At 42.4% G+C, this 144,179-nt stretch overlaps 1 long non-coding RNA gene across 2 annotated transcripts; it reads right to left on the bottom strand.

Annotated features, from left to right (window-relative positions):
• Positions 1 to 28,198: 28,198 nt before the first annotated feature.
• On the bottom strand, positions 28,199 to 110,875 carry LOC132338199 (uncharacterized). 2 transcript variants are annotated; one of them, XR_009489404.1, is made up of 4 exons: positions 110,759 to 110,875; positions 50,171 to 50,313; positions 44,394 to 44,512; positions 28,199 to 28,780 (listed from the first exon to the last, which is right to left on the bottom strand). It is a non-coding gene; the product is annotated as an uncharacterized LOC132338199 (long non-coding RNA). The 2 variants fall into 2 exon arrangements; XR_009489405.1 differs by lacking the exon at positions 50,171 to 50,313.
• Positions 110,876 to 144,179: the final 33,304 nt, after the last annotated feature.

Below are 144,179 nucleotides of genomic sequence, written 5' to 3'. Positions count from 1 at the left end.
ACAGCACCAGCTCTGTAGGGAGATGCTGCAGTTCGTGTTCAGGAGAGGAGTGTAGGGTGGTTCTTAGGGCCAAACCATGCACACCATCTTAACCAGAAGGCACTGCTTGGATGTTTCCTTCAAGCAGGGCAACCAAACCATCTCTTTTTTTGTCTTGTCTTCCACGTTTGTGCTAAGTACATCCTAGTACATCTCAAATTACTGTTCATGCAAAGGTAAAAGAAGATTATTGTCAATAGTGGCCAGCTAAGATTCACAGTACTGTACTGATGAAAAATGTTTGCTACTCAGAGAGAACTTGATCCTGTTGCTATTGACTTTCGCAGAGCTGAGGAACCAGTGTCTGTAGTTATCTTCACACGTCATCTCAGTGCACTTCATCAAGTATCACACATCTTTTAGGAGCATCTCTGGAATCCCTGAGTGTTCCAAAGATACAAAATGTCCCTGGAAATCTCATGTGATTTCCACTAAGGATTTCAGAACCTCCTCTCAGGATGGAAAGGTAATGAGTAGGTTGCTATTCTTGTCTTGGTTTTGAATTTCTAATCAGGAATCTGAAAACAAAATTATATATTGGTTGATGTCTTCTTCAGAACTCCCCAGAAAGCAGGATTAAAAACCAGAGTATTGGCATCTTGGGAGAAAATGTTCTAACTCTATAGTGAGTCACCTCTATTTAACTAACTGCTATGCTTTTTTCTGTTTGTTTCCAAGCAACGCTGACCCTTCTCCTCCACTCCAGATCACAGGATATTCTGAGGAGGAAGGGACCCACAAGGACCATCAAGCCCAGCTCTAAAGTGAATGACCCATATGGGGATTAAATCTACAAACCTTGGTGTTATGAGCACTCTACTCTGTCCAGTTGAGCACATTTCAGGGTCATTCACTTGGTAAGTACTGAAGATGTGAGTTCTAAAACAGGCTGGGTGCACCCATCAGTGTCAGACAATCTCTGACAATTAAGGATGAGTTCTCCTCCATATAAGTGCAAGGCATATCAAGAAAGGAGGATTTGAAAATATAATCAATCTTTCTAAGAACTGAAACAATTAGAAGTGATAGTAATATATAAAGAAATAAAAAGCTGCTTCCAGCAGCTGTTGTAAACAGGTATTATTTTCCAAAAAAAAAACATACTAAAATCACGGGGTTTTAATAGGTGTTTAGTTTAGATATATTCATTGAGATTTCTTCCTTTCGTGTTTTCTTTATCCTTGGACTCAGGAGGGAAAGTTTGGTATAAGACCACAGTGCATGATATTTTTTTATGTTTGCAGAGTATTTGCAACTGGATATCCTTTAGGGGAGTTTTCTAGGGTGTAATTTCCATGAAACTAGGGAGAAATGGAATTATTTCCTGTCTCAAACTAAACTGCATTTATCTGTTACAAAAATCTCAGTTGTTTCTTAGTGATGCCTCCAGGTGCTGCAGTACTCTCTCCTACTTGTGAGGGCTCATTTTCACCCTTGAGAACTTCAGATAAGTTACCCCAGAGAAGAATTAGATTATATAGGTTTTAAACAATGATTTAGAGCCTAGTACCTAGAATAAAGGGCAGCAAACCCCTGCAATATCATTTAATCTGGGCACCAGTGAGTGCAGTGTTGTGCCTTTTAGATATCGTTAAGTGCACATTATGGAGTGTCCATCCCCCAAGAGCCTCCTCCACAGTCCAAGTGCCTGCACTGCCCAGGAGCATTTCTTGACACTCACTGTACCACTTGTCTCACTTAATATCATCCCATTACTCTTAGTTATGGCCCCTTGATTCACTTATTTTAAAACCTCACATTTTGGCTGCATAAACCTGCCATACATTTAGAGGCAGATTCATGTTGTGTTAACCAACACACAGAAAGCACAGCACACACTTTGCAGGGGGCAGTGTCCTCACTTCAGGTTGGGTAAAGAAGTAAAGAATAAACCTTAACAGATTGTGTTTGGCCACAGGTAGTGTAATGAACTGAGCCTTGGGTGCAGTTCCTCTGATCCCAAAACACACACTTGAAGAAAGTTGGTAAGTTATGTGAAAGTCCACACTGCACATGCTTAAACCTTGTCATGTAGGAGAAGGAGAAAGTTCCTGTTTAACTGAAAGAAACCAGGTTTAGATTGGATATTAGGAAGAAATTCTTTACTGTGAGTGTGGTGAGACACTGGCACAATTTTCCCAGAGAAGCTGTGGATGCCGGATCCCTGGGAGTGTTCAAGGCCAGGCTGGACAGGGCTGGAAGCAGCCTGGTCTAGTGGAAGGTGGCCCTGCAGGAGTGTTGTAACAAGATGATGTTTAAGGTTCCTTCAAACCTAAACATTTCTATGATTCTGTAATACATATTTCACTGAAGGTCACTGCAACAAACCATCCCAAAAAATGTCAGCTGTCTCAAAGGCTGAATTCTCTCCAGCACTGAGTAAAGTAGAGCACAGAGAAAAGGTCAACAGCACCTCATCCCTCCTTATTGTCACCACTGCACAGCCCGGATTGTCACCCTCACCCAGTTTCCAAAACTGTGTCATCATTTTACAAGCTGCTTTGTGTTCTAATTCCAGCCTGAAACTGTCTACCCAGTTACTTTTCCTCTGAGTATCCCCTGGGCCACAGTACTTAAGGGACAATATGAACATCTTGCCTGGTCTGCCTTTGGGACATCCTCTTTTATAAAGCCCCAACTGCAGGTTTGATGAGCACTCAGTGGTTCTTTCCCATATAATAAATGTATGTGTATAGGCATGAGTTTAGGCATTCTCTACTCTTAATTTGATATAATAATTAGTAAAGAAGGGAAGTTAAGCACCCATGTTTTATATCTTAGAGTAGGGAGTTAAGTACTCAGACCTGTATTCTACTCTTGTTATCAACATGGAGAAAATAAACTGTTTTTTCTGACACTGTTTGAGTCATCCTTTCTTCCCCCTAGCTGAGCTTTTTTTGTGACTGTTATCTATATCTTCAAGTGTAAGCATGTGTTATTGTGGACAGCCAGAACCAAATGTTTCAGTATTGCCTCAGTGTGCTTGCCATCCCTCTCTGACTCCAGCCTATGTATAGATTACAGCATTTGCTGCCATAATGCAATTTAAAAAGTAACTTTTTGTTTGCTGAAGGTCAAAAGGACAAAAGGTCATTCTATGGCAATTACTTTTCCCGTCATTTAAAAAGAAATATTCAGGTCACTTTACTTTAAAATTGCCCCCCTTATCCCCATCCCACGCAGTATTTCATTTTTTTTACTTCCTGCCAATTGTACTTTGCCAGGGAGTTGCCAACATATTGTTAAAAACTGTGTGTTGTGCTGTTCATCTGACCTGTAGGCAAAAAGAAGTTCCCATCAGAGAAAACAGCCTGCTTTTCTGTAAGAAAACATTTTCCTTAATGGCAAAAAAAAAAGGTGATACTGGAGCGATCGAGTATTTTCAAGAACATATTGGATTTTCTTCTACAATAAAAAATGTATCGTTTTGGAAATGGAAAGTTCTATCTGTCAGCCTCCTGGCTAGAAAATGTCATATTAATCCTGACTTCAGATGGACACTGTGACAGCAACTCCACCCTTGATAAACCATTTAGTGTCTGTTCAGTTTAGTAAAGAATCCTCAGACTCTCGTTCCACTGTGATGTGGCTTTAGCTAATAAATCAGTCAGAGAATCCTTTCTCTCTCTGCCCTCCCTTCACCACATTAATATTGATTATTTGGAGGTAAGGAGTCCCAAGGAGTGGAAGTGGATACGCCTCATTGCCTCGAACAATTCTTTTCCCTCTATTGGGACAGTACAAGGTAAATTAATAGTGTGCTTGCAGACACTAGATAATGTTAATGTACTTGCTATTGATAGAGTGAAATAACATGAGTAACTTCAGCTTTGCTTAAAACAAAACATTAATTTTCCAAGGCCACTAGGATTTATGCAGCTGGCTGGTGTATCACATACAATCTTTGCTTTTAAATATGCAACATTTGCGTTTTTAAACATGAGGCAGGATTTTATTGCCAGATGAAAGACAAAAGGGGATTTTAATTCATTGCTTAGGCTCTCAGGCTCTTGTCTGCCTTTAATCTAAGTCCCTGCTCGATTTTGGGGGTAAGAAGATGCCTTTTCTACAAGGAAAAATTACAGAGCAGTCTTATCCCCCTGTGATCACCTGGCTATGTAAAAATGCACAGGAAATCTGTAAGTGAGAAAGCTGTACTTCCATATATGTTTCAAAAAAAGTAAAGTCAATTTTCTCATTTCACTGGGCTTGAGTTAATATTACTGTTAGAATCTTGTACAGAGCTGTGTTTTGCATTCAATATTAGAATAACATTGATAACAAATTGATGGCTTGGTTGTTGCTCAGTAGTTCTTTCTCTAAATCAAAGACTTTGCAGTGTCTCATGCTCTGCCAGGGAGCAGATGCACAAGAATCCCCAAGAGAGCAAGCCAAATAGAGGTGACCTGAACAGGACAAAGGAATATTCCACAGCACAGAATGTCATGCCCAGTACATAAACTGGTTGTGAAAGGACAATTGCTTCTGGTGAACGAGTGGTCAGTGAGTGGTGAACAATTTTTATTGTGCATCACTTTTTTGTCTTGGGTTTTATTACACTTGTTCTTGTTCTCGTTCTCCTTCTCCTTCTTCTTTTCTCTTCTCCTTCTCCTTCTCCTCCTTCTCCTTCCCCTTCTTCTTCCTTTATTTCAATTATTAAACTGTTCTTATCTCATCCCATGAGGTTTTTTTCTTTTTTTTTTTCCAATTTTCCTCCCAGTCCCACTGCAGGTGGAGGGGAGTAAGGAAGCTGCTTAAGAGTACTCAGTTGCCATCTGGGGTTACACCTGACAACATGCTAAAAACAAAGACAATGAGGAAAGCTCCACTTTCACGTCCATCCATTCGGGTGCTCTGGAAAATTGTGACAGACATTTGTGGGTATTTCACAGCAGCCTCGACCTCTGCTAGCTGGAAACACAGACAGTGTTTGAGCCATGAGGCTTTCTTGATCCTGAGACAGATTTGAAGTTTCTGCAGTCCATAGCATGGATTCCTCCCAGTCGTCCTGCCTTTGGTGCATGAGGAGACTCTCCCATGCTGTGATGGGAAATGCACAGGAAACTGCTAATGTGGAACACAGGTGAATCTAATGTCATGTTGGAGAGGGCTGCAGATCTGCGGTTCAGCCTAGCAGGGGTCACAGCACAGCAGCCTGATGGGAGGCAGGGAAAGCATTGCCATGCAGGGTTCACCCCAGGTTGCCATTTCCCTTCTGGTCCCACCAATTTGCTGCAGAAGTCTGTGTGACTCACCTGAACTTAGAGTTTACCTATCTGTAACACCAGCTTAAACTATGGGTAGAAATTGAATTCCAGCAATTTTTGCTATGCTTTTCTCCTTGCACTCTGATCCTAATTTCTACAAATGTGTTTCTAGTTCATAGATACTCATGGAATAGCTCATGTAAACAAATTTTGTGTGCACATTATTCATGCTCTGTTTGCTTTGATTGTGCAAGCTCCTGTATGAGTGAATGGTCATAGAAGTCACATACTGTTACTTCTGGTACCTGACTGGGTGACTGTGTTTTTTAGACAGGAATATAAAAAATGACAAACTGTGGATAATGAACAGCTAGTAATAAATAACAAGCTATAGAGAGTGAATATTTGGAGGAATAATTATGTGTTCTGGAAATCACAAAACTTTCAGGATTTGCCAGAATTCTCCCTTCCAAACAAACTGGTATTCAGTTGAAAGCTCATGAATGATAGATAATCTCATCTCACAAATAATGACAGTTCAAACCTCAATTAAACAAGCTTCACAAAACCCCTGGGATATAGACAGCTATAACTAAATATTTAGTTATATTACTAAAACCAATACGTGAATATTTTCACAAGGAAGTTTGGCATTTGAGAAGAATTTAATACCATTGAAAGAAAAGCACTATTGCAAATGAGGGGAAAATACCATTATTATATTTGTCAGGTTCCATCATGCAAGAAAATTAGATGAAGGATACTCGAGGTATCAGCTCTGGTGGACTGATTAAGGAAAACAAAATCATTTACTTGTGACAGGTCAGCCCAGAGCCTCTTCTGGTCTCAATGAATTCTAGAGTTAGTTGACAGTCTGCCAACCTGCAGAGCAAATGCCAAAAATTCCTTCTCACCATGTGTGAATTAAATCATGACTAAATATAGACTCAAAGCACAGGTAACTTGCACATATCCAGCTTGTCAGGAGAGAGCAAGACCTGGTTTCTGTTTCAGTAGTTACAAATTTATAAGTAGACCTTACAGAATTCATTATTTTCTATTTTTGCTGAGGTACCACCAGTCTTCAGGGTCATGGAAATGGTGAAGGCATCTTGACAGCTCCTTGATAGGTGAGGTCATCCCCATATAGTGCTGGGAGCTCAAGTCCTAACCACAGTCACATTTTTCTGATTCCACATGTGCCTCTGATGTCCACAGGAACCCCACAGCACAAGTGGGGGCTGCAGAACATGATGTCTATCTGAAAGGACTTGTGTTCAAAGGATAAAGTTTATGGGACCTTAGCTTTTAGGAGCTCACTTTTTATCATATTTCACTACTGTAGAGTTTGAAGTGATGAAGGATGTATGACAGAGTAAATTAAAGCTTCCTGCAATCCTTCCAGTAGTTCTTATGTTGGAGGACTTGGATACCAACCTACTATACTCTTACCATACACGTTATTCATGGAAGGTAGTGGGAAATCTCATTATCCAAGAGTTCCTCAAAGGGAAAACGTCCTATAAGGCAGCACATTGCTCTGAGATGGCTTTGGACATTGAGTGCACAAATGCAGTTATGAACTGCACTTTTGTTTGGGTGCTCAGCACGGAGAGACAGAACACAAGCACTTGGTGGGCAGAAGGTAGTGAAAAATATTGAGAGTGAAGCTGTTCATGCCAGTGCTATTCTGAACTAAGTTATTGTTTATGCTGATAGGAAAAGGATCTGGATCAGGCATGCTTTCTCTACAGCTTTCCATCTTTTTCATCCTACTAAAGATCTGTTCTCTATGCTGTCACATCAACAACCTTCCCCATAAAACCAAAGGAATAGTCTCTGCAGCCTCATATTTGCCAAAAAAAAAAAAAACAAAAACAAAAAACCACCAAAACAAACAAGGATATAACCTTTGAATAAGCAAAATTACTTGTTAAACTAGATCAAGAAAATCCTGCTGGTCTCCCAGAGCCACCAGCAGTTCACTTTTAGATGCACTGCTGACTCTCATGAACTGGCTCTCCCTTTTCCCTCTTTTCCCAGTAGGTAAGCACACTTAACAGCCTTCAAAGCAGCCAGACTTCTCCTTTCTTTCCTTTTGTAGGTAATGCTCCCCACTTTCAAAGTAGGAAAAAAGCTGGGGTAAGTTTCTATTAAGCCAATACAGCCCTTCTTTAAATCTCAAGGCATTGGTTCTCCTACCCTCTTGAACCTTTCATACTCTGAAGAGCTTGTGTTTTTCACTTTTCTTTTACAGCTGGAGTTTCTGAAAACTTACTCTTTTTTTTCTGCCTCATGCCTGGAGACATTTTTCTTCTCAGAATGTTTAAATTCCATTGTACTGCAGGGTAAAGGAGCCAATGCATGTTTGCAACTTAATCAGGATATTGTCAGGTTTCTTCCCCATTCCAACATGTACTAGGAGAAAAAGGCTTAGCAATGACAGAAAAATCTGTGACATGGTACATGGCAAGAAAGCACCTTGTGCTGCCAGGGCCACACTGGAGTTAGATCCTACAGAGGTCTAGTTCTTTTTTTGGCATTGATTTCTGGTCTGACCTTTGCCCAGTTGTTAAATCACTGATTTTCAAAGGTGCTGAATGACTGCCAGTAGGTCTTTTGTGACTGAGGTCAGTAAGAGCTTGGCAGCTGGAAGCCAGAATTTCATCTACTCACTTCAGTTGCAGCTGTGGGTGTTTCAAAAATCATATAGCTGGAGAAGGCAGACTAGACTAGGGGAAAGGTTAAGTCAAAAAGAAGTTGGAAGCAATTTTAGCTGCGCTTAGTTACTTCAAGATATGATTCTGGTCCAAATGTTGTCAGACAGATTAGTGACTAATCTGATAAAGATATTAATTATTTGTCTGTAAAAGCCGTTCTATGGAGTGAATGATTGATTAAAAATTAAATACAGGACCTTAGCACCTGACATAGCTTTTGTTAACAGAGGAGATCAGAATTACCAGATGGCACATCACAAAATAAGACCATACAAACTGTGCTACTGTGTCTTTGGTGGGATGTCTTACACAGTTTTGATACTGTCTTACACACTGTGGGTACAGTATCATCTGTTAGGGAATGGATTGAATTTTGAAGTTTGAAATCCAAAACAATGTGAGGTACCTGGAGTATTCCATGGAAGGCATCACCGAAATCTAATTTAAAATAACTATTCAGTTGAAAGCTCAATTTCACGTTTTTCTGCAGTCAAATACCGTTCATCTATGTCTACTTCCTGTTACATGAATGGAGCTGTGAAATTACCCTCAAGGAAAAACAATATAAACCACAGGAGGCTCAAATTCTGTAACTTAGCATCTTGTATTTAGTGCCAGAAAAATGCTTAATCCAGCCAAACATATGAATATGGATCTATAATTTTCTTTGACATTAAAATGACTGCATATTCCGAGAGCAAGGACTAAAAGAAAATGCATTTCTGGATGAAGGCTGAATGGAACTGAGCTGCAGGCAAGGAGAGGGGACTTCATGATTGACTTACATACACCCAAGAGTGCTAAAAAATGGATATTACAAAAGGACTGCCCAAAACAGCAGCTGGGCTGCTTGCAATGAACTTGCTAAAGGATGAACTTCCTTCCTCAACAAAGGTTAGGAGCCTTAGAGTATTGTGAAGCAAATCTCCACTGGCATAAATTGCCATAGGTCCAATGACTTCAGTGTTGCTAAAATGGTTATGCTAGTAAAGAATTAGACCCTACCTGCTTGCCTAATGTTTCATTTTGGATTATCAGGCAGAGCCTTCACAAACTGCAGAAATGAGAACACTTCCTGCATCCACATTTAAATGCATCTTGTTTGCCGCTCCACAGTTATAAATAGAACTGGTTTTGAAGAGTTCAAACAGTATGAACATTTTTTATTCACTTTTCTTGTAAGTAAAAGAAATAGACTTTCATTTCCCAATCCCCCTCCCCCTCAAATTTTCTAGCCCTGTTGATGTTTTGATTTGTTCAAGCTTTATTTCATCATGCTCTCTCAAACAGAAATAAAAGCAACCTGTCCTTGACATGGACTTTTGTTTCATTTCTACAAAGTGAAAAGCCTTTAGTTTTTCACAAACGTTTAGTTTTTCTCATCATCACAAAATTATGCAGGGCATTTTCCTATGCTTCCCTAATCAGACAGATCATAAACATAACTCCAAAGAGGATTGGATGTTTAGATAGCTAACTAGGCCTAGGCTAATTTAATCATTAGTAATTGATGATTTAAACTGGCAATTTCTAGTAAGGATGTTAATTCATATCAGATATCAGGAGAAAAACCAACTATGTGATGTGATTCTGGCTGAGGTGAAGTTGTCTTCCTCGGTGCCTGGAGGCCTGTAAGTCCCAGATATAAAGCAGCAGGGAAGGGAAATGATGGATCTGACCCTGAATAACATTTCAGATCAATTCTTTGCACGATTTTTCTTTTTTAAAAAGCTAAGCTGCCTTATCTTCTGACCAATTCATTGCAAATATCAGTTGTGTTTAGAGAAGAATCTGTTCTATAGACTGTTTTCTTCTAAAAACAGCAATTCTGACTTCTTTTTCAAAGCTTACATTTCCTGTTTTGGTATCTATTTTTTCATCTTCCTCTTTAAGCTGTTCTTCACAATTTCATTACCAAAAGAATCACATCTTTTTCTTGTTGCTTCCCTAAGTCAGTGCTTCTCCTGATACGTCTTTATAATTATTGCTTGACCCTTACAATATGAAAAATTTAGCAGGGAGTAACCTGGGAGAGTCTCTCCAGGGGAAACACAACTCCTGTGTCGTGGGGAGGTGGGACAACAATCTAAATGAAATTGCATTGAGTGGAAGATGAGTGTGTGCACATAGCACTTGAAGATGCTGGCGGCAGAGGCATTCTCCATTACCCCATCCCTCCTCATTGCCTTCCAGACAAACACATCCCCTCTCAAATTCCCAGATTAACAAGGCTGGGAATACCAGGAAAATCTCCTTGCCTGTGGAGATTTTTGTATATTTTTTTAGAATCAGCTTATATTTTTCTCAGACTTTTTGTTTCTGTTATCAAGAGGATATTTGGGATGAGTTTTCCCTCAATGCACCCAGATCAGATTTCACATTTTCCTCCATATAACTTTAATTGTTTCTCTTCCTATGTCTCTATTCTTTCAAGTTCCTTGTATTATTGGCTTGACCACTCTGGTATCCATGATTAAGCATCCCATGATTTAACATACCCATCTGGCATCCATCCCTTTTAACTCCACCTGGAGATTTTATTGCAGTGCCTTTATTCCCAGTTTATGATTATGTAGACTGGGGACTAGTTCCACTCTCTCCACAACTGGAAAAGAGTTTACCTAAATTCAAACCCTTGGTCTTTTGTCCTTTACAAATCTTAGCAAGAATTCCAATGCACATGTTTCCAGAAACCTCAGACAAAGCTTCTGCTTGAGTCATTCAGAAAGCATTGCACCATTTTTGAGAAATTCAGCATTCACAGCTGACTCTTCAGTCCCATGGAGAGGAAAGGGTTGAGAATGGATATGTGTAGGAAAAGAGACTGGCAGGAGGCATTTGTGGGGTTTTTCACACTGGAAGGAGTTATGGGGAATGAATGAGAAAAGGAATTCAGTATCTAAAAAGAATATGGAAGTAGAGCTCCTTCATGTACCTCGATGACAGTCGTGGAGAGGAGCCTTTACACTCCAGTGTGAAAGGAGGAGGCTGGAGGCAGCAAACCCTTGGAGGCACAGAATATGGAGACAGTGGGGAGACCCCCATTGGGAACAGCTGTCCCTGAAGGACTGTAACCAGGGACACAGGCCAGCCCACACTGGGGCTGTGAGGGACCAACCACAGCCCCATCCCTGCGCTCTCAGGGGAGAGGAACTGGGAAAGAAGGGGGAATGGGGGTGGGAAGGAGGTGTTTAATTTTTGTCTTTGGTTCTGATTACCTCAATGAATTATGCCTGATAATAGATTGAGCTACCTTTCCCAAGTCAAATCTGTTTTGCCCATGTTGGCAATTGGAAAGTGATTTCCCTGTCTTTGTCTTAAACTGAGAGATTTTCCATCCTATTACTTCCACCTGATCTCTTGAGGGGGGAGGGAGACAGCAGCCGGATGCGAGCTTGGCCCTTGGCCAGTGCTTACCCACCAGTGTCATCTCATACATAAAAGAAAAAGGTTGATTTACATTCCTCCAAAAGCTTCAAAATCTCAAACTATGCAGCAAGCATCACCTCAGGCTATGAAAACAGGGAAAAGAAGAGTTGAGGGGGCAGGGATTCAGTTAAGGGATGACAAATGGAAGAAGGATCAAATGAGTTCAAGGTCATGACTTGCCTTACCCAGGTGAGCTCAGCTCCTCTTCCAAACCCTTTGTCAGACAAATCGTGCCAATCCATTCCAAGTAATTCTGCTTTACCTTCAAAAGCCAATGTCTATTGCTATTGTCAATAAAACATGGGAGGAAAAAAATTGAATTACTGCTAAAATTGAGATGAGTCGGTTTGGCATAGAGGTTAGAAATCTTCCTAAAAAAGAAACAGTTCAGAAAATAGCACATCTTTGCTTAATTCTGTTTATTCCACATCTGAAAGAACAACGTCTGCACTTTTCCTGCACAATGTATGTGAGAATGTATATCAAGTCATATCATAGAGGTCATTATTTTGCTACTCAGAGACACTTCAAATACATCAGATGACATCTGAAATCATAAAATACCAATTTCAGCCACCAGGAGACTTGCCTTGATGGGGTGAAGGTACAGATACTTTCCCATGTCACTCAGTGGCATACTTGGGAAGAGATCTTTGTGTTGGTACCCAGCAGTCTCAAGTATTTACACATCTGTACAAGCAGGTGTGGGGGTAAGTCCCAGAACACATATTATGCAAGGCAAGTGATAGACCAAGACATATTTGTTTCCTAACTCCATAATTAGGCTCCCAAATGAGTGACTGCTGATTGCTTAGCACATTTTAAAGCCTTAAGGCTGCAACTTCTGCAAAATTAATGAAAGTGGTTTCAGGGGAACTTTACAGCTTGCACAGAATCTAAAAGATTGTAGTCCTCAGGAATTTTGCTCCTTCTAACCAAAAACAAAGATCTGGATCCACAGAAAGATAAATGTAAAAATAATTCAGAGAAGCTACAGAATCTTTAAATTTGAAGCATATGGGGATCAAAAAAATAGTGGCTGACAAAATGGAAACACACATTTTAATGTCAAGATAGCCAGAATATGACTTTAGTCAATGATTTTCTCATTTTGATTTATTTAGTCATAAGTTTTTCATGGATACTGATCTCGAAAAGTTTAAATGCGTTTCTTTCTATCTCAGGACAGATAGAACCAAGTAAGAGGCCTAAGCTCTCTCAGTTGTTTCTCATTCTTCTGCCATGTCAAAAAATAAAAACCCCAGCATGTTTTGGTTTTTCATTCATTTATTTATTGTTTGACAACTCCTGAAGTTAATACCAATATTAACACAGGAGCTGCCAGACTGAATCCATCCAGCAATCTCTCTTATTCAGTTCTATCTCCAGGGAAGCTCAATGCTGGAATATGAAGGTACAAAAAGACATACGAGCAGGCAGGTAAGGAATAAATTGCTTTCTTTTAAAATATATGTTATAATAAGAAAGATAGCAGTGATATCTAGCCAAGGGTTCATCCATTCAGTAGAATTATGCTCTGCCTTATTTTTGTCACCAGTATTCCTAGAAATTTAGAGAAGGAATGCAAACAAGAATGCCCAGTGCAAGTGCCTCTGACCTTTGGAAATAATTGGATGTGGATCCAAACGTGGCAGCCCCTATCATGTACTAAAGTCTCTTAAAATCATCCTATCCATCAGCCAGACAGGGGAAGAGAAACATGGAAGAAAAGGTCACATTAGCAGGAAGCAGCTGGCATGAGTCCACAAGGTTCATATTATTTAGTTGGACCGGTTTCTGCTCTTCAAATTCCAAATTCATGCCAAAATCTGGTGGCACAAACATGCACAGAATTTCACACTTTGATATGTACTGTATCAGGGTGACATTTCAGAAATGATATGCAAGGACTTACACTCATGTGACTGTAAATAATAGGGGTCCAACTCCCCAGAGATGGCACTAAACTCCTACTACATCCTCTGCAAACACTGCCACGAGGCACTGCAGATTGGCTCTGCAGTGTACACACACATAAACCACCTTGCTGTAGTTGAAAGGCTGAAGCATTTATTAGAGGAAAGGATTATAATGATGCAGTTTAAACACTGTTAACTAAACATGAATTGATGAGGGGAAAAAAATAGCTTAGTAAGAGATTAGTTCTTCCTTCAGCATAGGGACAGCAGTGCTTTTACCATTAAAAAAAAAAATCATTTTGTGTTTCCAGTTTCCAGAGTTGTTTTTTCCTTGGGCTCTTAAGGAAAAGGGATTTCCCAAACCACTATAGATCACTCCTATAACCCAAAACATTCCTTCTATTTTTGAGCCAGTACATGAGGCATTGAATAATGAGCCACAAATCTTCTGGCAGAAATCCATGGACAGTAGTATGGAGATAGCTCAGCTGACTTTATGCCTGTATTACTGCTGGGGTGCAGACACTTGGAGGCCTTGTGGGAAGCCAGAACATCCATTTCAGGAGGAATCTTGCATTCACAGTGCTAAGCCCTCCCTCAGCCAGTTTGCACTCTGAACTGACAAGGAGTGAGAGGAGAAAGGGAAAAGTAGATCAGAAAAGCATAAAGAGACAGCAAATCTTCAGGAGGCTTGCTGGTAAATCCCACTGACTGCATTACCACCCATCACCAAGGTCATTTATTAGACATTTTTCCAGCAATCCAGTGACAGGAAAGTGCTGAGTGCAGGAGGGGCTATCTCTGTATGGGGACTAGTTCTGTCCTCACCACAGCTGGTGAGGAATGGTGAGAAACCTCCCAGGTCTAAGTAGATTATATCAGGAAATATGATCTGAAGTTTGAGGTGTTAATCTGAACATCTCTGGTTTCCCAGATAAGTTGTACCCAAACTCAACCATCTCAGACTATCTTTGCAAAACTCTTTCAATTTGTCTTCCTGATCTGGTATTTTATGGATAGAACCATAGAATTGTTAGGTTGGAGAAGACCTCTAAGCCATTGAGTTCAACCATTAGCCCAGCACCACCATGGTCACACTAAACCAAGTGACAATAGCTAAAGATCAAAGGATCCAAATACTTAGTGGTCCTTCAATGTGGATCTCCACAGAACCTTCCTGTTTCACCAGTCTCAAAGGTGTCCTTCAGAGTGGTAACTGCCCCATCACTGCAGACAGAGAAAAAAATACCTCCAAAAGAAATCTAGAAATGCAATTTTTCATCAGGAGTGCTCATATCACCTTCCTACACAGATTTGAACCCAACATCTCTTAACATGTAAAGACAGACCCAACGGAGTATTTTCTTCCATACACCCTTATAAACACCACCAATTTTCCCCAGAGCAGCTTCCTGTTTAGATGAAACACCTAATTTTTGTTTTCTTCAAGTAAAAAAATTCTTCTTTTGCACTAGTCTCTGGGAGTGGAGTCTCTGTGTATTCTCAAAGACATTTCTCTAGATCAAGCTATAGACACTTAAGGAGGTTTATTTTGTTCTGTGGGTTTTTTTCCTCCTTCCACAAGCTGGTTGGAGACAAATCAGTCTCAAGATATACTGATGTGTCTGAAGACACTTTTTAAGCAGAAAGAAAAACTCATCAGTCACATAGCTTGATCTGAAACATTCACTCAACTCTACTACTGACAACTTGGAGCTCATCCAAAGGTTCTGTGCTCCATATTGTGTTCAGAAGCAAATATTCTCTAAAGAAATGTTTTGGCATGTTAACGACTTACTTGCCTTCAGTAAGCAGCTACACATGACTATAGAAATTATACCAAGTTTCAGATTCTGTTGGTAACAGCTTTAATGTAACATCATACATTATATTTTCAGATGCAGCAATCTGTCTCATCCTAATTCTGGGACTGCTAAGATCATCCTTACTGAGTCTATAAATCACAGAGCAGCTGCAGTTACCTGTCAAACAAAGACTGGGAAGGAGCTGCTGATGTTCCTCATTACCAGCACTGCCCATGCACCTTAATAACAATTCCTAGGTAGAGCTGAGAGAAATCACCAATCCTTTAGTTTAAAACATGTATTCTCCATTGTGAGAAGTTCTTCAAAATCTCTGGATGAGCAGGAAAAAAAAAAAAAAAAAAAAAAAAAAAGATGCTTTGCTATTTGTTAAGGGAGAAAACATATCTTGCAAGGTCCAGGTTTAACAAGCTCATAATGAGTCTTAATAGGAACTATAGGAATGGGGTCTAAAGGAGTGGGGAAAAGCTTTCCTGAAATGAAACATCCCAATGCTGCACAACAGTCCCTTATCGTTTAGGACAGTAAGCATCATGTAAAGATTCCTCTCAGATTCCTCTATGTTGGGTGTATGTTGCTTCTGAGAGCAGTTTTGCTTGCATTTTAAACCTGCCCTCCATTCCTTGCATGATTTTCTTGAGAGATGGTTTAATATGAAACATTCCTGAGGTATCGAGATTTATTTATATTTCAGAAAATATTTTTCCTCACTGAATAGGTTTATTAAGCTAAGCCCAAATGTAAAATCATGATCTGACAAATTTAGATCAATGTTCTGATCTTTCCATCTCTAATGAGACGACTTTATGCTAATCAGAAAAACAGTTTCTTTGCTCCTCTCAGTGGAGCAACTTCATTTCTGATGTGTTACAGAAATGAAGTTGCCATCATACCATCCTATGATGTAGAAATTAGATATTCACCAGCAAAGAACTGCGAATAAGGCTCAGTTCACCCCAATGAGATAACTACAACCTAATTGTAATTATCTCATTGAGTCTTGCAGGCATCTGTAGCAGAAAATGCATCCATTAGGGAAGGTCTAAACAGAAATAAAGGGCTTGGCTGTCTCCATGTGCAGTTAATAGCTCCATCTAGGTGAAATGTAGACTGTAAAATACTGCAAACAAAATCTCTAGCCTTATTTTCATAGATAATAATTAATAAAAGGAAGGGGTTAAAAATGCTCAGTCTCAGTTATAAACATGTAATTACTTCTTCCTTTTTTGATTACTCTTTCTTAGTACTGATTTCTATGATGGATGTATTCTGGCATATGTGTACTGTACCATACTTTGGATTTTGGGAGCATTCTCCTTTCCCTAGAAAACACTGTATAAAAAAAAATTATACACTTCCTTTCATTTCATTAGGAATATTTATTAAGTAAAAGCAATTCAAGTATAGGTAGGTAGGTAGGTCGGTAGGTAGGTGGGTAGGTAGGTAGGTAGAAAGAAAGATAGATGATAGGTAGATAGATAGATAGATAGATAGATAGATAGATAGATAGATATAATATAATATATGCATGACCTCTTTACAGCCTAGAGTGGCTCATTTACAGCTATATAATGAAATGGCCTTCAAGCTTCTGGGTTATTCCCTGAAAGAGAATGAAAAGTATAATTAGGGTTAATTTCTCATAAAACCTTTCCAGAATATTTTTATGTGCAAGATAATAGGTTACTTTCCAAAAAGGAAAATAAGTAAAGGTAAGGCAACAATGATAGTGGAACTCATGTGTCCTAGAAGACTTTTTCTAGGTCACTGTGAGAGGACAGGACATTACAAAGGCAAAAGAAACACTTTTAGGTTTCTTCAGGGACTCCCAGATGTATCCTTCCAGCACAGAATGCCCCATTATATTCTTGCAGCACTATGTGCATGTGTGGAGGGTACCAAGGAATTGATACCATGGCTGGGAACAACGGAACAGCCTCTCACATCACATTGTTCACTCTCCCAGACAACAGCTCTGGTCTTATTCTCTGCTAATGTCCCGAGTACTCTGCTAAACACCTGCTACAGCACATGATTAAATTATACTGTGTTGGCATTAAATCTGCAGTGCCAGGGGGCATTGCAGATGCTTCTTTTAGATGTGTCAGAAAGGAGAACTATGATGCAATACAACCAGTGTCTCCAGAGGCTTGGAACTAGATGATCTTGAAGGTTCCTTCCAACCCAAATCATTCTGATTCCATGATTTTCCAGAGAATTCTTTCTTATTCAAGAAAGAATTTTAATTTATTTTAATTTTATTTTGCTTTCAAACTCTAGTTATTCCTTTATTGACAATGCCCTGATAACTTCTACTGGTGCTATTAGGCTTTAAATAAGTATTTAGCTTTAGTAAAAATTTATTCCATCCACAATCTTGGATAATATTATGCCCAAGGCATGATTAACTCTGTGGGAAACTGTATTGACTCTCCTTACTGCAGTTTTAAAAAGGGAGTATGTATAAGTATCATTATACATCCAGACAGATTATTCTTCATTTGTTTTTAGAAGAATATGTATTATATGCAATTTAATTTGATCCCAAAAGTTAGACTCCAACTGAAAACTCCAAGTGATAATATTATGGATTTTGTAATCACAGCTCAAAGCTGCATAAGTTTTTCAGCTATAGCCTTCTGGGATAAATCTGGGCTTAACTGAAGTCAACTCCCTCTGAGTTTGTCAGAAAGACAGTGGAAATCTCACAGAACAGTGCAGCAGGAGACAAGATGAAGTTGCCTGAACTTCTTTGTTCTCCTCTATGAAAAATATCTCAACCAAGTAAGTTTGTCACTCCCAGGTGCTTAGAACACACCTTAGAGGGGAAGTAAGTGAATCACCTAGACCTGCTTATCAAGAGGAATCATTTAAATAATTTCCATAATACCTTTGATGTTTCCTTAAGACAAAAACCTCTCACAGCCCTTGGAAAGTATTACAATACACCTCAGGGCATCAGGAAGAGCTGCAATTTACTGTCCACCCATCAATGCAATTTAGCATCAGTAGGGATACCATGGTTTTAGCAGGATTCTCAAGTATGGTTACTCAAACATGGACATTTCTAATTCAGGTGTTCAAGTGCAGGTGTCAAAGTTATTTCAGAAGTTTTGAGAGCCCTTAAGATGTATGAAGTCGAATCTGTTTAGCTAAATGAGAATATTTATAGAGTCAGGCTTTTATTTCTAAGCAAGCCACTCCGGGATGCCTTTGCAGCCAGCAAAGAATTAGTAGAGCTACTATAGTTTGCAGCATGATTCATCTCACTCTCAGTGAGATAGCTGCATTTGTTAGGTTGAATCATGCACTAATCTCCATGGACTATACTGATCAGGTCACCACTGACTATAATAAAAGCCCAGGCAAGTGGCAGACACCTGATGTTAGGTCAGATGAATCATCTAACTAGCAGGCTTCCAGCCTAACCTTCCTGGGGCATTATTTGAGTTCCCCTTAAAGCTCCACTGGGAACATCAAGGGCCCTTAGTCCATCATCAGAGATGAAGGTATGTCTACATTGATCCAACAAAAATGGGAGGTAATAGAGGTAATGGAGCTGTGTCTTTGACCAGGTGCAGGAAATGTGGAGGACTGTCAAGGCACTCAGTTGACCTTGCTGTGGGTTTTATGGCTGGATAAGCCACCTGCTGCCAGATCTCTACATTGAGGAAAGATCCTGCACACTGAACTTTGGTAATCATCACAGAGCCCTGTAACTCACCTTCCACTTCAGTGAAACACTTCTTCACTCTATGGAGAAGCACCAAGTTTGTTTCTCAGATTGTCCTTCAATGAGACTCTGTGGTCAGAAGATGCAATAGATCAACCCTATGATGAAGGTTAACACCACAGTTGCTGAGAATACACATCAAAATAATGCATTTATAGCAAAATTTAAATATTTTATTCTGAAAAAAAGTCAAAAGGTTAGAAATTTTCTCCTGGGTTCTAAAAGAGAATTACTGAGAAAGAATCTGAAAAACCCGATCTGGAAAGCATTTCAAGTCACAGTGCATTCTGACAGAAAAAGTTATCATCAAGCTTTTTCTAACCTCAAGCTTTTTCTAACCTCTTTTGATGTTAGCATACTTGTATCTCTCTTCTTAATATGTAAGCTTGTAAATTATTATAAGTTAAAATTAATGTTATTGTTAAGGACAACAAGACCTCCCTCAGGTAGGCTGGCAGCATGCAAAGCTAGCTTTATTCTGGCCTATTTATATAACATTTTCGTTTTGATTTATTATTGGCTGTGGCATTTAAGCAGAACATGTTCCAAGCAAGTCTGTGAGTGTCTTACTGCACTTAGGAAAAGCAGGTGGAGAAAGGAAACAGTAAAATTTGTCCCCACCTAAGTTAATTCAGAAGGGACATCTGCAGTTTCTGAATATTCCACTCATACAAGAAATTCAGTCTCTGAGTTTAATGATTTCAAATACTTCTATGGGTATCAGACATCTAAGAAAAAACCTCACTAGGAAATAAAACTGCTGGGACAACACATAAGCTCTGCAAAGGAGGAAATACATAATTCTGGAGAAGACTCAGAAGGATCAGAGAGACTTGATGTCTTTCAGTGCTTCAGGGTTTGTGAAAAACTGAAGAAAATAATTCTGTACTGGAAACATACTTGGAGGCACCACCTAGCAAAAATGCCCTCAAAGTATAAGAGTTTTCAAAGGATCCAATTGATAACTAGACCAGGATAAGGTTAACAGTTCGTTTTACTCATTCTTCTATACATGCTTCATATCTACACAGCAAACTAATACCGTGAACTCACATCAAGAGTAAGAGATTAATTTTTACCTCTGTGCCAGTGCACCAGAGCAGAACAACAATCAGATAAGAATGACACATCTGTGGTTCCATCATGCTGCTGATTTTCCCATATTGCAATCCTTGGCATGGCTGCCCCAGCACAAACCACCAGCACAGGCTGGTAGCACCACTGGTGGTACAAAGTTTACAGCTGCTCCACGGCAGAATCTCATCATCCCAGCTGCAGAGGCTCCATCCATTGCTACTTTGCTGGCATTTTGAAGTGGCACAGTTTAATGAACCAATGGTAGCCAGCTGTTAGTACCAGGGCAGAGCTCTAACATGACCAGCACCTTCCTTTTGAAACAATGCAAAAAATAGTAATTTAAAAATAGAGAAAATAAAGCTGCATTGATGAAAGAACAGTCAGTAAGTCATCAGCATGTTCTTACCAGTCATGAGTTTGCACTTTGTTTTTGCAGACAAAGCTCCTGCTTTCAAAATCGGGTTAATCTCATCACTTAACTCCTTCTCATCTAAGATCTAGTCTTTCTGAGATGTTTTTGGACAGCAACAGCAAAGCTTGGAACAGAACATTCAGATGATATTTTGCTTAGGGTAAACATGTAGGAATCAGGATGAATAAACTTAATTTATTCTAACAAATTATGCTTGTTTAGGATGGTTCTCTGTCACTGGGACACCTTGGCATGGAAAGGACTACTCTAACACATCCAAACTACCTCACTCTCTTGCCCTCCAGTAAAGTGTAGCTGCATGGAAAGTGCTCATTAGGAATGGTTGCTTGCCTGTGCTAATTATTGAGCTGTGATAAGGAACAATTTGGGACGGTGCTAGTTGGCTAAAAGAACACCAGGAAAAATGCCAACAATCCAACAAGGTATGCAACTGAGTTTCAGTGACAAAGGACAGTTCCTGACTCCATGTAATTTGCTGGCATAGACATAGTCCCAAGGATTTAATTCCTGGTTCCCACAGGTTTGTGTATCACAGTGTGCCTTGGCTGGAAGGGGGCTCTGGAGAGCTCCAGGCCTGTCAGCCAGACCTTAGTGTCAGGGAAGGTCATGGAGCAGATCATCCTGAGTGTGATCTTGCAGCACAGGCAGGACAACCAGGACATCAGCCAGAATGGGTGCATGAAAGGCAGGTCCTGCCTCACCAAACTAGATCTCTTCCTTTTACAAGGTGACCTGCTTAAGTGGAAGAGGCAAAGGTTATAGATGTATCTAACTGGCCTTTAGTAAAGCCTTTGACAACATTTCCCATAGCATTCTCCTGGAGAATCTGTCTTGATTCAAATTGATGTCAATTCATCAAATTACTTGATCGCTGGGATAGAGAGAGGTGGTGAATGGAGTTAAATCCAGCAAGCAGACAATCACTACTGGGCCTCAGGGCTCACAGTTAGGTCCAGTCCTGATTAATATCTTTCTTTATCCCGATGAGGTGACTGAGGCCACACTCAGCAAGTTCACAATTTGCACCAAGTTGAGTGGAAATGTCAATGTGCTGAAGGGTAGGAGGGCTATGCACAGGGATGTGTAAAGGCTGGATTGATGGCGTAAGGTCAGTGGAATGACGTTCAATACGAAAAAGGATAAGGTCTTTTACCTGGGTTATGAAAAAGAGCTTTGGTGTTCAAAGCTGGGGGCAGAGTGGCGGGAAAACAAACAGGAGCCAGCATATGCCCACAAGGGCAAGAAGGCCAGTGGCATCCTGGCCATCTCTGTCAGCAATAGTGTGGCCAGCAGGACCAGGGCAGTGATTGTCCCTCTGTGCTGGGCACTGGGGGGCTACAGCTCTTGTATTGTGCGCAGATAAGTGTCCCTGTTAAGACATCCTTAGTGAGAGATGACTCAGTGTGAATTAAGGTGCCAAGGAGGACATGCACCAAAGTCAACAACACAGTTTTTAGGTAACAATAAATGTGGAGAGATAGAAAGGACTAGAAAAGAGAAGGATGAAAAGGAGAGAGGGGGGAAGACTGAGGGGGAAGGAGGGGGCGTGGATGGAGACATCAAGAAGAAGACAGACACCACGCTTGGCTCCAGCCGCATCCCATCAGTCATTCCTCACCCTGAGCTTCTCAGTGGTGATGGGTCCCAGGGGCTCCTATGGAGGTGGAGGTGGGGGCCCTGGATCAGTCTTCCGCAGTTAGCCCTTTTCTCCATACCTTGTTGTGGGGATCCAAGGAGGCATTCTCCTACATGCCATTCAAATGGAGGACGGGCATGTCTGCCTTTGCCTGAAATGCTGAGGTCCAAGGAGCATTTCTCAGCTCCTAATGTGGCCTGGGCACAGGGTGGGAATGCGCCCCCACACTGCAGCCGGGGCCTAAAGTAAGCTTCTCTGGGATTCAACAAGGCACCGCTGCCATCCTTCCTTAGCCAGCTCTCCTTGACCAGGCTGTCTTGTAGTTGGCTTGGTGAGTAGTGGGCAGAGGTCAGCAGAAGGACATACCTGTGGTGTGGTAATTGGTTGCCTTGGGCACTATACATCCATGCATCTGTCCATCCATAGTGGGTGCACCCACTACAAGCCTCCCTGTGCCTTTCCCTCTGGGAGCTGCGTGGCACGAGGGTGAGCAGCAATGTCTTGGGATGTGCCTGGTGCTGTGTTATGATCGGTTCTACAAGCGGGGAGTCGTGATGCTTCGTTTTACTGATCTCAGAGTGCAAAATACCAACATGGAAAGGAGATTGCAGTATCAATCAAAACAGATGTCCTTTTATTGAATGACCACAACAAATGCATTAAAGGAATTAGGGAAAGGAATAGAAAAGAGGGGGGAGAAAGAGAGAGGGAATATAGCTATCAAACATAGAGAGACAAAGTTCTTGTTGTCCAGCCATTGGAGTTCACCTAGTCACATCGGGGGGATCTCAAAGTCTCTAGCTAACACAGGGATTTTTACTATGATAAATCGTCACGGGGGGAACAGGGAAGTCTATTGAAAATTGCCAAGGGGGAGAAACAGATGCAATAAAGAATAGATGTAACAGGTAGTCCATATTCTTAGCAGCAGGTGAGAACCATTGTCTTCTTGGTCCAATGGCCACACCTGCAGGCAAATATCTCGCTTTGGTCAGGTCGGCTCCTCCACACACCTCCCCGTGTTAGGGCTTTCAGTCTCAATACTTGGGAGGGGGGAGCTTCTCCATATAGGGGTCTCATGTTTCAGTCCTTGAAAGAGAGGCTTCCTCCATCCCAGTCCATCCGTCATGGTAGTAGTGGAGCTGATGAAGGATTTTCCACGAGGGGTTACCAAAGTAGCCCCAGCAAGTTCATCTGGCCACGAGGTGGGAAAATTCCTGGGCTATTGTCATGAAGCATGCGCAAGCATATAGGATGCATCACGCCCTGGCAGGTCCTGCTAGAAGCAGCCACTGTAGACACAGCTGTGAGCAATCGCTTGGCAGGGCAGAATTCTGCTCAGGGGCCTCAGGATCTTTGGCATTCAACCACCACCGGCAGGCCAGAATTCTGATCAGGGTCCTCATGTCTGTCCTTGCTCCATGTCCATGATGTCCATGGCCGTGAGACAAATGAGGGGAACTTCAGACAGCCTCTCACATGCCGGCAGTTGGGTTCACTCCTCTGGCTGTCCCCTGAGGCAGCTGAAGGAGAAAAGCCGCCTCAGTGCCCGCCGGGCCGTCTTGACGATGGAGCGCCATCGCCGTGGGGCCGGGGGCTGCGGGACAGTGGTCATGTTTGTGGTGGGGGAAGGAACACAGCATGCCAGGGCCTGGGAAGGCACTGGGCAAGCCCCTGCCAGCACCGCAGGCCCACTGGGATTTTCCTGAGAAAGGCTGGCCTGGGAACAGCCAGCTTCCATGCATGCTGCACCAGGCTCCTCTGTGGGATTGGCTGGCAAGGTGCAAGATGACATCTTTGGGTCTTTGGGCAGTGCCATGGGGAGAGGCTCACTGTGCCCCTCGCCACAAGGATCACTGTCCAGGGGAGGAGCTGCTGGCTCTGTTTCTTTGTCTTGCAGGGCAGGACGCAATGTGCACTCTGGCTCGCTGTCCCCCTCTCCTGCAGCGTCTCTGTTGGGGAGCTCCTCTTCCTCCCACTTTTCCAGTAACTTGTCTACATGAGTGTCCCAGTATGGCATGTCCTTGTCGTTTAAGAGAGACCAGAGCTCTGCAAACAGGTCAGGAGGCATGAGCTGTGGGTAGTTTTCGGTCTCTCCTGTGCAGTCACTGGTCAAGGAGCAAAGGCTGTGTGGCATCAAGGTACTTTCTTCATGAAGGGAGGAGAGAATGTCTTCCTTCAGCTCCTCCAGCTCCTCTGCTTTGATGTGCAGAAGGGTCTTTGAAGCATCCTCAGTCTCTGCGCACAGCAGCTTGCCATGGGCGCTTTGCTCTGCTGGCCATTGCGCTCCCCTCTCTTCACAGGTGGCTACCGACGAAGACGAACTGGAGAAGCCTGAGGTTACCTCAGTCTCTGAGGTGGGGAAAAGTTCACTGGCTCCATCATCACAGGAATTGCCAGCTGCCTCTTCCTTGTTCTCTTTCAATGGGGCAAGCAACACGCTCCATCGGTCGCTGTGCCCATCTCCTGCAGACTCGGTATTTGGGAGCTCTTCCTCCTCCCACTTCTCCTCTGGCTCCTTTAGAGACCTGTCTCCTGGGCAGGAGTTGTCAGAGCCAGAGCAAGGCTCGGCAATCATGGCAGGAGACAGGAGGTCAGAGGAGTTTCCCGTTTCTCCTGTGGAGCCTTCGGGCAAGCCAGGAGTGCTGGGCAGCACCTGGGGCTCTTCATCTGCCTCTTGGCAGAGACTTGACTGCTCCTGAGTGCAGGTGAGCTTGATGGAAGTGTCTTCACAGAAGCATGGGGCAAGGCTTCTAAACACACCTCTGGGTGTTTTGCCACCGTGCACCTCCTGCACTTCAGTGAGCTCTTCTGTCTTGGTGTGCCCTAGGTGCTTCCAGGCAGGCTGGGTCCCTGTGCGGAGCGGCAGGGCACCTGCACATCGCAGGGGTGGCAGGCGATGGCCCTGCCTTGACGCTGACCCCTGCCAGGCCCTTTTGCCTGTGCTGTCCAGGGATGGTGTTTCCTGGGTCCTGTCAGCAGCCATGGTGCCCCATGGAGAAGGTGACACAAGCTCTCGGTAGCGGCTGGCCATGGGGCCCCCAGACTGTGCTCTGGGTCTTCTCCCAGAGGCATCTGGGGCTGCTGGCAGAGGGGGCATCCTGACCCTTGCCGAGGCTGCTCTTGGCATGTCAGGGCTGAGCTGCCATGGAGGTTTAACTGCCAATGGAGGGCCATGGAGAGGTGGCAAGTCTGACACGGACAGTCTTGGTGTCCGTGTGACTGTGCCACTGAGGGGCACTGAGTGCCCTCCCTCCAGGCTGTCCTCCTGAGATCTAAGTCCTGTGGGTCTCGAGGTGACTGGTCTGGGGACCGGTCTGTCCATGTGGAGGGGTGTGACTGTCACCCATGTGACCTCCACTGCTGCCTGCGGCGTCCTCTGGGGCACCTGTAAGGAGCCGGGATAGGTAAGAGATGGCAGCGGCTCTGTGGGCACACTGTACCTCCTCATGTTGGTGTGCCCAGCTCTGGCCCCAAGGCAGCTGCTGGCCATGGCAGCCGGGCAGGGCTGAGTTCCCAGCTGCACTCACTGTCTTTGGACCATTCTTTCACTCAGGCCTTTCTGCCACCAGCCGCTCCCCACAGTAAGGCCTAGAACCAGGTCTGGCTGCCGCTCTCTGACCCCAGCCCTCCCCCAGGTCCTGCTGCTGCCTTTCTCTCCATTCCTGTCCCTCACCTGTCGCGGCTTGGACAGCAGCGGCTGCCCCTCACAGGACTTGGTGTTTGGAGTCACATCTCTTGGACTCTTGGACATCTTGGCAGTACTCGATGAGCACTGGCCAAGGGCACCCGGGAGAGCTGCTTCCTCCTGAGGAGCTGCTGCCACGTAAGAGAGCTGCTGCCTCCTCCGAGAGCTGCTCTCCTGAGAGTGACAACACAAGGGCCCTACAAGAGCTCTTGTCTCATGGCATGGACCCGTGTCACAATGGGCTCTGGGCATGATGCAGCCACGGGTCACAAAGGCCTGGTGGGCATGGCCACCCCTTGTCTTGGAGAGACATGGATACCACCTTGGTCACAAAGGCCTTTTGTTTGGCCTTTGACCCTCGACTTTGCCTACGCTTGTTCCTCTCCCATTGGACTGCATCTCTCCCATCCCCCATCATGTGTTCCTCCCCTAAACATCCCCAGAGAAGCTCCATGCCTTGCCAAACTGATTTCCCACCCAGCCTACCATGTGTCCCACCCCTTGGCTCCCGCCTCATGTAGAAAGAAAATCAGGAACGCAAAAGCTCCCTTAGAACTTCATCTGGCCACTTTGGTAAAAAACAACAATTATTTGTTTAAGAAGATTAGTGACAAAGGAATGCCCAGATCAAGCTCCGTTTTTTACTGGATGCAGGGTTGATTATGCTCACAAAGAATGAGGAAAAGACTGAGGAACCAAATGCCTTCTTTGCACCAGTCTTCAATAGTCAGAATTGTTATACAAAGGACAAGCAACCCCCTGAGCCAACAGGCAGGGACAGGGAGCTGACCAGAGCCCCTGCAATTCAGAAGGAAGTAGTAACTCACTTGCACAGCCACTAAGACACTGACAAGTCTATGGGCCAGGAGTTCCCCAAGGTCACTCAGGGAGCCAGCAGAAGAGCTCACTAAGCAGCTCTCTGCCTTGTATTATCATTCCTGGCCATCCTGGGAGGTCCTAGATGACTGGAGGTGGCAGTGTGACACCCATGCCCTAGAAGAGCTTTCAGGGAGGATGCAGGGAATTGCTGGCCTGTCAGCCTGACCTCGGGGCCTAGCAAGGTTCTGGAACAGATCATCATGAGCAGGATCACACAGTCCAGAGAAAACTGAGGAATCAGGCCCTGCCAGCTTGGGTTTAGCAAAAGGAGGTCCTGCCTGAGCAACATGATGTCCTTTAATTAGTGAGTGACCAAGTTCCAGGCTTACGGAGAAGTGGTGCATGGAGTCTCCCTGGACTTGAGCAAAGCCTTTGATTCTGACTCCAACAGCACAGTCTTGGAAAAGCCACCAGCCCAGGTCTTGGGAAGGTGCACTCTTTGCTGGGTTAGGAACTGTTGGGACTGGGCCCCATAGTGTGGGGGTGAATGCTGTCACATCCAGGCAGCATCTGGTCACTAGTGGTGTCCTCGGGCTCAGTCCTGTTTAATATTTGTCCTGCTGATGTGGCCAAGGGCATGGAGTACCCTCAGTTACAAATTTCTGACAACACCAAGGTGGGTCGGAGTGTCAGCGTGCTGTAAGCTCGGGAGGCTCTTTGGGAGAATGCAGACAGGCCGGATCATTGGTGCATGGCCAGAGGGATTATCTTCAGGAAGACCAAGGACTGGATCTTTCCCTCATGTTTTGATAATCACCTGTGTAACTCCTCCAGGCTGGAGGCAGAATGGCTGGAAAGCTGCCCAGAAGAAAAGGTTGAGATGGGCTGAACATGAACTAGCATGTGCCCTGGTAGACAAGAAGGCCAGTGTCTTCCTGGCCTGTATAAGGGATGGTTTTATCAATTCCCTCTAGTAGCCTTTAGTATCTGAAGCTTCAGAATAAAATTCTGAAAATCTTATGATGAATTTGAAGGTCATTTGATCTTGTTCCATGCTGACAAATGATCAGACACTTCCGTGAATCTATCATTTAGGAGTTATCTTCCTATACAGTCTGCAGTCACCTCTGCAAGACCAAATTTTCACCTAAGCATGATCTTCTAGAAACTACTTGGCACATCATTTTTGCATGTAAATAATGAATACAATACTACTGGGTGAAACTACTCAGAGAAGCAAGCTCTGAAATTGGTAATAAGTGTTTGCAGTTTCACACTTTAATCTTTCTAAGACTGAATATGTCATTCACACTAGAAAGCCATCTAAGTCTCCAGGGGCTGTGTGATATAAATGCAAAGCAATTTATGGTTGGTTTTGTTCCTTTCCAGAAGGCTTCAATTTACTACTTCTCCTGGGAAGAAAAGAGCATTTTCAAAGGCACAAATACTGTGTGGACGCCCATCTCTTATTGACAACTTTGAAAGTCAGCATTTAAGCAGGATGATTTACTTAATAGCCACATTTTACTTGATTCTTTACCAATCAGTTTCATTAAATCCTTAAAAACATTTTTCCTCTTACAGTAATTCTGACCAAAAAAAAAAAAAAAAAAGCCAGGACATTTCAGTCACTGCCTCTCAAAACACCGCAGTTGCATTAATGTAAGCTCCACTGTTTTCAGCCATTATAACAGAACATCAAAATTTATTTTTATAAGGTTGCTAGGCAGTTAAACCACCTTGAAAGAAATGAACTATCTGTGTGCAAGCATGTACAACAAAGTTATTGATGGAATGCTAAATAAAAAAGAATACGTGAGAGCTAAATCCGGAGATATTTACTGGGGCTGTACTATTATATTCCAGCAACACTGACATTTCAGTCTGCAGTTTGCAACAGCCACTGCAATATAATTTAAGCCCCAAAATCAAAACTGTCAGTGCTTTTGCATCTGTGAGATGGGGGAAAAGTTTATTTTAAAGCTACATTTTTCTTTCTTCCAACTTTCTATGTCTCACAAGAACACAGAAAGTTTCACACACATTTCCTCCTGGAAAATGACATTTTCACTGTCTTTGATACAAAGCTGTAGAGCCACAAGAGTTATTTCGGTGTAAAGGGACATTTTGAATTCATAGAATGGCTTTGGTTGGAAGGGACATTCAAGATCATCTAGTTCCAATCCCTGAAGCTCATCAGTTGCATCTGTTCCAAATTCTTGTGCAAAGCGTGGCCAATTTTGAAGCAGGATCTGACCTGGAAACCAGAAGCACCAGGAGTTAGAAGGGTTATAAATCACATGAACATTGTCTGTTATAAAAGTCCCATAAGTTCTTTCTACTATTGATATACCTTTTCTTCCAGTCTATGCAGAATCTATGGGAATGTTCATTCTGGCAAGCAAGCAGGACAAGGTTTTGCAATCTACGCTCTACCTCAGACCCAAATTTATATACATTTACCATAGGATGTGTTAAAAAAAATCCTCTTTCCCCAAGCCAATGAGTTCTCACAGTTCTTTTTTACAACTTGAGCTAAGGAACCATTGTTGATATCTAGTATAATATTTGAAAATAAACCTACTAAAATTTGGCTGAAAGGCCAATGGAGGGCTTTATTGAATACAACAGGAATTTTTATGCAAAAAAAATTAAAAATAGAAAATAAAGGAAGTTTAATTTTTAGTATTGTTTGACTTTTCAAGTGAAAATTTTTTTACTGAAAACCAAACTTTGAAAAAAGTTCAATACCAAATATTTAAGTTAAATAAAATTTTAATTTTTTATTAATAATTTCCATTAACAAGATTCATAATAAAAGCAAGACCCAAGGTGTGGGGCCAATCTAGAATGCAATCTTTGGGAATTTCGTCTCTTAATCTATCTTCAGGTCATATTTACAGATTTTTAGGTCCTCAGCTGATTTAATGTTCTAAGGAATTCTATGGAAAAAAAGCATGATGATGATTCCATGAAGATAGTTCTGCCTTTGGATCTTGTTATGTAAAGAAAACTGTAAAAGTGAGGGAAGCAATGAATGATTTATTTGGGTTTTTTTTAATAACCCCATGAGTTGAAGGTGTGAATCTTTTAAAGAGAAAACATTCCCTCATGCAAGATGCAGGTTAAAATGTACAAAAACTTGGCATCAGTTTGAGCTCAAAGTGCTGCCTATACATTTTCTGGATACAGCTGAGCAGATAAACCCAGCTCCTGCAGAAATGAATAGGAGCTGGCACATAAGTGCCTGTAACAATCCACACCACTGCCCATGATAAGACATCTGGTTTATCATCAGCAGCAGAACCAGTAGAATTAAGTAGTTAATACTTCAAAGTGATACAAAATGTAACTGTAAATTCAACAGAGCTTTCTGCTGGAGACCATGTAAGGGCACCATAATAACAGCAAATTGATTCACCTAAACCTTTGCTTTGCATTTGCTGTAAGATAGGATTTTCAGTAAACTACTCCATCTCTCCTCTGTGTAAATAATAACTCCCTCACTGGCTGTTGAATAAGCCACACTTACAGACACAAGGAAAAAAAAAGAAAAGAAAAGAAAAAAAGAGAAATGCTGCAGACATGTAGGAATGTATTCCTTGTCAGCACTCCCATTTGTTGCAGCTTTATAAGGATATACAGCTTGGGTCAATTTAATACAACAGATGCATAGAGTGACTTAATACTATTGTTTTTTCTCCTTTACAGCCTGATGAAACATAAGTAATTGAAAAACTACTCCATTAAAACCAAGTAAACGCATTTCCTCCTGGCTTTACTCTTTCCTCTCCCTAAAATCATCCTGACAGGTTTCAGTCTCAGGGGAGAATTAATTGTGCAGGTTTTATAAAGGTCATGGCACCAGACACTGTCACTACTGTGGTTAATGAGAAGAAGCTCTTTCTGCACAGTCCCCTCCATAAGGATGGTATGTCATTTGCATAATAGCTCCAGACTCACGGGAAACCTGTGACAATGTCTCTTCCCAAAGGCAACAAGCACAAGGATCCTCCACACCAGCTGCCTGACAGAGTTCAAGAAGTTTAGACTTATGCTCTCAGACATATGGTGTGACTTTGGGGGTCTCCTCTGCAAAGCCAGGAGAATGGTTGTGTTTGATGGTCCCTGCTGGACCCATCTAACTCAGAATATTTGATGGTTCCATCTATGGTTCTGTCTGAGCCCCTACACTTGCACACATACACAATCCATGTACATCCATACAGTGTTTTCTTCCTGACAGCTGCCTTTGCACACATGCTTCTGTCCATCTTCCACAGGGATTTGCAGAGATGAAGACTGCAGGTTTTTTTCTTTACTTTCATGGCACTTCTTAGCCACCCTTCCCTATTTGAAAAGACTATTGCCTTAATAATGGTTCAATTAGAACTTTGTGCCAGGAGACAATTTCTGTTTTCCAGATCTTGCTGGTCACTTCTGAGCCATTCCTGCAGCAATCAGTTCCTTGATGAGATGTGAGTGGAGCAGTTGCAATCTAGCTTGTAACTGTGATCAACGTTACAGCATTTCTGAGGTTTTACATGTTTCACACAAATATTGATAGATGTAAAAATAAAATCAGAAAAGCTGAACTGTAAGCTTCACATTTCACAAGGTTTTTCTTCTAGTAATAAAACCATTTACCTGCATATGAAAGGAGGTAAATTCCTTTCCTCTGAAATGGCCCTCTTTGGGTCTCAAAATCCCTAAATGCATTAGATGGAAGATTGGAAAAAAAAAAAAAAAAGAAAAGAAAAGGTAGGAATCTCAATTTTTGCTGCAAAATATTGCCCTAAGGTAAAACTGATCCACTTTGCTGTCACAGAAGGCAGGACAGGTCAGATGCTAATTTCCCAGATATGAGAAAGATAGAGATTGCTGTGACAACATACACAACATGCTCAGTTTTGTCTTCCTATAGGTTATTATTTCTCTTTGTGTCATGCAGGGCAATCTCTTTTTTAAATGGGGTTCCTACATCATGCAGAATCTGCTCCATTGGGGGTAAGACCACCAGGCCTCATCATTTGCATTCTCTGGTCCATCACTGCAGTCAAAAGGCAAAGCACAGCAGGATGAGAGGGAGGAGACCTTTTTTGTACCTCTGCCAGCTGTAATAAAATGTGATCTGTCTACCCTTACTCCTGGGTGATAACAAGGTGCTTGTAGATCTTCATCTTTTCACTTTCTGCTGCAGAGCTGTAAATCAGGAGAGGTGCAGGGCTTGACTCTTTCTACCCCCCTGCCATGCCTCTTCTGCAATTTAGATCAATCACTTCAAGTGTCCATAGAACCAGTTAGCTGCTCCAGCTGCTGTCAAGCAAATGAGTCATGGGCAAAATTAGGGACATTTGGTCACAGGTTTGTATGATGAGCAGGACCCCATATGGTATGGGATGTCCATTGAGTCAGTCAGGGTTAGTTGTCCCAGCTGTGTCCCCTCCCCTCCTTGTGCACTCCCAGCCTCCTCTCTGGTGGAGTGGGGTGAGCAGAGGAAAGTCTTTGGCTTTGCTCAGCAATAGCCAAAACATATCTGTGTTATCAGCAATGTTTTGGTCACACAACTGAAACATAGCCCATCCCAGCTACTCTGAAGAACCTTAAGTCTATCCCATCCAAAACCAGTGCATCTGGCCACATGTGCTCTGAAGTCATTAGTTTAAATAGACATACATTTATTTAGAATAAAAGTACCATGCCTTGGATGGAGTAGCAATGCAGGAACTATGCACTGGCCCCTCTTGTCACAAGCTTCCTGCAGGTATATTAATTCAGTTTGTAAAAGAGACATCAAGCAGCCATAAATGCAAGCAAAGTAGTCAATTCCTTTTTTTCGTATATAAACGGAGGAGCTTTGTGAAAATAACTCTGTGTACCTGATGTTCCCTGTGTCTCCTCAAGCTTTAAACTTCAAATAGACTACTTGGATTTCCCCAGATCAGTCTGGACTATGAATTTCAGGTGGGGCAAATAAACCACATTTAATTGCAATATTTTCTTTGTAAAGGATTTACCAACTTTAGATGGCAAACAATGGCTCAGCTCCTGGAAGGAACCCTGTTACCCTTTCATTTAGGACCCAGATCTGCTGACAAAATCAGCATTGACAGAGAAATAGATATTTTGTATGTCCACAGATGTGAGAATCATGCCTCAAGTTCAATTAGATTTAATTTTTTTCTCTCTTTTCATCACACCTGACAGACTGAGCATACTGACTGAAGCCAACTTTTAGAAAGGTAAGAAAAATAGTTGGCTTTGTCACACTCACCAGTCCACCAGTGTTCCATGTTATCTATTAATCTGGCATGTCCACCCCCAGATGTGAATTTCTGAAAATTCCTAGATCCTGGCAGTGCTTCCTCTAGATTTCTCAGCTAAGCTACTGGAAATGCATGCCATAAATTAAATTGCAGTGAATACTAGGCCAGGACTTTGGGAGTTTGCTCAGGTCTATCAGATTATTTATGAAGCACAAAGATGTTCAATAGTTCTCAGGGTTTATATAAATTACCACTGAGTCTAACATTCTGGATTCAAGCATAAGCATGGGATGTGTGTTCCCACAGCCAAAGAGATAATGATTCCAACTGGAAACATGAAATCTGCTCACAGAGCCAGATGCTCAGCTGCAGTAAAGTCTCTCCGAATGACATAGTTATGCTGTTCTGTATTTCAAGACTTTAATATTTGTTAGTATACCATGATAACAGTAAGTGTCTCTGGGCAGCTGGCATAAATTATTGTAGTTTCAACCTTCATAGGATCTGTCTTATGATGTAGTTTTTCTCTAACTCACTGTACAAATGCACTGCAACTGAACTGAGGTAAATGAGTTTATCCTGGTTCCCATTCTGCCAGTGACATAACCTTCCTCTCACAAACCTTCCTCTCCCACCCTGGGTAACTGATATAGCTAGAAGTAGCATTGAAGCAGAAAATCTGTTTATTGTCTAGTTCCAGGAAGAGTTTGCAAAGCCAGCATCATAAAAAAAATATAATAATAAATTAAAAGCAACAACAACAAAAAAACCCACCCCAGGTTTTAACTTGCAAACAGAGCACATCTCATATGTAATTAGGGAACAAAAATAAATTAACTTTATAACCTAAGGGTGACATTCTTAAAGATTATAAATCTGCCTGAGATCTCTTGAAAAGATGAAGACTATCCCAGTAGAAGAGATTAACATTCTCCTCTCTTTTATATGGAAATATTTAAAAACAGGAACACACTGTCTTGTTTTGGAAAAAGGTTGATCACCGAGCTAACAGTTCTTCCTTTCTCTTGATTTCCTTCTCAAAATCCCAATCTCAGAAGAATATGAATCCACAAAGGTGTGTGTTTTATGTTATTATGAAATTAATGTTGCACTCTGATTCCCAGAATACCATCCATTTGCTTATTTTTTCTTCAATATAATAGGAAATTACAAGCCCTGAGCAAGTCATTACTGTCTGATGATTATGAATTAGCTGACCACAGGCCACAGAGAGAGGCAGCATGTTCTAGCAGACCACAAGGTCTTTTAGTCAACAGAAGTATCATAATGTTCTGATCTGTAGCTGGACATTTTTGCTAGCTTAGGAGTCAGGTGTTTCATCTTTCCAAAATAGAAATGTTTGCCTAAGGAAATAAAGAGGACATCTCTTCCTACACTTAGCAAAGCAATGTTATTTGCTGGAGGCTATCTGTGCAATCAGAGCTTTTTTCCTCTTCTGTTGACTGACATAATAATATTTTCTAATGCAGGAAATACTAAGTATTAGTATTAGTATACTAAGCCCATTTCAAGTACAATGGAGCATGGACTAAATCAAATACTGAGTGTTCCACCATATAAATTCCTGTCTGCTCCCAGGAAACAAGTAAGGAGCTGCCAACATTTCCCGGAATCGCTAGAGGGAATGCAAGACAGCAGCAGCAACATCTCTAAAGGAGAAGGAAGCATCTCCATTCTCACCTTCTTTCTACTGCTTCTTCTTACTGCTTCTTCTTAAGGCTTCTACCCCTTACATCATGAACATCCAAACCAGCCCTTTCCTTACAAAACCTTTCCTCTAGAGTTTGGAAGTGACTAAAGAAATAAAACCTGAGTCTGAAACAGCCCTGCAGGTGTAACCCACTTAGAGGACTAAAACCTGCCCCCGTCTCCATCTACTCATATTTTATTAATCTCAGTTAATTAATGTGTTTCTGTGTCTTGCAGCCAGGCTGCAGCAGCTGGCACAGCCCATGCCTGCGTGGGAGGGATTGTTGAGGATCTGAGCTGGGCTGGGCCAGGCTGGGCTGTCAGACCCAGCACATCAAAGGCCCATCTGCCAAACCTTCCCAAGAGACACTGGTGAATAAATACAGGGCAAAGGGGTAAAGAGGTTTTCCTTTGACACTGGCTTTTGTAGGGATTTCTTGGCCTTTTAGAGGGGATTTAAGGAGAAATGAGTCTCCTTACTTGAGGGAAATGTGGAAATGCTTGGAACAGCATTCATTGCAAAGGTGGGGAGTAAGACTGTGAGCACTTTTATTTCAGAAGAAAACCTTGAGAACTCCCTCATGGCCTGAGAGATGTGAAGTGGGCTGGATACGCCTTCTCCCTCTTAATTCTTTCAGACAGAGTGATGGAGAGATTACATTTACTGTGTGGTTGCTCTAAAAGTGTGGGACACTGAGATGCCCTTAAGATGTCAGAAGTTGACTGTGTGGTATTTTGTGGGCAGATGCATGGAAAAGATGAATCAGTTCCACTGCAGAAGCTGTGTAATGGCAAAATAAGTTTATTGTGTTTTGTTGAGAGGCCAGAAACTTCATGAAGGCTGGATGCACTTGTTCAGGGTCAGTGTCCTGCTGTCGGGGGCATACAGTTGGCTGATGTCCCAGCACGGACAGAGTGTCCTGGTATTTGCCTGTAATGTGGTGTGGAGAAATATCCCATAATGGATTCATCTCCAGGGATGTCAATATACACAACAATGAACCTTCTGGAGACACCATTGGAGGCTGGTAAAGAGCAGAATTTATTATAACAGCCACTAATTGGAAGTAGTTAAAACTTCCACCTCCCAAAAACCAGTAGTTTCCATGTGTTTTAGCAGTTGTTATCTTGTGCAGCTTTTTTAATTATAGCTTTGCACCTGCTTTTGAAACTCTGGTTCTCTTACTATTTAGTCTAATTTTGCAAGGTCACCATTGGGTCTGTCTCAGGTCAAAGATACCATTGCTTCATTTTGGGAAGCACAGGAAGTACAAGGAAGTTGGAAAGTAGTGATGATCAATATTTCTGCATCATTAAACTAAGCCAAAAAAGCAACATGGTTTCTGCAGCATAATGCCAGCCTGATTTTGCCACCATTTTTAATAATCTTCCACCAGTAGTGAGAGGGCCTGAGTAAAATTAGCTGATTTTATCCATGAAGTTTTAAGTAGACAGATGCCATAATGCTGGAGGGCAAAATACAAGAGATTTGAAGTACTTTCTACTTTTAGAGATGAAGGTGCCCTAAAGCAAGATTGTCCATCCCTTCTCTCCAGCCTATCCCTTGAGTTATCAAGCTGAACCAACCACCCTTGCCACTTAGAGAATAGGTTGCTCTTCTTAAGAAAGAGATAGTATTTAAACACATGTCCTGATAAAGAGGTTCCCACTGGCTCTCAATTGCTTCCAGTCCTTCCCTTCTCCAGTGCATTATTCCAGTTCTTCTGCTAAGCCTTTGCCAGAATGCATGGGACCATGCTCTAAGTGGGAGCAGAGAAATGGGTAAAATCAAATTATTGAGACATGAAATTGTAGCAAAATTCAAATAGGAAGCAAAGTGAACTCATGAGCAATGAGGATCCACTGCTCACTATGGATCTCCACTGGGTCTGCAACTTTAGCTGTGCCACTCAAGAAGAAAGTCGCTCTTTGATCACCTCTCCCCAAAGTAATAATGGCAACTACCTCAACCCATACCAGCTTCATACAACTTGCTCATCCTAAACCTATTGCAAAAAGACCCTAAGCTCATTTGGAGTACTCAGTAATTCAGCTAATTAATGCCAATTTTAGTCAGTTGTTCCAGTGTATCCTAGAGAATGGAGTGACTCTTCATTAGCCTTGGTGTGTACTTTGAAAACAGATACAAATTAAAACTCTTTTTAAATGCAAAATGTTATTTGCCTACGTGCTGCTTTCATTGAGCAAACAGAAGTTAAGGGCAAGGTTGAAGGAAACTACTTCTTACAGTACATAGGCTGCATGAGGATGAGATCTGAAATCCAGCTGCTGCAGTGCCAGTCCTGCCAGCCTGCCTGGCTGGAGCCTGTTCCTGTCAAGGTGGCCTTGATCAACAGTGGGCCAGGTACAGACTGAGCAATGCAGTCCACAGTGTTTTGCTATAAAATTCAGGTGTTGATTGAAAACTTTGTTGTTTGATATGGTTCCCAAGGAACATGGATTCCTGTGTAACATGCAGTTCAATACAGGACTGCCTATGATTTCATCACTCCATATCCTGGCTCTAGGAAAGATGAGAAGTGGCTTCTGCTGCATGGGAGGGATGTTACTTGCTTTCCAGGAAAAGAGAGTGGTGATCTTAGTGTTGCTGGATTACACTTCAATTCCTAGAAGTAAAAAAGGAGTTGACAGCTCTGTCCCCCCATGCGTGGCACAGTGAGGGTACATTTCCAATTACTTCTTCAATCAAAGCCCAAGAGTCTCACAAACTTGTATTAAACCAGGTTTGAGTCAAGACACTGGCAAAACAGGTGACTGCACAAAAGTGTTCTGCTCTTACCATCAATTCTCAGGTTAGAAAAAAGGTGCTGCCAAACAACTGAAACTGCAAGAGCAAAGAAGATTTTCCACAAAGCCACAGCCTGCTTCTCTTCTCTTTTTTTTTTTCCCAGAGAACACACCTGATTGCAGGCAATAGCAAAGCCAGGCAAGGAAAATAAACGAGCTGTAGAATCCCTGGCATGCAGCTCATGAGGTGGGTGGAAGTTTGGAAATGTGTTTGATGAGCCTCTGAGTATAGGCAAGACCTATAGAAAAGGAGGCAGAAGCAGTTACCAGGGCGGGGGAATGGGGGTTTGGAGTGACAGGCTTATGTAAGAGTTAGAGTGGAGATAATTTAGTTGGGGAACAGAGCAAAGCCTGGAAATGCTGGTGGCCCCTACCCATAAAAGAGTGCAAAGAAGTCACAAAGGATAAAAAAATAACAGAATGAGATGTGGCCCAGGAACTGAGAGGGAGTGTTTTCCCTGTTTCCCTTCCATAAAGGAGAAAGCCAGCATCACTCAGAGATTCAGAAAGCAATGGTACCAGAAACAAAAGGCTCTGCCAAGGAAGACACAAGGCATCTTTGCAGGTTATAAATTAAATTAAATCAAATCAATTCATACACCTGAAAAAATTCTCCAGCAAGTGCCTATGCCACAGGGAAGTAGTTCCAGTGACACCCAGTAACTTCTTCACAGCCCATGACAAAGTGTTCTTCCAGAGTGACACACTTGAGGCACGCTCACTGCCACTTGCTCTCTTACCACAGACCAAAGAGATTTTGTTTTCCAGTGTACCCCTGTTAGGATAGACAGGCCTTTCAATGTCAGACAAGCTTTGGAAAAGACCAACAGAGGAGCTGCCTCACAACCTTCAAGTCCCCCTTGCAGCACACATTTCTCTTCTGGAAAGACAATAAGGTCTGACTCATATTATCAAGGAACACATCAGAGGACCTCTTATTTTTCTATTTGTGGGGATAATTAGCCTGTTTGAGAGCAGAAAGAAGGATCATATGTGATATAAATCCAACCCACAAAGTGTGTTAGCTCAGTGTTGTACCCAAGGTAACCATCTTTGCTAAGTTTTTGCCACCAACACAACTCACAGCCTCCATCCCAGAGTGAGCTTCAGCCCAAGCTTTTTGAAAGTCGGCCAGAACTTGTTCCCACCTGCCTGTGTGTGAACATGGCACAGAGAAAGCTTCCCACGCAGAGTCCACCTGAAGTTTGGGGAAATGAAGGCTATAGTTGGGAGTATTCTTTCACATATCTGTATCTCATATTTATGAGAAAGTGAAATCTGGGAAGGTGCCATGGGTAAAATGACAACATTTCATGTTTAAAAATTTTCTGAACTATAAGTAGCTGTACATGGAACTGCTGACTTTTTTCCTAATCCCACCAAGGATTAACTGATTCCTTCACACAGACTTAATTTTTGTTTAGAAGTTTTTTGAAGGAAGATGGTGGAGGGAGTGATAAAGGAAATATCTTTTATATCTCTGGTAATTATTGGTCAGAAAAGGTAAAACATATTTTAGAATTTTCTAGGAGCAAGGGATATTCATCCCATTCACACAATCTACTCTCAGACACAGCAAGTATGAAATTTTAAAGAACAAAAATATTATAACACCATTAGAAACAATATTCACCAATTCAAAATAAATTCCTTAAGTACTGCTTAGAAGTTGGATACTTAGTATTGCTGTAAAGCAGAAAAGTCTCATTACAACATGATTGTTTTTAACATCTTGGTTTTGTTTCTTTCCTGCTTTGTATACGTGCAGTGTTTGCCTGTTTATAATGTCAACAAGATAGAGCTCCTCAGGGAAAAGGATGTGGAAAATGCACCAAATCTGGCACACCAAATCTTCCACACACATATGCATCTAGTTAGCCCTGTGGGGCAAGAATTTTCTCATGTGCAGAGGACCATGAGTTGCCTCAATACTTTGAGAGGAGACTTGGGAGCCATTCTCTGACCATTCCTAAGGCAACAATTCAAATTATTATTTTCTCTTCACCTTTATTCCTTCATCATAATTTCTGCCTTTGTAAGGTGATCATAAATCTTGTCCAAGTTCACCATGTCAATCTCAAAAGAAAACCATTCCACTCACTAATTGGAAAAGCAAGGAAGTCAGTGGGGCATTTTTTCAGGGGAAAACCCCTTCTTGAGCAGCTGCCCAAAGGACCTGGATTATACAGATTTATTTATAAAAGTGATGTTTAGGTGTGTGAAAATGCAGTAGTGGGGCAAAACTAATTTGCCAGTTAGCACCAGTCTTGTTTCTTACCCCGGATTCTACAGAGGGAAATGTACTCTCATTAAAGAAATTATTCCTCAATGTGCAGCTAAGTGCCCTGGTGCCTCTCAGGAGAAGGAAGTGAACGAGGCCTGTGAAACTGATGTAAAAATGGTATTTATAGAAGCACTTTTTACTCATGTCAACTTTATGAGCCATTTCGTTTCACCACAGACCCTTTTTCACTGCCTTACTGGTAATTATCTAAGTAGCAGCAATGCTGCAAGTCTCTAGGACAGGGAGCAACAATCTATGTGACCAACATTAATCTCAGGCATTGACCTCAGTGCAAGTTAATTCCCACTGGACACAGGGAGAGGCAAAGCTCTGGGTGAGGCTTACACCCTCTGCCTGCACTGCAGGTCACAGAGATTTCACCTATTAATAAAGGTTCCTTCAGAAGATGATGAAGACCAGGGAATCAAGCCAAACATATGCATATTTTCTTGTCCTTCTCTCACCAATTATTATCCTTCTATTGGAAGCCTGGTACTTTCCCCAGACTGGTGCCTCCCCAACCATCAACTTATCCTTGCACTCTGTTTCACCACCCTGGCAGAAATGCCTTTTTCTTCTGAGGCAGGATGGGGGGAAAAGGGCCATGAAATTACTGATTTTAAATAAGGAAATTTTCAAAGGTCCCATATGTGTCCCTCTGTCTTTCTTCCCCTCTGTCTTTCCCCTGTCCTACCACAACTAGGCCTGCATGTTCCATCAACTTCTGATTTGAAGTTGAAAAAGGTTGGAGGTTTCCTCTGGAAAGAGCTTCAAGGCATTCACTGAACACATTTCACCTCCCTGAGAGGGGCAGAGCAGTTCCTGAAACATCACAGAATAATAATAATAATAATAATAATGCTGTATTTAAGGCTGACCAAGACCTGTTGGATAAATCAGATGTGATAGTAAAGGCCCTTTGTATTCCCAGAACATTTTCTGACCTGGGCAGGAAAACCTTGGACCCTTGGAAATATCACCCTTATGATTATGTCCTGATGGATTTTTAAATGTAAAGTTTTTTCTACTCTCTACCATGATCTATCAATTCCTTTTACCTCACTTCTGCTCGCTAAGCATGGCAAAGAGGGACAGGACCACATCAGATACCTCTATTAAGGTTCCTGATGACCAACAGGAACTCTGCAAAATTTATCTGACATTTGGAACATTTCTTTACTCACTGCTAACCTTCAAGAAGCTTCTTTGTTTCTGCTGCAGTGCTTGTGTGTCCCTTCTCTTGCTATCCCTGTCCTTTCCAGGGAGGACAATTTACCCAGCAGTGCCTGGAATTGCTCTCCACAAAAGGAGGCTGCGTTTCACTGTTGCGTGGTTTGCTTCAATCAGAGACTTCAGCGTGAAAGCCTCTGTATGACTCCCTTGAAGCTCACAGAGGTGCTGGGAAACTCATTCCATTCAATTCTGTGAACATCCATTGTGGCTCAGGGTTGTGGTCAAGCATCCTTAATGAAAAGCTGTTTTTGCAATATGTTTCCTGCTGATCACGAAGAACACCTTCTTGGAAAATAAACATGGTAAAATAAAAATCCCAGGAAGCTTTCAAGTTTATAGACTCTTCCATGGTAACTGAACTTTGAAAACCACAAACTCCATCTCAAAGCAGCCAGAAGACTCAAGTGAATGATGACTGAGAAGTGTCTCTGATAAGACATAACTGTTTATGTTGAGCAACTTGTTCATTTTTCCACTGCAGAAAAGTTTCCAAGCATGGTAAAAGAAAAAAAAAACATTTCCATTTTACTTTCTCTCTTTTCTCATGCCTTTCAATAACTCATATCACAACTCCCTGACTCCAGAACCAGCACTGAGTTTCTCAGAGCTGTGTCACTTTCTGCAGCAGTTTCATGCATATGGGCTATTGAATGTTTTGCTTAGCCAAGGGGAAAGGATGTGATACACACTCATCCGAGTGTACTCACTTCGAGTTTCACTGAGAGGGAAACATTATCATATGGGCAGTGACAAGCAGAAATCTTCCTCAGTCCTTCACAAACCTTGCAATTGCCTGGGGTGCCAGTGCTAGAACAGCTCTCTGTCATGATATCCTCAGGAAAATGCAGCACAGTGATGCATAGGGACCATGGATTTTGTCAATCAGGTCATGTTAAAAATTGGAGGCTCTAGCCTGGTCAAACCTTGTCTATTCTTAACTCTCAGGCTTAATGAGAATACATCCTTTTGTCTTCAACTCTCTCTAAGTTACCAGAGGCCTTCTGAAAGCATAAGAGGAAGTTCTTCTAATGAAACAATTTCAAAACTTGAGTCACAAGTTTCAAAATACACTAAAAAGTGGTGTCCTAAAGCTGAAAGCAAGGGCTGTGTGTCAGAAAGTTCATAAACTTTTGTTCCAAGGTCTCCACTGTGAAATATTGCCTGGAGACTGGAAAGACTCACCCTCTCCTATAAATATCTCCTCTAACTGCCAGTACTAAGGATATACATAAAAGGATAAATGCTCCTGGGTACTTCAGACAATAGTCCTGCATCAGAAAAAGCTGGTCAAAATGAGCAGTAATGGTTTTAACAGCTGGTTTTCCTAGCCCAGGCTTCATAGCTGGTTTGTCAGATACAGAATAATTTTCAAATTCTTCACTTAAATGATGCAAAATTTTGCATGAAGAGAAAAGGAGGAAGAAAGGACTGACTTTGAGAATAACATTGCCACTAAAAAGTACGAGAGGGTCAACCTGCTATACTTGGTGAGCTGTCTGTGAGGAGCCTGGCCATTGAGAGTTGGACTGCATGGAGTAGAAATTGTTGCTGCACAGGGGCAAGTGCAGACATTGCTGCCTTTGCATCCAGCTGTGTGCCCATAGCTTTGATGGGACTGAGCTTGTTTCACTCATCATCATCTTACCAGGGGCTCTGTCTTCAGTACCTGCTTTTCTTGCTGCTAGGAAAAAGTTTCTTTCCACAGACTTCTTTCAAACTTTTCTGGATTGGACTTGATCTTAATTTGCACTGTCACAGAAGTGTATATGTTACTACTTGAACTGCTGGGAGAAGGGGTTGGAGCTTTTTTTGTTTAGGTTTCCTGTTGTTTTTTTTTATAATTTTACACTCCTTAGTCTTTAGGTATTTAAAATTCTGCTGTAAACTCCCTTTGTTCTTCCTTATTGCCAACAAAAAGAACTTGAATGTCGACCAGAAACACTGCAGACATTGTTTGGCTTGCTTGACTCTTTGCATGGTTTGGTTTGAAGGGAGGAAGGGAACAGTTGGACTGCAATTACCAAACTCTGGCAAGTTTTGTGTTTTGCTTTCCTCAACTCCTGAAATGTAACTTCCAAGAGCAGTAATTTAGCTGAGACCTTTAGATCTGTAGAGCTCTTTACTCCAAACACAAATCTCAGTATTTAATAGATTGGGTGGGGTTCGATCTGCAGTGAACTAATTGAAGGAGCTGCAAATACAGACATTCAACCCTGATTAATTAGAAGTGCAAGAAGAACACTCTAATTCCATTTCCAAATCAAACCAGTTGTACCACAATTATCTCAAGTACCTCAGAGATGGTTGAGTTCACATTTAGTCCCTCCCTCCCTTTCCTCAGGGAGGAATGGATAGCCTTGTGCACAAGGAGAATCAAAATGCTTTGAAGTCCTTATGTGCTGAGTTCTTTGTCTCCCCCAAGAATATAGTATTTTAAAATGATGTCATTTCTATTTTGCAGTTTTCAAAGGTGCTTTGTATACATGTTCAATAGTGTTCTGCTCATGGACAGTACCAATTTCCCTGGAAATCTACCCACTTTTAAAAATAGCTAGTAAGAAAGAGTTCTGCAAATCTGATTTTGATAGGTGTTTTGAAGATGGGATGCCTCAGAAGTCTATATAACAATTTCTGCCTTCCTCAGCTTTCCAAACAATCAAGGTAACAGCATGTATACAATCTCCAAAGCTAGAAAACTTAGTTTTTCCCCATAACTAGAAAAGGTCTCCTCTCCTGGAGATTTATCCTGTTCCTTGAACAATTCCCATGTCTGCCTATTTCTCCAGCTGGAAGGTTTTGGTACTGCTTTGCTGGATTAACATTTAACATTTCTGACATATGGTAAAACAACTGGGTCCCTTCCTGACCACACAGTCCTTCTAGGTCTTGTCGTTTTGGGTTCATCTCCATCCACCATCAAAATGCAGTTGTCTTTTCATCAGACAGCAGCTGTTTTAACAAGGCTGCAAACAGTGCACAAAAGCTCTGAAAAAGAAGAAAAGAGCAGTTTGTAACTGCAACACGAATTTCAGGCCAAAGGCAAGAAATGTACCATTGTTTTCTAGGTAGCTCTGCAAGCCAGTCTTCAAACAACCACAACTGGCCAGGGCCTCTCATTTTGTGTTTCAATTGAAAGACAGCTGTTCCATTTTCTAAATGGGAAGATAGTTCACCTTGATCCTGGCTTCAGCTGCTGCAGCTTTTTACCATTAAATATAATTCTAAATAAATTATAATCACAGGGAGAAGACAGAGAGTGTTTGAACAAAACAAGCCATCAATTTTCTACACAGAAGAGAATAACTCTCATCCCAGAGACACTGCTGTGCTGTTGTCTGAAACACAATTTTCACTTGAAATTGGACAAATCATTTGAGAAGTAATAATTCAAGTTCCTCCAAAGGGAGGACATATTGCACACAGAGAGTGGTGGAGGGATTCAGCACCCACAACTATGTTAGTCATGTGTAATGAATTAGAAGTGTCTTGTTTTAATAGGTCCTAATTGCAACACCTTTTCCCAGCATCTCATTTGCAAACACCCCAGGTGTTCCCCCTCTTCAACTCACCATCAACAAGCTTCACTTTGCTCATTCTGCTCCAGTGGCATCCATACCAACTTGTCCATTTGTCGTGGAGCTTATACTCACTCACGATCTGAAGTCAGGAAAACATCTGCCAGGAAGACCTAAAAGAAAAAAATCTGTGTCTGAACACAACAGCACCAAAAAATGAGGACTCCCACATTCAGAGCCTTATGACTGATATGTCAGCAATTCTCTACACATCCCATGGCATGGCAAGAGTTTTAGAACAGATGCTCATCAAACTAAAGGCCAAGTTGGGGAATGCATCAATCCTTGCCTAAGACATAGATACACACAGAGCTTTCCACACTCTATATCTAGCATTAAAGGAAATAAAGAGGACTGGAATCCTAGAAGTGATCCTTGGAACAAGTTTGACCGGTATTTAACCTCTCCAGTGCCTCTTACTCTGAATCAGAACAGCTTCTTTCCCACACAAGGATGGCTGAACACCCCACCTCCACCCAGTATGGTCACAGGCTGACGGGGCTCCATGCCAGCCTCTTGTAAATAACATGCAGACACACTGCAGAAACTCCTCCCTGCCAGCTGTAGACTGTGAAGTGCCATTTCTTGGCATTCCTTTCCTGAGTTTAGTTTGGGAAACCATCCAGAACTGTCCATCAAGTGCTACAAGAGCAAAGGATATAACCCAAGATTGCCGTGTAAACACAAACTATATAAAGTAAAACCAGATTTTTATTTTGATTTACCTCAGTATCTCCAAACAATGGAAGATTAATCTGAATTTCATTTTTGTGGATGCATGTGATCAAAACTTTTGTGTTCCCTGCAATGCTGACATAAACCTGTAATTTTTAAAAATCAGAATACACTATATATAGAGTGATAGATGAACTTCTACTACAGCATTGCTTGCAATTTACTCCTAAAAAATTTCCAGGGTTATTTTGCCCTCTGAATATCAATCAAGCCTAGGAGGAGAAAAAGGAAGGAGGATGGATGAGGGAGCAATTGGAGTAACAAGCCTTTCTAGTGTAATTTCAGTAACAGATGAGATTGCATCTGCTTCTTTGCTGGATCCTAAGCAAGCACAGAGAAAAGATGGCTCCTATAGAGTCAAGCATAAACACTAGGTTTGTGCACATGAAGACAGCAACAGGGTAGAAGGCAGCATGTGAAAGACAAATTTTTACAGCTAGCTTTGGATCTGTCTTAGATTTCAGAAACACGTTAAATATAAACTTACTGAAATGCTTTCAGCCCAGCCCTGCTTACACTTCAATATGCTTTCCATTAACTGCTTGGTTGTAAAGATTTTTTTTCCAAACCATTCTAATCATTTTTAATTCAAGACAAGGTATCTTTAGTGAAGTTAATTATAAAATAATGAACAGTCTTTTTGTGGCTTAGGAAAGGGTTTATTTTGGTTTAGGTTAAATCAGCATGGAACAGATTTAAACTATATTGGAATAAGACATTATTAAATCAGAATAGACACCTACTCTGAGGTTCATACAGACATAATTAAAAAGAGCTGTACATGGGTACATTCTCATGTGGTCCAAGCATCTGAGATATATTAATCTAACAACAGCAGCATAATACCATACAGCCTGAAACATGAGAGACACAATGTTTATTAAAGGTTACTTAAAGCCGTGGGTCTAATATCCTGGGAGAGAATTTGTCCATGTGTTTTTTTTTAATTACCCCTTACCTCCAAAATTATTATGAGCACCAAACCTAAGTGAAGCAAAACTGTACTTGAGCACCCCTCATGGACTAGAGCCAGGTGACAGAACAGACACACAGAACAGGACAGACACACAGAAGGACAACAGAGTGCTGTAGAAGCGGCGCTGTCTCCATCATCACTCAGCCAAACACAGAGTGCTGTGAAAATGCTCTCCTTTCTCCCACCACCACACCTCCCGTGGCTTCCTTCTATTGAATTATATTGTATTTTGTCTCCCAGACACCTGGACAAGAATTAGTGCTGCCTCATTGCACCTATGTGCTTAGCCAAGCCATCTCAGTATTTCCAAGGTCAGCGTCTAAACTCTTCGAAGGCTGTTGATCCTTTGGTTTGTCTTTAGAGAAGCAGGGGATATAATCTTCCAAAGCAGAGCTAAAGAACAAAAACCAGAAAAATATCAAAATATATGTCAATTTTATATAATAAAAAAGATGGAGGTCAATTAACCTTGGCTGAAATGCACTACCATTGTTCACACAAAAAAAAAATCCAAGAAATAACCAACCAAAACTCCAAACAACAAATATAACTCTGCCATATACTTAGTGGTGGTGGATTTGTTGGGCTTTTTTTCCTTTTATCCACAATGCAGACAAGGACACCTGCTTGAGAGACTTTCTTCCCAAAGGCAGTGACTTCATAATTTTAGCCTGAGTAAGCTGCTGCTGTCTCATCCCATTCATTTGCACAACCACCTCTATCCTCACAGCAATAATGAGCTACAACTGACCTGCTGGTAGGTGATGGAACAACTTGGATTTGTGCACTGAGCAGAAACTGATTTTTTTTGTTTGTGTTTCTTTCCCTACCCCATTCTATGCAGACAGAACTGCACTCTGGTTCACCAACCGATTGCCCTTCGTGATTGGTGTGCAAAATTACAAGGTTAGCCCTGCTATTCTTGCTATCTTCTGCTTTTAGCCTTGCCAAAATCCCCAGGAGCTGCATCATCTTGAGCTAGTCATTGAGTGGTGGTGGAAATCATTTGCCACTAGGTCTTTAAAACATTTGACAGTTGTTAACTGGTTGGATGTCTGGTGTTTACTACTGTGGTGAGTTGACCCTAGACAGCAATCCAGTCACTGACTCACTTCCTTCCCCTCCAGCAGAACACAAGGGAGAGAATCTGACGTTTAAAAGCTGAAAACTGATGGAATCAGACAGTTCAATAAGTGAAACAGAGCTGTGCTCAAGAAAAGCAAAACAAGCAAAGCATTCATTGCTTCCATGGAGTGGCAGATGTCCAGCCACTTACTAGAAAGCAGAGTCTCATCACATGTAAAGGATTCTTGAGAAGACAAATGTCATAACCATGAATGTTCCCGTCTTCCTTCTCCCAGTTTTATTGATTATCATGATGCCACATGGTCTGGAATATCCCTTATATCAGTCAGGGTCAGGTGTTCTGGCTGTGTCCCTTCCTGAATCCTTGTTTCCCCCCAGCCTCCTCATTGGTGGGGTGGGATAAGGAGCAGAAAAGACCTTGGCTCTGTGTGAGCTCTGCTGAGCAGTAATGAAAACATCCCTGTGTTACCAACACTGTTTTGGTGACAAATAAAAACTAAGGCTGACATCCCAGGCAGAACCAGTATAACAACCATGTTTGTATCTGTTTCCTTTCCTTTTTTCCTATTCTGTCTGTTTCATCTCAATTTTATATCTCTGCTGTTTTGTACAAGGTCTGAGTTTATCTGATATTTACCTGCAGATGAGGCACACAGTACAAAAAGCTGACAGTGGCAGAAAAAATATTTTAAAAAAGTAGTTAGGAGAGCCATGACTTACTCTCCTTTATTTATTTGTTTTATTGTATTTTGTTTTTAGTGCATGCAGAAGTGTCTGTTAAGATGGGGAACAATGTTGTATTAGGTGATATAGAAATGCTTACTAAGGAAAAGTCTATGCCTCTATGCAATTTTAATCTCAGTACACAACAGGAGAAAGGTGAACACAGCAAGTCATTCTGCAGAAGCTCTGCAGTCTCAGTTCATTGCCTTACTCAGTGATCCATGCTGCCTCTGCTTTGAGCCATGAGGTAACCTCTGCCTTTCCCAAAAGATGCCAGTTTTCACACTTCTTTTCCAAAGGTCTTTGTTATCTGGAGATAAGGTGTGGAAGCTCTTTCTATAGAAGTCACCGGAATGAAGAGCTCTGCTTGAGAGGCATTTAAATGTCAGGTGCTTCCCGTGAGAGAAAATAAGACACTATGTTTGAAAAAATCTTTGAGGAGTTCTATTTATAGTCAGCCTTGACAGCTAAATGAAGACCTATGTACAAATATTTTCAAGAAGTCCCATGAACTCCTCTACTAACAGATAACAAATCTTTTCTCTTTCTTCCCATGGAGATGTGATTTTTTTTTCCCCTGAAGCAGGAGAAAACCCTTTAAACTTGAGAAAAAGTTGATTCATAATAATGAAATGGAGAAAACAGAGTGTATAGTTTTTTCAGTAGCAGAAGTGTAGCACATTGGCTGAGGTTGTCTGTGGGTGCTGGTTTTGACTGCAGATTTACCTGAAAAAAGAAAGACATGAAGCCAGTAAAGTACTTAGAGCCACATTTGGAGCTTTAATCATGTGAACAGTCTCCTCTAAGCCTTGGAGTCGTCATCCTGCACTTATGAAGATAATTGGAATTTTATTATGCTGAAGGAAATTGAGAGTACTTAAACATGATTTAGAGATGCTGCCTGTGACTTGGGAATCAGATGTATTTCTTCCTCCTGACACCATGACCTCAGTCAACTCACTGCATCTCTTGGCTCTGCACCTCTGAAAATGGAGCTCTTCCTTCCTTCCTTCTCTGGAAAGAGGCTTCCTAGAGGAAAAATGGTGTGTCAATCTTCATAGCCACTCAGGCCTGAACTTCTGTTAGAAAACCACCTGTAATAACTTCCAGTACCCATAATGTGGAATTTAGACCATTAACACCTGAGCTGAGACCACCAGTTCCTTTTGTGTAAGCTGTCAAAAAGCTGTCAAGGCGACCTACTGAAGAGCAAAACTCTCTGCCAGTGCCAGTTTCCTGGGTCATCCCAGCTGCCTGTCCCCTGCCTCCACCCAGGTTCCACTCTCACTGCTACATTTCTGGGGTTTATTTAGCAGCTAGACAAGAAATGGGACTATGCTTGAGGGCAATTTCAAGGTAGAAGAAATAATACCAAGGGGAGGCACAATAACTATCTGCAGATAGAGAAAAGAATGTTGCACCAGAGGACAGGAAGCAATTATTATCATTAGTCAGCAATGATAGAGAAAGAAGTAATTAAACTTCAGCTGCATCAGGGAAAATTTTAGACAGAAGATTAGAGAAAAGCTGAAAAAAAGACATGTCTGTGCTACCAAGGAAAGTGGTGTTGTCACTCTGGTATTCAAAGTCACATTTCATTTCATGCCTTTCTCTAAAGAGGCTAAGAACACACTATGCCTAACTCAGCATTCTTGGGGGCTGAGATGGGAAAACGTCTCTATTCACAGGAGTAGCTAAACATGCTTACATCCCATTCACATAATTTGAAAAGGCAAAGAATTTAGGTAGAACTGCAGCTATTGAAGGGCACTGGATGACAAGGAAGTAGATGTGAATCTTCCTCAGGCACTAATATTTTTCCCAGTACAGGAGGACTGGTGAGTATCTGCTACAACAAGCCTTCACCTCAAATGGATGCTTGTAGAGCCAGACTGCCTGTTCCTGCCCAGACTCTCACCATATAGTTGAGACTTCCTCATGACAAGCAGGAGGTTAGAGAGCAAAGTGAACACAGCCCCCATCCCAGCACAGTGTAAGGACAGGAGGGAGGGAGCAGATGTCTCCTGTGGCTGTGACAGAAAAGAGCAGCATGATCATGAGAGCAATGGGGGAGACTTTCCTCTCTACCACTCTGCCTTAGCCTTGCAGAAGGAATTACCCTTGAGGGTTACTCCAAGCAGAAAACGAGTTTATATATTCTGAATTCTCTCTGGAAGAGCCTCTATCCTCAGGAAAAATACATGAAAGAGAAGAACAAGTCCTCTTCCCCTCCTCCCTGTCCTCACCCTACCTAAAGCCCAGGCAAGGGTAGGTCACAGGTTTTCTTTCTTTTTTGAGCTCCCTTCCCTGTTGCAGTCCAGCTCACCGCGGCCACAAGTCGGGTCCAGATGGGGGAGCGTGGCAAAAATAGAGGGACGGGAATGATGGAATTGCCTGAAAAATAAAGAACTTTAATAGCAAAATAACAAACACAGAAACCACACAATCTGAGGAGCAAGATCCAAAGACAGGGGGCATGGTGAATGTAACAATATATAGGGGTATTCTGCAGGCAGGGCTCCAATCACAAATGTAAACTTAGAACATGACCTTATGTGTGACAGGTCCTGAATCAACTGAGAGCAAGAACCAGAAACATGACATATTATAGAATAGTTCTATTAACATACCATTAACATACCATTAACATACTAACTCCCATCACCACACTCTTCTTGCCATGACATGACCAGGTATCTCCCTATCAGTACCTCACATCCCATGGTCTCAGGTTGATGCCTCCTGTGTGTACCAGTGAGGCTAAACCATTACTCATCCTAGCAAGTTGTGGTCCCATACTTCCCATTTGGTGGATGAGGCAGAACAGAAAGACAAATTACAAGGAACTAGAATTAGTATTTAGAGTAAAATCAGAAAGAAGGAGAGAGCATGTAGACCTAATGGCATGGTTTCTACTGCCCTAGTGTCTCCACATTTCATTCATTTTGCTAATCCACTAGAGAAATGGCTCACTGGCAGGCAGAATCTTGAAGTAGCCATTTAAATTTGCTTGATGGCCCCCAAGGCAAGTCAATTTTCAGTCTGACTGGCTTTAATCCCAGCAGAGAGCCCTGCCATGCCATCATATGGCACAGCAGGAGTAAGAGTTGGGAGGCAATCACATTATAGCACCATTCCATTTAGCCATAATCTGTAAGGATCTCATGAAAGCATCAACCATTATTATGATTCCTGATGTCCTTCAGGCAAAGTCTTTGTGGGGAAAAGGAAGAGGAAAAAAAAAATTTCTGCCTGTCAAAAGGAGACAGGTCCTTTCATTCAAGGGAAAGGGAGGTGAAATGTAAAAGTGACACAATATTATTTAAACATCCTATTACTAAAATTACAGTTCATTTATATAAAACTGAGCTATTGGACCTTAGTCTGTCAGCCAGATCGATGTACCTGCCGTGGTCACAGAGATGCAATGAGCTGAGGAAGCATTTGGGAGACAGAGTTTGCTGTAAAGGCTTCCAGCCTCAGTCCATCATGCCTGGTGTCCTTCCCATGGCACTAAATAGCTGCAGGAAGCGATGCTGAGGAGGGACAGGACGGCTTTTCCTCAGCCCATTGCTGCTTCATTGACAACCAGAGGCTTGAGGCAACTTTAGCAAAACCACAGCTGGTTTGGGGCCAGCAGCTTTATTCAGAATTGTATTTAAAATCCATCTCTGGCACGTGACCCACTGACCTCTCGTGGCAGATGCAGGCTGATTGCACTCTGTGTGTGGAAATAGCTGGCATCTGTGGCTGCAAATCTGCACAGCTACTCATTAAAGTGGCCAGCTCCAAGACAGAGTGTAGATGAACTGGACAGGGTATTTGGAGAATTTCTCCTATTTCCACACCTGCTTTGGATGTTTGGTGAATCAAGTCAGATTTTTGGCCTCTGTTTCTCTGTTTGTAAATGAAAATTCCTGCCCATGTGTCTAAATGGACTAGCAAATGCAAACAGTCACAAATGGGATCATGGAAACAACATGTCATCTGACCACGAGTCAAGGGAAAGCAGTCCATTTCTGTGGGCTTTTTATCCCTTTTTTTAGCAGCAACATTTTGTGAACTGGCCCAAGGCATTTCAGAGAGGCAAGCAGAACTAAGAAATCTCAGTTTGGGATGGTGGCATACAGAGGAAGACCAGCAGGATCCCAAGAAAGAGCACAAGGAGTGCATCCATGAAGATGACTGTTTTCCAGAGAGGCAGGACAGGGCATGAGAGAAACAAGGATGACACAGTGGCAGGACTGAAAGTGTTGTACATTGGCATTCAGCCTGTAGGAGAGGATGCCAAGAATGGCTGTATTTCTCAGGAGGGCATTGATCCAGGAGATGATGTGTAGTACCAGTGAAGCAGCTGACAGCAGTCCAGGGCATCTGAATTGTGCTGGGACTCCTGATTCTCAGGGTAGGATGAACATGGAGCAGCACAGCAAGAAGTCTAGGCATACCAGAGGGGTAATGCTGGGGATGCTGAGGCACAGCTCAATGGCTGTTGGTGGCCTGGGGTCCAGGGGAGCTCAGTCAGAGCTGTGAGTTCACATGGAGGAGAGGCCACCACTCCCTCAGTACCATACCCAGAGACCTGGGTGCTGCAACAGATATCTCTGGCAAGAAGAAGGCAACCAAGGAAGGAAAGGCTTGGATAACTGGGAGAATTTGAAAGAGCTGGAGTGCAGATCTGTCTCAAAAGGAAAAGGTGTTAAGCTTCCAAAACTGGGAAAAGTCACAAGACTCTTCTCTTAAACTGCAGTTCTGGTTTCTGTAGTGGACTCAGGAGTGGGGCAGATAAAAAAAAAGTAGAGGAGGAGGTAATGTTCCCCTGCAAGGAGGCAGAAATAAGAATCCATAAACAAACAGTGGAATGGTGTGAGAGAAAAGCCAGATGAGGAAGAAGGTGCTTGAAATAATGTCTTTAGTCTGCCTATCCACTGAAGAGATTCAGGGGAGGCCAAAGGGGCTCAACCTACAGACACTTGTCTGGATTTTGTTTGCCAGCTACGAGTGCCTGACCTGCCCAGGTGACTGAGAAACAGGACATGACACCTTCTGTGAAAAGTTCAGGCATGCAGTCCCAGGGAAAAAGCAAAATGAGAACCTGGATGGATGCAATACTGTTCTGGCAGCTCATTGAGAAGGCAGCATCTCAGAGTGTGCAGGGCTTTTCAGTTCATAAGAAAAAAAAAAAAAAAAAAAAAAATATATATATATATATATATATATAGGTAACCAGAGATTTATGGGGAGAAGGGGCATGGAAATTTTCACCCCCCTGCTGTATTTTAATGTGGCACTCAATGACTTGTAATGGAAAAGATCTATTGTTTCTCCAGTAGCAATAAAGTAAGGTTAAAACAAACTCAAACATAAATTTTGCAAACAGCCCCATATAAACACAGCTGTTCAATGAACTCATAGGACTAGCTGCTAGCTGAGGACTGCCCCCTAATGTTATCATTTCATGGAAATGTCCTTTACAATGTCTTTTATTAATAAAACGCCATTATCATGTAAGACAGTGGACAAAAAAAAATTGTTTTGAGATTAGACTAAATTTAACATAAATGTAACACTGACATTAACAGATGTTGTTTTGGCTTGGCTGCCTAAAAAGTCAGATATTTTCTACATCATCAAATAGCTGATGGTTACAAAGACTTTTAGAATCTGGTTGGTTTTTTGGTTTTTTGGGTTTTTTTTTTTTTTTTTTTTTTTTTTTTTTTTTTTGAGAAAAACCTTGCTGTGGTTAGATTAAGTCCCTTGGAAAGCATAGCTGGGAATTAGTTCATAAACATCTCTTTTTTGTGACCAAAATCAGCCTGAATGTCCAGCATCTGGAACAGATAGATCTTGCTCACAGCCTTCCAAACGTTCTGGTGCTTCTCAGAGCCTCTGGGAAATTGAATTCCAAATGGACAGGATCTCCTGGGGGTTTCTGGTGCCTTCAGCCTCTTAGAAAAATGTGATTCTTCCCTCCTCCAAGATATTTATACCAGTCCATATATAAAATTCACCTTTCATACTATTTTAGAGTACAGATGGTTTGTAAGATATCCAGGCATATTTTCCTGTGTGGGTGCAAGAGGTGCAGCATCATGGGAAATAACTCACAAAGGTAAATATTGGCTTTTGCCCCCATGGGGAAGGTTTATATCGCTTTCAGTCATTTTGTTTAGGATGAACTGATCAGCTCCATGCCCTCATGGTGCTGGAGAGCATGCTGAGCCCAGTGCAGGGCTTTAAAACTACAGGAAAGTGCATTTCTCATCACCCTCCACAACATTCATTGCTTTCCAGGCTTCTGCAAGCTCTTCTTCATTTTTTTCTCTATACCAGTTTTAAGCTTTTATCCTGGTCTACTGGTGATTCTCACCCAAGCCCTCTCTGTTCCTCTTGATATCAGAGCCCCCTCCTGGCAGTACATCCCATCAAGGTCCATGCAGGCTGTGGGTGCACAGGGAGCCAGGTCTGAGGTCAAACTGTGGGACAGCTGCCTTGCATGAAGGCACCAAGTGACAGATCTTGCTCATGGGCTCTTATTTTCCCTGATGGCAGCTGGCTCTGACTCACCTTTCCTGAGTCACTCTTCCTGACACTGTCATACCTACCTGACAGCATTAAGTCCCCCACAGTCACTTTACCAAATCCTTCCATCGTCATTTGCCTGGGACAGAACAATTTTCTTTGGGGGCCTATTTTTCATTCTTCCTCCTCTTATTGCTGCTTGACAGGAAGCCATCTCCTGTTGTTCTGCTCCAAAATGTCACCTGTCTGTGGAACTGCAGTTCCAATTTGCCTCCCTTCTTCCCACACTCTGCTGTTTTGCCTGACTTTAAAATGGCAGCCCAGCAGACACTATAGGGTCCTTTATTTATTTATTTATTTTTCTGTTACGCAAAATGCAAAATTATAAATATATATATATATATATATATATATATATATATGCCAAAAATTAGCATCTGATGTGGGAATAGAAAGAAGAAGTTACAAGTAAGACCCCCCAAGTTTGAATTAATAAGTATAGAAGCAGAAGGAAACACTGAGGTGTTGACTAGGTAGATAGATAAGGTCGTTTTTATTTAAGAGCTCTGCCTATTACAGCTTAAAGGCAAGTGCCTTTATGCTGATGTGAGGTCTGCTGCCATTTCAGAATGGATAAGGCTATGTGCTCTAAATTACTGCAGGAAACAGAAGCACAAATAGCACTGTCTCCTGGATCTGGACAGATTCCCTTTTTATTGTCACCTGCCTGACAGCCAGGCTGTTGCTGCTTACTAAAACCTGTCTGTAACTGAAATCCCTAGGGTAATAAGCTCCCTGTGAAACAGGCTCCTAAGTGGAAAAATCTGCACATCTCCAGATTAAATCAATAACAATTAAGAATTCTTTGAAATCTAATTGGAAAAGCAGCTATTTTGATCAGCACCATGATGTTATCTGGAAATTGTATTTTGTTTATCTAGAGCAGAATGTTTTCTTCTTTGTGGGATTGGTTTGCCAGCCTCAGACACATCCTTTGATCTCTGAGATGATACAGTGAACTGAAACATGGGGGCAATCAGAGGGATTATCACGGGATGGGGAAATCATTTGATCTATTTTTAAAAGTAATTTTTATGAATAACTTTGGGGGTTGGTTATCATTAAGAAAGGAAGAGACGTCTCTCCCATCTTTAGCAGTGTTATATTTCTCTGAAGAAGACTGATTCATGTAGTTAATAATACTTAGCATTTATGTAGTGCTTTCTAACTTCAAAGCACACTACAAATACTGCTCACTAATACTGCACACAAAACTTCTGTGTTATTACTTTCAAGGAGGGATGAGTCTATTTGATGTCTCTCATATTCCTGTGGATGGTTTTCTGTTCAGGGCCCTCTTTAGCTGTCTCAGGTTAACTGGGACAGAAAACCCCAGTGAGAGAAGAAAAAAGACTAAAGTTCTGGTCAAGAATACAAAGAGACTCTTTCAAGCACTTCATCTGAAAAATCTCATGCTCATCTTCAGAACACCTCCTACACCTTGCAAGGACTATCCTACCAAGTTAACTGAGTTCCTAATGCTTATTGTAAGGACAGAACCCTTGTCTGAAGATATCTAGCAATAACAATCCTCAACAAGAGAAAGAAAGAAGGGATCATATGAACTCAAGAACAGAAGACATACTGTGCTTTGGGTGAGCCTATCCGATATTTGAAACAAAACAAAATTGAAACCTTTGAATGAACTTAAAACTCTAAAAGGTTGGTGAGGTTTTCTGGGTTTTTTTACCCTTGAACCTCGTTTCTTTATAGTACACATTCATGCCAACAAATAGCAGATGGTGATGACAGATATGTACTAAAGCAGCTAAAACTGTGTTCTTTGCCGGAGCATCTATCATGCTGATAGGGCTGAACAGTCTGTACTGGCAGCAATGTCTGGTCCATGCCAGGAAGGAAAGATCAAAACCTTTCTCAAGATTTCACTGGATGTTATTTCAAGTGGCTCCACAAACAAAAGAAGAATTGGTCCCGTGGTGCCTGGACACTGCTCAAGGCAGGAATGCAGCTGTGTTAGCCATGTGTCTGCTCTGAAAGAGTGGCTTGGAACAAACCAGCATCAAGGACAGGAAGGAGGGACCCTGGGTTCCTGGTGCTCCCCTGCTCTGGCAGGGGACCTCCCTCTCGTGGGGAGTTGAAAGCAGCTTTGCTGCCCTGACAGCTGCAGAGCCTGGCTGACCCAGTGAATCTGCTTGGGCTTACTGTGGGGCAACCTTTCCTCTATTCCAGAAAGATCTCCTAAGAGGTTTCTGAGTTTTCAGGTCTTTGGCTTCTGTCTGGTTTACTGCAGTCAGCTCTGACAATGTTTCTTGTGCACAGCTATCTGTTTACCAGGAGCTGGTAAGACCCATTTTGGAAAGGATGCTAAGTCTGTCATGGATAAGAAAGAATTAAGGGAGGCTTAAATGTCCAAGGAGCTCATCAAGAATTACAGTTGCCCTGGCCTCTAGGAGACCACTCCATCTGTGCCAGCATATTAAAGAGGGACTTTTGAGGGGTTTTCAGGTGAGAAGATTTATCATCCCAGTCTCTCAAAACTTCAAGTGGCACAGACCTTGCCCTTCCCTATTATCTTCCTTCTCCAAGTACTCTGGCACAAGACTACAGGGTAGGATTATTTTACAGGAAGAGCAGGTGGTCTGAGAGTCACAGGTCCTGAGCTCTGAGCAGATCTGTCTCTGGTTTGTGGTGTGGTCCCAGGCCAGTTGCTGAGTGCCTGGTGCTGGGGCAAGCTAGACACCCACATTTCCTGCTGGCTCCAGAGGAAGCATGGTTCACTACCGTGGAGCCAAAAATCCTTGACTGTCTGGATTCTTTGATGTCTGTAAAGAAAAAAATGTGATTTCTCATACCTGCCTCCATGGGGTATTGTGCCACTTCACTGAGATTCATATGGCACTGTCACATATAAACATTGTGAAAGAAGCTATGGTAACCCCGTTATGTTCCTCTCAGTGCTGGTGTAGCACAAAGCCTTGGCTTTGAGGAATTGGCCAGATTTTTCTCTACAGCCCTCCAGGCACCTCAGCAAGCTGATCTCTCAAATTTGACAGAGCTGGCTTTCTCCAGGCATCCTGGCTGGTGATTTACATGGCCTTTTTTGTAATGATACTCATTTTCCCCTATTCACACTGCCTACTGATGAGCTGATTTGAAGTTACCTCTCTCTCATAGGTTCAGTCTCTTGCTGAGTCCCTTTGCACTCTTTTATCTGATTGCTGAAGTGGAAACTGGGCCTTGCTCTTAGGCAGAAGCAAAGTCACACAGCAGCACCAAATCCTGGCATGCATGTGCAAGCTTTGAAAAATGCAAGTGTGTTGGGCTCTAATAGAAGAGAAGGCAGACCCTGTGCCTGCAGGGAGCTCAGCCAGATCCAGCATTTTTCATAGATGCCCCATGTCTTCATCAGTATGCAGATCCATCTGCGCTGCTGAGATATCTGCATAGTACAGACAGGGAGTGGGGGAATACATTTATAAATAGGATCACTTCATCTTTCCCTTTCCTGCTGTCCCCACTCTCCTTTATTCCCCACTGATGGAGGTGCTTCACTGCTGAGAGCTGCCAGTCCCACCCTACCTTCATACCTGCTCTCATGTCACCAAACTTCTTTGCATTGCAAACATGAGAGGAATGGATGGAAGGAGAGGGAGGGATGGGCTCCAGTGGCTGCTAGGACTCTTAAAGTAACTTCTACCATTCAATTAAAAATGACAGGTACTAGAAATGATAAGAGTCTGACATTAGAGTGCCTTCCTGCTATTTGTAATGGGTGTTTTTTTAATTCAACAGCTAAATTCTTAGAAAAGTTGCACACTATCTACCTACCTGCATAGCACAGCAGCCTGCACCAGAATACTTCAGAACACCAAGTACAGCTCACTCTTCCTGCTCACTGTGCCAGAAGGTTGTTAAATGTTGTATGGTCACAGAGAAATTAAACATTGCTCCTACTCATGCTTACTCACAAGAGAAGCTGTTGGAGCTGGAGTCACTCTGAATGCAGCAATCATGTTAGTACATCACAGCAACAGTTGCTTGGAAGAAAAACACAGGAAAAAAAAGAAACAACTATATGAAACAGAGCTCTTTTGCAATTGGGTTGAAGTTTTTTTCTCCTGGCATCTCAGTGTGATTTTCTGGAAGTCAGAAGAATTCCAGAATCCCAATTTTCTATTCCTGTGCCCCAACACATGAAAAACCTCTACTGAAGTTGTCCCACAAACTATTGTGGTTTGGCTCCATGGCCTTCATGTGTGTTTTTTTCTTTCCTCAAGCTCACATCCTTTGATAAACAGATTTATCCTTGTTTTTTCCTGATTGTACATGTAGAAATTGAACTTGGCCCTCTGGCATCAGAGAGCCCAACCCAAACTCCTTGGGAGAGACCAATATCCTTCCAAAATTTTAAAAAGTCACATTTTCCTTTTTTTTTTTTTTTTTCTTATTAAGGAAGTCATAGAGAAAATTCTACAAATTTGATCATCTGACACTGAGGATGTAAAATGCTCACAGATAATGAAGCAATGCTTTCAGAAAGTTACTTTTGAACAAAAGATGAAAAGGACACTGAAGGAATTTAGCCTCTAGACAGATGACTGACAGATTTGTCAAAAACCAAAAGGTCACAGCAAACACTTGGGGCAGTTCCACTATTTCCCCTGGAAAATAGATGTCCTTGCAATTGTTAAGTGATGCCTCTTGAAACACATAATTTGTATACATCAACCCACATAGCCATGAAAGCAAGGGAGAAAAGCAAGTGTCACATGGACACAAGTGTGGAGAAACTCCATGGATTGGTAGGACAGTGGCAATGACAGTTCAGTGGCAGATCTGTCCCTGGATCCTGTTATGATTCAGTGGGAAAAACCTGCTCTGAAAGGCTTTGAGAACAGCTTTGTGTAAGATGAGACTTTCTCCTCTGGAAGACAAGCCCATCTCCCAGGACCTTCCCAAGTGTCCAGTGGGATCAGCAGACCTTCTTTCTCAACTACTGTCTCCCAAAATGTCCCTGAAGGAACTGTTCCCACTGGCAAAGAGCTGCTGACCTCAGCAAGGAGTCTGGGACAGCAAGATGAGCTTGCATTACACAGGGAGACAGTCCATTCCCAAAATTATTCCCCCAACAGAGAGGGGCACAGATTGTCCCTCACAGACAATCTAGCTCAAATATAATGCTGCACAGCAATGCTTTCTAATCAGCAAGGTACTTGTTACTGAGAGAAAGCTCAATGACACACTGTCCTCAAGGTGGCCTTGCAGCGCACCCCTGGCTGTCGAGTGCCCAAAACTGTTCTGGATGGGGTTATCTGGCAGAAATCAATGCACTGCCTGGTTCCAGCCCAGGAAAGGGAGAGAAAGCAGGCACAAGAGATCTAAGAAGAGACAAGCAAAGGCACCCATGAAGGGACAGTAAGATGGGAGGGAGAAGAAATCTGGGAAAAGAGGATGGGATAGGCAAGCAATAACAGGAGTAGGAGATAATGGCAAAGATGCAATACTGGATGTCCCAGAGGAGAATTTAAGAAAAGGGAGCCCACTGGATTGTTGTATTTGTTGTACCACAGCTCATGAGCTTCAGCCCTCCTGCACTCTTGTGTGTCTGCACTGCTCCTCATGTTCCATCCCTGTTTGTGTTTCCTTCACCTTGGCTGATGGAAGTCACCTCAGCAGCCCAGCTGACCATGAGCTCACTGAAGGGAATCTGCAAGGCTCTGTGTCTGGTCACTGTGTCAGAAAAGATGCTGCTCTCTGGGTAGACCCAGTGCAGAGTGAGTATAAACTCAGAGTATGTGCTGAACACCCCTGCAGCATGTGCCTGGCATGACAAATGCTTCCTAGAGAGGCCAGCTTTTTCTCCATATGTGTTTGCAGGGCACCCAAACTGCATTTGCACAGATTTACATCCAGAAAAACCCAAGAATAACTATGGCAGTCTTGGGCATTTGCACTGCAGGCTGACACTTGCAGAATGCAACAGATGGGCTGGCTGCCCATACACTGCACAGCCTGCATGTGCTCACTGCTGACAAACCCTGATGGAAAAAATGGCAGTCCTGTGTCAAGACCAAGCACACAGAGAGATGTTGTGGTATTTGATAATGCTCTGCATTAAAAAGTGCTTATGGACATATAAAGTAATAGAAAATAAAGTCTTTGAGTCTTCCTATATATAGAAACTCGGACATTGGCAGTGCAGGACTGGCAGTTTTCCCAGCTGAAACTTGGCTCTGGAACAGCAATTCACTCCATCAGCACAATTGCTACTCTGGTGGTTCTGCCCATGCACTTTCTCAAGCATCAAAGTCCAGCACAGACACACCCTGACACTATCCCTGTGAAGCAAAGCAGCAATGATATGAAGATTTAGCTGATAACAGGCTGTCAGGTCTAAGCAGAACTTTAGGACTTGCTGACACACTGCTTTAAGTCTACCAGTACATTTTCTGGTTGGTAGCCAGATCTCACAACTTTGTAGTTGTAGCAGTAAGACAGACCCTACAGATCAATCACCTTGCTTGGCAATGTCATGTCAGATTGGGATGACAGTGGATTTCATCAGAACCTGGCGTGGGTGCTTTTGTCACTTACTTCGCATATGGAAAATCTCATCTATTTTTGCCAAAATTTCATGTGGATGATCTGGGAAGGGATGAGGAGGTGTAGAAGGGGAGAGGTGTGATAGCAGTGTCAGTTTGTCCCATTTCTGACATTTGAAAACAAGGGATTTTCATTTCCTATGCTGTGCTTAGTCCCAACCAAAAAAAAATAAAAGCAACTATTACAAATGGAAAGTCTGAACTAAGATGTTGTGTTCTGAAAAAAAGTATTTAATTTATTCCTGAACTTTTCATTCATGGAACTTATCAATATTTTTATTGGGTTTCATTCTGACTTGGAACAAACCTAGACTTCAAAACCATATTCTTCCCTGTAACAAAGTTCCCATGGTATCCTCCTGCAGTGCCAAACCAGCGTGGGCTCAGGAGGATGGCACTGCCAAGAGCACAGTTGCTGACTCCACTTTTATGTCTTGGTCTCACCTTCAGTGCCAGAATGTTAATTTTAATTCTTGTATAACCCCTGAATATTTCATGGGCTAAACTAAGGGGGTGTGGGTACAGATATGAGATTTCTGTTATGCCAGTAAGACAGAGGGTGTCAGAAGTCAGGAGAGCTGGAAAGCACCGTGCCCACCTCTAACTCTCCTCATTGCCAGGTAGGCAATCCTGGATGCATTAAACTCCAGGAAAGAGAATAAAGTAGAAACTAACGGGGAAGCAAGCAGACAGCCAAGAGGAATAACCTTGACTGGTGAACAATAGGATGTGTGCTGTTCTTTCATGTGGAACAAAAGGCAAACATGAGACTTCACCCATGTTCTTTCTGCCTGAAAACCACTTCTGAATGCACACTGCAGAGGTGAAGTTAGAAGTCAAACACAAGCCCTCAGTCTTCTCTTTTACAACCACAATCAGACAACAGACAGAAAGGGATAAAAACTGCAAATGTAGAGCCTTGCTAGAGGGATCCAAAATACAAGGAAGGGACTGTAGGCACTTTCATGTCCTCTTGGGTGTTTGGAAAGGAATTACTGGAGGGAGAAACTATCAATCCATGAATTACTGAGTTCATGTTGACTTAGACTACCCAACTATCTCCTTCCTTTTTTTCTCTTTCTGCTCTTTTTTTTTTTTTTTTTGGAAGGATGAGTGTCATTGTTTGAAGTCAAACACTGAACAGAAATAGATATAAGCAAATCAAGAGATTCCAGCTAAGTAATGGCTAGGAGAGACTCTCCAGATAAGTGATGGTGTACAGCACTGAAAGTCTTTCAAGGCCCTTCATCACCTGATGAGAATCAGTCAGCAGCCCACAGAGACACTCACAATACAATATTGCATTAACCAGAATAACCAATAGGCCAAACTGGATGTAGGAGGGATCTTGGTTCACATTTTCTCTTGCTTGCTTGCAGCACTGGACTAAGATCTGCCTCTAAACTTAGTTTCCAGCTGGTGTCATTACTTTCTTGGCTTTTCTGCACCTTTCTATGTTTCTCTGATTTTGCTCAGAAATATTACCTTAGGATCTGCTCCACTCAAGCACCTAAGTTCTAGGGGAGCAGAAAAAAAAAAGTCATTTCTGATGAATTTTAATTTCTGAATGGAAAGCTAAAAATAATTCCCAAGTAGCTGTAATCAAAGCACAAGTATAAATCACACATGATTCACAGTTCAGCATCCAGTGGGAGTTTCTTGGGAGGGATTGCTTCCCCAGGGCCCTGGTTTTCAATGTGACACTGATGTGTTTGGCTTCTCTCCCACTTCTGTAGAGCATGAGTAAGATTCCAGCCTCAAGACTACAAATTCACTTGGGATGTTGACATCTGCAATCAAACTGAATGGTCTAAAATGTTTCCCTTCATCCTTACAGGAATTAATTTATTCTAATCTGTGGTAGGTGAGATACCTTTCCATGTTTTGGCTACTACAAGAAAATAACAATAAAACTTTCACTTTTATTTTTGTTTCTCCTTAAATTTTCTGTGTGCTTTGAGCTCTTATGGACTTGAGAATTCTCTGCTAATGCAGGCCCAGGAACATCTCTGTATCTGTACCCAGAGATTTCTTTCCCTTTCCCTCCACATTTCAGTATGTGTCTCGGGTATTGTTCTACTTTCTCAGTTGCAAATGACTAATTTAAATCGTCCCAGTTTTCAACTCCTGCCTGGTAGCCTCCCCCAGTGATCCCAGAGGAATTTCCTGAGACACATCCCCTCCTTTCTTTCTCACACTCTGTCTCCCCACTCAATATCTAATAATTTATGTAAATTAATTCATCAGTATCAAAATAATATTGAAGGGAGAAGGAGGATCTGACTGATCCTGTGGACAGCTCTGGGCAAACAGCTTTTCTTTAAGTCTCTATATCCTGCAATGCACCACCTAAAAACTGCCTTAATCAAGACTGTTCATGCACCACCTAAAAACTGCCTTGATCAAGACTGTTCATACTTAAACAATCTTAAGATAATCATTTTCAGGTGCATTTTCCAGGCAGTAACCATAAGTCACTTCCTTCAACTCAAGCCTAGCAGACCATTTCTAATCCTTAAACCTAAAATGATCTTCACTTATAAAACTGCCTCTTTAAAAGAATACAATCCCTTAAAACGACACTTTCCACAAGTGTGTTCCCACATGTTCCATGCAGCAGTATAAAAACAAAGATTGTTTGCTGATGAATCTGTGGCGTTTGCCAACCCTGAAGCTGTGGAATTGCCAGAAAAGGGTTTCTCTGAGGCACCTGGGATGCCACAATCCCTTTTCCCCACTGGCATCACTGCTGTGACTAAGAAGTTGTTCATTTATTACACAGAGGTTCATCTATTCCACTGTCATCTCCTCTGGTAGTTTTAAGTTGTTCTGTATTCAGCTTTTATGCTGCAGATATATTTGGCTTGATGAATGCAGACAGGAATTTTATTTCATTATCTTAAAGTATTCAAATTACACATGCACAATAAATATTGACAGGGAGGTGAAAGGAAGACTTCACTGAATCTCACAGCAAAAGTTACAGTGGCAGAAGGGAGTGTTTAGGGTGGGTGTGAAAGGCACAGCAGAAAGCCTTGAGTCTTTGACTGGGGCACTGAGTGGGGACTGATGCTGCTAAACCCCTGAAGAATCATGCCCTGCAAATGAGCCATCCTCTCCTTAGATGCATCTCCAAGATCCTCTGGGAGGTGTGGGATCTTTTATGTTTTTGCACTCATTAGCAATACCAAGGGACCAGTAAGTAATTGCATAAATTCTCTTGCTCATATTTTGGTACCATTTCACTTTAATTGGTACTAGAGAATAAAAAGGGAAACATAAGATAATTCAGCCTAGAAAAGACCTCAGGAGTTCTGTAGCCCGGCCTCCTACTCAAAGCAGGGTCAGCTCTGGAATCAGGGGAGATTGTTTGGGGCTTTATTGAGTCAGGCCTTAAAAACCTCCAGGGATGGAGAATGCACAACCCTCTCCAGTCAACTTCTGCTTCCAGAAGCTCACCTTTGCCTGCAGTCTTGCACCTGGTATCACTGCAGAAATCTTTTTTTTTCTTTTTTTTTTTAATCTTTTTTTCAGCTCCTGGTAGCTCCAAATAGTCAAATAACATTTTCTAGTTGGGGACCTTAAGCAACTTGCAGTCTACAAGCTGCCATTGACTTCCAACACTGGGTTTTCAAAAGCTGTCCTACTCCAAGCCCTGGGCAGCCCCCACTCCCTGATGTGTGCAAGGTCCTGCCTCAGGTCCTGCTGTAAGTCTTCAGGCACACTTGGCTCAGATTTGCTGCCTATTTCATAGTCAGGAAAACCCATGTGTAGAGAAGTCAGTGATGTACATGTTGGCAGTGTAAAGTCACTTAAAAAAATGGGAATTTCCCTTCACTGCCCTCAGTGCCATTCTCTACATTACCTCTCTTGCTGTCTATGCAAACTTCAGCCCAAGTCTGCTGTGAATGGAGTGGATTTATCCCATATGAGATCAACAGTCAGCTCCTTAGCTGCCACTTGCTTTTATTGCCCCATCTTTTTTACTGTATCTCTTGAAATTTACAGTTAATTCATAGATCTTGTTCCTAATTTTGATTCTGTTCTCCGCAAAACCATCATTCCCAGCTTTTCAAAGCTTTTCTTCACTGTCTTCTCGGCTGGTGTGAATCAGACCAACTCCAAGACGCTGCCAGGGGCAGCATCAGGGTTTGCATTTTTATGTGGAGTTCTGAAATCTGGCAATTAAGATGCCAAGAGACAAAGTCCTGCCTCTGGCAGCCCCTTTGCCCTTCACAGCAAGACATCTGAGCTGCTCATCCATTAGACTCCTCATCACTGCAGCCATCAGCATCACACTTTATGGAAACTCACGGCCAAGTCTGCTCTCCTTAAAATTCTGCCCTGTGGTCCTGGTGCTGTTTGAAAAGTAGTTTAGTTATTGGTGAGTGGGATGAGGGTAAAGTAGGGCAGTTTGGGGAGGGAGGAAGGGGGAAGTGAAGTGGCAGTGATAACCTCATCAGCTCCTCGAGATAAGTCGCCTCCTCTCATCGCTCAGTGTGCCTAACCAAAGAGGAGCACCAAAGGAAATGCAAAACTTCACCAGAAATAACCCTCCCTTTGCAGCTGGCACTGCACTGCTGCCCATGTCCATGTAACAGGGGTCTCTGTTATGGGAATATTTCTCCTCTGTGAGGAAATTCACTAACAAAATTTATTTCAGATTGATACAATATAAGGTAGACATTCTCACTGAAAGTAAATTTTTCTTTTCTCCCTCAAAATACCTTTATTTGGGGTGATCCACAGACTCCACTTGATCCAGAAAATCAAAATTTTGTTTTCAACATCTTTATTATGTGCCATGAATTACTTTAATTCACTTTTCTTTGTTTCATAAACTTTCCCTTTAGAAATTTTTCTTCTAAAAAGAGAGAAAAATGTGCCCTGATATGACCGGCATTTTATGAGTTTTCTCCAAAATGAAATCCTCATTAGCTGATCTAATTTCTATAAATATTTTATCTTAATGGAATCATATATTTCAAAAGAAACATGGTTCTACCCCATGCCTTCTGATTTTCACTGTGCTAGTTCAAAGATGCTTATTCCAGGCTGCTATGAGAACTTTGCTGGATTTTGCTATAACATTTTCATGGACCACGTAATGCCAGCTGCAGGTAAGTACGATGGGAAATGCCTTACTGACAACATTTGCCACTCCAGCCTCCTCATGTGTTATTTTCATAATAGGGGGGATACAAGCTGCTTTGATTTCCAACAGGTATCCAAACTTTGCTTGAAGTAGGAAGGTTTCATTTGTGTGAATTCTTGGAGCCTTATTCGCCACACAGAGCCATGCACAGCTCTGGCCACGCTGCTGTCGCCAGCGGGGGCTCTGTGAATCACAGGGGCCCCCACAGCGAGCTGAGAACGTTTCCCCCTGAGCTGCCTCTTTGAAGTGCTGCTCCAGCATAGCCCTCAACAGGCCATGAGCAGGCTGACATTTTGTGCAGCTTCTGTTTGGCAAGCGGGCTTGAAATAACAGCAAAGGAAGATCTTTGACCTGGCTGATATTGCATATAACTAGATGCACTTCTGAAAATGCAGAGTTTTCACTGGCATAATATGGGAGAGGGAGAGGCAAGACAGAAAGAAACTTTTAATTAAGAAAAGCACAGGTATTTGTTTAAAAATACTGTATGGAAAAGAACATTGCTTGTTTGGCTTAGTTCTAGTCCTGAATCTGTTTGCTGTGACATTTACTGTTAAATCACTACCGGATTATCTTCACTATTTAAGGAAAAGCTAAAATCCACTTGTTTTATCTCAGGGTAATTAGTTTGAGGGCTGTGAGGCTGAACTCAGTATGTTCAGCTTGTAAAACTAGTGTCCTTTTCCAAATTTTCTCCTCTTTATGTTGAAGCTGTTACTGTTTGTTGCCAAAAATTACTTGTTCTCCACCCCCATTTCAGCACTGTTATATCTATGCTCTTCAACCCCAACTAGTGAAACAACTCTAATCACCTATTTTTACTGTTTGAGTTAGGGAGTGTTCACAGGACTCATTTTGCCAGAAGAGCTGAAATGCTTGCAGAAAGGAAAAAGGGAAAGGGATACAAACCCAGAGCTGCAAAATAGCAGCTGAACATGATAATATCATCAGCTGGCAGAGGTGGCTGCACACTGAGCATCTGTCTGTAGCCTAAAATGACCGTTTTGTTTGGGGATTTGTTTGTTTGTTGGTTGGAGTTCTGGTTTGTTATGCTGCAGGATCACTCCTAACTGCTAACACAATTAAGAAAGAAACTTCAGAAAAAGAACACCAAGTCCTGTGGTTTTTAATTCCCCATTGGGTTTTAGGAAGAAGTAGTTTATGGCAAACAAGGAAGACAAACCTGAATCCTTTGCTGCATCCTTCCTGTTTAAGAAGATTTGTGATTCTACATCTAAATTCAAGAACTTTCCACGTGGCCCTGGTAAGTTACATAAGCTAAACTTTTCACAATTTGATGTCTAAAACTAATCCTTTAATCCATATTTAGGATCCTGTAATTAACTCGTCTTAAATGTTATCTGCAGGTGCTCAGACATGCTGAAAAATTGATAAAGTGTATACTTATTCTTACTTAAGGCACCCGAATCTGAATTTTTTGACCATAATGACTGCTCCTAGGTGTTAATGAAGACTTTCATACATTGAAGGGTTCTTCTGATTAAAAAATTTAAAATCACACTTCTCTGTAACTACTGAAAATTATGCTTCAAGCACCAAAAGAAGTCCAAAGTGGCAAGAAGCAAATTCTAGCAATCTTTTCCCTATTCCATGACAGACATTTTTATTTAATGTTCTTTTTGCAGTGTTTGAGGGGGGCCTCTCCCCTCCCATGAACTCTGTATAGGGCTGGGTGAGTCATATGTTTAACAGAGAGACACTTGCTGAAGGTCATGGCACTGGAGATGGGGGGAATAAGAGCTGTCTATACAGAGATTCTGGCTGAACTGTTGGGAAGGCAAGTTTGTCCTAATAGCTAAGGTGAATGAATTTAACTCTTTGTTCTCTGCCTCGTGAGTTACAGAGATTTTTTTTTTCTGAGAAACTTAAGCTTTTCAACAAGCTCCCATTAGTTTAGAAGCAGCAATAGATTCTCACATGTCCAAATGGTCCAGACACTCTTCCCTCCTGTCCCATCTGTCATCATCTCCCTCTTCCTGAGGTTACTGGATTGTTTTCCTTTAATGGAGGAGTAACTGTGGGATTTCAACATTGCCTAGTAAGTGGGAGACAAAGGGGGAAATAGACCTGCAAAGTAGAATAAAATAAGTAAAGGTGTGGTGTTTTCTTTTATCAGACTCTTCTTAAGGTTTCTTCCCTCCATTTCTGTTACAGAGGCACCAGCCTGACAGTCCCTGTCAGATGATTTAGGATGAGTAATAAGGGTCTTGGTTACTGCTTTTCTATGGACTGATGCACAGGATTTGTCAGGGGGGTGGATTTTGGGGTAGGAAGAGCCAGGTGAAACCTCAGAGGCTGAGATTTCATCTGGCTAAGCACTGGCTATTATCTCTTTCCTCAGGGCTGAGCCATAGGACTAGGAGCTGAAGGACAGGTGTGTCACAGGCTTTTGTTTCTGGAACAAAATTTCCCCAAGTGGCTGATAACAGGCTCAGTCTATTCTGTGAATGATGTCTTTGAAGCCTGCCCTGATACATTTATTATAAACAAAAGCTACAGAATGTTAAATTTTGTCTCTAACAAAATGCTGTTCTGGCTATTCAGATAAAAACAGGTTTGGCTTGGGGTTTTTTAGATGCAGAGCTGCCTTTGCTGTAGGAATTCTCAAGCATTAAGGAAAGATCAATACCACAGCTAATGGCCTAAGGTATCAGAAAACCTCACTGGAGGAAATGAGAATGTTGTCTGGAAACCAGATGATGATAATCCTCAGGATAAATGGATTTAGAGATTTCCGAAGCTGTTTTAGTAAACAGAGGACAGACTTAGGCAGTTATTTCAACAAGTTCCTTTACAAAAGAGAAAGAGATTGCCATTTTCCTGTTTGGTTTTAGTCTTGACATTGATGAGTTGCAGCAAATACTTATTAACCTCTTAGATGCAGAACCGACCTTTTAATAAAGCAACCTCTTCTTCTTTACAGAGAAACCTTAACACCAGTTATTTTGTCTTGCAAACATTGTCCTTGCACATGCTGTTGACAAAAGCTGGCAGAGAGCCACTGGTTTCCCTGGAGTCAAGCAAAGGCAGGTGGAAAACTTATAAAGGACTCAAGGCAGAGCTCAGACAAGTACCAGGAAGAAGAGGTGCCTTGACTCTGCTCTTGAGTTCATGGCTGAGAACCAGCAAGAACCAGAGCAGAGCAGAGTTCAGCATGGCCAGTAAGTCCATCCAAACAGGGTCAGAGGTCCATCCAGGCACCCCACCCCATTCATCTTCTCTCTTACCACCCTTGCAAACACCTCTTCCCCAAGACAGTGATTCATAGCCTGGGTCATCTCTTCCCCTGTGAAAGCTATTTAATTATTTAGTTCACATGTGTTTTATTTTTTATGTTTACTGCTTCTTCTATGAGAATAAAAAGCCCCAAATGCAGCATCTGAGATCTGCGAGCTTGTGGTTCTTCTGCAGCTGCTTAGCAATGTGCTCTGCATTGCTCACTGTTCTTCCCTGTATTTTCTTTCCTGTTACAGAGGGCTGAGCTTAAGTGTTTCATTTTCTCTCTCTTTGAATAGAAGCATTTAATCTGCTTTTCAGGTTTTCAATGGATTTTGGTGCATCAGCTAAACTCCCCAGGCTATGTGCAGAACAAGAACATCAAAAAGGTGAAACACAGAGGTTTAAAACACTCTAAATGCCAAAGCAGTTGCCTTGCAGTCAGAGCAGGGTCAGCTATGCCCACTGACTCTGCCCAGAGATGCTGTGGCTTCCCTGTCCCTTGAAGTGATCAAGGCCAGGTTGGATGGGATTGAAACAGCCTGGTCTAGTGGAAGGTATCCCTGCCCATGTCAGAGAGGTTGGAGCAACCTTTAAGATCCCTTCCAATACAAACCATGATGCTGTGACATGCTAGATTAGGTCCTGCACTGCTGTTTTCCACATGTACCACATCCTTCTGCTCACACAGTTATTGGGGCAGTAATAACCCATCCCTCTGTCCCATGGGGCCTCATTTTCATCAGCCACTTTGAAAAAAGTAATGTGATACTGTTAAACTGAGAGAAGTTACACCTTGCCCTACCTAGTTTCTCATCTATTTTCTCTGCTTGAGAATTGTAGAGAGGACTACATGCATGGAAACTCATTTGCTTTTTTCCAGGTGTCTCCATTGGTCTAATAAATGATATTACTTCTCTACAGTAACTTTTCCTTTCACACATCCTTAAAACTTGGTAGTTGTAAGAATACTATCACTACAATATGTTATTAAGGCTATTGTATTTCTGACCGAGCTGTAAAATCAAGGATCTTACAGTCATTAAGAATCCCCCAACACTCCTCACGAAAATAGACGTGTTAGTTCAGGTCTTTACATAATGTTTCAGCTGAATTGTGGCTCCCTTTACTTTCAGTTGTAGCTGGAGGTTGTTAAACAGCTGCCATGATTCCCTGCACTCCCCCAAGAGACCAAGCTGCAAATGAATTATAGATGTAACAGAAGCAGTCTTTCACACGCGTCACCCAAAGCCTCTGACGTGGGTCAGAATCATACGGTTATTGTCCTGTCAGATCACTGAAACAAAAATCCCTGGGCTTTGTGAGAGGACCCCAGTGTATTGATTGCTACAAAGGAGACAGAGAATCTTTGACTTGAGATAAAAAGCTATCAGACATCTGTGATTAACGATCAGCAAAACCTGAGTGTCGTAGAGAGAGCTTTTAATTGATTCTGGTAATGTTCCTCTCTGTCTGCATATTTATGCACCAGATGCACACATGCAAAGTGTTTTGATGTGTAGATCCTATGTGTGTGACCATAGATAAAATCTGTGAGAGGAATACGTGGCAGGGCTACAAGAGTCCCCACACTGGGGTCTGGCTGCTGGCTCAAGGGACCTTCATGAATATTTCAGGCTGTCTCATCCTGGATCCCCTCACTGGGTCTGATCCTTATCCCACCCACAGGCAGCATCCCAGCCTGGATGTGGCCAGGGGAGGGGATGGAAGGGGGGGATTTTGAGTTTTCACATGTGAGAAAGAAGACAGCAAGAGAGTGGAGAAAGGAGAAGAGGGAGAAGGCAAAAGAAAGCAGGAAGAGGATGAGAAGGAAAGGAGAGAGGGGAAAAGGAGAAAAATAGAGAAAGTACTACAGAAAGCAGTGCAAATATCTTACAACTACAATTAAATGTAGACTCCTCCAAAAGAAGAAACAAGGAGATGACAGTGAGGACTGAAGCTTGGACTCTGTCCAGATGCTCAATTGACTTTGTCGTTCCTGTCCTATTTTGACCTTTCCATTTTTCAAGGGTAATTAAACACTCCAGCTTCAGCTTGGATCTTGCTTCAACTAGTGATTCACCTCCACTGACAAGGTAAAGAGCTACACAGGAAAGGTCCAACCTGGCTGCCCAAACAGCCATGTCCATATTGGTCTTATTTTATGTGAATATAATGCCACCAAGTAATTAGCAATAAAAATACTCTGCTGGAGCTGTGTGTGACATTAGGTTTGAGTAATTTGGTCTTTAACCCATCTAGCAGCTACTGCAGGATGCACTAAGTGACTGAAAACCATATATCTCATTACAATAAATATTTTATAGATGACATCTCAGCCCAAATCACCTTCCATGACATTGTTTTTAAATCCACTGGCAGGTGATAGGGTGATTTCAGTGGCTGGTCATTGGAAAAGAAGTCTTCCATTGCCATGTTAAAATGAATCCATATTCATAACAACCAAGTGCTTTCATTTGGTCCGCGTCAAACATCAACAGTGCAATAAACTGGTGACCCTGCTTCAATTTCTGTCACTCAGAGGACAAAGCACCACTTCTCCCCACCTTGGGTGCCTATTTACCATTTCTCACCCTTGGGCTGACGCCTACTGGTGAGAAATGTCTCACAGTGGACATCCTGCTATATTTGTTTTGTGGAGAGGCAGAAGAATTTGCTATTTAAGGCTGTAAATCTGGCATTTTCAGAAGTGCTGAAATTCACACCTTTGCATTTTCTGCTAGATCCCTGCTATATAAGGTGAGCAAAGGTAACTACACTGCTGATATTTGCAGTAGTCCTTCATCTCACTCCTGTTGGGACTGTTCCCATGCACATAAGTATTCTTCATCTCTGACGTCTGAAGGCAGCTCTTTATCCATTCTTATGTGGCTGTGAGTGACAAAGCTTCAGAGAAAGCTGCCCAACTGTGAAATTTATTAGACAGGAGAGCAAAGTCCTCTGGGGGAAATGTTGGAACAAAACTCCATCAGAGGAGGTTTTGGATAGGATTAAACATTATGGAGGGAGGTGTAGTGTTATGGTCCTGCAGTGACAAGAGTTGAGCAGGTTCTTAAAACTACTTTTCATTCCCAAAAATAGGGCAGAACGTGGGAAAAACCTTCCCCACTTATCAGGTGGGATCCTTTGCCATTGTGCTAAATGACATTTTTCGTTAGTTAAGTGTATGCTCTATCTTTAAATCACTCAGGATTCTCTCCACACTCTCCAAGAAGGGGGATATCTGAGTGATTAAAGCATCTGGGTCATTCATTCAAGTGCCTCCCCAGACATGAGTACAAGGCCATACTTCATGGGTCATGACTACTCAGACAAGAGTCTCAAAGGCAACCTGAAGAGATGCTAACCAAAACATGTGAACATTTAACACACCTGATGCAACAGATCTCCTGGGCTCCTAGAAAAAAATGAGGAAGTTTTCAAAATTAATAGATTTGTACAAATATAGCTCAAAGACAACCCATGATCGGTAGGTAGACTGTCCCAGGGTCTCACTCTCTTCATGGCTAAAACTTATCTTCTACTTTTCAATTTAAATTTATTCATTCTCAGTATTTTTTTGTTCTTTGGACAAAATTTTTCTTCAGACTGCTCTTGCTCTTCACTGGTCTTTATCCTAGTGCCCATTTATAGATCGCCGTTGTGTTCCCTCATCCTTAATTGTGTTAAAATTAACAAGCCAAGCTGTCTTGGTGTAAGACAGGCACTTTCATTTCCCAGATCACTGTTAGGGAGAAAGCAATGAACAAGAAATGGTTGCTTATTGGCTTTTTAAAAATAAGAATTAGTGACATTAGAGGAATTAAAAAGGATCAGTTTCCAAAGCAGCAAAAGCTGATGTTTCTCCCACATCTTGTGTCTGCAGAAATCCCTGCTGCTGCAGACATGCTGAAAGCCAGCTGAAAGCACAGGGAATAGAGGAAGGTATGGGAGGAAATCCAGCAGAGGAAACAGTGTTGGAAGAAAGCAAAAGCAGAGATAATGCCTCTTGCTCAGGAAGTTTTAAATTGAAATTTGCTGAAGACTGACAGGGTTTTGGGGAACTATTACTCATGCTTATACTGTCCTACACTCTTTGTTAAGCTTTTACTCTTGGTCGCCCTCAGAAACACTCTATTGCACTGCAAATGCCTTTAGTCTGATTCTTTATGGCTTTTTTTATCATAACTAATAGTTTTTTACTGAATCTCTCCCAGTCTGAGTGCATTACTCTTGCAGGAGTTTAACTAGCATGGCAGTCAGTATTCCAGGTGAGTTTTCAGGGAGTCTAGTACTATTAAATTCTTCACTCCTCCCCAATGAAAATATCTTCCCTGACACAACACAGGCTTATGTTTGACCCTGATCAGCTGCCATGTCTATGCCCCTTTTCTCCCAAGTCATGTCCCCAGCTATTTCAGAATGGCCAAAACCAGGTGAGTTTGCATTTTTAACAGCTGAATTTCATCCCACTGCTGCCTCTCCAACACTTGTGATCACTTTGATTTCCCTGTGTGATATTTCCACCTGCTTTGAACACCTGCTATCCTTGTATGATCAGATGTTTGTTAATTTGTACGACCCTCTGGCAGCATCCTCATGGGGTACTGTGGGGATGGAGTATCACCATCCCTCACACCCTCTGCCACCCTCAGACCCAACACAGCTAACAGCCAAACCTGTGTTTTGTTGCAAAATTAAAATTAGTCAAAAACTAAAGCCTGTGATGGCCACATTCAGGTTTCCTTGAAGAATGTAGTAGAAGTCATTGCTCTGATCTGGGGAGTGCCAGTCCCTAAAAATAAAGCCGGTATTTGTAACCTAGACTTCCTAAGCCAGATGGAAATTCTATTTTTGTCTGTTTTTTCCTCTGTATTTTTTGTTTGAAACTTTACGCTTGGCTAATTTTGTCTTAGCAAAGGTCAATTGTTGGAACCTCAGATTTTCATAGGCTACAAAACTCATTTCACACCTGATTTTACTACTTCCTAAACAAGCTGAAGCAGGATTTTTCATAACAGTACATATAAAGATGCCTTATAAAAACCAAAGCAACCGTGGCTTCTTTTATAGCATTTGTATTATTTTTAAAGTACCCTCTACTTACCTTTCCAGTTGATTTCTAATTTATTTTTTAATCTACAACCCTAATAAACTTCTAACTTTACCCATATTTTCCCTTTGTGTCCTTCAAAACTATCATTAACCACACGCCTGAGTTACTTTTTGTTCAAAAGAATTCATCAGAAAATGACAAGTTAAGTCTAATCAGTCAGTCTTTGCTCCCTCAAAGGCCTCCAGCTGTTGTTAAGTAATATCCCTTGTCACACTTTGGATAGCCCAACAGGCCAGGAAAAAAAAACCAAAAAATACTTGTTAAAACTACAATGATAAACAAAATCTGCTCTGAAGCTACTCTAATTGCCTTCAGAGTCCAACACAGCCCTTGGATTGACCTCCTTCTGGGGAAACATAACAGCCAGGGTAATTATTAAAGTATCAACCCAGACTTAAATCCACATGCAGATTTCCAGCTGAACATTAAATAACACTTGGTCTTTGAAAAATTGGGCGCTACAGTCTTCAATCAGCTTCTGTCCCTCATCAGCTTCACAGCACCAGGGAAGTAAAGGACAGGAATTTCCTGGACACACGATGACAGCAGCTGGAGCACTGACCTATGCTTGCAGAGGCTGCTGCCCCACTTGGCAGGGTACTGGCATTAAGATTTTAAAACTGTTATCACTCACAGGAGTTCAAAGACTTTTCTTTTATTCCCATGGAGGTTTCTTTTACACTGGGCTTTGCCTGCCATTTAAATGTTTTCACTCTGGATTTATTGCTTATTTTATCCGATCTGCAGATGAGGTTTGTTTTGGTTTTTGGTTTTTTTTTTTTTTTTTGCAATATGAGTTTCTAAGCTTGTTAAAGCAGCCACAAAATGTTGTGCTTCATGTTATCCCAGAAAATGTAAAATGTGTGATATTTCAGCTATGGTAGGGTTGTTAATAAGGATAGCATAAATTTAAAAAGATGAGTATTAATTTTAGACTTCATGCAACCCTTTGAGGAAGCTCTGCTAAACGGAAAGCACCATCTCCTGCTTCAATTACACATAATAAATATTCCTTCTCTTTTGAAATCAATTTAATAATTAGATATGCTAAAGGATCAAACTGCAAGTCCCAGTTTCCCACAACCCTTTGCCATTACCAGCTGCTCCTTACAGATAGTGGCCCTGAGATGAACATTCAGGAGAGGTTTGGATTAGGGGAACATGTCTGATGGTTTCTTCCTTGCTTGCTACCACAGCTCATTCATTCTGTAGCCTCAGAAGAGGCTCTGAGACACCACTCTGTACTTTCTGTCTCTCAGACCAGCTCAACCAGCTCCCCCAAGTATGAGAAGCTTTCCTAAAAGGAGCCTTATCCAAGGCAAAGATTACAAGCTCCCCAAGTTAGTTCCCTTTTCCATTGATCATTGAGACTTTTGGAGCCAGGGAAGCATTGCCTCCATTTCCTAAGCTTTCGACTGACATCTCATTCCTGCAAATTACTGCATTCATCCAGGTGAAATTTGCTGCAAGCACAGACGTGTGGGCACATGGACGTGTCTGCCCAGCATCCAGGGATGGTGTGAAGCCTCAGCTTCTCTGTGGAATGCTTGTATCAGCACAGACCTTGTCAAGGACACAACCACCCCTCTCCTCAGTGTGACCGAGACCTCAGGAGAGGCTGTGAGAGAGGAAATTCTTCTCTGCTCAATCCCATCATTATGCAAGGGAGATGCCTTCAAATAAACACACTGCTGCTGCTGAGCTCTATTCTGCAGACAGTTTTGGGCTGAAAATCTGGTAAGGGTTTCCCATACTGATTCTGGGTGTTATCTAGATGAGGGGAGACATGGGGGTATTCCATATTTACACACAGGAGGACAGTGTTGGCCTCTCTGATACAACTGCTCAAGATTTTTAAAGCAATTGGTACTATTCTCAAACTAACAGATAAATGGCAGGAATATACTTTTGAGCTTTGAGATAGAAAAAAAAGTGTTCCTCAGAAGTGCCACAATATATTCAATCACATTTAACAACAGGAAATCAGCCAGTGGCCTCCTCACTCACACCTAAACATGTGTACACAGCTCCTGTTGAACAGGCATTTAAACCTAGACAGAATAACAACCTTGAATTCAGGAGTACAACTATTTCTATTAATCACTGTAATAAAAAACCTGCAAACTTGGCAACACAGTTTCACTCAAATGCCTCCTCAATGCTCACTGGTAAAACCACCCCCAGTATTACTCAGACATTATTATTTTATCATTGCAGTGTCTCTTAAACTCTTCTTATTGCCTCACAGAGGAAACTAATGAATCAAAGTGTGAATGTTCTTGAAAGAGATCTTTTAAAAGAAATATTAGCTCAGAAGGTACTAGTGGCCTTCTTTGGCCTAGAAGTTTACTCCTGTTTGGAAAAATATAAAAAAACTGAATATCATAAATAAGCCTTTAATTTGGGTTTAATGGAGGGCCTTGTTTTGGGCTGTTGCATTCAACTATTACAGAGAAACTTGCAGAGATTTTAAACGGGACCCATTCTGCTGTCACATAGTTAATAAAAATGAATAATTATTTACTTATCAAATAAATTTTGTGGGGAATTGGCACAAAACAAGGTGATTGGAAGTTCCAGTCAAAGATGAATTTGGATTTTAATAAATACTTTAATTGATGAACCGCCAGCGGTGGATGGCTAATCCAGAAATGCAGTCTTGGTCACTGTACATGAAGCAAGTAAATTCACATTTGGGGGTAAATTCTGAAACCTGAATCTTGAGCACTTTCCTTGTAAATCCCATTGCCTAACATATAAAACTAAAATGAAATGCATGAAGTCCAACTTGTTGAAGGACTAAGCATATTCAATCCTTCTAATTTGAGCTGCCATTTACATCAATCAGTCTCCTGGAAGGAAACTTGTTTGGAGTCACCTTCCTCATCCTTGTTGTTCCTTAAAGGATTCTTTTAATTCAAGGGAAATTTCATGGATTTCGATAGTAATGCCACTAGAGCTGCTATTATCTCTCTGAGCAGTAATACAAGCAAATACAGCCACTGCAAAAATAGAAAAATAATTCCTACATGCATCTCATGCTTGTTAAATCTCATCGTGGCATGCTGTGATTAATCTCTTGCAGAGAGATTTTTTAATTCTCATTTAAGGATAAATATCTGCATTTCTTCATAGTAAATAAATAAGCTTTTGCACCACCTCACTTGAGACAGAAATTAAAAATAAGCCATAAATTGATGTTAGTTTTGTTTTTCTACAGATCAGACATTTCAGAAACCCCATGCCAGATGAGCTGACCATTCTTCTCACTCTGCATTTTTGTTTGATGGTTAAATTTATGCACAGATTAGGTTTCAATCGCTTTTGATCACATTTTAAAGACTAGGTCTAAAGCTGTTTCTGTGCATACAGGTCTTGATATCTGGGATGTGTTTTTTAATAAATATCTTCCTGCAAGTAGCCTGCCATCTTCATCTATTTCTGCTTTTGGAGTAGAAAGCATGAAGTTTGCTCGGGTTCCTGTATGCAGTCCTCTCAAATGAATGTTTCAGGCAAAAAGGCAGAGGAGAGGAATGGAGCTAAAGAGAGGAACTCGTTTTTGCTGTTGTGGTATCAGCAAAGTGCACTGGGCTAATAGTAACAATGGTTACTATTGCTGTCTGTGTTTAATTACTAATCATGCACTCTTTGTTTAAGAAAAGGAAATTAAAATTTTCTTTCATCTTCTGCTCCTTCCTACTTAACTCCTACATGTCACTAATAAAGCATAATATTGCACAGTATTACTCCAGGAGTAAAGCCCTTGTTTCCCTTCTCCTAGCCCCATGCTTTGTTGAAGCTGTGCTGCTTTCCCAAATGAACATGCCAGATCTCTGGAATTCTCTCTGCTGTCTCTAATTCCTAATGTTTTGGCCTCAGAGCTGAGGGATGAAGGTTGTGTCCTGACACCCACCTACAACAGTTTCTTCTAAGGAGCTGTTTAAGCCCCTGACCCTGTGAGCCACTGGACCATCAGCAGGATGGCTGTGGGCAATGAATGAAACAAAATGCTGGCCCTGGTTTCCATTTCAGGTCAGGGCCATGGGGGAAGCCTGGGGTGACAGGGGACAGGAGCAGCTGAGCAGCCTGGGTGACTCTGCAGTGGCACCAAAGTGACAGAGAGGAGGATCCTCCCTGCAGCCACCCTGAGAAGCCCAGCACAGCCCACCCAGAGTGGTCTGCAGGAGGGAGGTCTAAGAGGCTCTGCTGCATTTCCCTGTATGGTTCAGCAGTGGCACACAGGAACAAAGTCACTGTGGCAGTCCCAGCCCTACTGAGGAGAAACTAGGAGCTGTTCTGATGGCTGCATGGTGGCCCAATACAGGAGGTCACTTGACAGGTGGTTTCTTTGCCATCTTTAAATTTGTGGCACTAAATATGGCACTGAGTTTTCTTGGAAAACTCAAAGAGGAAGAAAAATGAAACTCCTGCCTCCTATCAGTTTTCCTAACTCCCCCTTCCTTGAAAAAGCCCTTTCTGAGCTGTGGATGCAGCATCCTTGGAGCCATCAGAAACTTTTGCTAAATGGAGGACCTTAACAAAGGACTTTGTCAGGTAGTCCCACCAGACATAATGTTCTTTTAAACAGACATGGTGGTTGGGAATGCCACAAAAACTGCACAGGAGCTGTGCACTTTGCCCAGGCAGAGGAGCAGCCAGGGGCCCTGCTCTGAGCCTTTGCTTTGGCTGCCAGCCCAGGTGAGCATTTGGTCCTGGGTGCTGGATGACTCTGCTGATGCCACCATAAATTCAGGAAGGGATTGCAGTTTAAGTGAGATTTCTGCTGGAAGTTTTGTAAAGCACCATCCACAGCACTGCAGAGCTTGTGGAAATCTTTTCTCCGTATTACACTATCACTTATATATTATTAATTTTTTTTTCCAGAAGAGAAAACAAAGGTATCATCATTTGCTGTGAAAAAATGTAGGTTAGAAATGTGTCTTGGGGTTTGTTTTTTATTTCATGCTATTTCTCTTCCCTTTTAACATCCAGGAGAAAGAGTAGTCATGTGAGTTCAGCTCCTCTCTCTCCTGTAATTTACCCTTTGATGTAACTAACTGGCAAAAACATATTTCTAATCAAATATAGTTTCTCATCCTTAATCAGCTCAGCTTTAAAATGCAGATCAATGAGATAAGAAAGAGCTGATTTAATTAGCCCAACCTCAGCAATGTTACAGCATATTCTCATTTTCAGAAATAATGGGGAGCAAGAGGAAAGAGATTCATCATCATGAAAAGACTGGGGAAGGCAGAGGAAAGCAGGATATTTCCTATGTTAGCTAAGGGTGATTTTCATTCAGGCTAAAGAGCCAGCACATGTTTTATGAGCCATTTAAATAACACTTAGGTCTTGTGCTTCGTCCTTTAGCCTGAGGATGAATTTCTTTCACTAAGCAGCAATACCTTTGGAAATCATCACTTCTGGGATTAATTGATGAGCCAGAGACAGCCCCCACCACTTGGTGAATAAAGAAGAGGAAATATGGCAGGCAGGAGCATGGCAATAATGCACATTTATGGAGCTGCTTGGGAACACTGCCACAGGAGTGCCAGGTCAGGCACTCTCACTGGAGGGGCTTTAATGGGAACAGCACAGGGTGTGCTCCCTCACCTGCTACTGCCTTAGGAGTGGCCACAGGCAGGTCACTTCACCTCTGCATTTTTGGGTTGTGTTTTGTTTTTCTTTGTTTCCTTCTTCCGTCCCATTAGGATTTGGAATTTCCTACAGAGTAAATCTCTTCCTTCCCCCACAGCACAGGTCCCCCCACAAAGAGGGATGGTGTCACACCTGGAGCTCTGTGGGATTGCTGTGCAGCTGCTCAAAGAGCAAAACCAGTGCAAGTTCTCGGCTTGCTCCTCCTGCTTGGTGACTCCAAAGCAGCAGAACACTATCTTACCTCCACCAGCCCTGTCTAACCTGACTCCAAATGCTCCTCCATCCCCCGGAGCAGGGGGACTCACAGGGGACTCAGGTTAGCCCAGGTTTGGTCAACGCAAGCAGAGAAATGCTGCCTCCTCCACAAAGAGCACTCAGAACATTTCCATGGCCACACCAATCTTGTAGAGGCCTCCACCAGAGGAAAATCAGACCTGTCAGAGTCCAACAAGGCTTTTCAGATGGGCTCCAGCTGTGGAGGTGGGCTCAGAACCTGAACCTTCGGCGAGGCACATCTTGACATTTCTGCTGTTGCAAAGTCAGGCTAAATCCACACAAATGAGGATATGCCAGCTCCTAATTTGAGTTCTGGGAATGAAGTTTGTCTTCGTTTGTGCCCATCCATCATTTCAAATGGAGCTATCTTGTGACAGCCACATTTGGTAGTCTCTGCCTGGGAGATAATTGCTCATCACTGAGGGGAACTCACACAGCTGAGATAACCCTCAGGCACTTTCTCTGCAGGGATGGGAGCACCAGAGGCAAAGCAATTAACAGAGCAATTAAGCCACTAGCCAATCATATCTCTTTTATTTCCCCTCATCTCAGATTTGTGCCACTCTCCAGTGCCTCTTAAAACAAGCCAGGAAAGGTCCTGCTCTCTAGAGGGATAATTCCCTCAGGTGGGCTGGGGCTGAGATGAGGCTCTAAACCCCATTCCTGACCCTTACTCATCATCAGCCAGGCCTTATGGGACATGGCTTGGCTACAGCAGACAGAACCAGTGGCCATTTCCTTTCCTGAGAACCAAGAGACAGCAGTGGTCACTTAGAGCTCTTCCCTGTGTTCTGCTCCTTCCCTCCCCCAGGCTTGTTCTCAGGTAATAAATCAATGTTTTCAGAAATATTAGATCAGGTATCCTGACCCTGTGGTTTCATGAGAAAGTTTTGCAGAAAAGATGTTGGGACAGTCTCACATGCACAAGGGTAGGTAAACTGCATCCCTAGATGATGGCATTCACCAACACTAAAAGTGAAAGTTACTTTGGGGGGAGTGTAAAAACACAAGAATAGAGAGGAGAGAGACATGAGAAGGAGAAATTCTGTCACAGTCAGGCCCTCCCAGGTCCCCCAGAGTGTTCCTCCCCCATCTCCCTGCCCCAATCCTTCCTTGGACTGCAGCCCTTTGGGAACAGCTGCTCCTGCTGGGGCTCTGCACAGCCACAAATCCTGCAGGAAATCGGGCTGTGGAGCTCCAAGTGATGCAAAGGGCCAGAGCTCCCTGGCTCTGTGGAGCTTGGCAGTGTCATGGACATTGCAGCAGTGCTCCCCACCTCATCCTGCAGCTTGGTTCTAAATGATGAGCCTGAAGAACATGGGGCTAGGCTGCAAACCCTAGCAGGAGACTACTTTTGTTCCTCCAGAGAACCACCTGAAATGCTGGAGCTTAGGATCAAGTCACCAAACAGCAACCAAAGAAAGATCACCTTCTCTTTTAAAGCCTTGAAATGAAGCTCTCCATCAGTGACTCCTCATCAGCAAGAAATTTTCAGAGTAACACTCACCCCATCCCGGGCACCTGAAGCCTGCACATCCTTTCATTTAGAGGATGCACAATGCTTTTGTTAATTAGAGCCTTAGTTTAATATGAGCTGTCAAAGTTCACTTAGCTTCAATTAATTGTTTCTCCTGAGCTTAATTTCTTTAGTTAAGTATTGATTAATCATTGCTTAATTATGCTGAAGTCTCACTGGGTGATATTTCAGTTGCATACCGCAGCAATGCGTTGCTTTCTAAAAATACTCAGAGAATCATCAGAAACTTTTTGTATTGCTATTATTAGGATGTCTTTTAATATTTATCTTTTCATCCCTTATGTTCCAAAATGTATATTTAACATTTTGTGTTTAATTCCACTGATTTCCAACTCATTTTTCTCTATGTTGGTAGGTCATACAACAGAGTTTTGCTCTGCATGGTGAGGAGAGAAAAGTTTTGCCTCTGGCATCCAGAGTCTTATACCAGGAAGAGTAGGTCAGGAAACACAAGTAAATGATCTTTACTGTGGCACAATATAAACAACCAAAATATTGATGGAATGGGGTTTTTTCTTTGAACTTTTACTTTAGTCACATACAACAACTTTGGCTCAAATATTATCTGTATTTCCTCAAAACTACAATGCTGGAGCTCTTATGAATGTGGCCTTCAGATCAAGGCACTTTCAATCTGAAATCTCAGTCTGTTCTGAAGTAACAGGAAGAGAAAACTACCTCCACCTCTCTGTAGTATCTCAACAGCACTGCAATGTCAAGTTGGATAGCAGGTATCTTAATTTTCACAGATATGTATAATAACTATTAAATTTTTCCAAGGTCTCTCTTGAATTTCAATATTTACCCAGATTAGAAGTTAAGTTTGATCTGTAGTGAGAAATTAAACAATTACCTTTTCCCCCACAATAATTTCCCTGGAGTCCATTTAGACATCTCATTTTACCTACTCACAGAAACATTTTTTATTATTTTTCTAGATGAGAAAGAGTCATTCCCCACGGAACACTTCTTGGCTTGACACAGTTTTATCACAGTCAAGTTTTAACTTTCTCCCTGTGGTACACAATCACTTTTTCAGAGATCTCTCAACCTACTACTATTAAATTTAATTTAGAACGTGTTCTGTGCTATAGGAGTGCTCAGCATTATTTACTACTGTCATCCCAGATTCTCGACTGAGCACTGGTAGGAATATGCTGTAAAGAGAGTCATCAAAATGACATCCTTTTCTACTACCTTGCACCTGCTCAGTGGTGTAAACATCTGGCACCTTGGGAATGCACATCTCTGCTGTGTGAGAGGCAAAATAAACTGGGGAAAATGTTTGTAACATGGATCACAAAAAACACTTCTGTTCCCTTATGCTGAATGACACAATAGACTGGATTTTCCAGAGAGGGATGGATGAATTAGTCCAAGATAAAAAAGTACTGACTCAACCCTTGCTCAGAATTTCAACAAGTACCAATCAAAACATTTCCAGAGCACAATTATTATGTCCTTTGTCATTCACTGCCTATCATAACTCTGTGTTTCTGGATTCTGATCAAAAGCAGAAGCCCCACTTCTATAACCCTGCTTGGTTCTAATAAATTTGTACCAATGCATAATCAAGAAACTGAAAAGCAAGTCTGTTGTCATGGCTCTCTTTGCAGCTTCATCTAAAGTCTGTCTCCTGGTCCAGGTCATTACTGATGCAGGTGCTGAACAAACACACTCCTGCCCTGACATGCTCACTGGAAAAGAAGAAACAAAGAATTGGAAAAAGGAAATTTTGCCTTCCCTGCTTTCTGTAAAGGAAACTGCAGCACTGAGACACAACAAGCTAAATTTCCCAGTGTGATTTGGATCCATATTCATTAAAATGACAAGTCATTGATCTTAATTACAATCCTCAGAATCCTGCCACACGGAAGTCAAGCTGTTTGTGGAAGTTTAGCAGCATCAACTTGATGCACATCCTCAACTTTCTTGTGCTAATTTCTAAAGACAAAAACATTCCCCTTTTGTCAGCTTTCTTGGTGTCAGCCACCATTTTACAGCACAGCATTATTTATTTATTTATATTGTAACCTACCTAAACAGACAGAGTTATCAACCACAGCTGTGTTAGGGGCTTTGATACCAGGAAACAAAACTTCTAAATCCAGGTGTGAAGATGAGACCACAGAGGTGAACAGGCAGTTAAGTGGGAAGTATGGGTGTATCAGGGCAATCAGCCTGGTCAGAAGGGACCAGAGCTCCCCCAATCCCCTTCTGCAGACTAAACCCTGCCTGACTAATGTTAGGAGAGATGGCTAAATCTTACGTGCCTGTGAATGTTTCAAACATTCCAATCCTCTCTACCAAAGGAATACACACGAGGCTTGCATGAGCTCTTCCATCTGCATATCCAAATTGCAAAATCAGGCACAGCACCATGCCACTCTATAACCAGTGGTCTGCTGGAGTTTTCAAGTTTTCTCTACCACTACATTAATAATCTGACATGTCCCCATTAAAATAATAAAACAATAAATTGAAGTGAAGGGAGCCATGGCTTGTTTCTTTCAGCATATCTTCAAGTGCACAGAATCCCTGGCTCTCCTGGCTGGGCTGTCACTACCTCCTTGCTCTTAAGGTCTCTTAACCACTTTTTTCATCCTTCCAGGTCATCTGAGAAAAGAACAGGAGGACAAAGCATTCTTACAATTGCCTGTGAACTTATACACTGACAGTGTCCTGTGGGAAGTCTGCTGCTCTGCTGTGGATTTCTGGTCTCTGAGACATGTGGTCTGTGAGGCTGAATGCATTCAGGATACAACACTTTGTAGAGGAAGTGCTGAGATATGTTGAAAAAAATTGTTCAGGCAAAAGAGGAGAGAAAGAAGTTGTAAAAGTTAAAGCAAGATCCTTGAGAGGCATCAGCACTGCCAGTGTCTATGAGCTCTGTGTGTAGCCTCTTTCCTCAGCACAATTGCTTTGGGCAAAACTATAATAATAATTCATCAGCTGAAGTAGGTAAGTGTGCCTGTTAACATATCTATCCTAAAATACTTTTATTAATAAACAATCAAGTAAAAGCTGCAGGTCACCATAACTTTTTCAGACTTCTCACCCTAATAATCTCTTTCCATTTTGAATTACACAGTGCAATTGGCTGCACAGTGCTTCCTTGCTTTTCAAAAAAACAATTGCTTCATTTGGATTTTGCAGATTTTTGATAACTAAATTGGCTTTTTTATTGTAATCATTTTCCCTTCTATTCTTTACAGGGACTGTAGTTTGGTTCTGAATCCTGCTCTCCTGGTACCAGTATTTTCACATGGGCTGAAGCTCTTATGGCTGTTCTCATCCAACTTGGCTGAGCAGGCTAAAAGGAAAAGAAATGCAGCTGAATTTTGAGGGATCAGGTTCTACCCACCTCTAACATATTATGCAACTTTTCATCCTTTGAGTAGTCTTATTGATTTCAGTGGAAGAATTTGTTATTGCAGAATATAAATATGATGTCAGAATTTCACCCTAAATATTTCACTTTACAAAGGAAGCCATAATGCAGAAGAAAACACACCCTGAGCTGCAGCAGGACACAAAATTTGCAGTTACAATAAAAGGGAAGCCTTTTTCTTCTTTGTGATGGTGGCATTCTACTGAAAGGGCCTAATAAAGAGAACCAGTTCTGTGTGAATAAAATGAAAGATATTCATATACAAACTGAGAGTCTTCTAATCCCTACAGCACCACAAATAATTCAATGAAGTCTTGAAGTACCACGATAATGGCACAAGATGGTTATCTCTGTATTATTGGTTTTGTGTACATCAAAGAAGGCTCTGTGGGAAAAAATAATGTTGCATAAAAAAGCCAAACGTATTTCTTTTAAAAAACCAGACAATTAAAATTATACAGAAGTTAAGAAAAATATGAACTAAAAATATTTTGCCTTTGAAAGTCTGTATTACCCTTAAAACAATTTTATGGTGGATATTGCAGGCTCTGGATTAACATAAATGTCTGACTGAAAATCTTTGTAAGGATGTTAAAATTAAGTACACAGCGCTTAAGTTCTTCAAACATAAAACTGATATCAAAGGAATCAAGTGATGAGAATGGATGTCCATGAAAAAAATATAATGTATTCATAAAGGCCTTTTTCACCAGTCAAGACATAAAGTGACAACAACTGGACTTGTCACCTGCTTTTAAAATTGCTTAAATTAAAGATTATGTGCAACACTGAGAAAGGAAAGAAAGAAATATGAGCCAGCTGTACCTGTGGTGTGATAACATTGCCTTCAGGATGGACAAGGCACTGGTTGGTCAACTTCTATGTTGTAATTTTGGAATGTGCATGAAGTAAAGAGAATGAGGTGCTGAATGAATGACCAAAAAGTGTACAGGGCAAAATGCACCTGGTACAATGTCAGCAAAGCCTGGGGACTTGTGGGGAGGGAAGGGAAAGAGACCTTACTCTACATGTCCTTATAAAACAAATCACAAAACCACACCAGAGGAAGCACGACACACCAGGCAGGAGAGCTGCCCCCAGATGCTCTTATCTCTCCCAGAGTATTCAAAACCTTTCACAGATGTAGAAATTTGAGTTCCTGGTGAGTCAGGGCCTCCTGATGCTTTGCACAGTCCCAGGAGCACTCCTTGAGGAGGTGCAGTGGACTGCCTTTCATTACTGCAGTAATCAAACCACTGGACAAAGCAGTGGGCAAAATCCTGAATGTTTTGTGCCTGCCTTGCTGTCAGGCACAGAGCTGTGTGTTTGTTTGCCTTTGTCCCTTTTGCACGTGGGGTCACACCCCCATGTCCAAACTGCAGCAGAAACCTCAGCAACAATGTGTGACAGCCTTACTCCACACAGAGAGACACTGAGCTATGGCATCCACTTATTTCCTGTCATACCTTTAAATCAAGGCTAAACGAGGTGAAAAGCAAATAGATTTTCAGCCCTTGTAAACTCACAGGGCAAACTGAATGGATAAACTGAGATGTTTCACCATCATATATTACCCTGGTGTGTTACAGTTGGCTATTTAATGGGTTCATGGCCATCTCAAAATGAGTGGAAAGGTGAATGCTTCCATTGTGATTACTTGGCTAAAAAAATACGTGTCAGTAATCCCTCTTCTGCCCTTCACCATTTAATTGTAGTGCTGTAAGGTTTACAATGGGAAAATGCTATGAACTTTTCAGGGAAAACTGATTGGGCTTTTTTTTTAGAGATAAATTACTTAGAAACAGAGGGAAAATAATATTCTATTAAAAATGACCCTTAAGGTCCATGTCCCTGTTGGTTCAAGTTAAAGGATGTACAGGCACACTTGCACAAAGAATTGCAGCTCTGCAAGGCTGTGACTGGAGGAGACTCTCAGCTTCTCTGCCTGAAGCTAAAGGGAAAAACTGTGTAGGAAATTTCAGCTCACCTGCTTGGCTGGGATGAAAAGTTTCAAGAAAATACCCAGAGTGTATCTGCTAATGTGCCTAAAGGCATCTTGAAAATGAGACAGCAGCTCAGATTAGGGTCACCTGGCATGCTCACTTCTGTAGGATCCTAAATCTATCAGCATCTGTCCTCAGGGACCTTTAAGGAGCTGGTCCCCATCTTCCCCTAGCAAATGACTATGTAAGAAAAAAGGAGGAGGAGGAAGGATGCAGAAACTGATTTTCTTGACAATGAGAATTACTGAGCTGCCAATTCTGCCTTCTCTAGGGTTCAGGATGTTTCTCCCAGTCCATCTTTATAATCAGTGTGAGGACCATTTCAGTGGGAAAGCATAATCATAGTGCAAAAATAATCTCATGGCCACAAATTCATTCTTTAAATGTGGGCTGAACTGTTTATGAGGTAAAGCTGAAATTGTATTTTCATGTCCAGTGTGGCATTCACATTCTCTGAACTTGATTCCTTCACCCAGGGTTTTTCTCCTGGGAAGCTGAAAGGCAGCGAGAGGCCTCAGAGAAAAGAAAAACAATTCTTATCTCATTTGCTTCTCCTGTGTTTTGCTCATCTGGAATGTGTTTGGAGATTGTTTACCCAAGGTGATTGCCTGGTTGGACTCTGCTGTGAGTTGTTTTGACTCTTTGGCCAATTGGGGCCAAGCTGTGTTGGGACTCTGGAGAGAGTCACTAGTTTTCATTATGATCTTTTTAACATTCAGTAAGTATCTTGTCTGTATTCTTTAGTATAGTATAGTATTCTTTAGTAAAATATGGTATAATAAAGTAATAAATTAGCTTCCTGACAACATGGAGTCAGATTCATTGTTCTTCCCTGCCACGGGGCTCACCGTGAATTTACAATAGCCCAGCTCTGCTATTTGGTTCCTGGAGCACCCTTTGTGCTGATCTGGCTGTGGTCCACTTGTTCTGAGTGTGACTAAGGATTTGAATGAACTTCTCTAGTAGATCCAAGAAATGTTTTTCACTCAATGCATCTTGAAGAGCTCCCAGATTCATTATAGAAGTTGCTCTTTTATTCCTGGTCTCTACAGAAAAAAGATCAAAGCACTTTGGAAGACAATCTGTCCCCATGTTCTATCTGCCTGTTCACAGGATCAGGAGGATCAGATAAACCTCCTGGCTTTTCCATTCTCCACTAATACCAAATTACAATGTGCTGGCCATTTTTCCCTGTCATGTTTCGAGCAGTTTCAAATGAGGTAGATTAAAACCTTTTCATTTATTTATAACAGTTGCAGTAAATTTTAGAGTAAAGCAGGAGGCTGTTGGACAGCAGTATTTTGTTTCATTCCCTCCTCAAGTTAGGGGTATGGAACATGGGGAGCTGATATTAGGTTCTGGCAATTTAAGTCTGTTTAGCAAGTTCTTAATAATCTCTGCATGTATATCACAGGGAACCTTTTGCATATTGCTTTAAATAATTCAAAACTGCTCCAATATTGTATTAAATAATTCAAGAATTGGATAGGCTTTGTGATTAATGATGTGTACCTGGAATTTCTGCAAACACAGCAAGGAGTCAAAGTGTGCTCTAGATACAAGTGTCCTGGCATAAGATCCCATTTACTCCTTGCCAAGGCAAGAGTATGTATTAGAAAATTGGAAAAGTGCCTGCTACTCACTGGAAAACTGACTGAGGCCAGTGGTTAATGTGGCAGCTGCTGAAAGAGTTTGTTCTTCCAGACAGACAATACTAATTTGGCTGAGAACCTCTACTGTCTCCTGACTTCCATTTTAAATCTTCATGAACAGCATTGGTGCCTGATGTAAAAATTAAATGGAAGTATAAATATTTCTGCAGGAGCTGGATGTTTGTCCTCGTATTTTACCAGTCTTGATTTGAGATCATGGAAAGGGTTTGCTTTGTAAAGCAAAGCACTTAAGCTTATTTTGCAGGTTCACTTAATCCTAAAGGGCTGAGAAGTTGCTGTTCTTCCTAGCTGGGCTTGGATCTGTGATCATGAAAAGTACCTGGAAGTCTGCTGTCCTTCTCTGTCACTGTCATATTTTCTGAAAAATCTCTTTGCCCAGGATTTTTCTCCTGGAAAGCTGAGAAGCGTCAGAGAAAAGGGAAAACAATATCATCTCATTTGCTTCTCCTGTGTTTTGCTGCTTTGGAATGTGGTTGGAGATTGTTTATGCAACATGTGAATTGTTTTCACTTAATGACAAATCGCCATCAAGCTGTGTCAGAATCTGAGGAGAGTCATGAGGTTTTCATTAGTATCTTTTAGCCTTCTGTAAGGATCCTTTCTCTAGTCTTCACTATAATAAATATAATATAATATAATATAATATAACATAACATAATATAATATAATATAATATAATATAATATAATATAATATAATATAATATAATATAATATAATATAATATAATATAATATAATATAATATAATATAATATAATATAATATAATATAATATAATATAATATAATATAATATAATATAATATAATATAATATAATATAATATAATATAATATAATATAATATAATATAATATAATATAATATATAATATAATATAATATAATATAATATAATATAATATAATATAATATAATATAATATAATATAATATAATATAATATAATATAATATAATATAATATAATATAATATAATATAATATAATATAATATGATATAATATAATGTGATATGATATGATATGATATGATATGATATGATAATAAATTAGCTGTCTAAGAACATGGAGTCAGATTCATCATTTCCTCCCTATGACGGGGGACCCTGAAAATACCACACTTCTCCATTTGCTTTTATGGGCAGATGCAAGTGGAGAAGCATTGTTAAGGCAAAAAAGAAAAAAAAGCAAACCCTAAATGCTAGAATTGCTGAGTTTTTACCCTGTTGACACAGCAACCCCTTTCCCTTCTTTGAAACAATTGTGGTTTAGACAGTACCAGCAACAGTTTTGCCTAGGAAATGAATAGATTTCTGTAACCTCAATGTATTTTTTGGTTAAGGGATTTCTTTGAGACACAAAGAAAATCAATGCTACTTTGAGGTAGAAATAAAGCAACCAAATCCTTCTAAATAGCCTTTTTTACAAAAATAAAGGATATGCTAGTGAGCAAAATGGAATACCCAGGGAGGAGATTACAATTATCCGCATTATTGAAAATACTCTCTAGATATCTTTATGGGGGTCTGATATTGGACTCCCAGCCCAGCCACCTCAGTTAGCAACCACTTCACAAACATCAAAAGAACCAGCTGATTTTATTGGGTTTTGGATATTTTCAATGAAAGACTCCACAGGGGATACACTGATATGTGTCCAGCTTTAATATTTAAACACATTCAGGATTTCTAGAGGAAGAGACAGAGAAACAAAGAGGGCTGCTGCTGTGGCCAGTGCATTTGGCATGCCATGGCCAGAGTATTCCCCTCTATGTGCCTCTGCTCCAGCAGCAGCTGGTGGCCTAAGGGCCATTTGGATAAGGTGAGGGACCTGCTTGGATGGAACAAATTTTTACAAAAGCTGCACAGGGAATATTGACATTAGAAGCACAAGCTGGGGAGAAGATTGGTTGGTTGGTTAGTTCTTAGGTTTTTTCAGTTGTGGTTTTTTGTTGTTGCTGTTGCGGGTTTTTTGTTGTTTTGGTTTTTGGGGTTTTTCTGGGGTTTTTTTAAGAATGTGCATCTCAGAAGGAATCTCTGGTATTTAAGTGCAGGGACAAAACCCAAGGTGTATCAAATGACTGATATCTAGAACAAATTCTGAATGTACATTTGTGTGGTATTGTTCACAAGGGTCCCAGGATGAGGGAAGAGACGAGAAAGTTGACTCCATGTATGAGAAAGCTTGATTTATTATTTTATGATAGATAATATATTAAAACTATACTAAAAGAGTAGAAGAAAGGATTTCATTAGAAGGCTAAGCTAAGAATAGAAAAGGAATGAATAACAAAGGCTTGTCTCTGACCGAGACAGTCTGGACAGGTGAACTGTGATTGGCCCTTAATGGGAAACAACCAGATGAGACCAATCACAGATCCACCTGGTGTATTCCACAGCAGCAGATAAGAATTGTTTACAGTTTGTTCCTGAGGTCTCTCAGCTTCTCAGGAGGGAAAAATCCGAAGGAAAGGATTTTTCATAAAACATGTCGGTGACGCATTTGCATTTAAATAGTAGAAGCTATTGGAAGTTTCCCACACAAATCTTTATTTCAGTGGTTTAGAGATCCAGGTTGCAATAAACTTCAGCATTTTTACATAGGCTGTCTTCAAAATGCTGCCCATTGTTTCCTAATAAATTGTAACCTCAGAAGGATGACCAATTAAGGTATCTGTGTATAAGTCTCAGGGATGAAACATCTTCTTTAAATAAAAGGGAAACATGCTAATTTTCCATCCCTGCAAGTTAATTGAAGGAGCCATAGTATTCCTTTTGTGTTTCAGGGAAGAGCAGGTTGGAAGGGAAGAGAGAGGATATTGCAGGTCAACCACTTTTGGATTTTGATGGAGTCTGCCTCTCATAAAGAATGAATAATTCAACCACCCACGCCCCATAACCATTGAAATTACAGTCTTCCTGTTATTATAAAGCAATGTCTCAAAGGAATAAATAAAGTTGACAAAAATAGTCTTCATAAGGGTTGACACTGATTCCATCAGACTGAGCTCCCTCACTCATGGGGCTCGTCCACCTTTAAATGTCATCATGAGATGACACCTGTCTATCCTGCTGTCATTCTGAACAAAGAATAAGTCTCTGTTCCCAGTGGCTTCTTTTCCTAACAAGACCAATTCTAAGTCATAAAGCACAGGATGACAAGTCCTAAACCAGCACAAACTGAATGGTTTCTTGTTGCTCCTACTCATAGTAGGAGGGGGGATAGGGGGATACCACTAAGAAGAGGAGTGAAGGGGAACTTCATGGCAGATAAATTTAAAATAAGAAAAATGCTGGGTGTTGGTTCTGCAAAATTAACTTCTGCAGAAGACCATGTAGGAGTGTGACTGATATTAGACAGAAATTCTTTTCTTTGAGGGTGGTGAGGCACTGGCACAAGTTGCCCAGAGAAGTTGTGGACTCCCTATCCCTGGAATTTCAAGGACAGGCTGGATGGGGCTTTGAGTAACCTGGCCAAATGAAAGGTGTCCCTGCCCGTGGCAGGGGCATTGGAACCAGCTGATCTTTAAGGTACCTTCTAACCCAAGCCATTCTATGATTCTGTGACAGCAAACATTGTCACTGCAATGCTTTGAGTTAATCAGCAGTGTAATTCATAGCCAACTGCTTATCAAGGACTACTGACCTTGTGGCTCTCTACTTCACAAAACATATTTTATTTTTTTAAATTCATTTTTATTTTTGATTGTTCATCTTGCAAGATAACAGGCTCAGAAGACCACAGGTATTTCCCTATCAAGTGAAATCAAAGGCCTAACTAGCCCTGGAGGAAACAGCCTGTTGAGAAAACAAATCATGGCCAGTCTCTGTGACATGGCTCATCTGAAACAGAAATGAGAATGATATTCAACTCTTCTGAACAAACCCCAAAACCTCTTTCCTTAGTCAGAAAATAACTTATTTCCTGATGACTTCCAGTTGTTATATTAAATTTTTAGCACTGAGGACAAAAACATTTCAAAATGTGGTTGTTTACTGAAACAGATATTTTCCCCTATTTTTGCTGCAGTTCACATTTCATCACAGTACAATAAATTGACACAGTGCCCTCATGCCTCTTTCTCTTTGAGGGTGCCTCAGATATTAACAGTTCATTTGCCACAGAGCAGCTTAACTGGCCTCCCCTGCCCAACAGCACAAAAGGGAATGGTTACGGACACTGTGATACAAACTCATATCCCCTAAGGGCAGCACATACATTTATAATTCAATTCCTATGGCTTATTTCTTACTGTTAGGATGGTTCTCTGTGCTGGTAGGAAATCCTAACTCTGGTCCCATATGGACAGCTCAGATAAAGTGCCTGCCTGCCTGTGCTCCTTTTGTCCTGTGCACAGCAAGTCGGGAGGACACGGAACAGCCTCACTGCAGTGGGCATGAGAGGGAAGGAAACAAACACACCTCAGGCTCCACTTCACAGCTGCTGCCAGGCTCAGTGTGGTCAGGATGCTGTAAAAAACCACATTTAAACAGACATGCCTACACAAATTCATAAAGAATGCTGCATCCATTAGCTCATGGGAAACTTGAGACTTACATGATGTGGCTTTTTGCTATTAGCCAGTCCCTTTCCCTATGTGTCATTTCACTCATTTGAAGCTCTGAAGGTGCACTGCAATCCAGACTCTACAATTCAGAAAGTGCATATGTATAAATGAAAGAAGGAACTAGTTGCTCTGAGCCACTTCCAAATCTAAATTAAGTTGCACTTACAAAGAATGTGTTCAACAGCAGCAGGAGCACCTTGTTCATATTTTGTGTGTATTAAAAAAGAGCCATCCCCATTTTGTTCTAATACATGCTATTCAGTAACTTCAGGTAAGAATACAGAGGATTAGAATGGTTTTACATCTCTCCCAGCTCCTCAAGCAGCTGTGCTTTGCTGCAGCTGCACACATTGCTCAGACAAGATATAGCAGCAGGAAATTCTGCAATCATTGGCCCACAACATACTCTGGGATCCAGCAATCCCCTGGTTAGTCTGGGTTTTAGAGGAGAAGCTAAATCCCCTAAGCTAAGTCCTAATAAGAAAAAGGAAACAAACCTATTTTATTAAACAAATATATTTGACAATAGGATTATCTGAGTTTCTAAGGGTAGCATCCTGCCTTTCTCTGAAAGGCACTGAGCACACCTAATTAACACCATAAAAGAAACTAAACATATTGGTTGGGTATTAAGATTTTCTTTTTGCTCTAGTTGCATTGTCATGACTAAATGAAAAGGACTGATGTCTGGCTTTAAAAATGGAGGAGGGAGAGGAGATATGGTGAGAGAAAGGAATTACCCATTGATTTATTTTTTTACTTAACAGCAAAGGGGAATGAGCAATTTAAGGTCAGCAGCATATTGTTCAGCTGGCCTCAGATCCTGCAAAATTACCAGCACTGTGTGTTGCAATAAATTGCATGCTTTTGTCATCCCTGTTTGTTTGAAATATGTGTGAAATGAAGAGGAAAACAGCTAAGACCAGCATTAAGAACAGCCCTGATCTGCCTAGAAGGTGAATGGAGACAAAATAGTCTGTTTTGTTGCTGATAGGAGAGCCCCCCTAATGCACAATCCTTCCCACTGCTTTTGTAGCTGCTTCCTTCCCCTGTGCCAGGGGCACACACAGCCAGGTGGGTCAGGAGGGCTGCTGGAAATCCCAGCAAAACCACTCCTCCCATTTCTGTCCCTCTGTGCCCCACTGATCCACACCAAAGGGCTCGTGTTTGATTCTGCACAAAGTCTGTGTGCTGTCCTTGTAGTGCTGCCGGCTGCCAAGCCATCATGCCTGCATTTACTCTAACAGTCCCTAAAGAACTCACCCTGTGCAAAAGGGATAAATTAAGCTCAGAGGTGTGGCTCAGCCAAGGCACTGCATCACACAGTGAGCAGGTTTCTGACAGACCAAGTAACTTTTCAGACTAATGACTCTCTCATCAGTCCAGGAAAACAGGTCCTATTGCTCCAGAAGGTCATACTGGCCTTTATTTTCCTCCTGGTGATGCAAGCACTGATTATAGTGCAGTATCCAAGACAGGCAATTCATGTCAAAATGTGGAGAAAGTGGCTTTGCTTATTGATGTGTTGTCATCGCAACGTTCAGCCTTTCTGTTCATAGCTATTCACGTGAGTTACAGCAAACAGAGCCTGTGCCTGGCATTCACCTGCTCCCCAGGCAGCTATTACTCAAAATGCACAATGGCCTGCAGGACACCAAGAGATTTGCCATTGCTCTATTGACCAGACACAGCCTTGTGCTGCACTGTGTGATGGAGTAGTGTCAAAATGGCATTCCAGACTGGAAAAGTCAGAAATCCACAGCCTGGACAGGTGAACTCTTTGCTGAGTCAAGAATTGCCTGGGTGGCTGGGCTGAGAGAGTGGAGGTGCTGCATCCAGCTGGTCATTGATGGTCCCCCAGGGATCAGTATGGGGCCAGTCCTGCTCGATACCTTCACTGATGATCTGGGTGAGGGGAGTGAGTACACTCTCTGTAAACATGCAAACAGCAAGCTGGGTGGGAATGTCAATCTGTCAGAGGCTAGGAGGGCCCTGCAGAGGGATCTGGAAAGATTGGGTTGATGGAATGAGACCAGTTGTATGAGGTTCAATAAGGTCAAGTGCCAGGTCCTGCCCTCATGTCCCATGAAGCCCCTGCAATGCTCCAGGCTGGGGGGAAAGTGCCAGGAAAGCTCCCAGCAGGAAAGCCCTGGGGGTGCTGGCTGATAGCAGCCAAACCTGAGCTGGTGTGTGCCCAGGTGGGGCAAGAGAGCCAAGAAGCCCAAGGGCATCAAAGGCATCATGGCCAGCACTAGTGTGGCCAGCAGTGACCAAGGCAGTGATTGTCCCTCTGTGCTGGGCACTGGTGAGCCACACCTTGAGTGCTCTGTCCAGTTTTGGGCCACTCAGCTCAGGGAGGACATCGAGGAGCTGGAGCAGGTTCAGGGAAGGGCAGTGAAGCTGGTGGAGGGTCTGGAGCTCAAGATTTATAAGGAGGGAGCTGGGGCTGTTTAGCTTGGAGAAAAGGATGCTCTGAGGAGAATGTATCACTCTCTACAACGCCCTGACAGAAGAGTGCAGCCAGATGAGATCAGCCTCTTTTTTTTTTACCAAGTAACAAGTGATAGGACAGAAAGAAATGGCATCAAATTGTGCCACGGGTGGTTTAGATTGGATATTAGGAAACTTTTCTTCACCATAGGCTGTCAAGCAATTGAATAGACTACTCATGGAAGGCCTGGAGTCACAATCCCTGGAGATATTTAAAAGACATACAGATGTGGCACTTGGGGACATGGCTTAGTGGTGGACTTGGCAATGCTGGGTTAGCAATTGGGCTTAATGACCTTAAGGATCTTTTCCAACCTAAATGATCCTATGATTCCATGTACATACTTGTCCTTCCCTTGTATATTGTTGCTTTATGGGCACTGTAGCACCCAACAAAGGAAGTGCCATGAAGTTCCCCATTTTTCATTTAGGCTTCACTGGGCAACAAGATGAAGCCACCCTAATGCTGCAGCTCAATGAGCTGTGCAGCAGTGTGAGCCACAAGGGAGCATGCATGGGAGGACTGGAAATTGCTGTTTGTGGTGCCTATCCTCTGTCAGCAATGACTTCAGTCTCATACTGCTTCTGTGTATGAAAGTACTTTTTTCCCAGCTCAGCCACGGGAAAGGCAGGAAACATCCTGCATGTAATGACCCTTTCTTTAAAGAAAATAATTACGATTTTTACTGTGTGTCTTTGATTCTCTGTGTAGAAAAATCTTTTTCTTTGCTTACATTTTACCAATCAATACATTTTCTCTCAGAGGACACAACCAGACTCATCAATGGAGCTTTCTGGCCCTGCAGAGGCATTGGGATCTCCAAGTGCCTCCAACTCCATACTTGCACTAAGAGTGATGGAGGTGGGGAACCCTCAGCAGGAGTTGCCACACAAGTTTTGGTCATTGATAAAGGCCACTCCTCAGGAACCACCTTTCCCAGTCATTCCTCCAGTCCTTTGCTTGGTCTCTGTGCTCACACACACCTACCCTCTGTTACTGTTGGAAACAGAGGCCCCTTGCCACTGTAAGGATTACACTTCTTTATTTTAGATATCATCCTTTCATGGCTTGTCTGGACAAAAAACACTATTCCAAATCTCTCAACAGACGGAAGGAAAAGCCATTGCAACCCCACAACTTGAATTTGGTGGGCTGCTGGACCTTCTACGAGTTCCTGCAGGGACTGGGGAGCTGCCTGCCCCAGGAGCCACTGTCTCACCAACAGACACCACACTTTGTGCAGCACCAAGCATCATCTGCAGGCACTTATCCAGAGTCCTTGATTGCCTGGATCTTGTTCTGACCTGGGCAAACCCCAAATTCTGTAGGACCCAAGGTCTCCAGCCTGTCACAGAGCAAGGGGCAGCCACCTCTAATGGAAACAAGGTGCTGCCCATCAGCAACCATATTTCCAACCCTACCCTGGCCAAAGGTTTTAATGATGCATTTAACTTGAATAAACAATGAAAGTTCCCCCAAAGGTGCTCATGATATTAGGCATGTACATTCATGGAGCTGTGATCCAACCCTCATCTTCCAGAGGATCTTCCTCTAAAGAAAAACTCCAGTGCCATCCACAGTTTTGGAGGTCTAGAGGAAGCTCTTCTAAGGCTGCACAAAGTATTTAGCACAGCCCCACTCACTCAAAATGCCACTTGTGTAACTGACAGACCTCTGAAAGCAGCTTTTCATTTACAGCAACAGGACCAGTTTTCAAAGTTTCTAAGGATTTTGTGCATTTTACAGTGAAAGGATATTTATTGTCACTTTTATGTGTAAGCTGACTACAGCTCCATATTACTTGGGGTATAAAGCAGATGAGCAAAAGGCCTTTAAACTAGTGTTGTTGCACTTCTGATCTTGATTGATGTTGACACCAATTAGCAGAAAAGGAATCTTCCAGATAAAGGAAAAGAAGATTTTATTAAGCCCTAAATGCCAAGAGTCAGAATTCAATGCAAAATTCATTAGTGCTTATGGCAGGAGTCCTACCAGCTATTGCCAAGGGGTTAAAGGGAAATAAAAATTACAAAAATAGGATTTCCAGGACTTTTAAATCCTAGCTTGAACAGTAAACTTGTTTGGGATTTCAGCTTGCTGTTCTATACCCTGATACATGAAGGCTGTTCTGGTACATTCACTAGCTTTAATCAGAGGAAACTTCTATTGAAGTCAGTTGTATTCCTCTAAATAAAGAGACAAATAGAGGTAATATTTTTTCATTCAGTTCTAAATCTGTTTTTAGAACTGAAACTTTTTCTGTGTTGTATTTGTGTAAATACAACATACATTGGGGAGAGAAGAGGTCTTCAAATTATATAAATATAAATTTTAAATCTATATATCTGTAAATATGCATGTGTGTGTATGTGTATATATATGGGATCAAAATCTGATTGAAAATTTATATTTCATGTACAGACAGTGACAGAAAAATAATGACACTTGCCTTTGCAGACTTTTACCCTTAAACAGTTGCCCAGAAAAATAAAGGAGCTTTGCAAGTTTTCTGGTGTTGTATCACCAATAAATCCTAGTTTAACAAAGCTCTGAAACAAGATTTGAAAGCCTTACAAAAACAAAGGTTAAATATGCTTTTTAAAACTAGAAATTAAATAGTTTGTACAGTTTGGAGGCTGGAGAACTTTTAGGGGCTGCTCTGTAAGAGAAGTGCCACAGCTGCCTGTTATTCTAATTCACAGCTCTTACAGGAACTCAGTTTTGGAAAAGGAACAAATACTTGGGCAAGTGGAGGCAGTATCTCACTAAGGCCTCTATTCACAGCACTCAGAAATTTTCTTGAGTATTTATGTCTCTCCATGTCCACTAGATCAAGTTTTCCCTTTTAACACTGAGCTCTTCATCTTGATAGGGAAAATCACAGGTCCCAGCTCCCAGATAGCAGGCACTGCCACAGGTTTTCATTCTTCCCTGCTTGCAAGGTATCTGCTCCTCCAGTTCAAAGGACTGCACACATACACACACAAATTTCTTACAATTCAATTTAGCCAATGATAACTCAATTTCAACATATCCTGAGACATGTTCTTCCACTGGCAGAGGATCCTGATGACCATCAGTTTACATCTACTTGTCAGAAGCCTCAGGGCAAATGTTGCCTCTGAATTTTCCTTCCAGCCTCATTTGCTGCATCAAATGTCATCAGTGCTTTTGACAGCAGCATCCTAGACTCGTAGCTAGAAAGTTATTGCCATTTCTTGCTTGCTGTGCACACTACAGGTTTGGTTTGTACATCTCTCATCTTCCAGGGTTAAGCCATGCAGTTTTCTGTTTCACTATACTGGGCTAGTGCTGTTCACCTGAAAAGATTCAAACCAACCCAGGTTTATTTTAAAAATCAAAGCAACCCTTTCTTGTCTTTACATCATTTGCTCCTGCCCAGCAACCAACCCTTCCCCCTTCTTCAGCACATACCTGTTGTCTCCTGCTGCTTAGGGCAGGAGTTCATCTTCCTGTAGATTTGAGCAACTTGCAACATAGTGAGAGCTTTGCTCTCTGACTGAGGCTAAGCACTTTTTATTATTAAAAAACCCTTACAGGTTGCTTATTAAAAAAAAAAAAACTAAATAAAAAACAAACAAACCAACAACAAAAAACCACCACCAACAACAACAAAACAAAAAAAACCACCAAAAAACCAAAAAAAAACCCCAACCAACAAAAAAAAAAAAAACAAGCAAACAAAAAAAACCCCACCAAAACAGACAACACTGGGCTTTGTTATTAAACCACATGTTCTGAATATTGGTGAGCCTGGAAACTCTGATTGGAAAAAGGAGAATGATTCTAGAAATAGGGATGTGGGATTTTATGGCATAAGTTTTTGCAGACCCCTACTCTTATCTAATATTATATTGCCTCAGTTTCCTCTCAATCCTTTTAAACCACGTTATGCTCTCACAGTATTTACCTGTTCTATGAAGAAAGATGGATTTCTGCTCATGGATGGCTGCTACCTAAGCTGCTCTCTTTCTTGGATCTTGGTTGTACTTGCAGCCAATTTTATAACAGCAAACCTTCCCCAACTAAACATTTAAATGTGGAGAGAAAGAGTTCCTGTTCAGAGGGTAAAACCAATCTAGCAAAAATCTCAGAGCTAGAGCCAAATGCCACCAGCTCCCATCAGTCCTTCAACAGCAAGTGACACATTGCAGAAAGCTGCCCCCTCTTCTGAAGGATCTCAGCAAAATAATGAGGAGACTGCCCAAGACTTAGAGACTGTGGCTGCTGTCTGTGTCTGTACACAACAATCAAAAAAGCAACTGTGAAAAGCATTATGAATTGTTTCAGCTGCTGTATCTCTAGAAGTATCTCTCCTTCTGTGTTCACAGACCTGTGGAGGAATGTTTGAGAAAACTAGCAGATTAAAGGTATTTTTTGTTCTCTTTCTGTTGCTTCTTGATGAGGAAAAAATTAGGAAAAATATGTGACATGGAAGTAGAGCTTGTGAAAGTCTCTCACAAATGTGCTGGAGAACTCCTTGGAGGACCAGAGTAGGGCATTTACAAATCTGAAATAATGGAGCTTTGACTCAGTCACGCAATAGATATACTCTCAGTTGGTTAATAAAAGAAGAAAGAATTCTTGGTTAAAAACTTGTTTGCAGGGAGTCAGATCTGTTTCAGTCTTATGCACAGATTCTCTTAGTTCTTCCTCCATTGCAAACAGAGACGTAAGAATTTCTTGGGATTTCATATTTGCAGTATATCAACAAGAATATTTTTAATAAGAGATGCAGCAACAAGGCAAAATTTAGAACTCTGCCCCTTTTCTCACTCTGGAGTTGCCTGTAGCAGCCATGAAGAGAATAGAAAATAGAATATTCTTCATAGATATTATTCTACAACAGGACCCCAGCAGAAATGCTTTTTCACTGCTATCCCTGTCAGATTCTATGAATCCACAAATCCTGCTAAATACCTAATATCACAGCTAAAGATGTGTCTGGATGTGCAAGCTGACAGTTACCTATAAAGGCTTCTTACCAGGACCAGCACTGACAATAATATCTGCAAGAGCTGAAGGCCCCTCAGCTGCCAAACAAGAAATCATCCACCAGCTGTGAGATAAATGCAACTGCCAGGTGTTATGTCCACAAGCACAATGTAAGGGGATAAACATCCAGGTCACTAAAAATGAACCTGACCAGAGAAAAAAAACATGTGGGAAAAACAGTGGGGTTATAGTTAATCCTGATCCTGTTGTCCTTGTCAATAGGGGACATCAGAATCTACCTAGAGGTGTCAGCAGCATTTCTGTTACTTTTCTTTCTGTCACCACACTGAATGGTCAGTTTTGATGGTGGTCAGATGTGAGGCACTGGCAGTAAACTGTACAGGTACTCATTCCACTGGTGATCAACACAAGCCTGATGTGGAAGTGATTGAAATATGGTCATTTGCATATTTTGGATCAAGTCTGTGACCCAAAATGTCTTCAGCCAGGACTGACAAAATAAGTACAACAATCTGTATCAGGCCTCTGTCCTCAGCACCAGTGCTAGATGGAGAGGAGATAATACAACAGACCCCATTAACTTGTGTAATGTCCAAAAACCATAGAAACTTTAATATCTGTGTTATCCTGTGGCAGGGAGCTCCACAGCTTAGCTGGAAACTGTGCAAATTGTAGGATGTAAAAAATAAAAACAGGATTTTCTTGACCTGTAAAGCAACTTATTAATGGAGGATATTTTTTCCTGAACTGACAGAAGATGGAAGTCATGCTCCAGAGAACATGCAGGCATAACCCACAACAGCAGAAAAACACCAGCAATTAGTCAGAATCCTTCTATTGACTGACAAGAAGTAGACATATACTATCACTGTAGAGCAATCTTCTGAGCACTCAGAGTGTGTAAATTAGACCTAACGTGTAAATTGCACAGTAAGTGACAGAAATTTCAGAACATTGATTACTTTGAGACAGTCATTTGAGGAATGAATCCTTTCAAGAAATATAAAACTGCTGGTCTTGATGGCATCTGACAATTGAGTAGATGAAATACCTTGGTTGAATGACAAATATCCAAATACTCGAACCATTTACTGTGTACTGCTGTCAGTGTGCTTGTGCTTGCATCTCATGGCACTCCAAAAATCAGAGAAAGATGCTTCAGAGCCAAAGAACAGTGGGTTTTGTCCATACGGCATCATCTTCACAAATGGCACCAGCATCTGATCTCAATTAAATTAGTTATCACCATTTGTTAAATGGTTCCTAATACCAGAGCAAGCTGGACTGTTCCCAAAAAATCCCTGCTGTCTCAGTGCTTAACATCACTGAGCAGTTCCAAGAGAGCCTTGGGAGGGCATGGACAGATACTCTATGCTTGTAGATCCCTCAGCAGCTGCTCATGACACTGGAAAAATCTGAAGTATGGTTTTATTTGTAATTATTAAATTACACAAATTGATCATCTCTTCATAGGGATTGCACACTGGAAAGTTTACAGAGACCATGTGAGAGCCAGATCCAATGGTGCAGACTGCAATATGAGCTATCAGAAAAGGGTACTTGTACCAACATTTTTGGCATCTGTCAAAATAAGCAACCAAGCAACCATCGTATAAAATCGAATTTCTTGCAGGTGACTAAAGCATCACAGTAAAAACTAGGAATGCAGTTTTAAGGACTTCATGCAAAATCATAGCTATGGTGACCTGAGAATTCTTCCTGGATATCTGATTGGGGCATCCAAAGCCAGCTGTATATGAATCAGGGGAAACAGATGTGAGTCTCCTCCACCTTTAGACTCAATAAGCAATTTTGCACATCCAAGGTTGAGGGAGACTCACCTTTGACTAGCACATGATCTATCTGGGTATCAGACTGAGTTGCACACTTTACTGGAGGCCAGAGAGATCAAAATGCAAAGTGAATGCTTGTAAGTGCTCAGTTCCCAAATGAAGGTGAGGGGGAGATGAGGAGGCTGATGGCAACCACACAATGATGTGGATTGCTGAACCCACACAGTGACACTCAGACCTCTGTGTGTGCTCTGTGTCTGAATGACCAGGGTTTGCAGGGCTAGATAGGCTGCAGGGGATCAAAATTGCCTTGTCTTAACTAGATATCTTGGATAAGCCAAAATCAGACTGTCTTTCTGGGTGTCATCCTATCTGATCTCATGAAAGTATGAGCTATTACCAGAGAATGCACCCTGAATGTTTATGGTGGTGCTGAAAACTTTTCTAGTTGCAGCAGAAATATGGGAGCTGGGGTAGCTACATAATTGACAGTGCACAAGATAATCAGTAGGGTAGTTAAAATTAGCATAGATTAAAAGAAAATAAGAGAAAATAAGAGAAAATTACTTTCCCTAGTAACCTGAGAATGAATTCAACAACTCGGAGACCTTCTCACACACGAGTTAGCTGGAAGAACCAGAACATGCAGAAATGTAATTATTATGAATAAACAGAAATGTGTGAACCTAGAGCCTGGGAGAACAATACAGCACATCAGGGTTTGTGGCATCGTGGAAGAGTTGTAAATTATCAAGGATTTAGCCCGGGCAACCCACTGGTGCATCTCTTATGTTGACTTTATGAAACCTCATCAGAAAACGAGGAAAGGATGTGTACCACAGACATAGCTGTGCAGGCATGGAAGAATAAACAACTCTTTTATTCCTCTTCTGCAAATCACAACAAGGCAAATGACTGAAAAGCCTTTTTCAAAGCCTACCAGTCCTTGACAGGAAAGAAGAAATAATGCCCTAATTGCCAAAAATGGCAAGGAGAGGAGAGGAGAGAGGGCAGAATGTCACGAATACAATTTGTTTCCAATTCAATCTCTCTCTCCAAGGTTCTTTCTGCCCTTTAAGAAATCTGTACTTAAAACATAATGGCCTAGACCATTTCCAAACCAGGAGCCTGGTATAATTCATTTTAATGCCACTCCAGTTGGCTGGGCAATACAATAAATCATCACCCTGCAAGACAACCCTTTGGTCCAGACCATGTATCAGACTGAACTTCTAGATCTATGGAGTATTTATCATGAGTCTGTTGCCACACAAGGTTATTGTGCTGGTAAGCAGTATTTCTCCATCTCTCAAATTTGGTTTTTTCAACCAAAATGGTACTATTCAACATTAAAAAAAAAAAAAAAATTAAAAAGCCTATGCTGGCTTTGTCAGAGCCACATGGCCAGAGTTCAATATCCACCATGACCCTCAGGGAAAGCATCAGCAGATAGTTTGGTTTCACAAAATATTTAAGACTATCTTTTTTTAGTATGAGCCACTGTTTAATCTCAGAAAGATGCACTGTAGTTAGTTTCAGCTACACCAGATATCCTTCACTGCTTTTTCTGCTTAGAATAAGCTCCATGCATAAACAGAGGATTTCTTTTTTCTTAAGGTTATTGCCCTCAGCACACACAAAAAAGAAAATTCTGCATGGTTTTAGGCCATTTTTTCCCAGATCATGTGATAAAACCCTTGGAACACACCCAGCTTGTGGTCACTGACAGTTTCTCTACCAGGAAACCAAAAAGTCCAAGATGTCACAGGAGACATGTCAAAGACATGGGATCAGAAAAAGTGTCACAACTAATTTGTTTTGGAAGAAACTTGATACTTGGTGTTCCCACTTCATTCATGGGAAGTAAGTGCTCTGAACTTCTGACAAACCAAGTCATTTATTCAAACACTTTACTGTGAACTCTGTTGCTGGGAATTGATGCAAGGATGTTTAAGAGATACAAGTATAACAGAAACAAAATCCACTTTTGCTCAAAGGTCATTGTCAATAGTGTTTTTGGGTTTTTTTCCTGGCCTTGTTTTCTCTTCAGCATACTTTCATTTTTGTCTATAAGTGACAGGTTTGGCCAGAGCAGCATTGATTAAACCAAACTCACAGACTCACTCAATATTTCAATGATTGAGGATAGCTGGAAGAAAAGAAATACTTATTTTCACTTTGCCTTGCATTTCCAGCTAACAGCAAAGCCAGTGGTGATGTAAATCTGCTGTGCAAAGGTTTTTCTATGCTGTTTCCATCCAGAAAGCCTCAAGAATTTTCCAAGAAAGCCTGTTCCCATGACCATCCCACCTTGTTCCAGTGAGCTTCTGAGGTCTGAAGAGCTGAGTCAAGGTCCCTTCTGGCTAGCTGGATTGCTACAAACTCTCTGCTGCCTGTTTTCCTCCTCTCCTTTAACATTCACAGGGCTTCAGCTAAAACTTCTGATCCATTCCTACTCAGATTGTGAATCTACTTACTGACAGTCCTTAACTCCTTTCCATATTGCTAATTCTGTCTTTAAGGCCTTGTGCTGTTTCTTCCTGCCCATATTTATGCTCTTATCTCTGTCATTTACCCTTTTTTCTGCCCTCACACTCTTTCCTTGAGCTCATTCTTTCTTCTGGTCCATCGTGCTGTATCATCCTCCTGCTTTTGCTCAACTCCCTCACTTTCTATCCCCTGAGAGACTTCTCCCTCCATGTCCTGCAAGAATCAGAGCTACACTCTTGGAGTGCTCCTGAGAGTCAGTTGTTACTGCAGCATAAGACCCTCCTGAATCTCCAAGAAGAAAGAAAACAAAGCACAGGAGCAGGAGAGAAAACGAAGGAAAGAGGAGATGAGAAATGGAAGTTGATTGGGTGAACCAATCCATGTTTTGTTGCTGCTAGTAGGAAGTGGCAGCAACAGGAGTAACAATGCTGGGCTTTGACTACTTTTTAAGAAGAGAAGTGATGTTTGGAACAGGTCAAAGGAAAGGGACTGTGGCCATCAGCACCTATAAGTATCTGTCCAGTGGGCTGTAATTCCTTCAGTGTTTCTACTGGGCAACAGGAAAACAGCATCAAGAGGGTCTGTACTGCAAGTGTTATCCCACAAACGCCTCAGGCACCTGAGGTGGCATGAGATGGCATGACTTGAGGGCAGCAAATAAGAGTCAGAGGTGAGATTTGGCAGCATGTCCACCTGTGAGTAGCAGGGGGAAGGGCTCTCATGCTGAACCAGTCTCCCAGATCAGCCTTGAGCCCAGACAGGGAGAAAGATGGACTGATTTTACCCAAGCCTTCTTCCTGGTATACAAGCATGAAGAATGTAAGGCTGGTAAGAACAAAAATGTTCTGTCTAGGAAAAGGTGACTGAGAAACTGTTGTCCCAGGGCACTCAACTACCATATTCTTCATCCTGACAAATTCTGTGTTCAGCTCAGGGCAAATAGATTTGGCCAGAACCAAGCAAAGCCAAGTTTCATGGGGTTCAGTGCTATGTGCCAGATGAAGAGCCTAAACAGGCTTGTCTTCTATGATATTGTTAGACAATATCTAGGGTGGCAGATTTCAAATGGCAGTTCCTTAAATGAGAAGTGGTTGCTAAGATTTTCTGGCTTTTGGCTATTCCACCCCTAGAAAACCATGGGCCTAAAGCTCTCTGAAATGATTTGGCTACTGCAGATCACTCTGCAGGATGCAGCACTGAGTAAAAATTCAGGTCAGATGGTCACAGCAGGCAACTGGGATGCAAGACTCCTTGCATAGGCACATTATTCTCAAACACTGATGTAAAGAAATTGATGTTTTTGTGCTTCACTCAACACAAGCTTAGTTAGCATTACTTGAAATAATAGGTGGCACGTTCCCTCAGTAGTGCCTTAAAGCTGTCAAAGTGTAAAGTATCACAGAACAGCAGAACAAGATACCCAGACTGTTTCTACTGACAAATACAAAATTCAGGGCCCCTGCTGCTCCACATTTTCAGAGTAATGGTTAAAAAATAAAACAAAGTAAAACCTATTAGTCAAAATAACTTATTAAACAATGTGAGACTTTGTACTACTTGATTTGGGGGCAAATTTAATCAGCGAGTGTAGGGGTGAATTGACACAGAACACATTTCCTAACTTCTGCCTTAGGGCCATTTTAGGTACCACAGTAACACAACATTGTTATTTTATAAGCTACCTGAAAATCAGCATTACCCTGTTTTGCTGGTTTTGACAACCACCAGGAAAATTAAACTTGGCTGCCCCCAATACCTTCTTCCCTTAGAGAGCCAGGCAGGATGGTCCCCTTCCCAGTTCCAGCCCCTGGTCTTTCCTCCTGAAATCACATCCCCCATCATGGATGAATGTATGTATGGTATAGAATATTCAACACCAAAGCTCTACCCCCTGGCATTGTAACCATAACAGTGTGTTCTTCACTTCCATAGTGGACAGAGGAAATCTTATTCATGAATGCCTATTAACCATTTCTGTATTTAAGGTGCATTTTAAAAGCAAACAGAGACTGTAAAGTGATCAAATGTCTCTCACCTGTACTGATTTCAGTGGTAGGAGGACAAGGTGTGTGGTGCAGACCTGCTGGCACAGTTCGTTTTCTGTTCAGGATTTTTACACAAGCAGACAAGTGCAAAGCATGGAGACCTGTTTGCCTCCCTGCCATCTCACTCCTGCCATGGCTGATGCCCCTTAGCTGCACATCATTGTTTTGGTTCCATAGGTGCAGCCCAACAAGCTTTCATCAGGCCTCCCAAAAGGAAGCTTGAGCTTTTCCAGTGATTCACTCCAGAATGTGAGCAAAACCAATCCCACTCATTTCAGGTAGGCAGCCAGTAAATAAATCCTGTGTCCTGTCATTGAAGGTCTTTCTGTTGTGTTGCACACTGCTTAGAAATTTTTTTAAAGTTACTGTTGTGCTCCACTTGTTTCTTTTTGACAGTTAAAGCTTCTTCCTTCTGTGTAACCACAGAGTGTTTGCTCAAGGCCTGCTTCTGTGCCCAGCAGAATCTGTGCTGTATTTACAAAGTAGAAGCCAAGATGAAGAGTGCTGACTGGAATGAACAGTGTTTGGAACGAAATGTCTAATGAGTGTAGATGCTATCAAAGCTGTTCTCTTGCTCAGAAGGGGATGTTAATGCCAATTACTCATGTTTCTTGATTAACTCTCACCGAACATTAAGTACTGCAGAAAAAAGGTCCTCCATCACAAAATATGCACATTGCAGTTGAGTCAGTAGCTGGTACCAAGAATCCAGGGACATGGTGTACTCTGTGTTGTGGTCCTTCAAAGAATGCATGGGAGTATATTGGGCATAATTTATAAAAGATGCCTGGGCTGATTGTACCACTGGATCACAGCCAAATAAGTGCACACCAGACTAAGATGTACCTTCAGGACAATGGAAATGCTTCCATGAGTAAATAACTGGAAGAAGACATTTCATATGGACAAGTAGGATGTTCCACTAAAGATGTGACAGATCTCAAGATCTACAACCAGGAATTGTATAAACCAGGAGGAGTCAGACAGTAAACTCTCATAGCTGGAGTTTGGCCTACTGCTCAGTTTGACTGGACCCAGGTACACCACTCTCCTGGATAAACCATTCTGGGGTAAATCTGCAGTAATTTTGTTCCATGAATATTTTGCTATGATACAAAAGGGTCAGAAACTTTGCTATATTTATATGTATGCTTGAGCTCTGAAATAAAGGGAAATGCACCAAACAGGAAGAAAGGTGAACATCAGGTTTCTCTTAAAAAGTGAAGAGGTTTATTGATGAAGCTACAGGAATGTATGTTTGTTTTCTAAGCATCAAATCAGAGTTTAAAAGCAGAAAGGATGCACAAATTATCAACTCCCAGACATCTTCTCTGTCTCTGCCTATTGCATTCATACAGCTCCCACTGCCTTTGGTCGGGTGTTTCCTAGAGCCATGACTCAGTGACACTCTAAATCCCTGGCACTCAAGTCACACAGTGGATGTAATATTGGAAACAAATAATAACAAGAAAGTTTAAAGACATAAAACTGAAGGTGGCTGGTGGAAGAGCAATTTTCCATCCCTAGATTCAGACTAGGATAAAATCTTCCATCCAAAGTGGATCCTGGGGATCTCATGAGCACCCAGAAGCTGCTTTACCTGCCTTTCCACCAGCCCCTATCAGAGCACTGTTCACCACAAGAGTTCACAGATAAACAGATACATTATATGAAATCTGAGAGGAGTGGCAGGGATGGGATGTGTCTTGTCCAGGGATAGGCAGGAAGCCATTAGCAGAGACAGAAAAGGCCACAGATGTCCCAATTCCAAAGACTGTGCTTTAAATATTAAACTACCCAAAGTTTATCCCATTTGTTAACAATAGATCACTGCACCTGGCCTAAATAATGCTTTACTCCTTGAAAATATCACTTCATAAATCTTCAGGACAGGTGTGTGCAGAGGGTGGTACCAGTGTTATCCCACTTCTCCAGACTGGGACACTCACACATCCCAGCAGGGAGATGCAAAAGTGACAAAAGATCCTCCTGCAGCCACTGGGCTGGGGAGAGCCTGAAATGCTCCCAGAACTCCCTCCAGGAGCCTTGCAAAGGGCAGAGCATTGTGATTTAAATCTAAAGCTGTGCCTGCCTGAGGATGATTTGCAGGCAGCGCAAGAGTGGCTCTGGCTGAGCAGACAATGCCCAGGAATGGTTGAGCTGAACCATCTCTGATGGGAAGAGGGATGGGTGGGGAAAAGGGATGCCTGGATGCTGTGCCTGCCCCTGCTGAGCCCCTGACCCCTGCCAGCACTACCACAGCACTGCAGTTCTCACACAAATTCAAGTGAGAAGGAGAAAAAGGAAGAGATTGGAAGTAATGGGGGACATATGAATCATATCTGCAAGACTTGAGTGTAATTTCATTTTGAAATCTAAGATTTGAACTAATGTATTCCTTGGCCAAAAGTTATTCCAGCTTCTCTGGGCAGGTAGTAATAGAAAGAAATGTGATCTTTTTGATTAAGTCAGAACATTTACTGCCACTGGGAAGTGCTGCATGTAATGTACCATGGGGACACAGTGCTTTCTGCAACTCCTACTACAACTGCAATATCTGACAGAAAACCTCCAAAAATACAGTGCAGAGGAAGTCTCAAATAATCCTCCTTAACTGCATTTATACAACAGAGCACCTATCTATTAAGGTGTTAGAGGTGCTTCTAATGAAATAAATTAAGACTAAGTCCTGATTCTGCTTCCAAACACCTGGTATAAATCCAGACAACTTGTCCTACTTCTGTAGCATTATACCAGATTTAAATCTATTCAACAGGGCTCTTAAATTTATGCCTTACTCGGGAATTTGAGTATTTCTACCAGTGGTATCTGGGCTGCTCTCATAAGCTTTAAATCTTCAAAAATTTAAGCATGTGCCAGGGACTAAAAACTGACCTCTGACGATAAATACAACAGATTGTCAGAAAACTGAAAGCTCATATAAAGCCATCAAAGAAAATCAAAAGACACAGGAGCTTGAAGAGAAAAAAAGAGAACTCACAATGTTGAGAAAAACAGTAAAATCCTGAAAGGAAAAAGGAGAGGTGAAGTCTGGGAACAAGTACCTTCATTTCAAATACCCCAGTATTTAGTCCTGCCTTAGGATCCCATCATACAGATGTTTTCCACAAAGAGGCTGAGCCTCTGCCTCCCCAAAAGCTCAGACCTGAGATTTTCATACTTAATATTTCCATTTGTCTGTAGCTGATTAATCATTCTACAAATTCCACCACTATCAGCAATTTACCTTCTGGGGAAGTAAGGTGCAGGAAAGAGAAGGAACTTACCTAAGGCATTTTCACACACTCAGTCACCAGGAAAAGAGACCTGGGCATCCATAAATATGGAAAAAAATCTATATATGTTTGGCAATAAGCTTTTGGGGATTTGCTTGCCATTTGGACTCAAGCAGGAAATGGAATTTCCTGTTCTTGTCAACCTGATATGCCTCCAAGGTCACAAGTGCTCAGCTGGAAGATGGTAAATAGCAGAGCCTCGTTTCCTTAATGTACACAAGAAAGAGATAAACTCAGCCTAACCTTTTCAGTTTACTTTACTAAGTTTACTCTGGGATCATCTTTATGGCCCAGGTGACTCCCAGCTGAGCCAATGCAGGATATTTAAGTGATATTGTAATATGAATAGTAAATCTTAACTTGGGGCCAAAGGAAGCCCCTGAATGTTGACAAACAGTGCTGTAAAAGTCACTCCAGAGGTCTGTGCAGGCCAGGGAAAGCTCTGCCTGGCTGTGGGCATGTCAGGCTGCCCAAAGAAGTACATGGATACTTGCCTTGCTGTCTGCAGGTAGGTCTTTGCCCTTCTTCTTCCACACCACACTTTGGACCACATGCCTGAATGGCACATTGATTTCTTCCCTGAATAATCAACTCCTTAATTAAACTGAATGCTGCTTAATTCCACCAGCTTGTAAATGCTGCCTTCATTATCCAGAGATCTGAGGGAACTGAAAGGAAACAAAAACTCCTCACAGGATTTCACACCCACTCCACTGATCTGCAGAGATCTGAGGTGCAGAGTGAGCCCTCCTGTCGTTCTTCAGACAGGGGTGGGAAGGGGCAGCGGCCGATCACCCACCAGGAGGATCAGGGGCTCTTCCTTTAGAGTGACAGAACCAAGGGACATTGGGACAATATTTGTCTGGAACCAAGGAGAGAAGGGCACTGCCCTTCCAGGTGGCTGGTATGGCTCTCCCACCCCCTTCTCTGCAGCACAGCAGGTGCTGCCCATGGAGCAGCTGCCACCCCCAGGTGTGCTGCAGAGCTCCAGTGTGCCCACAGTGTTTGTTTGTGTGTTGGAGCACAAGGCTCAAGCTCCTGGCTCCCACCTGGCCCACAGCTTGGAGAACTGGAAGGAAATATCCTCTCCCACTTGCTTGAGCAGCATCCAAGCCTTTTGTTCAGATTATCCCACCCAGCAGGGGAGGATGGGGTCTGTTTGAGGCTCCCAAGGAAGTGGTAACTCAGCCATTTGGCTGGGCTACACACAGGGAATGTGTACCCTGCCTTGGCCATGGATTAGGGTGGGTGTCTCCACAGGGCTCCATCTTTATCTCCTTTTTCTTTTGAGGTTGCTGAAAAAAATACCAATAGGACAGTGCCAAAACAGAACATGGAAACAGCAAGACACAACCTCAGCATGGAGGGAGAGGGATCAGGAGCAGAAAAGACAAGTTTGAAGGTGGATGTGCATTGTCAGAGACAGTTTCAATTTGATGCAAAAACATTTAGAAATTTGAATTGAATACAGTGAATCAGAGCAAGCCAAAAGCTGAGCTAGTTTCACCTGGAGCAGTGATATTTTATTTCAGCTTTCACAAGTATTTTGCCTTTCCCCACAATGGGCCATGAAAAATCAGTGGAAGTTGCTGTGGGATCACTGATGCTCTCCCTCCCTCTGGCTGACCTCCCAACCTCAGCCAGAACAGAGCTCTGCATCCCCATTTTCCCATTCCCAGAGGGCTCCTCTGGAGTGCAGCTCTCTGCATCTCAGCTCCTGACTTCAGCACCACTGGGAGACAACCAGGAGGAGGAATATTACCCACTGAGGAAGGCATTCACCAAAGTGAACTGACTGACATTATTTCCTCCATCATCCACATTTGGAGCTGTTTTTAAATTTCTCTGATCAAGCAGAGATCTGAAGGCAGCTGTCTCAGATCATCTCAAGTTTGGGCTGTTTCTACCTCCTTGCTTTTATAGCTTTAGGTTTCTTTCTTTCTAAAAATCAACAAAAAAAAAAAAAAAAGCTTCCAAACAAAATGATCTCTTTCAGGTTGAACAAAACACCCATTTAAATCTAAATGGAAGCTTTTGAAAATACTGAAAAAATATAACAGGTTGACCCAAAAAATATACTGCCTAATCAGATCAATACAAATGCTGTCAAGATTTTTCCCCCCAATACTCATGCCCTGGAACCAGACAGTATGATTTCTGCTTGTGCAGACATGTCTTCCCCCTATCTTCCTAAATTTTTCTTCAATTATTTTTTTTTTCTCTACAAAGATATCCATAAGGAGGGTTTTTTTAGGAGAATTAGTCACTGAAAGTGTTTTTATTAAGTTCTTTAAAAAAAACATTAAATGTTCATGCATGAATTGTGAAAGCATATGTTCAGACATAAAAATTTCTGAATACAGTCACACTTATTAAAAATTTTCAATGAGTAATCCCAAATTCAAGGCTGTTTGGGAACTGCCTATATTTTCTTTATTCATGACAGAGTTATTTTTTGCTGTTCTCAGTCTGAGATTGGACTGCTGGAACATCTTTATTCATATGGAAAAAATAATAACTATTAAATGCCCCAAAATCCAGGTATCACCATTCAGCCAACTACTCATGGATTGAGTAAAGTTTTGGTTTTCATTAATGACTGGCCATAATTTGTATATTTGTAAGGTATATAATAAGATCTCATAAATAATATCAAATAGAATTTAGATATCAGGGTCTGAAACTCAAAATTAGGCTTTCCAGTAGTGTGACTCTCCTCAACAATTTGTCTTTGCCTGTTGACTAGCAGTGCTGGATAGGAGATAGGATAGCAGCAATGGGATTATCAGACATCCTGTTCCTATTACTGACACATGCAAAAATCCACATTCTTTTATATGAGATTTATCCAATATAATATTATGACTGTCAGCTTTGGGTTTTTTTGTTTTTTTTTTATCCTATTGCAAAATGGTGGCAGAGCTAAGCAAACCCCCAATTTACAAATTTGAAGAAATTTTTACAGTCTCAGGTATAACAGGAATGGTTGTAGAGTGATACTGCAGATAAAATATGTTGAAAACATAGAAGAAAGAGATGGGCAATTTAGAGTAATAAGAGGAAATTAGACTATAATGAATACTTAATCAGAGGGAATAAACTGATACAATAGAGAATGGAGCTCTCAGCACAAATAGATAAGAGTGGAGAGATACAAAAGGTATCAGAGCAATTCCAAAGGCAGGAAAGCCAACAGCAAGTGCAGAGACAGAGCCCTTCAGGCTACGAGATAAACTGTGAAAAAACACACTGAGTCCCCATTTCAGAAGTACATAAGCTACTTCATCTGTGTCCTTTGCAACAGTGAAAGAAGCATCTGTCAAGGTTTGTGGAGGGGCAGAGGACAATAGGAAAGGACTGAAAGTTTGCATGGCACAGTGATGGAGGCACCTACATCCCCAAGAAATGATGTACCAACACTATTCATTTGTAATATTAGTGGTGAATACTTTTTCTGCCTTCCAGCAGCACTGAAGAATCAAATTTGTAGAAATATTAGACTTAGCTTTTTTGTTCTTAATCTCCAGACCTGGAAGCACTGGGATTTTCTTGGGGTGGAACACACTCAAATGTCTTAGTGGGTGGAAGAAGATTTAGTGGCAATAACAGATGGGCAGGACTGGTGACAGCTGTCTCCCTCATAAGTGGCACAAGTTAGTTGTGCCCCCTGTCTCAGTCTTTGTGTTTGCACAGGGCTGCTACTGCACAGTCCTACTGGGAACAGATAAATAGTGCAAGGAGGACACACAGGATGTTTTCCTTATAATGGAGCAGCAGAAGATGCTTTTTGCTCCAGCTACTGGAAGACTTCTGCACAGGCACTGTGCTCTGTGCAGAAAGCATCTGGAGTGCCTGTGTGATCAGGATCCCCTGGGTTTTCCTACAAATTATCCTCCTGCATTAATATCCAAGGAAGAAAAATGACAGAATGCAAATATTCAACTGCAAAAATACAAACAACTGTTTCATTGACTTATTTTTCAGGGTGGTTATCAAGTGCAGGACTGTGTAGCAAACTGGTTCTCACTGCATCCACAGCCCTCTAGGTCTATCCCACAAGGGCAGAGCCTGCAGGAGTAAGGGTGAGAGAGGCTGTCCCCCTGCTGGACTCCCGTGCCTTCAGTGCCATGTCACATGAAGTGAATCAAATTGGTTCCAAGGGAAGGTTTAATAAAGATGCCTGAAATGCAATTTATCTGTTTGATTGTGAATTCTCTAGGGAAAAAATGGGAAAAAAATCATGTTTTTTCAGGATTTGTTGTGTGGCAGGAGTTTCTGCAAATAAATGAGAGCCCCGTCAGACTGAGTGACTTGCAGGGTCCTCCTCTGAGTGACTTGCAGGGTCCTCCTGCCCAGGTGACACCTGAGCTACAGTGTTAAGCTGGAGGCCTGTGTCCCCATTACCCCTCCCCAGATCCAGCTGCTCCCACACCTGAAAACCAGTGCAGAAAAAAGTTCCCTCACAGATTTTATCTCTGACTCAGACGGACGGATGACTCCTGATTTGCTGACATAAAGGAACATACACCTGACAGGCACTGAGACATAGAATCAAGCAGGATTTCCAACACTGTGCAGTGGCTTTTTCCTAAAGAAAAGTTAAAGTTTGCACAGTTTGAAAGAAGCTCCTGGAGAAGATAGCAGCAGCTGAAGGAGTTTGGCTGGAAATTGTGCTACCCCTTGATCCATCCACAGCTCTGTGAGCGACTCCTGCATCGTTTGAAGGTGCTCGGGATGGCTTCAGGCTTTTGGCTTTTTTATGCAAGCAGATTTTCATGCTTTGATATCTTCTCTGACACGACTTTTGATCCAGTGAAGGTGGTGCTGGCACATTTTTCACAGTGAATATTTTGTGTACAGTGCTGCTGGAGCATTGCAGTTGCCTGAGTTATTTTGGAGGAGCTCTCAAAAAGATGCAGCCTAATAAATATGATGAAAAGTGAAAGCTCTGCTAACTGCAGTCAGGGTCTCTGCCCTGGTCCAGACCAAGGCATTGCAGCTTGTCAGCATGCAGGCACCATCAAACACAATCCAGGAGAGTCATGAGAGAAGGGGGAGCACAGCACAGACTGGTCTGGGGCTCTGTGCAGTGAGAACAGCACTTTGGAATATCCAGATTACTCCCCTCCCCAAAAAAGCAGATGATGTTTCAAGCTGTCAGACTGGCAAGTTTTGGGAAAAGTGAAGAAACCCTGGTGGAAAGTCTGTGCTTTGCTGTTCCTGCCAGGGAAAAGCAGCGCAGGGAATGAGGGTCACCAGCCAAGGAATGCTATGTGCCTCAGGGAACCCCCTGCTGAAGGACTTTCAGCTAATTGAGAAAGTCAAACATCCATATTCCTGCTGAAAAAGAGGCTGCACTACCTTCACCAGGCATTTCAGCTACAAAGGGAATTGTTCATAAAGGCAGAAGGAATTAGAGGAGGGAATTAAAGGATGCAGTATTTAATGGGGCAGATTGATGTGCACACTGATGAGATATACTTCAAATTGATTAAATGTCTGTTTTGGCTGAAACAGCTTTTTTTTTTTTTCCTCTTGGCCAATGCTATCTGTGATTTTTGTTGTTTGTAAGTCATGCCTCTTGCTGTGACCCAGCCAGAACTGAACCTGGCCAAATAAAAGACGTGCTTAAAAATGCTAAAATAAAAAAAAAAAAGAAAGAAAAAGAAAAGTCAAAATCACTACATGCCCTAATTTCTACCATTCCAAGGGCCATGAAAGGAAATGAGTTTTGTGCTAATGTTGGTCTCCATGCAGCAAAAAGAAATCCCAGCAGGGCTGCAGCCTGCCTGGCTGCAGTGCAAGGAGCACAGTGCAAATCACACCAGCGCAGCCGAACCCGTGATAACCCAGGGGGATCTGGGGCTGTGTGCTGGCACCTTCCCTCTCCTGAACTGCTGAGGCAGCCTCATTTCCCTGTGTGTGTAATGGCATGGAAGCACAGTAGCTTGGACCTTGTAGGCATTAGAAGGAGCTAAGCTACCCTGGAATTATATTCATCCAACTTTTCCAGCTGATGGAGTTACCCAAGTGCCAGCCCCCGTAGAGGGACTTCCACCAGAGTCAGTCTTGCATGGATCTACTTTCTGGGGGAAAATTACCCAACCAAGATAAATCATTTCAGGCAGAGCAGTTGTAAGAGCTTGTTTACACGAATCTGCTCAGAAAAGTTGATCTGAATTTTTAAGTGGATTAGTTAAACTGCATTAATTAAAGCCCTTTGTGGGAACTGTCAGAATTAAAGTGTCTTTGATTTGATTTGGTTTACTTCTCTTCCAAGGCTAAGTCATATTAAGGCCACTTTACTTGTGAAACGAGAGGTTTAATGCAATTTACTTAATTCATTTTAAACTCCTGCCTTCAGTTAATTTAAATCAACTTTCCTGATTTTCCCTGTATAGACATGCCCAAGGAAAATAAAGACCACTGAAACAGAAACACCTAAGAGAAACTTTGAATAAATCAAAATATTTCACTAGCCCCTCCAGGACATTACTATCCTTGTCACCAACAAGATTTGGCAAGTGCAGGTAACACTGTCAAGGTCCAAGGACTCAGAAACAGATCCTTGGTGCTAGGCTACTGTTGCTTATCAGAGATAGGATGGCCAGTCCTGCAAAAAAACCCTTTACTCCAGCATAAAATAAAAGATGCAAAGTAAAGTAAATGCCTCCTGACCCTCAAAATAAAAACAGGTCTCAGGCTATGGTCTGTGGAGAGGGAAGAAGAGAGGTTCCTGAATATATGAATTAAGGAAATTTTATTTAAAGCTCTGGTGACAATATCTGCATCCTTCCCCCCTCCTGAGCCAGAAGGCACAAACAATATTGGTAAAATGCTGTTGGAGGAGACCTGGTCTCCTTTTGCCTGCAAGTCTCATGCCTGTTTCAGGCACTGGTAGAGGGAATACCATGCAGCAGCCTGAAGCTGGGAGATCCGGGGTGTGGAGGCAGACAGGTGACTTTGCAAGGCATCAGCCCTGGCTCTGCAGGGCCAGCTCTGACCTAAGGGCCAATCTGCCTGACAATCCCAAAGTGTCACCCATGAAAATCAGAATTCCAGGCCAATCTTTGAAAACCATCTCTTTCTTCATGTGCAATCTGCTTTCACAAGACACTTCGATGCCTACAAAACCCCACACCCTCTGTGCCTGGCATTTTTCCAGGTCTCAGGTTGGCCCTATGCAGCTGTGAGAAACAACTGCTCACTTGGAAAATTTAAAGGGGTTTATTAAACCTTAACAAAAATACAACAAAGAATTACTAAGGAAAAAGCTGCAGTGCTGGGAACTGTCCCTCATGCATACCACATGGCCAATTCATCTTCAAGATGGATGCTCAGTCTTTTATACCCCTGGGGGTGACATCAGCCAGCCCTGGCCCTCCCCAAAGTCTGTCAGTCAGCTCTTCTTTGCCGTTTACCAGTGCAGACTGCTTTCTTGTGACTGGATTGGAGATCAGGTGTTGCCATGCCTCACCCCCTAAGCACCAATCTTTTCCATTCCCCACTGCCCCATACAAGGGACACAGGTGCAGCCCTTCTTTTACCTGTCCTAAACAACCCAGGCTGTCTGATGGTCACAAAACAGGGGGGAAAAGGGAACTGTGGGGAGAACAGAGGACATCTAAACTACAATAACATAACTATACATCACTAAAGCTTTTCTTAATATTCACATAATAGTCATCCCTTAACTGTGAGAGCCAATCATCTCATTATCCATCTATAACACAGCTGCACAGCAGCCAGCCCTGCCACAGCCAGCAGCAGGGACAGGGGCAGGGCCACTGTGCCCCAGATGAATGATCAGAGCAGGGACTGCCACGTTAAATGAGAGGGAGTATGAGACTCCTTGTGCTGCTGAGATCCACTTTGGTGTTGAATCATCCTCCACAAGGCAGCCTAAGTGAGAGCAGAGGTGGTGATTAGCAGCACTGTGTCTGTTTGGAGAGGGTTGCATGCATGACTGAGCATGAATGGCCTGATTATGAGTGGGTGGCACTCCACTCAAAGGGACTGAGCGGGCAGAGCTGAGGCAGCAGTGATTAGCTGCCATGCAAGGTGAGTTATTGTCCCCTGGGATGCTAAAGATATACTGTACTTAATAGTTCACTGGCCACATGCATTCCAAAGGTTGATATTGTCGCAGCCAGAAACATTCATTCACGTAATTAGTTTACTTTTCCAGTTTAAGCCAAATGGAAAATCCCCCAGTACAGCACTCTTAAGCTGGCTGTTGGGCCAGTGGCAATCAGCAAAGTCCTTTTGACTTTGCAAAGTTGCCTGGGTTTCCCCAGAAGGACATGAGGTCATTTAATCACCTGCCTTATCACAATACCTTATCACAGGCATTATAGGGACGCTCTGGGATTTTCTCTGGATAATCTGACCCCCAACATTTGTAACAGCAGCCACTGAAATCAATGGAAAATGAGCCTTTGTGTGACAGGGTTGTCACTTGTCCATGATCTTAATTCCAGGTGTGTGACAGGCATGACAGAAGATGACTCATCCCTTGCCAAAAATCCTCTGTGTCACAGATTTGTGGTTATACCTTCCTCCAGAGGAACCTCAGCTACCTACCCATAATAAATGATCTTCAGGTGACTTCCTCTCCCTTCTCTGGGAGTCATGAATATTTGACTTTATAAATTAATCTTTTCACTTCCTTTCATAGGAAGACAGATACCTTTATATATGGAGTGCCTGAAACAGAGAATAAAAAAAAGACCACGAAGGAAAGAATTTGATTTTTGCATAGCTCTGTTCATTGCAAGGATTAGGCCAGACCCTCAACTGCACCAGAGCAACACCATTTAAATTAGCAAATGTACTTCATCTCTTTCTATCTCACTGATCCCCCTTTACAAACTCCAACAGTGTCAGGGCTGGGAAGGACCCACCAAGGTCGTCAACACAAGCAAAACCTCATCATCAAACTTTGCATAATTTATCAATTTGTGAAGACTCAGAAGGGCCTCACTCTGCAGGTCCTCCCTTCTCAGCAGGGCCACAAGGTCTGCTGCCTTCTAGTGACCCTGTTTCACCAGGGCAGCACTTGGATTTGGGTTGGGTGCTCAGGAACATGGCTTTGGAGGGAGAGAACCCTGATCTGCATGCTTGGTGTGACTATCATGCTCATCACCTCCATGGGGATGGCAAGGGAGTGCAGCAGCAGTCAGGATGGTGCCAGCATTTTGTGCTGCATTATTCTGTCTGTTCATTTGTTTGAGTCCGTTTTGTTAAGCCTCCAGCAGAAAGGCTGGGCTCTGGAAAAGGCTGCTTGGATGCTCATGGTCCTCCTTGTGTGGAATTCCATCTTGTGAAGAGCTCAGGAAGTACGGGCAGTACTTAAATTTCCACACACCACTTCCAGTCACCCTAGAGGCTGATTCTGCTGTGATCCTCAGCAGGATATCTATGTCTTGAGCCTTGTCCTTCTGTTTACTTGTATTTGTTTCTGCATGCTTTGCTCCTAACTTATTCAATGCATTATTGAGCCCTGCAATTATTTTTCCATTAATTTTCTCCTTTCCTGACTCATTTAGCAAGCAAATATATCTTGACCTCTTGTGCATTCAGATGCACCATCTAGCCCAGTGTGGTGGAAAGTGGGAATCTGCTGCCTTTGGAAACCCAGCAAGCAGGGAACAGTTGCCCCCTGGATATGTTGCTCCAGTTCCATTCCAGAGCTTGCTCATGCAAGAAAGCAATTTTTGGCCTGCATTTGTGCAAGAAGAACAAAACAGCCAGCTCATTTTCTGTCTCCAGGCAGACTTCCCAAAGATTATAGGAAGAAGATGGGCCTAAGGGTATTTTGGCCAGGAATGCAACAGACCATGGGACAAACAAGCATGTTGGCACAATCTGATGGCTGCTGTGTCCAAAGCAGCCCAAAACTGCTGAGTGCCTCAGCCTACCTGCTCACTGACGGTCCTCCTGCACCAAACTGTCTCATACCTGGGTCTAACCCCACAGTGCAAACCCGAGGGGCTGCTCTCCCTGAGGGTTTCACTGCTGCATTGCTTTTTCTCTGCATTTTTAATGAATTTTTGAGAAAACTATAGTAGTGAGAGATTTGTGCAACCAGGAGTGCACTGCATGCCCCAAGTGCCTGGGATGAAACAGCATGCTCAAAGCCTCCATGCTGAGCTGCCAGTGTCCTCAAAAGCATATCTTATCCCCACTGGCTCTTTGGGATTTTAAGGTGGCTGTTCTCATCACGGGGAAACCCACGTGCCTTTTATTCAGCATTTCTGGTGCAGAACAACATGTTCTGTTGTTCTTCTGCAGCTGGAGGGAAAGGAGACAAGGAAGATGGAGCAATGTGGCTTCTGTGATGTGCTTTTGCCATTCTCTTTTGAGTCATGCCTTTTGGTTTACATGGAAAGGCAGGGCAGGGATAAGGTTGGCCTCATATGATGCAAATCAGTTTTGCTATGAGGTAACAAAAACAGCTACCCAAAAGGAAGACTGGAACAACAGTGAAAGATTGGAGCGTTATTTCCAAAAACTGAAAGGGGACATGTGCCAAGAGTTATCATAAAGTGAGTCCTTACTGTCAGAGAGGTGGTCTGTCTGCTAACACATCAATCTTTTCCTAAGATATTGAGGAAGGAAGGGTCCCAAAATATTTCCCTAAAATGACAGCACAAACCAGAAGAAACAGCCAATGAATTAATCAATCTCAACATTTATTTTGAGGTAAGTCTCACACAGAGATGGTAGGTGGTGCAGAGCTCCCTTTCTCCATGGCTTTCATCAGGCTGTAGGATCCTGATGGGGTACAAGGATCGAGGGTAGCGTGGAGATCCCTTCATCCATAGCTCTGAAGAGCTTCCAGCAGCCTGTAGGATCATGATGGAGTACAAAGGCAGTGGGTGGTATGGAGTTCTCTGTGTTCACAGCTGTAGAGAGCTTCCAGCAGCCTGTAGAACCACAATGGGGTACAGACCAGGGATAAGTGTGTTTCCTTACCTTTGGGTCAAGGTTCTTGTAGAAAGTTCCTCGTAGAAAGTTTCATACTCTCTGGGTGGTAGAGGAAGGAGAGGGAGGGCGCGTGCCATGTGCCAGTCACGTTCCTGTCTGGGGGTTTAGCTGTCAAAGACAGGAAAATCAAAGAATGGAGCAGCCCCACCTCCAGCAGCCCCTGCCTCCATGACTGAGGCTCTCCCAGCCTCAGGTCAAGGCTGTCCAACCCATACCTCCCTGAGGGACAGAAAATGTCCAAGCCCAGCCATATCACCCACTGCAATGACGGCCACCACCAGAGATGGCCACTGCCAATGTTCTGCCTGCTGTGACACATCATCAGGGCTGTCTACACGGAGAAAAAAGATGTGTTTGCCAGACAAACACCCCCCATGGGAGGGGGCTCCCAGCTTCCTGTAAGGTTGAAGGCAACTGAAAGACCAAAACAGGGTGTATGTTGGGGGTCATCACCAACACACCCTGCCACTGCCAATGTTCTGCTGTGACACATCACCAGGGCTGGTGCCTGGAATTAGCACTGTATCACTGTGACATGGCTATTATCTTCCACCATTCAGCTGAGAAGGAACAATTAAATAATAAAAACACATAAATAAATTAATTAAAATAGATAAACAACCTCCGGCAATATTGTGGTGGAAAATTAGGCAGCTGTAGCAGCTATTTAAAGAACAGCACAGCACTTCAGAAAATGTTAAAAAAATAATTTAAAGCAGCAAGTCCTACTCACTGCCCAAGTGTCAAGAATTGTATGGTAGTTGCTGCTGAGATTTGTGGGTTTGAAGACTAAATTCTTTGAAAAATGCTTGTCAAGTTGACTGGAGGCAACATTTCACACTTTTAGAATTAAAGACATGTCCAGTGCAAAATGAAGCATCCACAAGTGACTGAGGGTGCTGAGCACAGATTAGAATGAGCTGCAAGACTCACATCTTTCTTTCCCTGAAATAAACCAAAGAATTTTTCCAGAGACTGTCCTGTGTTACAGACTTCAGCTGGACACTAGAATAAAATTCAAGAATTGCCTCCCTTCTGCTTGATTCACTGCAGGCTGCTAAAAGCAGTCTCTTTAATTGACAGGACCAGAGGCACTAGGAGCAAACTAAAATGCATCAGGTTCCCTCTGAACATCAGGAAACACATTTTACTGAGACTGAGAAGTGGCACAGGTTACCCAGGGAGGTTGTGGAGTATTTAACCTTGGAGGTATTCAAAAGCCACCTGGACATGGTCCTGGGCTAGTGGCTCTGGGTGGCCCTGCTTGAGTTCAGGACCAAATAACCTCCAGAGATCTTGTCCAGGCTCAGCCCTTCTGTGAGTCTGCGATTCAGGCACCAGCCACCCCAGTAATTGACTTGCACAGTTTGTGTGATGCCACATGGGCTCACAATGAGCAGCCAGGGATGACATCCTCTGTGTGCAAACTCTGACCTCCCTTTGGAGACCACCAGAAGAGCAGGTAGTTTACAACTATCAGATCATCAGACTACAGCTTCCGGGCAGTGGAGCTGTTAGCTGGGCAGTCTTCATCTGGGAGAAATCCAGATCACAAAAGACTCACTTGTCCAATGTACTTTGGACTTGTTATAAATGATCAATTCTGCAGCTAAATTTATAAAAACAAATTTTATAAATTTATTAGATCGACAATCAAAAAATAGAATATTATAAAACTGCCACAGCCAAGACAGCGTCAACCCCGGAATTTGACGCTGGGTGAACCTGGGACAGACCGACATAGTGTCAGCCTCTCCCCAGAGTGTCACCCCAACTGCTCCAGGTAGCCAGCTTATATACAGTTTATTCTGCCTGGAGCAGAAATGACCTAAGATTTCTGTAAGTTCCTACATATGTGTAACGGGAACTATACAGATGCAGTCCCAGACAAAAAGTCAGTCCATAGGTTTGGATGGCTGTCTGGACTCCTCAAAGTGGTCTTCCTTTCAGCTGTAGCCAAGACGTTGCCTGCTTTTTCGATGTAATCTCTCCCAGGTGTTGTTTGGTGGATGTTCTGGACATTCTTCGGAAATGGTCGCTGATCACCCAGGAAAGACTCATTCACTCGTTAATGGCCATGATTTTATCTGGGTGAGTCCGGGAAATCTTTTGGAAATGAAAAACCCTGCTTCTGGCCATGGGGGTCAGATGCATGTTTGGATTTTTATAATTTTTATACAATTTCCAAAGCATGAATTATCTTCATCATATACTACAGACTTAACCCAAGGCAGTTGTCTCACCTGCTGCCTTCAGTAGCCACATTGCCCCTGAGGAAAGCAAGTGTTTTCCAGACATTCCTAAAGCTTCTGGGATGAAAATCAGGCTGAGCAGTCTCAGCAGTTCATTACCCATTCCTGTGCATGTGAGCAAAAGGAAATGCTGATGTGTTGTAATCCTCCAGCATTTTGCACCTTCTCTGCTTTCAGTCCTTGCAGAGGTAAGTGGTTACACAGGGTGCAAAGCAGTGATGACTCCAGCCTGCAGAGTTTCCAGATGGGAAGAGCAGCACTGGCGCTGGAGAGCCCTCCTGAGAGCTTCTGCCTGCTTTTGGAGACACTGGGACTTCATGGATGTCAGCTGATCTCCAGATAAGCCTGTGGACTTTGTGATGCTCTTCTGAACCCAGCACAAGTTCTGAACTATTTAAGGTTTTTGTTCATTTGTCATTTCTCATTTCCTCTTTTTGAAGAAATCTTCACTCCTTTGTTAAGATACTATTTAAATCTCTCAGTGACTAAACCATGTATGAAAATGAGTAAGTGCACCTCAGCCAGGTTTACATGCTGCAGGAAGTGTGGCAGTTTAGAGATGACAATTCAATAGTAAATAAATCCTGGCTGCATGTTTTTTTCACCTTTTTTCTCTATAAAGAATCCTTTGGAAATCCAGCACAGCTGGCACTTGAGTATTTGGGCTATTTGGCTCCCTGTTTAGCTGCTCCATCATGAAATGTAGTGATAGTCAGATGAGGAATTGCATAAAAATGTCACCTAGGTGCTGAAAGTAGGAGTTTTCTGTGGGCCTCCCGAGGCATATGTGCTGAATTTAAGGATCCACTGGGTTTTTTATCCCTCTCTCATTCCTGTGGCTGGGATGTGCTAACCATGTTGTGCTCAGATGTCCTGCCTCTCCCACTGCAGTGCCAGCTAATGTCTGATTCCAGAAGCTTTGCAGTTGGCAATGTTTTAATAAGCAGAAAATGCACAGCTTGATTCTCAGGTAACAGGCTGAGCTAGCTGTGCTGGCAGTCAGAGCAAAAAACATGGTATTGACTTGAAGACTGAGTGAATTTGGAATAGAAATTGCGGAGGAGGAATAAATGTGGCATACCAGGATGTCACTTTTACACTTTCCAGATGATAACTGCACTCTAAAGTGGAGAATCTCTGACAGTGACGTCCTCTTTCAAGCATCCAACATCTTTGCCCGTACTTGGTCCTCCTGCAAACCCTCTCTTTTCCCTGCTTTGTCTGACTCACTGTGTGTTCTTCACAAAACACCCTGTCACAGGCTCTGTTTATGAGAGTTACTCAAGCTTGTTTCCACGTTAGAATTCATGTTTTATGAGGAGGTGGATAGGTGAGGAGGGGAGAAGTTTCCACTTGGGCAAGGGCATTGGAAAGCCCTCAGTGGGGATAAAAGTCGCAGGCTAAGTTGCACATCTCTGACTGTGTTGCATAAAAAACTGCCTGGAAACTCTTTTCTTGCCTCTTACTACAACATCTTTCACACCATCCATGAAATCAACATCCAAGAGTAGTTCATTTCATCACTGTCTGCTAACCATGGACCAGGATATTTATTCCTATGAGATTAGGACATCACTTGGAATCTCAGTTGCCTGGGATATTTGGGATGTCACCATGTGATATCAGAGAGGGAGCAGATGCCTTCTGGAGGGCAAAGCCACATCTGGTGGTGCAGAAAGGAAGGGGAACAAAGGCTAGAAGTAGACAGTGTCCTTCTGGTGGCAGGATCAGTGCTTGATGTAAGACACTGTGGCAACTGAAATACCTAATTTATTTCTAGGAAAGGGTGAAAAAATGATTAAAAGCAAGAAATGAGGCTCTTCACATTTCTGGGAGAGAGAGGCAGTTTGATAATAAGCTGCTTTCCCACCAGCAGCTCAGGGTGATGTACTTCCCAGAGCCAGGTCCCTCAGGACAACACCCTTGGCCAGTGTGGCTGACCCTCTAAAAATCCTGTTAGGAGTGTGAAAGCAAATGTCTGTGAGTGAATGATGCTAAAGCCTCCCTCAGAGGGCAGGGAGCTGGCCCTGCAGGGAGGGATGTTTCACAAACTGTCTTGCACCAGGATGCCTCCCTCCTCAGAAGAAAGAAACTCCACTGTGTCTACCTCACCTGCTCCCAGAGGCAGCTTCTCTCTTCCCCAAAGAACCCCAAAAATGTGTCAAAACATGTGTGTCTAGAAAATTTCAAATCATAATTTTATCAGGCCACATTTGGCACCAAGGACCAAATTTGGGCCTATGTAAAAGTCTTTTAGCAATAACAGGGAAAAGTAAAACACGTAGTGAGAGCAGTCATTTGTTTGCCTGTAAAAGGTTTGCAGCCTGAATGTAATATTCTTGGAGAACCCAAATAAGGAAACAATTATAGTGAAAGCTCCAAATATCACACTCCACTCTTCAGGCCTTGTGTAATCTAAACTAAAGAAAAGTTCCTAATGGAAATAAAGGTAAATTAGTTATTTTTAAAATTTATTTTAATGGTGACTGTGTTATTAATAATGTATTTAGAGAGTTATTTTCAGCTATGTCCCTAGATCCGGTGAAATAATTACATGCTCCAGGACAGGAGCAAAAGGATGAGGGACTACATATATCTTAGAGACCAGTTCTATAAATAAGCTGCTAAAAATTAGTAACCGCTGTCATAGCTGGCTCAAGAGAGACTTGTTAACTAATTATAGATCAAGCTGAGCATTAAAATTAAAGCCATTTGCAAGATATTACAGTAAATGTAATGTTCCCAAGAGATGTTAGATTGAACAATCCTGGAACCTCAAGTGGCTGTGTAACCTCTGCAGCCTGAGCAGTGCAAAACACAAACTTTCAAACATTATTTGAATGTCACGGAGGGACTTGATAGAAATGCTACCTAGGACATGTCATTCCTTGAATTTCTTAACCTGAAGACCCTCTAGAAGATGTACTGACAACAACACAAATTGCCTGGGTAGGCTACTTAGATATTGGCATGTTTTTGGCCATTGCAGTCTGGTTCTGTGTTTTACAGTTGTGCATGATGGATCTCAGTCCAGGATCAGCAGCCTTGCCATGATATAAAACACACAGAATAACAGCACAGGCATTCTGCTCCTCAAAGCTGTATTTCAGGAGTGTGAAGTTTGTTTCCTGATTTGATGCTGCCACAGTCAAGCAGATTTGGTGCATTACATAGGCCTAATAAGATTTCATGAGTATTTTGAAATTGTGGGTAACCTGAGAAAGAGGAGAAAGTATATTGGCAACTAAAGCATACTTTTGTGTAAATCACAGATAGAATTTCCAGGAATTTATCCTGGGACAGAATCTGAGGGTGAGTGGCTGACAAAGTGAATGTACTCGGGATCTTTATCACTATGAGCTGCAGCTTGATCACCAAAAATAAAAATAAAAATTAAAAAAAAAAAAAAAATGAAAGAGCAATACACAGTGCAACCTTGAACATCAAAAGGACCAAGCAGGTTGCTAGAGAGGAGTGGGATACTTCCACCTGCTTGATTCCTTTGCTCTGACTAAAATATTATTAATATTTTACTATATTGACTGCTGCTTACTTTTCTGGAGCAACACCTTTAAAAATCAAGCTGTGCAATACAGAGATGAACCTGGACGATGTCTGGTTGAGATCAACTGCAGGAGAGATCACTGTTAAAAAAAAAAAAAAAAAAAAGACAAAAATCTGGATTGAAGCTAAGCCTTCCTTTTTTTTTTTTTCCTCCTTAATTTGGATTAAATTTTCCATTTGCCAATATAGAACAGAGCATCTGGTTGCAAAGAAGATGGTAGCTGGACTGCAGCATTCAATTACAACTAATCTGCATCACTGGATACTTCTAATGTGCCTGGAAACTATTTTGATCCAAGGCTAATTGGTTTATTGTACGCATTTACAGGTACAAAAGAAAACAAAAATTGTGACTGAGCTAAAATTCAGCTCATAATTTGCCATTGTGGCATTAATTATTGACCAGATTCTTCAGTTACTGAACAATTTAGATCTGCCACGAGCAGCAATCATTCTTCTGAACAGTGTGTTGGGAGCTATGAGATGAAACCTTGAAATGTAGAGTAACAGCACAGCCCCGTGGCTACTCAAAGAATAAACCACCACAAAGGGATCCACTGATCTGGGCAATTGAACGGATTTTATCCAAAAGTCTGGGAAAAGTGAAAATAGGAAATTATTCTGGGGTCAGGTAGAAGTGAATTCTTTCTTCTCATCCATTTTCTTTATCCAAAATCATTCTGAAAAACTGCTTTCAGCTTTGCTGGCAACAAAGCATGTTGTCACACTCATGTCATTTTATATAAAACTCTTTAAGACTGTTATTCAAAACTATATTTGGAATACTAATTTCATTTAGAATAATTCCTGCACTAAATTATGCTATTGTTATAATTCTATTGTTGCAAAGAATTATTCTTTGTCGCATTATTCCCTAACATACTTGCTTGGATCTGCTTTAATTTTTTGTACAATTTGCATATATCCAAGGAGTCCTCTGAAATCTATTGACACTGGCTTAGGTGGACCCAATAATTCTAGAAAATAGTTGAAGCCTGACAAAAAATGCACCACCACCACTACCACCCCCTAATTAGTCTTGGACTAGAGGAAAGGGGTGGGATGTTGTGGCTGCATGGGCACCAGCTGGGATTTGGGCTGGGGCTGGGGCTGTGTCAGGGCTGGGGAGCAGCAGAATTTTCAGCTGGGCAAGGCAGGAGGGGTGGTGGTCTGGCAGGATGTTGTGTGCCTGTTTCCCACTCCATCAGGAAAAGGGGCTGTGTTTAAGGATGCCCTGGGACACAGGCCATGGAAGGGCTGTCTAGTTCCTCATAATCACTGCCTGTCTGGGCTGTGAGAGAAGGGTCCAAACAGGGTTGTGGACACCTGAGAATGGAGCTCATGCATGTTAACACATGGGTAAGACAAATACCTGTCCAAGTCACCAGGAAATAAACAGCAAAGTGCTGTGCCTTAGTATGCCTCCTATAATTAAATACCTTAATTTAAGAAGCATTGCTCTTTCTCCTGGGATAAATAATGACCCCATCCCTTCACAGGCAGCAGAGTTTGTCACAAAACCTGCACAGAGTCCAGATCTGGATAATGGATATGCCAGGTGGGAGGGACAGGATGGGAGCCCCTATGGTCAGGAAAAATTTTTGAAAGGAAAGAAGATCATATACTGCTCAAAGAAGACAAAAAAACATACACAGAAGTGACAAATGAAAAACAAAGAACAAAGGCTTTGAGGAGTGCCACTTGAAGCAGAGTCAGGTCAGAGCCTCTGTTAATAGTGTAGCAGGAATGGGGCACCAGCAACACAGGTTTCTCTCTATTGACTAGAGGAAAAAAATCCACCCTCCCTGATAATTCCCTAAATTAATTCTACCAGAAGATGCTACAGATAAGAGATGACCTTGCACACTGAGTCAGTTTGTTAAACAAGCTATAGCTGACATGGCCAAGTCCTGCACACCACAAGTCCCTGAATCTGAATTTTAGCACTGTGTGTGGCTTAAATAAACCAAATTTCCACCATTGCTAGTCCCACGGGTAGCAATGAATGGGATTAAATAATAATTACTAATACAGCTATAAAGAAAAAATAAAGAAGACTCAAAGTCTGAGCCGTATTTACTACTTTTAAAATTCTGTACAGCCCCAGAGGCAAATAAATGTAATATGCTGGCATTTTGACCAGCAAAACGCCAAAGGTGCACTTCACTAACAAAGTCCCTGAGGATTTAAGGATTCATGGAGACAGACATAGGAAAGGCAAAGCTCAGCACCACTCTGGGCTCCGGGTGCAAGCAGTGTTGGTTTCACAAGATGCAGCCTGAACTCCACATGGCACTGTAACTCTGGAAGCATCACCTCTAGGTTGCAGTGTGGTGCCAGCACAGAGTCTCAGCTGGCCATCATACATGGCAGTGACCCAGAAGCTGGAGAAATGAACAGTATGGTTCCCAGCAGCCCTGCTCAGTTACAACCAGGTGCCAAACATGACAAAATCTGGTGGATAGGTCTTATTGTTTGAATTTACCCAACTTCAGGAGGCTGCAGTGACACTACCATGCTGCCAAAAACTTCCCCAGAACCAGTATGGCCTAGCAGAGCATCCTTACAAAAGGATACATTCCTCTTTCACCTATTTTCTCTCAGACCCAATCCAGAGCATGTTGCCAGAAGATCTCTTGCTTTCATGTTCTCTGAGAGACAGAGAAGAGACCTCAAAACCAGGAGGAAGTCCACCCCTGTGACACCCAGATCCATTGAGGTGCTCTCTTGCAAGCCTTGTCCTGTCCTAAGCATTTGCCTGTTGACCAGCTGTGAGCAATTAATTTCCTTCCTTCCTTCCTTCCTTCCGCCACTTCCTTCCTTCCGCCACTTCCTTCCTTCCTTCCGCCACTTCCTTCCTTCCTTCCTTCCTTCCTTCCTTCCTTCCTTCCTTCCTTCCTTCCTTCCTTCCTTCCTTCCTTCCTTCCTTCCTTCCTTCCTTCCTTCCTTCCTTCCTTCCTTCCGCCACTTCCTTCCTTCCTTCCGCCACTTCCTTCCTTCCGCCACTTCCTTCCTTCCTTCCGCCACTTCCTTCCACCACTTCCTTCCTTCCGCCACTTCCTTCCTTCCGCCACTTCCTTCCTTCCTTCCGCCACTTCCTTCCGCCACTTCCTTCCGCCACTTCCTTCCTTCCTTCCGCCACTTCCTTCCGCCACTTCCTTCCTTCCTTCTGCCACTTCCTCCTTCTGCCACTTCCTTCCTTCCTTCCTTCCTTCATTTTACAGGGCACATTGTGCTTCCCTGCCATTCAATTTCCCTTTTTTCCAATGTCAGGCACCAAGTCTGTCTGTCTGTCTATCCCTGTTTTCCTGCTTAGGTGTGTCTGACTGAAGTTCAAGCTTGTGTAGTTTGTCCTCCATCAGGAACGCCCTCAAGAATCATGTCCACATCTCAAGCACCCAGACACAAATCACAGCCAAATGACAGGAAAAAAACCATTTCCTTCCCCTTTTCTGGAGATATGGATGTCCTTTCATCAACACCCCAGATCACCCTGATATTTTTTTCTGTTTATTGGCTGTGGGATATTGGCACACAGCTCTGCCATCTTTAAACACTGGTTCCACTGGCATTATCTTCTCAATCCCTGTTGCTTTGAATGTTTCTCAGCGGGTCTTGTACATGACAGTCTCCCAGAAAATGAAACATGTGAAGATCCTTTCGTTCAAAATCCCAAGGGATTCACCTAAGCATTCACATTCGAGCTCATAACTGATAACTGTTCCTGATGAAATAAAGGATAAAACACCTTTTTTTTTTTTTTTTTTTTTTTTTTTTTGTGTGTGTAGAAACACTATAGAACTACTATAATACTGTTCCTTGCAGGAGTCTTCATAGAGGAAATATGCAGAATATCTTTTTTTCTTGCTTATGCATTGTTCTGCTGCTGTAGGCTATTTCCATTCCCTTATTTACAACAAATTCATTCCAAGTTGTTACTAAAGCATTGCCATATGTTGCCCTTTGTTTTGTGAGGACTGTTACCTGAAGTTCTTATTTTACAAAATATTATCACTTCTGTGCTTCTTCTGCCTGATATTAGCATTTTCCATAGTTTCTTGAAGAATGCTATGATTTCCAATGGCAAGCATGTGATACTGGAAGTTGCAAATGCCAGAAGTGTTTTCTACTCAGGAAAAAGGGCAGGATGTCCTTCAAAGTACAGTTCAGCTTTTCAGAGACCTAATTCCAATCCTTCTTTTTTTTCTTCTTTTTCCCTTTACCAGTCACTTATCACTGGAAGGAAGACTGTTTCATTCTACTCTGTGTCTCATCCCTCATGAACTTTGTCTTTCCCATGTATATTACCTTCGATTTTTGCCTTCCTCTCTCAGTGTCTGAATTTATACAATTTAGGGCTTGTAATGGTTTCAGTCAGATAAAATATGTCATTCAGGAATGACTTGGACTGTGCTTGATGTGTTTACCTTCCTCACTCAGAAGGTGAAAAGTTTCAATAAAATGATGTCCTTTTTGTCTAATTCTCTGCTTTGACTTGGTCTTTTCACTCTCCTTGAAAGCAGAGTGAGTAAGTACTTGGGGACCATGTAATTCACTTATAATTGAAACAATAGACCATAAAGGCTCCTTGAGAGCAATTACATCTATCGAGCCAATGAGTCAGTTGTGCATTTGCACCAAGTCCAAGCCGTAAAATATATTTATGATTTTTTTTTTTTTTTGAATGAAAGTTACTGCTCACTTAGTCTTTGGAGTCAGCACAATGCATCATGAGACGGGGAGGCTTAAATGTGAATCTTCATGAGCAGTGTGCATGACTTACAATGAACAAGGATTGCAGTAGGCTTTGTCTGGGAATGCTGCACCAACCAAAGAATTAGTATGTATCTGATTAAATGTGGTCTGAAACATAAGGGTTAATCTAAGAAAAGTGAAGTAAAAACTAAAGCAAATTTGAGAGCATGGTGCTCAAGACTAGATAGTGAGAAGGGGATAAACTATGTATTACTAAAATTAGAAGTGCCTCAATTCCTTTGTTTGCTTTTATCTTCAACCACAACCTAGGCTGACTTTGCTGACAAGCCTAGTTGAGGTCAGGAAAAAGCAATTACACTGCACTAAGCCACCTGTCCAAGGGGGATTCTGGGCAAATCAAATCCTGTGCAAGACACTGATTATAAATGAAGGAGTCTAGGATCAGCTGCTGTGTCAGAAACATGGCTGAGTGTATGATGCTGGGATCCAGCTGTGTCTGTGCCCTGTAATGCTCTGTGATCCTGGACATGTCACTCAGGTGGGGGCCAATACCCAAACCATGGTCTTCACAAAATGGAGAGCAAAGTTCTCTTTACCTTTTCCTTCTGTCTTTTTTGGATGATCAGTAGGGCTCCTTCATTAGGCAGCACAGAGATTGTAAAGTCCATGAGGCCTTTGCACAGGTCTAGCAGCCCAACCCAGCCACAATATCCAGGAATTCATAGAATCATTAAGGTTGGAAAAGATCTCTGAGGTCATTGAGTCCATCCCTGTGCTCACCCCTAAACCTCCAAGTGCCACATTCACATGGCTTTCCAGCACTTCCAGGGATGGTGATTCCACCACTTCCTTCTGCAGCCTGCTTCAGTGCCTTAGCCACCTTCACAGTGAAGAAATTTTTCCTAATATCTAAACCACCTGTTATGACTTAATTATGAGAGATGCCTCTGCCTGAGTTAAGGTGCAAATCAGACCATAGGCCAAGTATGGATTTTATTTATCAGTTAATTTAAGGTAGAGAGATAGAAATAATAGGAAGGGGAGGGCAAGAGAAAGAGAGTGAGAAACAGAGAGATTAAGCAAAAGATATCACCACCACGTGGATTCCTGCATCGTCCCACTGGTGCTTCTTCACCCTGGTCCTACTGGTGGAGGTCCCAGAGTCCTTCTTCTGGAGGTACTACTTTGGTACAGTCCAAGTCCTGGGTATTCAGGGAGTGTAGATGCCATTCCCATAACCTCAGATGTCATGTGCATAAGCACTTGCTTCCTTTCCCACAGTTTGCCATGGTGGGAATTTTTGTCTGGATGCCAACCAAACCTCTACCTCCATTAGGCCTGGAACGAGCTCCTTCCTTCTGTGCCATCTGTGCTTATCTCAGGCTCCATTGTGGTGGCTTATCTCATGGGGATGGTATTTTGAGAATGTAACTGCATTCTTTAAGTCCTCACACCACCCTGGCCACCTCCTCTAGTCCTGTCACTTGTCACCAGGGAGAAGAGACCTCCACATCTCCACAGCCTCCCTTGTAGAGAGAGTAGTCCATCCTCCCTGTGCAAGACAGAGAAAAAAAAACCACATTTAGGGCCTCACTGAGTTGGGGCAGCTCTGTGGTCTCACCAGTTTGGAGGTCCAATTAAACAATTAAATTAAACAAGGTGGTTCCATGGAATACCTATGGATTAGTGTGGAAAGCACTTTGGCCTCACTAATTCCAGCACCCAAGCCAAGAGCTGTGGTCTTCAGTGCCACATAAGCAGAGCAGCACATTCAGAGGCTGCTGAGATACCTCTGCTGCACCTCTACAGCATGGCTTTGCAAGAAATATGTGCTTTATGTGCTTTATGTGATGAGCCTTGCTCCCTGCTCTGCAGAAATGCTCTTTTCCGTGGAGAGTGTTTCAGCTCCCTCTTAAAAGTGAGCGTGCGTTAAAGTGCTTCTCACCTCGGAGATAATTGAGTACATGTACAGCATCTATCACAGTAAAAGCCAAACCTCAGACAGATATTAGGGCACTATCAAAGACAAAAAAACAATAAACAAAAATTCATAAGGCTTTCAATCCAGTGCTTTCTGCCACCACTCAATCCATTAAAAAAAACCAACAAATGTTGGTGTGCAGCACCTAATTCTACACAGTATACAGGCACCACTGCAATACAAATACAACTTACAGCTATTACTACTAAAAATAATTAATAAACCTATCATTTGTTGATTCTTCTCTCTTTTTTAAAACTGCCTCTCTTTTTTGCTTTTTGGAACCTTTCATATTTTTCTACTTGAAAAATTATCAAGTCATTAAAAAGAAAATTGAATTTTTTTATAACAGATACCATGCAACAGCAAATGTTCACATCCAGGTTATAAAAGTGAGGTTTATAATGGCAATACTTATAGATCATTCCTGTTACCACATCAGCAGGGCATCACTACAACATAGTGCTCCACAAAAATGACATATGGAGCAGCACTGAAAATAACAAGAAATTTCTTGGTATGTCTGATTTTTTTTACTGTTAATTCAATGAGCCACCAGCCCTGGTTTCCTTAGTTTGTGTTTTTCATCTGGTTAGATTGTTTGGGGATTTTTCAGAGATGCAGAGGTTATGAGGAAATGGGGGTTCTTTTATATACACCATTTTAGTTTTGATATTTCCCCTGAATTGTGAGAGAGAAAATACTATTTAAATACCACTTTTATAATACTGATAAAAAAGAGAAAAGAAACTATATCTTTTCTTTCATGAGGTCAGATAATCTTTAGGGAATACATGGACTTTTTATAACCTTTTGGAATTTCTTTTTACTTCTTCACAGAACAGCAGCAAATTCTTGAAAGGATGGACCACCTTCAACTTTGGCTTCATGGAAAAAGGGATGGAGGTTTTTAGCACTTTCTTGGAGTCAGGCCAGGTTCTGTACTTACACTGGCATTTATTTAAAACAGATTAATGGGTTTGTGCTGACAGAGCTAATGCTCAAGAAGAAAACCACCTGTCAGCAAGCTGGGCACCTCATCCAAACCCATGTGCCAGGTGGTCAAACTCATCAACACCAGCTTCTGAATCCTCCAGGACTTTGCTTCTGTGAGCATTCCTGGCATGAGCATCCCCAGCTCCTCCAAGCTTCAGCACCCCTTTCTGTACTGCCTGATGCTTTGCAGGCATTCCCAGAAATTTTATGAGCTTTTTGGCTAAGACACAGATATGTTAACTTTTAAAAATAATTTTAAAAAATCTTTAGAGTTGAAAATTTCCCGATTTGGAATCTGCACAAGGGCCCTCCCTTTGTTTCTGAATTGCACAAAGCTTAGGATATCTCATAGAGGTTTTGGATAATTCCTCAAGGAGTGCAAATTCCTCCCTCTCTGCTCCTGGTGAGCTCCAGTCATTAATAAGATAAAGTGTACAAAGCAGCTTGGCTGCAAGAGAAGAGCACAATGCAATACAGTACAGCTCGTCCCCATCCACATGGGGAGGAAAACACAAGTGAAAGAATAGTCAAAAAGCTTTTAAAGCTTTTAGACAAACCTTGGGTGCATTGCCATGGGCAAGAGTTTTGTGCTGGCTGAGCTGATGTTGACTTGCTCTTCAATCCCTGGCACAATGAAAGTATATCTCTGAAATCTGGCAGTGTGGTGCACCTGTGGCTGCCCGTGAGTGTCTCAGCCCTCCTGGAGCAGCCCTGGCACACCCACAGCACTCACACCCACCAGAGTGCACAGCATGCTGTGACAGAGCAAACTGGGATTGGGACAACCCATGCACAGCTTAAGGCCAGCTGCAAGATGCCACAAATGACAAGGAAAGGTCACATTCCCTTCTCTTCAGGGCTAAACAAAGCTCACGTGGGGAAGGTGGTGTGCCTGCTGAACACAGCCCCAGGTCTACTCTCCTGCAGGGTAAGGAGGAAACAAACATAGGAAGGTGCAAATTGAAGCAGTTCAGGAAAATAGCAATGTTTGTTTTGACAACACCTGACTTCCTGAGTTGGTAGGATTTTCCTTGGCTTTAAAACCATAGTTTCAACACTTACCATGCCCAAAGTATGCCAGCAAATTAATGCAGTTTCAGGGGTGGGGGAGAACAGCTAATCAAAGTAGGCGGGTGGAGGAGCTGAGAGATCTTAAGAAAGAATGTTCTGAGGGAAGAAATTGCTGCCCTTCCTTCTGTATATTGTTGTGATTGCTCTCCTGTTTTTCTCATGTGACTTTTCACATGGGCAGATAGTGATAGGACAAGGTGGGGGATGGTTTTAAACTAAAAGAGAATAGATTTAGATTAGATGTCAGAAAGAAATTGTTTCCTGTGAGAGTAGTGAGGCACTGGAACAGGTTGCTCTGAGAAACTTTGGATGCTCCATGCCAGTAAGCATTCAAGGCAAGGTTGGGTGAGGCTTTTAGCAACCTGTTCTAGTGGAAGGTGTCCCTGACCATGGCGGGGGGCTTGGAAATAGGTGATTTTTAAGGTCCCTCCCAACCCAAGGTTTTTCATGCTCCTACAATTCTCTCAATATGTTCTTCACATTCATTGATGAAAGATGTTCAAAAATATAACACAGAAACAGGCCAACCCTAAAAATATAATGTATCTACCAGAGAAGGTCTAGAATTAATGAGAGAGGCTGTGCATTTTCTTCTTACTGACTTCTCCTCAGGATGGGGAAATGGAGTGAGCTGCATCTGTCCTTCAGGCCTTCTCCTGCTTCTCCAGCACTGTCTTGACAAGTAGTTTTGTGATTGTGAGCCTTCCTCAGAGAAACCGCTACTGACCTGGCTGGTCCTGACTGGGAGTGTAGGACTACAGAGAGAACACTGCTTTTCTGTTCTTTTCTGTCTGATCCCCTTGGCCAGAGAACATGGATCTGGCCAGCTTCTAGAGAGTGAACGCGGTGATAAGGAAAAGCAGAACTTTGGAAGACAAAGATATATTGTTACACTGGGCACCAGCAAGGAAGGTAACGTCATTAGTGTGATGCTGGCATGCCATACTCAAGGGCAACCTCAACCATGAAGTCACAATTTTTCCCAAATGTCTGAATATTCACCCAAAAGAAAAAAAAAAAAGAAGAAAAAGAAAAATAAGTCATTTGTAATAGTACCAAGTGAAAAAAACCCCACAATTCTTACTTGAAAAACATTGTCGATGTGAATTCAATGGAAAGTTTAAGAATATCCTAAGGGATAGGAACAGAGAACTGAGAACAACAAAAGCACAGCCACCTCCTGTTTGTTGCCTCCTGCCCTGCTCTGGAGGTGAAAGAAAGCAGGGGAATGGGGAGACTCCTTTCTCAGGAAGTACATTGCAGGCTGGAAACTCAAATCACACCATCTCACAGGGGACTGAAAGGTACTGATGCCTTCCAAAGTTGCCTGCTGACCCCATCTTGGGCTGTCACAGCCTTCCCAGCAACATGTCCCCACCTCCCCATTGCTAATTGTTTCCTAATGTCCAAGCAAGGTTGCTCTTAGCGTGCAACAAATGCCTCTTCAGTCCTGGTTTTGGGAACAAACAGTGATTATTCCCTTTGCAGAACTGCTCCCTGTTGAAGTCTGTTTCCACATCCACATTTTTATGCTGTTTTTTTTTAAACCAACAATCCTGCTTTGGTCACCCTTTCTCCATAGGGTCACACTGTACCAATCTCTGAGCTCTGCTGTGGCTCTGCTAAGCTCTGCCCTGGGCACAGAGATGTCTGTGTGCACATACACACCCTCTGCTTCCTAAAGTATTTGTGCCCAAAATGGGACACACACTTCAGGAAAGGTCTTGCCCCTGCTAAACAGAGTGGAATAATGGCCTTTATCTCTTACATGTGACATACACGAGAATGGCTCAACAGCATCTTATCTGCTGGCTTATGTTCAGCCTCTCGTCTAATACAGCCTTGTATTCTTTTTTTATTATACTGGAGCACAGACTAATATTGACCATTTTGGATTTTTATCGATTTTGTTTTTCTTTTAAAGGCAAAACATTTTGCACTTGCTTTTATTGAATTTTTACTTTATCAGTTCTAGGCTATTTCTCAAAGTTATTATGACTTTTTGAATTCTAACACTCTTCCAAACCCTTGCATCTTTTCCCAGAACATTATCTTACAGAAATTGTATCTGAGTAAGCTCTGTATCACCAGGAAACATGGCAATAAGAACATCCCACCAGTCTGGTGCTGGGGCAAACCTGACAGCCCCAAATGACCTTGTTGGTATAAAGTGAGTACTTTATAATTTCTCCTTAAACATGACTTTTTTAGGCAGTTGCACTTTGCCCCTTACAGTGATTTCTTCTGGTGAAGGACATTCGTCCTCGCCAAACATTTTAGCTCTGCCTTCCTCCATCCAGTTGCTCATGTCTCATCACATAAAGGGGCACGTGCTGATGTGGGGTATCACCTGGATTAAGCAGAGCCCATCTAGACCAGTTCTCTTTGCTTGTCAGAGAGGACATTTCCACAGGGCTGTGGCAAGATTTTTCATAACAGCCAAGGAAAAACTGCTTTGCCTTCCCCCACTGGGCTAAAGAACTACACTGGATTCATGGCATATGCTTTATTTTTAACAACTCCAGGTTGGCAGCTTCTCATTGGGATGGAGCAAATAATTAATTTCTTTACAAGTATCTTTACAAGTATCAGAACTCCAGTGTTTGATTTACAGTTGTGGATCCTCCCCTCCCTCGTTTTTTAAATACATAATTTATTTTAATACAAATTTGTGGGAGACAGAGGGGAAGACAGGGCAGAAATGCCCCGGGAAGACACTGTCGTCAGAGATAGAGTGGGAAGATGGCACAACTTCCCATGATTCCTTGCTGGGCAATGCAAATGCTCTGCTGTCAATCAACTGTGCTTCATTTCCCTGTTCCAGAAGGTTCTATGCTTTCTGTTCCCCTGTTGGCTCTCCCTGGAAGACCACCCTCATTCCACTCCCTCATTGGTGTAGCCCATGTCACCCCACCTCAACTCCTCCCCTGACTCCCCTCTCCATTGGATAGTTTGTATCCTGACCCCTCCTACCTTTCCCTGGTTATATACTCTGGCCCCTCCCTTCTTCTGGGTTCTGCCACTGATCCCCTTTAGCAGTGGTTGTGCTCCGGCCTATGCCTGTCCCTCTCCTTACCCTTCCTCAACCTGGATCCTCTGACCTATCCTCAATAAACCTTGTTGGACCTACTCCATGTCAAGAGCCCTCCTTCAGCTCCCGGTCGAGCATGCATTACTACATCCGGGCCCGAGTGCAAGGTGGGCTGGGGGAGCTGGTCTCGGGAGGGTCACCACCCCGACAGCACCTGCCCAGGGACATCGTGCAGCTGGCATCCGAACAGGGCAGTTGTCCAGTCGTCCAGTTCCCCAAGAGTGGCTCCTCAGTGCAGCGGCTCTGTGAGCTGTTGCTCCTGGAAACAAGCGCTGTTCGGACTCAGCTCCAGGGAAAGCTGCACCTTCATCATATAAGGACTGCTCTGCCTGGCCTGTCAACAGCCTGCTGGACTTTGCCTGTGAAGATCTGCTTGCAGCTCTGGGGGAAGCTTTCAGCGAACCAGGAGGACTGGCAGGAGCTGACCAGCCCCACGAGGTGCCTTTCCTTTCACCCGAGTCTTCGTGGTTTGGTGAGTAATCTGGGTGTTAAGGGAGAGCCCCCCACTCGGGCTTGTTTTAGTTCTCATTTCACCTCATTGGGGAAAAGCAGTTGGGGCAATGGGGAGATGCCTTTCCCTTGCCCAGAAGAAGTTTTACCTCCAAGTTCCGTCAATCCTAGTGCTGGGGGACATTTCTTTTTCTAAAAGGGAGGTCAAAATGCCCCTGTGACTGGGAGTTGGTTCCCCCTTGTGGCACAGTCTCCGGCATCGGTGGAGCTGTCAACTCCCTCCGCAGCAAATACCTGGTGAGCATAGAGGCACCTGAGGGGCAAATCGCATCAGTGAGGCCATTTGTCACCACATGCAATATTGCTTTACTAGGCAGAGATGTCTTGTCTCAATGGGGGGGCCGATTAGATATCTCCAATGCCGACTGGGATTTTTAGCTTGGGCCACTGTGGAGCGCACCACCCCACCACTTACCTGGAAATCCAACGATCCAGAGTGGGCGGACCAGTGGCCCTTCCCTGAAGATAAGCTAAATGCGCTCAAGGATTTAGTAGAGGAGCAGCTGCGCCTGGGCCACGTAGTTCCATCCAGTAGCCCCTGGAACACCCTGATCTTCGTTATTAGAAAACCAGGTAAAAATAAGTGGCGCCTGCTCCAAGATTTGTGCAAAGCAAATGATGTAATAGAAGATATGGCCCCTCTGGAACCCGGTCTCCCCTTGCCCTCTATGTTCCCGAGCGATTGGCAGCTTGCAGTCCTTGATATCAAAGACTGCTTCTTTAACATTCCACTGTTCCCCGGAGATGCTCCCAGATTTGCATTCTCGGTACCATCTATTAACCACAAGGAGCCTTACAAGCGCTATCATTAGGTCACTTTGCCACAAGGAATGAAAAACAGCCCTGTGCTCTGCCAGACATTTGTTGCACAGGTACTATCCTGAGTGAGAAAACTTTTTCCTGAGGCAGTGCTGTTGCACTATATGGATGACATACTTGTGTGTGCTCCCATGGAGACGTACCTTAGAGCCACACTGGAAAAGGCAATGGCTGCTATCAAAGGCACTGGATTTCAAATTGCATCAGACAAGATACAACTTTCCAGCCCATGGAGATACCTGGGGTTCCACATCATGGGAAGGACCGTCGTGCCTCAAAGCCTTACCATCAAGAACGACCCACGCACCCTGCATGATCTACATCAGATTTGTGGAGTTATCACATGGATTCGACCTCTCCTGGGCCTCACCACCAAGGAGTTGGCACCACTCTTCAACCTCCTGTGTGGAGATTGTGATCTTGCCTCTCCCTGTGCCCTGACACCAGAGACCCACCAAGCCTTGGAGAAGGTTGCAGCTGCTGTCTCATCCCGTCAGGCCCACCACATGGACCCGTCCCTCCCACTGAATGTGGCAGTCTTAGGTAAGGCACCACACCACCATGCCCTCATCTTCCAGTGGGACAGTGGCTCTAAAGACCCATTGCTTGTTATTGAATGGCTGTTCCTCCCACATCAGCCACAAAAGACCGTGACATCCCCTCAAGAGCTTATTGCTCAATTGATAATCAAAGCTCTGTGTCACCTCCGGACCCTTGCAGGGTGTGACCCAGCGTGCATTTTTCTACCATTTAATCTGGATCAATTAGACGCTGTTTTACAAACCAGTGAGCACTTTCAAGTCGCATTGGACAGCAACCCCAGCCAGCTTTCAACCCACTACCCAAAACACAGAATGTTCAAAGATTGTCTGCATTTGGCCCCAAAAACCTGGACCCTCTGACCTATCCTCAACAATCCCTGTTGGACCTACTCTGTGTCAAGAGCCCTCCTTCAGCTCCTGGTCGAGCACTCATTACTACATCCAGGCCCGAATGCAAGGTGGGCAGGGGGAGCTTCTCTCCCGGACCCAGAGGGGATCACTCTCGAGAGGGTCACCACCGCCACAGCACCTGCCCAGGGACATCCTGCATAAATTACCAGGCCTGTCATGCAGGTTACACCCACACAAACAGATGGAAAAATGCAGGGAAAGTTCCTGGGCACTGGGACTGAATTCTCCCTGTCTTACACTCTGAGATGTTATTTTGGCCAGTTAGTGTCTTCCAAAGAATTCATGCACACCATGTAAGAGCTGGTGCAGTCTGCATGAGCCCATCCTGTTCTGAATAGTAGAAATTTAAAAATACAGCTATAGCCAACTATGCCAATCAGCCCAGAGCAAGATAATGGCCCCGCTGTTGCTTATTTTGTGGATTTTTCCAATTTTGTTTATTTTTGATATTTTGTCTCACTGATCACAGTAGAAAAAACCCCTATTTTCAGAATATTTTCAGATATCTGAAATAATTAACCAAGTAGATAAATTAAGGAATATGATCCACTTTTTACAAAAGAAAGGGACTTTGGCAGAATGGCTGATGCCAAAAACTTTTGTCTGTTTAAAACATCCCCATCAGCAGGTGTCTGACACCGTAAAAGAGAAGTCATCACCCATGTCCTCAGCATTTGAGGTTTTTCAGAAGAAATTCTGGGTGGGGTAAAGCTTGCCGTAGCCATTAATTCCCAGTCAATCTCTGGAGCTACATTAAGCAAGGTTTCCAATAATATTTCTAATTAATTTTTAGGTAATAGTGGTGCATGGTGTTCTGCAAGGAATGCTGGAGGTTGGTGGAGGTCCATTCATCAAAACCTGATGGGAGCTGCGGCCTCTGTGGTGTACACAGATGTTGTTCTGGTCTAGGGAAACACTGGAGAGAATAGTTAACACAGTAAGACAAAAGATATATCACAGTAAAATATTTTTAGCCATATAATTAAAAAGAGAAGAGGGTAAAAGCATATCTATTCAGCAGAGAGAGTGGAGTAATAACTAAAGATAATCTAATTACAGACTGAAGCAAGAAAGAACTTTTTTTTTTCCCCACAGTTTTCAGTGAGATGGATTGCCCTCTATTGTAGAGGGGACTCAGAAGTGAGAAGAGACTATAATGATCTCCAGCAAAGTCCTTCTGGTAGAACAGCCAAGGTGTGACAAGGGCAAGATGTGATGACAGGTTTGACACTTTGTGATGGCACCAGAGCAGAGCCAAGGCCATAGTGCTGACCCACTTGTGAATGGTCCTCAGGGTGAGCATACCAAACCACTAAAAGAGAGTTGATGATGAAGGGTTTGTTTTTATTAGAAGACAAATTAGAACAATCAATTTCTAAAATACAGAAAATTGGATGTTCTGGGTGAGAGACTTCAGTATTAAAGTTTTTGTAAGGAAGTTTACCTCCATATGCCCTCCACTTATGAGAGTCCCTGAAAACTTCTCAAGATCCTGCTCTAGCAACCTCAGCAATGAGCCAAGGAGCAACTCCAATGGCAGCTGGCCTGGTTAGCCTGGTGCTTTGGCAGGGTTTGGCTACATCCAGGGGCTGGCCATGGGGCTGCAGGGTGGAGCGGCCAGAGCTCTCCATGTGGGACAGAGCTGATCCCAGTTGGCTCCAATGGCCCCACACAGGGACATGTGAGCCTGCTGCCCAAGCAGAAGTGTCCAGATGATGCTCTTTCTCATCAGGTTCTGTGGTAGGATGTCCTGCAAGGAGCAGGGAGTTGGACTCCAAGATCCTTGTGGGGCCTTTTCAACTTGAGATATGCTATGATTCTTGACTATAACCCCCATTTCCACCCAGGGCAACCCTTTGGGCCTGTTTTCTCTGGCAGAGCAAAGTGTGGGACCATCTGAGGGCTGTCTTCAGCTACAGCAAGATGAGAGCTCTAAAGACAGTGTAGACAAATGCTCTCAGCTCTGGCAGACAGGATAAAAAGAAGAGCAATGGCCACAAAGGCATCATGGAAACTTCAGGCTGGACAAAATGACTTTTTTTTCATTTGGAGGGTGATGAAGTCCAGGCATGGGTTTCCACAGAGAGTTTGTGGATTTGCTGTTCCTGGGGATTTTTAAAGGTCAAAGCCATGGCTTATCCCAGCAGATGCTACTCCAATACCTGCTTTGAGTGAGTGGTTGGACAAGAGACCTTCAGAAGTCTCTTCTGACCAGCACTTCAATGCCTGTGATTATAACAGCTGTAAAACAAAAATGTGCTGGACTAGTTTTGAAAAGTAAGAAAAGTAATATAACTCAGGAAGAATATTTGCAGCCACTGCAAAAGAACTCCCATGCTTAGAATAAGGAGTCTGAAGGTTAAATCCTCCTGAGGAAAAACAATAAAGATAAAGGTGGTATAAAGAAAGTTGGTGAGATCATAAAGATAGATGACCTTGGGGGGTAACACTTCCTTTATTTTCAACATTT

Source organism: Haemorhous mexicanus, chromosome 1, assembly GCF_027477595.1.
Source record: "Haemorhous mexicanus isolate bHaeMex1 chromosome 1, bHaeMex1.pri, whole genome shotgun sequence".
NCBI lineage: Eukaryota > Metazoa > Chordata > Aves > Passeriformes > Fringillidae > Haemorhous > Haemorhous mexicanus.
This window is presented reverse-complemented; position numbering and strand designations above follow the sequence as displayed.